Source organism: Panicum virgatum, chromosome 5N, assembly GCF_016808335.1.
Source record: "Panicum virgatum strain AP13 chromosome 5N, P.virgatum_v5, whole genome shotgun sequence".
Taxonomy (NCBI): Eukaryota; Viridiplantae; Streptophyta; class Magnoliopsida; order Poales; family Poaceae; genus Panicum; species Panicum virgatum.
In genome coordinates, this window is record NC_053149.1 from 47,186,864 (window position 1) to 47,307,571 (window position 120,708).

The following is a 120,708-nucleotide window of genomic DNA, read 5'->3' on the forward strand; positions in this document are numbered from 1 at the left end:
TCCCCTTGGATGTTGATCCGATGGCCCAGATTAGAGTTTTCATAGTTTGCATACGAAGTTGGTTTGCATAGCATACGTTGCCGTATTAAATAGTGTTGATGTGTCAACAAATTTATAATTTGGTGAGAAGTCAAGGAAGAGAGAGATGAAAGCGAATTCATTATATGAAACGATGTGTGCACGCACAGTTTATTTGCAACATAATTTGTCTTTTGCATGTACTTCCTAGAAAACACTAAAATGAAACAGTACTCCCTCCGTATTGGTAAATGAAGTCATTTTGGACAAGGTTTGGGTCAAATAATGGGAATATAAATCATCAATAACTTTTAAGTTGTTGAGTTTACAAATGTGAAAATTATATGAATAGATTTGTCTTGAAAAATATTTTCATAATAGTTTATGTATATCACTTTTCTATAAATATTTTTTAAAAAAATAAGAGGTCAAAGTTGTGTTTTGGAGACCGTGTCACTGTCTTAAACGACTTTCTTTACCAATATGGAGGGAGTACATATATATTGTGTGGACCAAAAATAAGGTCTGCAAGTAGACCAAATAGCATCAAATACACACAAAATGGAACATTTAAGAAAAACGAATTGTGATGGTATATCTCTAAATAGATGAATTGTAATGGCAGATCTGTGAACTTAGAAATTATAATGGCATAGATCCAATTAACCCAACTAATATTGCTGACGTGGTCATCATTAAATGAGGAAAGAGTGTGTGGCTGTCTACTATTTTGTCTATTGCTCTAGCCCGTGTTCCAGGCAAAACAACACCGACCACAAAAAGGTTAAATATAGTAAAATAGCCAAAATCGTCCTTGAACTATCGAGCTTGGCTCAATTTCATCCCTCAACTATCAAAAGGGTCAATTTAGTCCCTGAACTATACAGATGAGTCTGCTTTCATCCTTATGCTGAGTTGGCACGCCACAGTGGACTGCCTCGTCAGCAACGAGTCAGCTTAGGGTTGCATCTCTTAGTAAAATATCCATCTCTTAGTGAAATGTCCATTTTACCCTTGGACATCTCGTAGTGAATTATAACCATGTGTCCATAAATTAGTTGTTCATTCAAAGTGACAGACCATGCCAATGCTTAATGCAAATGATACATATGCCATGAACTGGGCACTTCAAACTACATGATACTCATTTGTCTAGGGTAAAATGGATATTTCACTACGAGATGCAACCCTAAGTTGACTCATCGCAGATGAGGAAGTCCACCATGGCGTGCCAACTCAACATAAGGATAAATATGAACCCATTTGTATAGTTTAGGCACTAAATTGAACTTTTTGATAGTTGAGGGGTGAAATTGAGCCGAGCTCAGTAGTTCAAGGATATTTTTGGCTATTTTGCCAAAAAAACCGGTGCTAGCGTCTGTTTGTCCGATAATTTTTTTTATCGGACTTTCCGTTGCAACATCAGAAATACACATTTGCAACATAAAAACTTAATGTTTGCAACATCAAAAACACGTACTGAAATGCATCACAACATCTGGATGGAAAGAGTAAAATTTCCGTTGCAACATCATAGCTCTGCTTCATGCAACATCCATTGAAATTCATGCAACATCGAAACAAGGCTACTGAAACACACAAGTACAATAATCTTTATAGAGGCGGTTAAAAACAATTTACAGAGGCGGGCACCCCTAACCGCCTCTAACCTATTGTCAGTGTAAATGAGCATTAACAGAGGTGGTTTGTTGCCCGCCTCTGTTAATGGTTTAGAAAAAACAAAAAAGCAAAAGCCTAGCGAGCCCATCGCGCCGCCGCCGGCCATCATGCCGCCGGCCGCCCGTGGCCGCGGCAGCGCTCCGCGTCGCCGCCCGTCGTGCTCCGCGCCACTCCTGACCCTCCGCGTCGCGCCCGCCCACGGCCACCGCCGCACGCGGCCGTCTCCACTGCGCCGCACCTGTCCGCGGTCACCGCCGCCACCTGTGGTCACCTCGCCCGCGGTGTTCGCCCCGCAGTCCGACGCGGAGGAGGGGGCGGACCTGGCCGGAGGTGCTCGGCCGCCGCGCCATGGGGAGAGGGAGGGGGAGGAGAGAGAGGGAGGACATATCTGGCCGGCTCTGAGCCCATCGCGCCACCGTCGGCCCTTGCGCTGCCGCCCGCCGCGCTCTGCGCCGCTCCTGGCCCTCCGCGCGCGGCCACCTTCGCCGCGCCGTGCCCGCCCGCGGTCACCGCCGCCGCCTGTCCTCACCTCACCTGCCGCGCTCGCTCCGCAGCCCATTGTGGAGGAGGGGGTGGATCTGGCCGGAGGTGCTCGGCCACCATGCCATGAGGAGATGGAGAGGGAGGAGAGGGAGGGAGGGGGAGAGAGGTCTGGAGGCCGCCGCGGAAGAGAGAGGGAGGGGGAGTTGGGTGAGAAGAAAACCCTAAGTGTGCGTATATATACATGGAGCTTTCTATTGGGCCGAGTTGGGCTTCTTACAAAGAACCACCTCTGAAAATAGAAGTATTAATAGAGGCGGTCATCATAACAGTGACCGCCTCTGTTAATCTATTTTCTGAGGCGGTTTTCGTAACCGCCTCTGTTAATAAGATATGACCACCTCTATTAATGCTGGGTATTAATAGAGGCGGTTATTTTTTGTGCCCGCCTCTAAGCTGGTTTTTAAGTGCCTCGCTTAATCCAGGATTGTAGAAGTGAAAAAAGCTACCACCACGAAATCAACAAGCAAGAAGGATACCCCAGGCAACATGAATCTTGACCTCAAAATTTGTAATCAACCATTGCAACATTCAAAAATTTCTTCTGCAACAAGATGGGGACATCGCCTCCCCTGATCTCCTGCTGCCGGCCTGCCACTCGCGGCTGTCCGCACGGGGCTCGTCACCAGTCTCGTGTGCTACAGACCACGCGGGGCTCGCTGCTAGCCCGGAGCTCGCGGCCATCTGTGCGGGCCCCGCCACTGGCTTCATGGGCCACCGCTGCCTGCGTGGGGCTCGCTGGAGGCCTTGTGCGCTGCTATCCCTGGAACTCCCGCGGCCACCCTAGCGTGTCACCGACCGCGGAGGCTCACGGCCGCCCTCATCGGTGAACGCGCAGCCGCCGCTGTTGTTGAGCCATCTAATTTCGCTGTCCTCCACAGTCTATAAAAGCTATCACCGTGCTCCAAGGGCCATGGGCAAGGAGCCTGTGACATCCCGAAAATCTATCAAAATTAAATCACGCGCTAAATTTTTTTTTCCAAAAACTTTTCATCGTTGAGCTCAAAATCCTCCCAAAACCCTAAACTCTAATTCCCAGAATCCTTCTCTGTTCCAAACGTCCGATCTCCAACCCCCGACCCCTTTCCCTGTGGCGTCATCCGCGTGCGCACGCGACCGCTGAGCATGGCTGTCCGGCCCCGCGGTCGTCGCCGGGATCAGCGCCGGCGCGAATCTCTCCCTCTCTCTCTTCTCTCTCTCTCTTCTCTCTCTCTTCCCCTATTTCTTTTTCATTTTCAAGTTTTCCATTTTATTTTCCATTTTCTTTTTCCTCTCCCTCTCACCTTCCTCCCACCCGCGCGCTGCTCAGCTTGCCGCCACGCTCGCACGCCGCTCCTGCATGCGCGCCCCACCCCGGCTGACCCCACGCCTGGCCCGCACAAACGCGCGTGAGCACCGCCGCTGCCGCCCTCTGCCCTCGCCGCGCAAGCCGCCGCTGCACGCACGCGCCACTCGACGGCCGCCCCGTTCCTGCTCGCCTCTGCTCCCGGCCCGACCCATGCACGCCAAGCACGCGCGCGTATGCCGAACGCCGCTGCTGCCACCTCCCTGTGCTCGCCACTGTTGCCGCTCACACCTGCCCGAGACGTTACGTCACCCCTGCGTCGGACACGCCGCCCGTGCGCCGCTCCATGATGGTTGCAAGCGGCCGGAGCACCATTAATGGCGCCCCGCGATGCTCGCTAGCCGGCCACCTGCCCCGCACAGCTCCACTGCCTTACTCGCCCTATAAAGAGACCCCCTGCGCCGCTCCTCCACCCCACAGCCACCTCCGCCACCTCCAGCCCCTCTCTCCTAGCTCTGTAGCGCCGCCGCCGCGCATTCCTCGGCCGCTGTCACCCGCCGCCGTGGAGGACCGTCCACAAGCCACCCCGGCCCAAGGTAGGGGGCGAACCGGGATCCCCTCCTCCTCCTCCTCTCCCTTCTCCCCCACTCCCTGGCCGCCGCCGCGCTCCACAACACCGCCACCACAGCGCCGCCGCCCACCACCCGCCGGCCTCCGTGGCGCCACCGCCTCGCTGCACCCCGGCCGAAATCGAGGTGGGGAGCAGGTTTCCCATGGCCTCCTCCCCCTTTTCCCCTCCTACCCGGTCGCCGTCGAGGCCCCAGGGCCGCCGGCTGGGCCGCCGCAGCCCCTCACGCCCCTCCCCTGTTTCCCGATTGGGAGGAAGAAGAAAAGGGCAAATATGCCCAAAACCCCCTCCTATCTCTTCTATTTGTTTAAGAGCCCTTCCACCTCGTAACCTTTTAGCAAATTAAACCCTTCCTTTATTATATTTCAAAATAAACCCTTACCTCATACAAACATATCTCTAAATAAACCCCTGACCTTTTACAAAATGACCCAGATAAATTCTAAAATACCAAACAAGCCCCGGTCTTCTCAAGAATAATTACAAACAGGTCCCTGAGCCCTTATTTAACCCATAAACCTTTATGTAACCTATCATTTCATGCGCTAAACAATCTCCGATCGACCCGAAACTTTACCATGACATTCCTAACATAGTTTTGGCCATGCCATTAGGAAATCGCCCAAAAATATTACTTCTATCACCATATATTAATTGTTTCCAAATCGAGCTCAGCGATAAAACTTTTATTTCTTTTTCTTGATTGTGTGTTTGTTTGTATGCGTCGTAGATCACGGTGTGAACGAGAGAGAGCCTGTCGACGAGCAGTACTACGAACAAGCGAACGAGGACCAGTTCTGCGACCCCGAGCCCGAAGGACAGCACTTCGATCAGGAACCCCCGGAAGGATTTGAAGACGACAAGTTCAATCCCGCCCTTTGATGCATGTTTTGTCCTAGTTTTTATAAACACAACCTATTGGCCTGTTTTAGAAAATTGCATATGTTTTGCCTGCTAAAAATATGGTTGGATAGCCACCCTTTGATTTGTTATAACCATTCCTTAACCACCTAAATTAATGTCTGAATGTGTTTTGTTTGGACGTTAATCATTGCTAGAACGCTTAGGACCTTATACACAATACAACTTGTTTTATAAAGAAAATGTGTGCGTGTGTGGGAAGGGAGAAAAGTGGAATTTCGAAAGATGAACTTAGACAGGATGGATGGCATTTCTGTGTGATTTGCTGATGGGTGTGCTCGTGCCTGTGTGGTAGAGCAAGGAAGGGAGATATCCATCTTGTCACAATTAACGACCGAGTTGGTGTGTCATCTCACCTAACTCTACTATCGTGCAAACCACTCGACCGTTGAATGGGCAACGGCTTAGCATAAACCCCACTAGTTAGTCTGATAGCCATCAGGAGTGCTGAGAGCAACGGGTGATCAAGGAGAAGGGATTAGCTCTGTGTGACCTATGCCCCGGTTAAAACCTCTGTGATAGGTCAACGATCCCTTGGTGGATCCCGCGATGGCCAGTCAGGTCTAGCTAAGGTGGGTAATGACTTTGTTGGGATCTACACCGACACTACGGTGTTCGAGCTGTGGTACCCCGCTTGTGGGTAAAGTTGCACACCTCTGCAGAGTTGAAATCTATTCGAATAGCCGTGCCCACGGTACTGGGCGAGTTACGGTGTGGTCACGCAACTAGTGTTTCTTTTGGGATGGGTAAGCGTGAGTTGTTTTGGGAAAAGTGTCCGGTAGTTGTGCCGTGTGCTACGGCGGATGAGGAGTTCGGTAGCAGCTTAAGACTTGGATCCTGTGTGGGTCAACACTACGTGTTACTCGGTGCAAGAAAAACTTGCTTTGAAAATCCTTTCTTTCAAATGAACCCCTGCATAAAATATTGCTTTCAGCAAATTAAACTCTAGCTTTACCCTTGATTTACCCTGTGCATTATATTCTGTTTATACCCCCTCCGTGGGTGTGGTTGGACTTGCTGAGTACATTTGTGCTCACCCCATTCTTAATTTTTTTCAGAGGAAGATCCAGACTACGTTCCCGAAGACGTCGAGTAGGGTACCGTCCTGCACCCAGCCTTGCCTGTGGTTAGGGTCACCCGCAGGAAGTTCTGTATGGCGCAAGACTCTGATGACCCCCTCTTCGTAGTTAATGTAGTTGTGTGGGTTTTAGTTGTAATCCTCGCGATAGTGGCGCTTCACTGTCCATTACCGCGTAGAGTTGTACGGTGATGTACCATCTGATGTAATAAATGTGTCACCAGCCTCCTGGGACTGATGTTTGTATCACATTTAAGTCTTCTCTTATGATGGGACAATTCAGGTGGTATCAGAGCCGTAGGTTGGCCGTAGGACGTGACCCTAGGAGCGAAACCCTTTTCAGGCCCTTTCACACTAGGATGTTTCCTTCCTTAATCCTTCTTTCACACAAACACTCACCACTGGTTCTTGCCCTGTTCCAGATGACTGACAATGGATGGATTGGCGGAATCTGTCACGCAGAGCCCCGCCTTCCTAAGTTATTGATACTCAGCCTGGAACGCATTGGAGTGGTGGACCCACCAGAGTACATCTACCGGGAGTACGACTCCAGGGGCACTCTTCGGTGCGACGTAATGATTTTCGTGGGAAAGAGCACCTGCTACCCTGATATGGATCCCTGGTTCATCTCGACCACTGGATTTCATTTCCCTGACACCTACCGAAAAGCCGCTCGAAAAGCCCTGCGATGTCTACGTGTGATCTACAAGCACCACCTTCAGCAGACCTTTATGGGATTCTTCCCGCCCACTGAAGGAAGAGGATGCTCATGGATTGCCCGGATGAGAGGACTCGGAAGAGAAGAAGAAAACCTGGAAGATACGGTCTCCCACCTATCCATCTACCTCACCGGCCTGGATGAACTTTACCGCGAGCAAGCGGCGCAATTGAAGCAACAAATCCACAGGGCAGAAAAAGCAACACAAGAACTGGAGGAACAACGGACAAGGGCCGCACGCGCCGAATATTCCCTAGCCGCTCTCCAAGCCTAAATGCAAGAATACGAGGCTCGCAGAGGAATAGGCGGGTGGATAGAGGAAGAACCCAAAGAAACCCATTGGGATAGAGGCACTCAGACTGAAGAGGAAGAACCCGAAGAAACCCATTGGGATAGGGGCACTCAGACTGAAGAAGAAGAACCCGAAGAAACCCATTGGGATAAGGGTACTCAGACTGAAGAGGATGTGATGGATCAGTGTCTTCCACTGAAGAAGCGCCCTATCAGGATCGAGGAAGAATCCCCATGATAGGAGTAGCACGCCAAGCTAGAACCCTATCCTAATAGCCATGTATCCATGGAAACTGTACCCCTCCATGTTAAAATAATAAGTACCATCTGTTCCCTTTTGTATCCAAATACATGTGCGAAGTTGTTCACCCTACCTTTGTTTACAGATGGCTGAGGAAGGATGGACCCAGGGCAATTGTCAAGCTGCTCCTGGCTTCCCAGCCTTTTGATCAATGCCCTGGAAAGCCTTAGTGTTATGGAACGCCCAAGGTACTACAGCAGAGAGTACGAGCACCATGGTACCCTCTGCTGTAGGGTGATCCTGGTCATCACTAGAAGTGACCGCTACCCCGACATTCAGCCATGGCGAGTGACCGCTACAGGGTTTAGGCACCAAGACACCTATCCCTTGGTCGCTAGGAAGGCACTCCATTACCTGTGCCAGATTTTTGAAAGACACCTCGCCCCCACACCAATGAGGTTCTTTCCGCCGGCCATCAGAACCCCAGTTTGGGAAGCACGCATGAGAAGTCTGGAACGGCGTCGCCATGAAGAAGACCCACTGTACTAAGTGGCTACTTACCTAGCCTCCTTGGATCAGCTCTTTGACGAGCAAGCCAACATTCTGAGGGAGCAGACCCATCGAGTGGAGCAAGCAGAGCTCACGGTGAGACTGCAACAGATACGAGCAGCTCAAGTCGAGGCAAGAGCCGCAGCCGCGGTCAGCAGCGAAGCGGTTGCTCAGGAGAGCCTCAGACAAGCCCGAGACCTGCGTATGAAAGAATGGACCAGAAGTGGAACCCCAATCCCGGCAATTGGGGAAGTCCATGTTCTACTCGGGACACCCGTCATAGGATGGGGACCACTCGTGATAACCCCACAAGCCCCACCCGAGAACCCTGAAAGATCTACTACCGCCGATGAAGGAGAGGCTGCTACGCAACCCTTGGCAAATGGAAACCTAGAGGACGGTGAGCAAGGTCTACTCGCACACTCCGCCCCGGAAGAAGGCTCGCCCCGGGAGTAGAATGCCCGACGCCATCCTAGTGTTGTACCCTCCCAGCTCCTTTGGCTTAAGTTGTACCCTTAAGTGTGAACCTATACCCAGACGTGTAGTATGCGTATTAGTCTTGTCCCCGTGTTGTACCCCTCCTTGCAGTAATAAAGTTGTTTGTGCTTGTTGTTCGCTATGTTTGTGTGCTTGTTAGTTGGTGTGCTTTTCGGCAGAAGGTAGATTCTGCCTTTTCAAAAATACGAATTAAACAACTTAAACATTACTTAATCCCAATCTCACAAAAACTCTACCCAATCTACAGATGGCTTCCCGAAGCATTACGAGGGCCTCCCGCATTTGGAACCCTGCAGTCGCTGGTACGGGAGTACAACCTAATGGACAGAATCCCCCTCAGGAAGAACAGGAAGTGAGCCAGCACGAAGGAGAAAATCGAGAAGTGTCACTGCCACCACCACCACCCCTCGGAGACCTGGCACAGATAATCCACAACCAGGCCCTCATCCTAGAAACACTAGCAAGTGCCCTCGTAAACAAGCGGCCTCGAGAGCAAACCATAAATGACAAGCTGACAGCTTTTCTGAGGACCAAACCGCCCACCTTTGCCGGATCTAGCAACCCCTTGGATGCAGATGACTGGCTACATGTAATTCAGAGGAAGCTCGAGCCGTTCGAGTGCCAGGACCGAGACAAAGTCCTTCTGGCAGCTCACCAACTCACCGGGACTGCCTTAGCCTGGTGGGAGAATTACTGCGCTGCTGCCGAAGATGCCTCCACCATCACATGGAAAGAGTTTGTGAAGGAGTTCCGCCGATATCATATTCCCTCGGCCACCATGAAGTACAAGGCGGATGAGTTCTGTGCACTATAGTAAGGAAGCATGTCGGTGGAAGAGTACACCCATCAGTTCATGGAGTTGGCCCGATATGCACTAGAAGAAGTGAACGATGATGAAAAGAAGCAGGACATGTTCAAGAAGGGACTGAACCCAGAACTCCGGACCTTGCTTACCCCTCAGATCTACCCTGACTTCAATACTCTGATGAACAAGGCGATTCTTACTGAAAGGGCCAAAATTGAAGAAAGGAAGGATAACAAGCGCAAGTTTCTGGAAAGCAAGTCCCGCCAGCAGGATCGCTTCTAGAAACCAAGAAGTTTTAGCTACACTGCACCAAGATCCCAGGCCCCAATACAGTATAGGACTCAATCTCAGGTGACGGGCCCACAGGCCCCTAACACACAGCTCAGGAGCCAGAACATCATGAGGGCCCCGCAGAGCAATGCAAGCCAGGTCACCACCAACAACAGCAATGCTAGGGTCTGTTTCAACTGCCGTGAGACAGGACATTTCATTGCCAACTGCCCATATGCCAAGAACAAGCCTGCTACATCGGCCTTCTCCAACATGGTGAATGGACCAAGGCCAGTTCTGTCAGGTGCCAACCGAGTGCCCATCCGCAACAACAACAACACCAACAACAACAGTCAGCAGATGAGGCAGCCCCAGCAGTCATTTGGACAAGCCCGCGTCAACCACATCAATGCGCAGGAGGCTCAAGGAGCTCAGGGTGTAGTGCTCGGTGAGTACCTAGTCAGCTCAACTCTTGCAACAGTACTATTTGATTCTGGAGCATCACACTCGTTCATATCCTCGAGTTTTGTGGAAAAACACAATATACCTATAGTACAACTAAAAACACCCGTATTAACCCGGACGCCTGGAGGTGACATCAAGTGTCAACTAGGTTGTCTACGGGTAAGGATCAATTTAAGTGGGGTAGAATTTTTAGCGGACTTAGTAGTACTTAAGTCTAAGGGAATAGACGTGATCCTGGGAATGGACTGGTTAAGCTGACACAATGGTCTCATAGGTTGTACTGACAAGGTGGTACATTTAACAAACCCGGAAGGAGTATGAGTGACCTGCTATACCCGGGTAAGTGGATCAGACCCAATGGTGTTTAGCATGGAAGCCAAGTCCTTGGAAGAGGTCCCAGTAGTAAATGAGTACCCAGATGTTTTTCCGGAAGAACTTCCTGGGATGCCACCAGATAGGGATATAGAGTTTGTTATCGACCTTGTCGCTGGAACTGCCCCTATTGCCAAGAGACCCTATAGGATGGCAGCCTTCGAATTGGCAGAATTAAAGAAGCAACTGGAAGAATTACAACGAATCGGTTTCATCAGACCAAGCTCGTCGCCTTGGGGAGCCCCAGTCCTATTTGTCAAGAAGAAGGATGGGAGTATAAGGTTGTGTGTAGATTACCGGGCGCTGAACGAAGTTACCATCAAGAATAAGTACCCCCTCCCCAGGATTGATGACCTTTTTTGATCAACTAAAAGGAGCCAAATACTTCTCCAAGATTGATCTGAGGTCAGGATATTTCCAGCTCAAGATAAGAGACAGCGACATCCCAAAGACAGCCTTTGTCACCCGATGCGGGCAGTTTGAGTTCACCGTGATGTCTTTTGGACTAATGCACCTGCATATTTCATGAACCTCATGAACAAGGTGTTTATGGATGAGTTAGATAAGTTTGTCGTAGTCTTCATCGACGACATACTTATTTACTCGAAGAGTGTCCAGGAGCACGAGCAACACCTGAGGGTAGTTCTGGAAAAGTTGAGAGCAAATAAACTCTATGCAAAATTCAGCAAGTGTGAATTTTGGCTAGAGAAAGTGGCTTTCCTTGGACATATTCTAACCGCCGAAGGAGTAGCAGTCGACCCCGAGAAGGTCGAAGCAGTTTCCAAATGGCAGCAACCGACCAATGTTAGTGAAATCAGGAGTTTTCTTGGATTAGCTAGATATTATCGGAGATTCATTGAAGGATTTTCCAAGATAGCCCGGCCCATGACAGAGCTGCTCAAGAAGGAGAAGAAATTCACCTGGACAGAGTCATGCGAGAGGAGTTTTCAAGAATTAAAGAATAGGTTGACGACCGCCCCAGTACTGACCCTACCGGACATTCATCGGGATTTTGTCATCTATTGTGATGCATCCCGACAAGGATTGGGTTGTGTACTGATGCAAGACGGGAAAGTTGTTGCATACGCTTCCCGCCAACTCAGGCCTCATGAGCAGAATTATCCAACCCATGATTTAGAATTTGCAGCCGTAGTGCATGCCCTTAAGATTTGGAGACATTATTTGATTGGAAATAAGTGTGAGATTTACACCGACCATAAGAATTTGAAGTATATCTTCACCCAGCCAGATTTGAATTTGAGGCAAAGAAGGTGGTTAGAACTGGTTAAGGATTATAATGTGGAAATTCATTACCACCCTAGAAAGGCTAACGTGGTAGCCGATGCCTTAAGCCGGAAATCCTATGGACCCAAGGATGATCATCTGCGAGAGGAAATGGCATGATTGAATGTGCACATTGTCCCTCGAGGCTCCAGCCACGTGCTGAACATCCAATCCACACTAGAGGACAGAATCAGAAAGGCCCAAGGTTCGGATAAGGATTTAATGAAGATCCACAAACATACTGGAGAAAACAAGGCACCAGATTTTAGAGTGGATGATAAAGGAACGTTATGGTATAAAAATAGGATTTGTGTGCCCCAGAAAGGAGGCTTCCGGCAAGTGATCATGGACGAGGCTCATAACTCAGGATATTCCATTCACCCAGGATCCACCAAAATCTATCTGGATTTAAGACAAAAGTATTGGTGGAATGGAATGAAGGCGGATATTGCACGATTCGTCACCCACTGTGATACGTGTCAGAGAGTCAAGGCTGAACATCAGAAGCCAGCAGGTTTGTTGCAACCCCTACCCATCCCGGTTTGGAAATGGGACGAGATAGGAATGGACTTTGTAGTGGGTTTGCCCAGAACACAGAAAAGGACATGACTCCATATGGGTAATAGTGGACCGACTCACTAAATCGGCCCTAGTTGGACCCGCACTCATAAAAGAAGCAGAGGAAAGAGTGGCCGAGATTAGAGAAAAGCTGAAGGCCGCCCAGTCTCGATAGAAGAGTTACGCGGACAAGAAAAGGCGGGAAATAAGTTTCAACCCAGGAGATTTTGTTTATCTCAAGGTTTCACCCATTCGGGGAACTCGAAGATTTCAAGTACAAGGAAAGTTGGCCCCTCGGTACATTGGACCGTACCAAGTTCTGAAGAAAGTCGGAGCAGTAGCGTATCGTCTGGATCTACTAGGAGAAATGTCGGATATACACCCGGTGTTTCATGTCTCGCAATTAAGAAGGTGTTTGAGAGTACCCGAGGCAGAACACGTGCCAATAGAAGCGATAGATCTGCAGCCAGACCTGCGATACCAGGAAATACCGGTCAAGATCCTGGACGCAATCACTAGGAGGACAAGAAACTCTGAGGTACGGATTTGCAGAGTCCAGTGGAGCAGACACAGAGTAGAAGAAGTTACGTGGGAATGCGAAGACGCTCTGAACAAGGAGTTTCCCCATCTGTTTAGAAGCCAGACGAATCTCGAGGACGAGATTCATTTTTAAGTGGGGTAGGTTTGTGACATCCCGAAAATCTATCAAAATTAAATCACGCGCTAAATTTTTTTTTCCAAAAACTTTTCATCGTTGAGCTCAAAATCCTACCAAAAGCCTGAACCCTAATTCCCGGAATCCTTCTCTGTTCCAAACGTCCGATCTCCAACCCCCGACCCCTTTCCCTGTGGCCTCGTCCGCGCGCGCACGCGACCGCTGAGCGTGGCCGACCGGCCCCGCGGTCGTCGCCGCGATCAGCGCCGGCGCGAATCTCTCCCTCTCCCTCTTCTCTCTATTCCCCTTTTTCTTTTTCATTTTCCATTTTCCATTTTATTTTCCATTTTCTTTTTCCTCTCCCTCTCTCCTTGCTCCCCCCCGCACGCTCCTCGGCTCGCCGCTATGCCCGCACGATGCTCCTGCACACGTGCCCCACGCCGGCCGACCCCACGCCCGGCCCACACACACGCGCGCGAGCACCGCCGCTGCCGCCCTTTGCCCTAGCGGCGCAAGCCGCCGCCGCGCGCACGCGCTCGCCGATCTGCTCGGCGCCGCCCGCGCACACACGCACCGCCTGGCCGCTCCTATCACCGGCCGCCCCAGTCCCGCTCGCCTCTGCTCCCGGCCCTGCACACGCACGCCAAGCACCGCACCCACATGTGTTCGCCGCGCCGCCCGTCGCCTAGCGACAGCGCCGCCATGCGCTCTGCCCGCATGCCAGTGCACGCACGCACACGCCGCACGCTGCCGCTGCCACTTCCCTATGCTCGCCACTGCTGCCCCTCACACCTGCCCGAGACGTTCCGTCACCCCTGCACCGGCCTCGCCGCCCGTGCGTCACTCCACGACGGCCGCAAGCGGCCGGAGCACCATTAATGGTGCCCCGCGATGCTCGCTAGCCGGCCACCTGCCCCGCACCGCTCCACCGCCTTACTCGCCCTATAAAGAGACCCCCACGCCGCTCCTCCGCCCCACAGCCACCTACGCCACCTCCAGCCCCCTCTCTCCTAGCTCCGTAGCACCGCCGCCATGCGTTCCTCGGCCGCTGTCACCCGCCGCCGTGGAGGACCGTCCACAAGCCACCCCGGCCCAAGGTAGGGGGCGCACCGGGATCCCCTCCTCCTCCTCTCCCTTCTCCCCCACTCCCTGGCCGCCACCGCGCTCCACAACGCCGCCGCCACAGCGCCGCTGCCCGCCACCTGCCAGCCTCCGTGGCGCCACCGCCTCGCTGCACCCCGGCCCAAATCGAGGCGGGGAGCAGGTTCCCCATGGCCTCCTCCCCCTTTTCCCCTCCTACCTGGTCGCCGTCGAGGCCCCAGGGCCGCCGGCCGGGGCCGCCGCCGCCCCTCACGCCCTCCCCTGTTTCCCGATCGGGAGGAAGAAGAAAAGAGAAAATATGCCCAAAACCCCCTCCCCTCTCTTCTATTTGTTTAAGAGCCCTTCCACCTCTTAACCTTTTAGCAAATTAAACCCTTCCTTTATTATATTTCAAAATAAACCCTTCCCTCATATAAACATATCTCTAAATAAACCCCTGACCTTTTTCAAAATGACCCAGATAAATTCTAAAATACCAAACAAGCCCCTGCCTTCTCAAGAATAATTACAAACATGTCCTTGACCCCTTATTTAACCCCTAAACATTTATGTAACCTATCATTTCATGCGCCAAACAATCTCCGATTGACCCGAAACTTTACCACGACATTCCTAACATAGTTGTGGCCATGCCATTAGGAAATCGTCCAAAAATATTACTTCTATCTCCATATCTTAATTGTTTCCGAAGCGAGCTCAGCGATAAAACTTTTATTTCTTTTTCTTGATTGTGTGTTTGTTTGTATGCATCGTAGATCACGGTGTGAACAAGATAGAGCCCGTCGACGAGCAGTACTGCGAGCAAGCGAACGAGGACCAGTTCTGCGACCCCGAGCCCGAAGGACAGCACTTCGATCAGGAACCCCCGGAAGGATTTGAAGACGGCAAGTTCAATCCCACCCTTTGATGCATGTTTTGTCATAGTTTTTATAAACACAACCTATTGGCCTGTTTTAGAAAATTGCATATGTTTTTCCTGCTAAAAACATGGTTGGATAGCCACCCCTTGATTTGTTATAACCATTCCTTGACCACCTAGATTAATGTCTGAATGTGTTTTGTTTGGACGTTAATCATTGCTAGAACGCTTAGGACCTTATACACAATACAACTTGTTTTATAAAGAAAATGTGTGCGTGTGTGGGAAGGGAGAAAAGTGGAATTTCGAAAGATGAACTTAGACAGGATGGATGGCATTTCTGTGTGATTTGTCGATGGGTGTTGTCGTGCCTGTGTGGTAGAGCAAGGAAGGGAGATATCCATCTTGTCACAATGAAGTACCGAGTTGGTGTGTCATCTCACCTAACTCAACTATCGTGCAAACCACTCGACCGTTGAATGGGCAACGACTTAGCATAAACCCCACTAGTTAGTCTGATAGCCATCAGGAGTGCTGAGAGCAACGAGTGATCAAGGAGAAGGGATTAGCTCTGTGTGACCTATGCCCCGGTTAAAACCTCTGTGATAGATCAACGATCCCTTGGTGGATCCCGTGATGGCCAGTCAGGTCTAGCTAAGGTGGGTAATGACTTTGTTGGGATCTACACCGACACTACGGTGTTCGAGCTGTGGTACCCCGCTTGTGGGTAAAGTTGCACACCTCTGCAGAGTTGAAATCTATTCGAATAGTCGTGCCCACGGTACTGGGCGAGTTACGGTGTGGTCACGCAACTAGTGTTTCTTTTGGGATGGGTAAGCGTGAGTTGTTTTGAGGAAAGTGTCCGGCAGTTGTGCCGTGTGCTACGGCGGATGAGGAGTTCGGTAGCAGCTTAAGACTTGGATCCTGTGTGGGTCAACACTACGTGTTACTCGGTGCAAGAAAAACTTGCTTTGAAAATCCTTTCTTTCAAATGAACCCCTGCATAAAATATTGCTTTCCGCAAATTAAACCCTAGCTTTACCCTTGATTTACCCTATGCATTATATTCTGTTTATACCCCCTCCGTGGGTGTGGTTGAACTTGCTGAGTACGTTTGTGCTCACCCCATTCTTAATTTTTTTCAGAGGAAGATCCAGACTACGTTCCCGAAGACGTCGAGTAGGGTACCGTCAGGCACCCAGCCTTGCCTATGGTTAGGGTCACCCGCAGGAAGTTCCGTATGGCGCAAGACTCTGATGACCCCCTCTTCGTAGTTAATGTAGTTGTGTGGGTTTTAGTTGTAATCCTCGCGATAGTGGCGCTTCACTGCCCATTACCGCATATAGTTGTACGGTGATGTACCATCTGATGTAATAAATGTGTCATCAGCCTCCTGGGACTGATGTTTGTATCACCTTTAAGTCTTCTCTTATGAGGGGACGCTTCAGAGCCGCATGAGGTGACTACCATGACTACGAAGAATGCTCACGCAGTGATTAACTCAATAACCAAAGGTTTATATATATAGGCTTGACCCATCCATATCTCTCCACCGGTTATAGAAATAGATCCTGGAGATTAGGAAGGTAGCCTAACAGAAGGAGCAATCCACCGCACGCAGGCCGGGCTGTATACAATACACTATCACAGAGCAGTTTGTGGTGTGGCGACGTCGAGGCAAGGGAGCGCGGGTCGGCGGAATGGCAGGTCCGGGTGGAGGAGGAGGCAGGGATGCGGGGCGGAGCAGGAGTGGTGTGGCAGGGGGGTAGGATTGGGCGGATCAGTTCATGGAGGGAGGGGCATGGGGTGGAGGAGTGGCGCGGCTAGGGATGGCACCCGCGGATGCGGATGCAGGTGCGGGTTTTGCAAAAACCCACCTGCAGGAAAACCCGCGGGTGCATTTCTGCACCCGCACCCGCGGGTTTCGGGCGGGTTTCGGGTGCCCGCAGGTGTGACAACATATACAATAAAAATGCATAAATCCATCAATTTAAATAGTCAAATAGAATATTTTTATAAGTAATAAGAGCAAACTAACAATAAATCGATAAGTTCAAAGTAATAAGGACAAACTAACAACAAATTCATAAGTTTCTATGCTCATTTTATAGTTAAGATAGTTGAATTGGGGCTATCTAAGCAGGTTGGGCTGAGGTTTCTTTGTTTTTGAATGGGTGCGGGTCCACCCGTGGGTGGAATTTCAAACCCGCACCTGCAATATGCGGGTGCGGGTGCGGATCCACCCACGGGTGGAACATTGAACCCGCATCCGCATCCATCGGGTCTAAAATCCGTGGATACCCATATCCGCGGGTGGAATTGCCATCCCTAGGCGCGGCAGTGGGGGAGGCAGGGGTTGCGGATCGATGGGGCAACTGTTAGGATCGGGCAGGAAGCAGGAGGTCACAGGGGCGGGCTGGGGGTGTGCAAGGCGAGTATAGTTGGCCAAACGGGCCTCATGACATGGCACAGGCATGGGCAGGTACAACACTTAGTGGCCATGCCGATGTCTTGACACTAGCATGACACTATGTGCCAGTGGTCATGCCACAGGGCACGGTAGTGCCCGTGCCGGCACTGGCACGAAGTGCCTCACACAAGTTAGTACTCAAACTAACCAGAATTCCATGCACAGCATAACTATTCATAGAACAGCTACACAAAAGATCACAAACGCAAAAGAGATTACAAATACCAATTCATTAGGAGCTTAGTGCAATGTTTGCTTTATTAAAAACCTGTCCAGGTAAAACTCACCCTTGTGGGAGACCCTAGATAGGAAAAGAGTACAACCAAACTTTATTAAAGAGTTCATTGTCTTACTCTTACATCAGCAGCACAAGTCCAGGTCCAGCACTAGCTGACCAGTGATCACAAAATATTACAGTCCCATTACATAAATGTTCATGAATCAAGATAAAGTCCTTAAAATGCTTCTTCAAGTTTCTTGTCCTCCACATTCTGTTGCAGCCTTACTTCTTTAGCCTCCCAGTCCTTGATGCAGGTCAGCATCTCCACCATTTTAGACTTTAGCTTCCTTCGTTTCTCCTCGATGATCCTACTAGTCATACTAAAAGTGGATGCTGAAGATATGGTAGACACAGGAACAATTAAAATATCTTTAGCCATGATTGAGAGTACTGAATATGTAAGTTTGTGGTGATGCCAATAGTTCGAGATGTTAAAGTTATCGGTTAGATGGTTGACAATATCACAGTCCAAGTAGGATACAAGTTTAGAAGCATTAGAAGCTGATGACCTTAACGCATGCAGTAGAGAAGTTGCAGATGTATTTCTAAATATGTTAAGACTACCAGGCAAGATACCACCACCCAACTAGCACTACCTTCATAATCATAAATTTCATCCCAAGCATATCTTGACTTACCAAACAGGACAAGAGGGTCAGTCCTCCTCAACCTAACAGCACCATATTTCTCATCACACTTATTGTGCACATCAATCAGTAAGTCTAGCTCTAGTGCCAACCAAATAAGCAACATAATATGTACTGGTGAGGCTACCTAATCTTCTAATCACCCTAGTAAAACCTTTTATTTTAACTCTAGGGTCCAAGATGAATGCAAAAGAATAAAGCAAAGGTATGTCCCTCCAATACTTATTATATTGGGAACATATCAGGTGCAAATCAACCTCTCCGTGCAAACTCCAATCTGGGCCACCAGATCAACATCCGAGAGGCATGGGGGGATTGGGTAATTTACAATTAACCGCCCACCCTTTGATTGGGTAATCACACTTTTGTAAATCCCCCCTCCCACTCCCTCTGCGCCCCCCTTGGATGTTAATCTGGTGGCCCAGATTAGAGTTTGCACGGTTTGCACGAAGATGTTGGTATTCACCTTATATGTTCCCTATTATATTTGTCTATCATAGGTTGAACCACAGATCTAATGTGTACATGATTAGCATAATTTTAGGTGTAGAGCAATATTAATAAGATAATGGATCATAAGTGGAGATGTTGGATAATACACACCAGATAATACAACGGTAGAATCATAAAATGGCTCAAGAAACGATAGCACTTTTTATGCCACAACCCAATGCTCATCAGTTAACAACAAGGGCTCACCTTCATCCCTAGGATATTGAGCATAGATGAAAGTAGTGAAAGGGGCCTTATGAGGAAACAGATGCTTAAGCATTAGAAAGGTAGAATTCCACCTAACATCCATGTCCAACTGAAACATTCTATGCCTAACACAAGTTGCAATGCAATAACTTTTATATACAATAATTCTCTGATTAGATGAATTTAAGAATTATATTGTAGTTCTAAAGGTTTCTATGAAAGGCTTAAAAGCAGTTAGGGCCTCGTTAACAATCAGATTGATAATATGACATGCACAACGCTGATGCAAGAACATAGAATTAACTGCATTAGATGATGCATACTCTGGTTCATTAATAACCTCAAGACCAAGGTATTTAGACAGGATAGGTCTCAGTTTTTGCATGGCTGCAGCATTAGACGATGCATTGTCTAAAGTATCAGCAAACACCTTTTCAGTCAAACCATAATCAATAAGAACAGATGCAACACAGTCAGCAATATTTTGCCCCTTGTGTGACACGTCAATAAGAACTAGACCAGGCACCCTCTTCTCTAGTTACCGGTCAGATTTATGTAGTGAGCAACAACACTAATGTAATCCTCTTTGGCATTACTAGACCAAATGTCAGAGGTTAGACACACACAATTAACAGAAGTACTAAAAGTCCCAACAATCTTAGCCTTGCAATTAGTGAAGTACTTCAGTATGTGTCTAATGGTGCTTTGCTTAGACACTCTAACATACTTAGGGTTATGAGAGGTTTTAATATACTCTTCAAAAGCTTCAGATTCACCCATAGAGATAGGAACATCAAGTCTAGCAATCAATCGAACTAGTTGAGTACGAGCAACTAGAGGACAATAGTCCTAACTATGCATACTACCATCAAGATTAAAAGAGATTTGAGACCAAGACATGCAAGTCTTTCACGCTTCTTAACGCAAACTGCAATATTCCGAGAAAGGTGACAAAAACCACCACTAAAGAGAGCATAGTACTCCTTAGAGCAATACATGCACTTAGCTCCATATCTGACTCTCTTACCATTGATGTTCTTGAATAGCTTCTCAAAGTCATGCCAGACAATAGAGGTAGAGGGGACGTGAGCACTCAACGTTGTTACGTCCAAGGGAGGTGCAGGTGGATCATCAGTGCCATCAACGTTGATGGGATCATCAGCTCTACGGCTGAACAGGGCCTCACGGTCCCCGCGCATGTCGTCCTCGTCGTCATCTCCGGCCAACACGCACAAACCCCGCTCTTCGATCATACCCACCTCAACCGTTTGGTCGTCACAGCCAGCCATCATCACTCGCCAGTGACCTGGTTCCTTAATAGCTGCAAAACAAACAAGATCTGGGTTAGGGAAACATCAGAGGGAAGAGACGATCCTAGATCTAGGGTTAGGGTTGTACTTGTACCTTTGCAGCTGGAGCTTCAGGATCGCCGACGATGTCGATGAAGCATGGATCCAGCCCTCTAGTTCGTCAACGGATCTAGTCTACATATGAAGAAAGAGTGACACACACAAACACACACAGAGAGAGAGAGAGGGAAGAGGTCTTATGCTAGATCCGGAGCACTAGAGTTGCCGAAGTCCGGCGGCGACGGAGATGACGAGGTGGATGACAATGAGAGGAGGAGGCTACATTGTTTGTGTGATCGAGATGAGGGGTCTGGATGGCTATGCCGTGTGGCAGTGCCGGCCCTGGCTGCTCAAGGCCACCACCCACCGGAGCCCGAGAAGATGAGTGGACAAAGGTGAGAGAGAGGCGAGTCACAGAGAGAGGAGATCGAGAGAGGAGAAGACGAGCGGAACCGGCTCGGAGAGGAGAGAAACGAATTTGGGTTACAGTTAGGGGAGGCTGTGGCCAGTGCGACGCCTTATATATACCCCCTTCCCAACACTCCGATCCAACGGTTGACAGGGGCGTGGGGGAGGCCATCAACGGGTACAGTGCAACCCCCGAGCCGGCCCATTAAGCAGGCCATGCCTGTCGTGTGCTGTGAATGCGGCCCAGGCACGACACTGGGCTTGCCACTAGCATGGCACTTGCCTAATTGGCCACGTGTCGGGCTGTACTAGGGCCATGCTTTCTAGTGTCGTGCTAGTGCCGGCCCGGCAGGTTTGGCCCGTTTGGACAACTATAGAGGCGAGGTAAGGCAGGTCGTGCAGAGGGGTGGAGGGTCCAGATCGCAGGGGGAGACGATCATATGGCTGAGATGCGTAGTTGGCAGAACCACGCGGACTAGGTCGAAAGTCGCACCAAATTCTGTCTAACATCATTCTTTTTAGTTGTAGAGAAGAGATATGAGTAGGCATAGAGAAACTATGCATTGGAAGTGTAGTCTCTATATGTAGTGTCTATGTGGCATGGAAATATAGAAACCACTTGTTGGTGTCTATATGTGGTGTCTATGTGATATGGAAACATAGAAACCACTCTCTTAGGCCATGATGGATGGCTAATTTGAGGTATCCAGAGGAAGATGGAGAATGAAAAGCGTCACCTGGGGACGTTTTAGCTGCCAACATCCAGCAAGGGGGCGCAACGAAGCTAAAATCTTTTTTTTTCCTTTTTTCTTGGCGTGTAACGAAGCTGAAATCTGTAGATTGAGACGTGGAATTTATATCCATACACCGATCCCGTTTTCTATCATGTAACAATCTATACGCCTCTCCTTGGGGAAAAAAATTATCTAGTGCCATAGCCACTAGACAAAGCAAACTCAAAATAACAGTTCAAGAAAAGCGCATGCAGTTACCCCCTTCAAGAAACAAGGAAGAAAGATCTCTCCCAACTCGATGGCCACCCAGCAACGCCTCATAGGCAAAAGCACCAGAAAACCCTCCGTTTGCCCAGCATCATTGACCTTTGCAAAAAGACTACAGGCCCATGCCAATGCTTCATTCCCTTTCATAGCTTTCAAGCTTTCGTGAAAAGCACAAGGAACAAATAAATCAAAGCATGAGCGCCGTGATAGCTCGTGGAAACCATCACCACAGTTATCTCCATAATTAACCGAAGGCGAGCACCATCATAATGAGCATCTCCAAAGCAAATGAAGTGAGACAGATTCTTTCTTCACACAATTCGCAAAGCCAAAGAGCATTCACTTCGTACAGTAGTTTACAAATTTCAATGCTTCGATCTTGTTCCGTACATATACATTTATAAATCAAACCAAAGTGTGTACATAATTTAACAAGTGCATCAACTCGAGTGCCTGGAAAGGCAGACTGCCGTAACCCTCTGAAGTACAGTGATTTTGGGGGTGTGCCCACAAAAGGAAGCTTGATCACTTCATAGGTGGAGTTCCAAGTCACAATTGGAAAAAGGGTAAGCCAGACAGCATGATGCACCATCCAAAGCTTTGCCGCATGACCGAACCACAGTACCAAACCTTGAGGGGGGCAAGGCAAGCAAAAACATACTGGAAATAAGCATCAGAATCCCACAAACACAGGGTCTTTTGAGGCCTGCTGAAAGTAGCAAAAGCAGGATGCCTTCCTTCTCTTCCACACTCAGAAAAAGCGGAATCCAGTAACAATGATGGCAATGACCTAGATTAATTCCATATAGATATAAGCGGCATGGATGTTGAAGATTTTATTTATATGGAGCTTTACTGCGACCACTATATCACTGGCAACTTCTAAGCATTGAAACCCACCACCCCAAGTTTCTCCGCCTCCACCTTGAGAAACTTCAGGTATCTAACAGCTTCCTCCAGGACATCAGGAGCATCCAGTTGGTCTCCACCAGGGATTATTCCCCTAAGAACTGTGACCATCTTCCTGATCTCCTCGTGAGTAATATTTTCCATGGATCCATCGAAATCTGATCCATTTCCAGAAAAATGCCTCATTTTCTTAAACCTGGGTGGTGAAGATGATTCACAGGGGCCAAGTTCCAAGGGGTCAGGAGAACGCCCGGTACTCATGATATCATCTTCATCACTGTCTTCATCTGATTCAGAGTTCAGCAGTGCATTGATCTCTTCTGTATCCTCCTTGAAAGATGAGGCATGCTGTTCAAGATTGCCATCGTCTTGGTCTGAACTTCTGCAAATCACCTCACCACGGCACGGGAATGCATTGATGTTTGTGGGATTCAGCTTGTTCACCAAGGCAGGATGATACACGATGCGCCCTTTGTCATCATTATGATCAAAGATGATGAAGTTTCTGGGGCATACCTTGGAAGGCTGGAACTCAAAGGCATCAAGTTGGCTTCGCATCTTAGGGCTTGTCATGCCTGAAGGGACTCCTAAGGCTGGTGAAACAGGAACCCTGTAGTTGCATTGACCACCCAAAGGTCCATTTACCGCACAACCATCAGCTTCATAGCCATAAGCAAAGGAGGGGTTTCCAACGAAGGCTGTTGGATCCCTCTGCATGGGTTGACGGTGTATGTAGGACACGAGTTCACTTGCGTACGTAAATCTACCTGATTTGGTGCAGTGACTACACTGCCCAAAACAATCTGAAGCCTAAAATATTATTGCGGTTTGCAACAACAGAAGATTAATATGCCCTACAACAAGATAGTCATCATCATGACTGCACTGCTCTGTTGTTGAAACTTTCTATCAAAATAGAAGCTAAAGTAGCAGTTTGAGAAACTAAACCCGAGTCCTGTGTTTAGACTACGTGATGGGCTTAAGCAGTTGACGGAAGTATTCAGCCTGCAATTTAAATAAGCTGTTAGAGTAGGAACGAAGCGCACAATGACAAAGTGCAGAAAGATGTGTTAAATAACCAACAATACGAATAATTTTGGTATAAAAGAATAGATTAATTTAATTTAATTCAGATACATATCACTGAAAATATTTGTAAGGGGAATATATATGTATATAATATTGATTTATCAAACTGTTACATAAAACACTGATTTTTCCTTGAATTACAGAAATCCAACTAAGAAAGTTCTGTGTCCCAGGATAAAATTCTGTTTGATCCTGATTCCTGAGTGTTCAATAAAATACATTTCAGAACTTGATACCTTTACTGTTATAGCAGCGCAAAACAAATTAGCATGGGCTTACTACTGAAAAACTATATTTATTTACTTTTGTCTTTGAGAACAGTTGTACTTTATTTGCACATAGGATCATTTGTAACAATAAACAGATAGCTCACCTGGCACACTTCGATCAACTGGTAACAAGCAAAGATCCTAACATTCATTACTATCCTTCCCACTTCCTTCACAACACGGAATCTCTTAAGCTCAACCTTCACATACATTCTCAATCTTTCCACACTGATGTTGTCAAGAACAGGGAACGACTAAAGGAAAATGAGTCTTCTGTAAGTGCAGCCTCCTTACCTGTAATTAGGCCAACACGATTCAGAGCAGAACAATTCAGACAACATTATAAATAGCGGGATATTCAGATTGATAAAATATGCAGTGCTCTTAGAAGGAAAAGTGGCATACACAATCACACGGAAGAAGACAATAAGGCAGACAGACTTTCGGCTACTGTGGTATGACGAGTGCAAGGGCGTCCAAGGCATACTGTTGACCAATGCTCAACTTGTGTTATCTTGCTTCTTATTGTGAACCTGTTATTAACAATGAGAGATAGCAACATTGAGAAAGATATGGAGTTGCATATGTTTATGATCATATAACAACAATCCTCAATTGAATACTCCACAAGTATTAAGTTGGGCTCCCAATTCATTCATGCAGGTAGTAGTAGTAATCTATAATTGAGAATATAATAGATCCACAGATTTTTCAAAAGCAGTTTTAATGAGAACAAAGGTAATACTCCCTCTCAGATTTCCAAAGATCACAACTCTAGAGAAGGCTATACATGTGGTCATGTGGATCATTATTTAACTGTAAGCAAAATCAAATGGATAGTCACATCGAATTCAGCATAGAGCAGTAGACAATCATATCCTCAATCGAGGTCCTGCAAGGTTAGCCACTAAGCGAACACCAATCGTGGATTGCCCAAACTTCACAGGTCTAACACGATGAAACAAAATCGATCTGAGCTGACAGAGCTGGAAGCCTGGAAGGAAAAATAAGAACAAAAGGCAAGTCCTAGGAGCCAAGTGTTAGAACCAGAGTATTACGAAGGAATCGAGGGCGGGCGAGGGCGGCGATCTGCTCGGCCGTTCTAGACGGGGGCGGGGCGATCAAAATCGGATCTTGGAGGCGATCCCGAGGTGGCGGCCTGAAGTTCGTGCGGCAGCACCAAGAAAGGGAAGAGACGATTTGGGGGGTGGACGACGACGAGGGGGGAGGAGAATATAGGCTCAAAAAGGAGGCTATAAAACACAGAGGCGCCCGGCACTACGAGCGACCAGCGAGGGGCGTGCGTGTTGACTGTGGAGTCACAGTGGAGGAGAGACTGACTCCAGCTGGAGTCTACTCAGGCTAGTGCTCTGCCTGCTTGGCTTCCAGCTGCTTCCATACAACATGGGCTAGGCATATGAGCGGTGGGTGATTACCTTTTCTTTTAACTCTTCTCCTTTTTGTCCAAGTGTAATTGCTTTTGTAACTTTGCCCTGGATTGCGTGTTTGCGGTTGTGATTTGGTATCTTCGCATGTGAACACTCCCGACGTGAGGTGTAAAGATCTATGCATCAGTACATGTCTTTGTTGTGTCTCACAAAATTATTATATAGTAAATACGTAATGTTCTTTTCTGTAAAAAAAGTCTACTTTATAACTTTTATTAGTTATGTGCCAAATCTATTTTTCAACTCTCAGCTACGAAACTGTTTATTCTTGAATCCTACTATTAAAATTGCCTACTTTTCAACCCTGGCACCATGTTAGAGGGATTTTTAGTGGCACAATATTGGCTTAGTAACATCACCTACCTCTTCGTCCCAAAAATAAGTCATCTTAGGAATTTTAGAACAACAAAAAAATAAAATAACCATGTTTGCCCATATTTATTACCCATACTTGGTGCTGATTGATTCTTACATATACGCATGCATTTTCTAAATATAGTAAGATGATATATTTTTTGGGACAAATTTTGAATTCTAAAATGACTTATTTTTTAAGATGGAAGGAGTAGGTTGAAATTGTTTCGATATCGGATTTTTTTTATGCTGTATACATACAATCCTTTCACAAGCGGAAGATTTTCCCAGGTTTCGTTCTTGATTTTCTCTCCAAATCATCTGACATCTATTTACCACAAAATGGACTGAACAAATGACTTAGCTTACGCACACACTGATAAAATAAAAATGAATTCTTTTCCCATTAACATAAGCACCTAATTAGCACATACTGATGAAATATTTAAATGGGTACTCCGGCCTATCCGTCTGACGCTCGTAGGCGTTTGACACGACTCGGCGCAAATCTTTTAAAAGTAGCCTATCTGCGCATGCAGCATCGCTCTCTCCGTCCTAGTGCGAGCACGACCTTTTGGTTGGGGGGGGGGGGGGGGGGGGGGGGTGTATATGGATGATCGGCGTGCGTGCTGCTTCCGGGGGGCAGCGTTTCCTTCCGGAGAGTGACATGGTACCTAACTTTATATTTCCTCTCGCGATCCGGTGTTGACTTGCTCGCGCGCGCGAGCGGCGAGCCTTCGTTCCCCTTGGCCGGCGTCGCCGGTTGCGCAGTGCGCCGGCACCATGCGCGTCCTTTTCGTCGATCGGCCGGGCACGGGGTAGAAGAACGGGCCGGCCGGGGGAGCTGCGGTGTGACACCATCCGGGTTGCTGTCAGCATCGCCGCAGAGGCTGCCGGCAGTCGGAGTAGAAAGCGCACGCCGGCAGGTCAGTCGGTGACACGCGTGAGAGCGTCCAGAGGCATCCGATCCGTAGGCCGCTCTGGATGAGGCATAATTACCTTGACCTGATCGCTTTTGATGTTCTGACGATGGCTTCGTATCCTTAACCTTGCTTGATGGTTCCTTCTGTTTCTGGGCAGCTCCCTTCTTCTCATATTTGGCCATGAGCTCTTTGAAGCTCGGCCTCTTTTTGTCTTTAGTTCTGGAGGAATTCCCAGATTTACTGGACGCACCGGTCAGACCGGTCGGACCGGTAGGACCGCTATTTGAACCGGTCAGACCGGTCCACTTGCTGTCGGCTCCTTTTTCCTTGTCCTGCCCCCTGAACGTTGAAGCCTTTGCTGCAACTCGAGAGATCTTGTTCTGCAGTACCCCTTTCTCATGCATTTCCTCACCAACGATTACATTTTTCCCTCTAGCCGATTCGGCTTGATGCGGCCGAATCAACACTTTTGGATTTGATAACTTAAGTGTGTGAACGGGAAAAGGATTTTGATCGATTTGTATTGCAGGAACAACCAATCATCCTTCATTTATGGCCGATTGTATTTGTCTACCAAGAACATTGCAATCATTAGTTGCATGAGAAAAAATATTGTGTAACATACAATATGCACATCGCTTCAATTCCTCCATTGATGGAATAGTGTGAGAGAACTTAATCTTTCCAAGCTTTGCCAACTCATCAAAAATCCTATCACACTTTTGTCACATCAAAGGTGTATTTAACCTCATTATGCCGATTTTTAGGAATTGGCTTTAAAGAAGCATAAATGTTGGGCTTATCATTAGACGACCATACAAATTCAGCAGCATATACTTCACTACTCTTATCGTCTGAAGATTCTCCTTGTAGCATATGCATACCAAGACGATCAGATTTAAACTTTGCATCCTTACTTCGACTTTCTTGAGCCAAAGCCTTTACAATACTTGATTAACGGTTAGAAACTCATATCCTTCTAATATTTCTTTAATATGAGTCATCAAACCATTAAGAGCTAATTCGGCAAGATCCTTTTCAGAAATAACCAAGCTATAACATCGGTTTTTTGTATCTCTAAATCTTCTAATATATTCAACAACAGACTCATCATGCTTTTGCTTAACCGATGTTAAATGAAATAGCCTCAATTCATTATAACCATTGTAAAAATGCTTATGAAATTTACGCTCTAATTGAGACAATATTTGGATAGAATTAGGAGATAATGTCGAAAACCATGAAAAAACAGTACCATATAATGACAAAGGGAACATTCTAGTTTTTAAATGATCAAGACTACCATAAATTCCCATTTGTGCATTAAACTGACTAACATACTCCCATGTAGTCCTACTATCCTCCCCAGTGAATTTAATAAATTCTGGCACCTTGAAATTCTGAGGATATAGTATGGAATCAAAACTCTCAGGATAAGGTTTTTGACACACAAGAGTTTTATCCTTAAACTCTATGCCGAAAGACTCTTTAAACATAACAGCCAAATCTTTCTTATGTTTCTTAAGTATTTGATTAAAATAAGAATCATTTGGCCTTTGAACATTGCTACTAGAACTATTCGGCATTTGCGGTACATGATTCGGCTGTGTATATGGTGTTTGCTGCGAATAACCATTGTTTGGCATTGCACCATATGAATAGCCCGAACTTTGAGGAGGCATAGTATATGGATTATAAGTCATAGTAGCGTATGGAGGAACACAATAACCAGTAAATCCATTTGTTCGGCTAAAATCAGCCTGAACAGGAGGTATACTAGCAATCAGTTCAGGAGACGATTGATACGCCACCAGAGCACCAGGACTGGTCTGACCGGTCGGGAAACTGGTCTGACCGGTTGGAACCGGTCCACCGAGACCGGTCTGACCGGTTTGTGAAACCGGTCTGACCGCTCCGTTCGCATTGTATTGCTTTGGAGATTTCTGACCATCATAAAAATTCATCGGCATGCCATACTGTGGTGCAGGTATTGCCGATGATTCAGGAGACATAGCATGATTTTGAAAAGTACCGGCAACACTAGACATAGGAGCACTACTATCATTGGTCAAGGGTTGCTTTCCTAACGACTTATCAATCATGTTTTGGACAATAGCAAGCACCTTCTCCTGACCATCAACTAGGAATTGACTAATTTTCTCCATAGTAATAGGTGATGCTGAAGTACTTACATTATTGTTTGCTTTGAATTGGTCTTCTTCGTCCGAAAGAATGACCACCTCCTTGTCCTTGAAGACTTCACTCTTTCGGTTCCTGGAGAAGTGAGATAAGAACCACTGACGCTTCTCTTTGATTTCTTTCTCTTTGCGCCGTGTGTTCTCCTCTTCGCACTCCTTGATGAAGGCTTCATAAGCTTGACGATCTTCAGCCGATAGTTGATCAACAGTCGCCCTAACAATGTTGCTGGCATCAACGTCACCACTTGACAGCTTCACCATGATAGTATATGGAGAAGATTAGATCGGTTTTTAACTAACCATCTTCCCCAGCGGAGTCGCCAAAATATGTTGGCGCCGAATCAGGGCCAACACACGATTGTGCTCGAACGCACGGCATGAGGAGCAGCTCGATGCAGCTCTCCTACGTAGGGCGGTCAGACCGGTCAAGGGGACCGGTCAGACCGGTCGCTGGTGAAGATCGGCGACAACGACCGACGAACGCTCGCCCGGGAGGGACCCCGTCAGGGCAAGTGCACGTAGGGTTGTTCTATAGTCAGCAGACCACCTAGAACTCCTTCAAACATCACGGAGACGAAGGAAGAATAGCAAATATGGGGTTGGAATAGCTAGGGTTTGAGGAGGACGAAAAACAATGCAAAGTAATAAAAAGTAATAGATTGACATGTTTTGATGGATTGGATATGCTCAATCGGCCGAGGCCCTTTATATTTATAGGGAGGGGAGGTCTTACCCCATCAGGAGTCTAATTCCATACAAACCCCGTATTAAAATACAACTTCAAACTCGGACTGTGCAGTTTGGACCGGTCTGACCGTGGACCGGTCTGACCGGTCCGACCCGGTGTCAAGTCTTCCAGAATAACTCTCTCATCCAAACTCCAAATTAGGCGTTCTACATATGCATTTCGATCATCTCGGCGAGAGCTACTCAAGGATGAAGTCCAATTTGCATTTTGACAAAGTCACCTTGACCAGTCAGACCGGTCTGACCAGTCTGCACAATCTGCCAATTTCGGTCGTCAACAGTGGCCAACGCCCAACACAATCTGTCGTGCTTTGTGAATGGTTGGATTTTTCCCGGAGCAAAGCGGTGTCTGCAAGGGATTGTTTTCACATGTTTTGCCTCTGCTGGAGCTCAATGTGTTTTGGGTTCAAGGGTCGTTGAGACGATGGAAAAGAGTGCGGACGGATATCTCACATCTGGGCCGATGGAGGAACGGTAGGCCGATGGAGGAACGGTACAATTGTTCTGGTTCTTTCCTCTTTTCATACAACCTAGTGAGGTGATCCGCGCATTTGCACAGCTAGTATTTATATTTTAAATATATCATTGAATTTTTTATATAATTAGTATTCATAAATTTAAATCTTTCTTATCACATGCTACTTGCTTCAGTAATCAAGAGTGTTTCTCCGCTGCTAGTGCAGTGGTGCCTTATTTTGCCTATATCTTTCTTTTTCAGTGATGTGGCCGCATGGCAAGCGCACGGTCCTAATCCTGTCACGACTGCCTATCTCCTCGATCTTAGCTACTCATTCACTATAGTAGTAGTAACATGTTTCTTATCTGCCAGCCCTTACAGTAATGATGTGTACTGCTTAGTTCAACGGACTCCGTTGTTCTTTTGTTAGCTTCCCTACTTTATGATCCTTTTGGTCGTCTGTAGCTGCTATGTTTAATTCTGTCATATGTTGCATGGCACCATGCCTCCATGACCTAGTTTCTATTGGGTAACAATCGATCCAAGTTTCTTTCTTTTTAAAAGTCAACAAATCTCCATATTGCAGAGCACAAGATGTTTTTTATAATTTCAACAACCTATGTTCATGTTCAAGCCTCATGAATTTATTATACCAATCACGGCCTGATCGATATTGTCCTAGTTCCTTATTTGCTTGTGGTGTTAATTGTTTTTGAACTTGTGGTGTTAATTGTGAGAGGCGGTAGTGTCTTGTAGCAACGGCAACAAAGAGGGTGATAGTCTAATATAGTGCAAAGTCTAGAATTATTTTATTTATTTTAACTAATAATAATATAATCGTGAAGGTGCATTTGGAATTTTGGTAATATAATAAGATATATGTGTGGTAAAACATGTTAATTGTTTGTGTAGCTAGTATCCTATAGGAATGCACGATTTGTAGCTTGATATCCAAACGATAGATAGATTTATATTTATAAATAGAAATATATTTTAATGGCATTGGTGGGTAATTTATAAACATGTATATGGGTATTTTATGTTAATTTTTTGGTAATGGCAGTGGTGAGTAATGTTAATTTTTCTTTTTTTTTTCTGATTTACGTGAGAATTTCTAGGCCTTGAGAGTGAACGTGGAGGCTCCGTTTGTTGGCCAAATAATAAGATAACTAGTGAGGTGCCCCGCTCATTTGCGCGGCTAGTATTGATATTCTAAATATATCTTGCATTTTTTATCTAATTATTATTCCAAAATTTAAATCTTTCTCATCACATGCTACTTGCTTCAGTAATCAAGAGTGTTTCTTTGCTACATCTTTCTTTGTTAGTGATGTGGCCGCATAGCAAGCGCACAGTACTAATCCTGTCACGACTGCCTATCTCCTCGATTTTAGCTACTACCATTCGCTGTAGTAGTAGTAACATGTTTCTTATCTGCCAGCCCTTTCAGTAATGCTGCGTACTGCTTAGTTCAACGGACTCAATTTCTCTTTTGTTAGCTTCCCTATTTTATGATCCTTTTGGTCGTCTGTTGCTACTATGTTTAATTCTGTCGTTTGTTGCATGGCACCATGCCTCCATGGCCTTGTTTCTATTGGGTAACAATCGATCCAAGTTTCTTGCTTTTTGGAAGCCAACAAATCTCCATATTACAGAGCACAATATCTTTTTCATAATTTCAACAACTTATGTTCATGTTCAAGCCTGATGAGTTTATTATACCAATCACGGCCTGATCGATATTGTCTTTGGTTCCCAATCTGCTTGTGGTGTTAATTGTTTTTGAGCTTGTGGTGTTAATTATGATCCAAGTTTCTTGCTTTTTGGAAGCCAACAAATCTCCATATTATAGAGCACAATATCTTTTTCATAATTTCAACAACTTATGTTCATGTTCAAGCCTGATGAGTTTATTATACCAATCACGGCCTGATCGATATTGTCTTGGTTCTCGATCTGCTTGTGGTGTTAATTGTTTTTGAGGTTGTGGTGTTAATTATGAGACGCGGTAGTGTCTTGTAGCAATGTCGGCAACAAAGAGGGTGGTAGTCTAATATAGTACAAAGTCTAGAATTATCTTATTTATTTTGACTTATAGTAATATAATCGTGAAGGTGCATTTGGGATTTTGATAATTTAATAAGATATACGTATGTTAAAACATATTAATTGTTTGTGTAGCTAGTATCCTATAGGTATGCTTGATATGTAGCTTGATATGCAAAACAATAGATAGATTTATATTTATAAATAGAAATATATTTTAATGGCACTGGTGGGTAATTTATAAACATGTATATGAGTATTTTAGGCTATTTTTTCTCGTAATGGCAGTGGTGGGTAATTTTAACTTTTTTTCTTCGATTAACGTGGAAATTTCTAGACCTTGAGAGCGAACACAGAGGCTCCGTTTGTTGGCCTAACAATAAGATAATAGATAGATTGTCATGTAAAATACCCAAGAAAAAATTGTGGCGCAAAAAGGCTGGTGCTGCTAGCGGCGGTTATATAGGGGGAGCCAATATATCTCGTGGAATATGTTTAATCAACTCATCCATAAAACCCACCAAAATACAGCTGAAAACATTAAACTAATATTTTAAAAATGTTGAACAAACATTTTGAAAATTGTTGAACCAGCATTTTGAAAAATGTTGAACCAAATTTTGAAAATGTTGAACCTCAACATTTTTTTCCCATTTTCTTCGGTGCTGGCGAGCAGTGGGTGGCGGTGCCGGAGCTCCGACGGGCCCACGTAGGAGCGCGTATGCCGGCAGCGCGTGGAGCCTGGCGGGCCAGCTGGCGGCGGAGCATGGAGCTCCGACGGGCCAGCTGGCGGCGGCGCTCCCGCGTGGAGTAGGATGCGCTCGGCAGGCTGAGGGGGGTGGCGAAGGAGCTGGCTAGCGCGGCAGGGGCGGCTCGGGGCAACGCGGCCGACGGGTGGCAGCAAGGGGCAATGCTAGACGGCGCACCGGTGGGTCGGGGGGAGGAGGGGTCGGCAGTGCGAGGGGGGCGCGCCTGATGTTGGGTGGCGGCGGTTGGCGGGCTCAAGTGAAGAGGAGTAGGGTGAGCGACATCCAATAGATGTAATTATTTGCATAATCTCAAACAGTGAAAGACTGAGTTGAAAAAAATCTTCCAAAAAATATATAGAATCGGCGGGTTTATATATCACTTAAAAACTTAAAAGTGATCAATAGCGCACGAAGCGACCACGTGAGCCCACATAAACGACCCATGAGGAGGAAGAGGGCTCCTCCTCTGGGCCGACAGTTTGCTCCTCCGTGCTGCAATCTCCTTCATCCCTGGCGGTTGGAGCCATCTCATCCACTGCCTCCACCTCCCGCTCCCTCTTAACCTCCTCTGCTCTAATCTCTCTCGCATCACCCTCCACCACCTTCTTCTGGCATCGGCCGCTCCCACCTCCAGATTTACCACCACCGACCGCTTCCACCTAATCCAACTTCATCAATGAGTTCATCGGTCATTTTTGTTTCTGCTTATGTGAATCTCACTTTTTTGAGAAGCAAGATTTTATGACAAGCCAGCTATCTGGATAATCGGTTGTCTGAATAAACTATGTGTTTGACAATCCTGATTATTTTGAGTCGATTCTCCAGGAGGAGTGGTAAATTTTTTGAAATACTCCTAAAGTTGATGATATCTCATTTTTACTGAATATGAGCAGAAGCCAATAATTTTTATATTTTTCTATCTTGCTAGATAATTATATCGCAATATATGTAAAGTCAAATCTTGATAAAAAAATCTTAATTTATGCTTTTTTCTACTTTTCCTACTCATTTTTCTTTCCTCCTTAATTTATGCCTCTTCTTTCGGTCTTCATGCGCCTGCCCCTCTCTTCTCTCTTCTTCTGTCCCCTACTCGTACGGGCGGCGGGCCTGGAGCTCCCGTCTCGCGCTCCAGCGTCTACCCCGCCCTCGAGCTTCGGTGACGGCCCCAGCCTTGAGCTTTGGCACCCAGCTTCTTCCGCCCCACCTCAAGGTCCCGTGTTGCGGTACCAGGGTGGCGGCACGGTAGCAGGGCAGCGGCAGGGCGCGACGGGAGGGGTTGGCCGGCAGGTGGTAGCGCGCGGCAGCAGGGATGCGGCTGGGGCACCACAGCAGGGAGCGGCGGCGCGGATCCGAGGTCGCGATGGTCAGTCGAAGGACAGGGACGGCGGCACGCGAGCACACGACGTGTCGACGGCAAGGACAGCATGATTCATGGGGTAGGTGGCGCGAGGAGGATGCGGTGCAGGGAGAAGGTCATGCTGGGAGGGGGCGTCGCGGAGAGAGGCGGAGGGCAGGCGTGGAAAACGACCCTTGCTTACCGAGCTAGCATGCTCGGGACCGCGATGGACAAAGTCGAGATTCACGTTGTATCTGTGATTTCCGCTGAGCAACGTCCGTGAGAAGCGAAAATTAATCGAAGCATTTGGGTGGACTTTTTGCTTATTTTCACCGAGAATCCGCTTGTAAGCGAAAACAAACAGAACTATGGTTATGCCTCTGCCTCCTCAACAGACGACTACCCACTAGATATCTCTGGCACAAGGCCGTCGGTGCTCCGCTGCTTCGCTGCCTTGCCCACACACCACCACCATAGCCGCCCTCTGCAACTCTGGCATCCCAAGACCCTCCCCTCCATCTACGTTCGTGCCCTCACCAGTGCAACCTATCAACCTCAAAAATCTGAACCCTGAAATCCTAAATTCCAACCTAGCACGGCGATGAATGACAGCGAGCAGCGGCATGGACACGAAGGAGAAGAAGTTCGTACAATTAGACCGCAAAACTGGACCAAAGGCACAGCGCGCGCAGGCGACAAGTCGTTGAGCGTGAGATGGATAGCCGTAGACGTGGTCGCGAGGCCACAACCATCCTATTCATAGGCGATAGTTCCATACTTCCATCCATAGACCTTAGATTATATTCGAGATGGTATATGGCATCAAATCCTCGCTTAAGGACAAATCCATTCCATTCCTTTGCAGAGTGCAGATTTGCGTTTAAAAATTAAAATATATTCCGCTGAATCCTAGATTAAATAATGTTATCGCTACTGACATGATTATTCTGTCGCAATTAGTACACAAGTTGGCAAATACTACTAGTTGGCTACTGCTTCTACTAGCTAGACACAATTCAAATAAAAGACTTTTTATCAATGACAAAGAGGCACCGCCAAGATAGCGAAGGCTCGGAAAGGACACCATATACTGTAGTGCACGTCGTGACAAATTCGTCGAAAGAAAACAATCACCAGTGGAGTGACACAATACTGGCGTTTGGTACAACAGCTTTTGACTGGTTGCACGGCTGCACGCTATAGCTGCTGCTGCTGCTTCTGCTCTGCTCTACCATTCGTTCCGCCATTGCTGCCGCAGCTCCACCGCCGATCGAGCAAGCCAAGGCATGGGCTTGGGCGTGGCGGCTCTGCTCCGCGAGGCCTCGCCGGGGAGCCTGCTGGCCGGTGCGGCGGCCGTGCTGCTCCTGTGGTGGGCGGCAGCCGTGCTGGAGTGGGCCTGGCTGTCCCCCCGGCGCATGGAGCGGGCCCTCAGGTCGCAGGGCCTGAGGGGCACCCGGTACCGCTTCCTCTGGGGCGACCTCAAGGAGGAGCGCCGGCTGACGGGGGCAGCCCTGGCCAGACCCGTGCCCATGAACCGGCCCCACGACATCCTCCCGCGTGTCTCCCCTCTCCTCCACCGTGCCGTTCAGGAGCATGGTAAACAACAATTCGATAATCCTGAAGCAACCAAAACTGTCACCGCATATCCGAAATCCTTAAGCTTTCTACTTGTGTATTCCGGCCTAATCCATCATCCATCCTGAAACGGAATTGCAGGTAAGCTCTCGTTCACATGGTTCGGGACGATCCCAAGAATTACAATCATCGACCCTGAGCTGGCCCGGGAGGTTATGTCAAACAAAGACGGCCGCTTCGTGAAAACAAAGCTAGCCACTCGCATGATGAAGTTTCTGATTGGTGGGGTCGCGATACTTGACGGCGAGAAATGGGTCCAGCATAGGAGGATTATGAACCCAGCCTTCCATGCAGAGAAGCTGAAGGTGCTTTTGTTTATATTGCTCGAGTTAATTGATGAACACTTAATATTGCTTGAGTTAATTGATGAAAACTTAATCTAGTTGCTTGTGCTTTAGTTACATTTTGTTTACTTAGCTTTTATAAACGTTTTATGATATTCCATCTGCAAACATCTTGCTGTGCTGCTTAATTGGTTGCTGATTGACTAATTCAGACATTCAGTAGATCATAAAACATGACTTGTGTTTATGAGAAAATAAGTGGCATACTCGCTACACCGATAACAGTTTCATTTTTAATTCTAATGTCATGGAAATAAACACTAAAGAAAAGAGGATGGATCCATTTGTTCGAATTAGGTTCTTTGGAATTTTTTTTGGACCGTTGACAATTATCTTGGAAATGGATGCAGGGGATGTTTCCGGCGTTCTCTGCAGCGTGCAGTGATCTAATCTGCAGATGGGAGAACTTGCTCGCTGATTCTGCTGGAACCATTGAGCTAGATGTTTGGTCTGAGTTTCAAAATTTCTCAGGAGATGTTATTTCAAGAGCTGTTTTCGGTGTTAGCTACCAAGATGGCAGAAGGATATTCCAACTCCAAGGTGAACAACTTGTTCGTGTTACTCAAGCTTTCAGGACAAGTCACATCCCAGGATTCTCGTACGGTTTCAATCATATAACTCTAGTACTCAATAATGCTCATTGGTTTCTCCATTTTCTTGGCTGTGCAAAACCGTACCTTCAGGCATTTTTCATCCTAAGATTTCACCTTTACCTTTATCTGTCAGTCTCTTACCGACGGAAAGCAACCGAAGGATGAAGGCTATTAACAGGGAAACCAAGACGATCCTAAGGGGAATAATAGAGAAGAGACATGAGGCTATGAAGAACGGCGAACCCGCCAAGGATGACTTGCTCGGCATGCTGATGGAATCAAACATGAATTACAGCGACTCGGATGGAAAGTCCAGTAGGGGGATCACCGTTGAGGAAGTCATCGAGGAATGCAAGTTGTTCTACTTCGCAGGATCAGAGACTACCGCCATCGTGCTGACTTACACAATGGTAGCCTTAAGCATGCATCCGGAGTGGCTAGATCGAGCCAGGGATGAAGTTCTGCAAGTCTTCGGGCAGAACAAGCCAGATTTCAGCGGTGCAGGTCGTCTAAAAGTTGTGAGTATTAGTGTGATTGATTGAAAAAAAGGATAAATTCCAGTGAAAAACATGGTTCCGTTTTCTTTCATAACATAATTTTGTTGTTTGATTTTGTACTCGATATATAATAGGTGACCATGGTGCTGTACGAGGTGCTACGACTGTACCCTCCGGCGTTGTTCATTAACCGGCGGACACACAAGCAGACGGAGCTCGGAGGCGTCACGTACCCGCCGGATGTCATGTTCGTTGTTCCCATCATGTTCATCCACCGCGACCCTCCGCTCTGGGGGCACGACGCCGACGAGTTCAACCCGGGGAGGTTCGCCGAGGGCGTGTCCAAGGCGTGCAGCGACCCGGGCGCCTTCATCCCCTTCAGCTGGGGGCCGCGCATCTGCATCGGCCAGAACTTCGCGCTGCTGGAGGCCAAGCTGGCCATCAGCATGGTCCTGCAGCGCTTCGCGTTCGAGCTCTCGCCAGAATACGTGCACGCGCCCTTCAGCATCCTGACACTCCATCCGCAGCACAGCGTTCTGGTTAGGGTACGCCGGCTCTGATGAGCACATGTATTCTGATTAAATCATTTTGGTATTGGTAAATGAAGTGCATTTTGCACAGAAGTTTCATGCAAGTACCCACGTGATCGACATGCTTTCTCAAAAGCCATAGCAATAGTACACCTTCAGGCCTGCTAGTATTTGTAAAGAAGTTTAACTAGCTAGCCACTACTTAGGGCAAGTACATTGCTACATATCAGCAGTCTCATAGGTTGTCTCATGCAGTTCCACATAGGGTTCTTGATGACCTGGAGGAGAGAGTGGGGAGGAGAGAGAACAAAGTAATTGTTTAACAAAACAACCGCCTTATAAGCTAAATTTAAGGACTATGAGACTGTTTACTCACCATTGTACGAGCAGTTGTTGTTATGGTATTCATAATATTCCTTCTTCATTCCACTAATTAAGGGATATGTACTACTATGAGACAACTAAAAAGACCATCCATTGTAGATGTTATTTGTTAAGTCATCTAAGATGACATGTTATTTCATGAGACTGCCTATTAGGCGACTTCAATGTACTTGCCCTTACATTTGTATGCAGTTCATATAGGTTAGAATCGGTCAAGTCGAGTGTTGAGAGCACGCAGGGAGCCTGGTGGGCGACAGACGACAAAGCAAAGGCGGCCACGGAATCTGCCAATCACACTCCGCCGCCGCTGCCAGCTTCATATCTGCATCGCAGCCTCACACAGCTGTTGAGGGAGTTGCGACAAGGAGACCCCGACCCACGTGTCGTCTCCGCGAGGCTATCGGCGGAGCCCCCACCGCCACGCCCTAGCCTTTCTCCACCGCGCCCTAGAGCGGCGGCCGCCAGCACCCAGGTCGGCAGCGGCGCCGGCGCCGTGTGGCGGTCCTGCTTTTTTCACTCGCCTCTCTCCTCTACTCCGCCTCCTTCACCATTTTCCCCACGGACTTCCTCCATGTTCCCTTGGATGTTGAATCGAAGCTCGTGGAGGCCGGATCCGCACCTCTTTGTGGTCGGATCTGCACATCTCGTGGCTGGATCCGCTCGGATTTGGTTGTGGGAAGTGTCTTCTTCAGCATGGTGGTGCAGCAAGCTCCGATCGCCGGCCATGCTTCCTACTGCTGCTCTGGGTTGCTGGACAGGGGTGGAGGCTCGCCCTCCACGAGCCTCGTCAGATCTAGTGGCTCGGAAGTAGGGTGAAGCAGCAATCTACGCGAGGTTGTGAGGAGATGGGCGTGCAGCTGCTAGTGGTGGTGAGGGCAGCTGGTTCTTTGTACTATCACTCACCTGCTTCGATCTGCATGGCTGGTCATGCGACATGCCTAGCTGCTCGATCCGAGACACCCTCACTACGACATGGTCTCCACCACGCTCGGCTAGTTGATGGCCAGGAGGTGATTTGCCAGGTGCTAATGTTGCTACAAGCGGCGTGATATTTTTGCCATTTGGTTAGTGTGGGGAGCTCTGTGCGAAAGCTATGCATGACTTTGTGTCGGTGCTGACGATGGCGATGCCCTTGACAGAGGGCGCATCACACCTTCTTGGAGGCGTCGTCATCGAGCTCTCCTAGTTTACAACCATAGGCAACCTCCAGAGTGAAAACTCTGCTCTGGATTACCAGACAGGAGACGACAACATCGTCGTCCTCCTTCCTGAAGGAGTCTCTTTGGAGGCTCATCACTAGCCGATAGCCGTCCAACCAGGAATTTACTAGGGGTTTTGTGGTTGTTGCGTGCCCCCTCCTTGCTCCTCTTAGATGGGATTGGCGCTGGTTGTTGGCTGCTGTTGTGACTTGGCGAGTGCCCTCCTTTGGCGCCTCTGCTTCGTCAATGCTCTTTTTGTTGATGGTGCAAGTAAATCAAATGTCGGGTGCTGTTTTTACCACTTTCGACAATCCCCTTCAAGGTTTCCTCCCCTTGGATGGCATTGGATGACGATACGTGGAGCCTGGATGTGCTGTAGGTGTCATCATCAGCTTCAAGGAATGTCGTCGTATCCGGTGAGTTTTAGCTTGCGCGTCCTTCACCACCTTTAGTCCCTTTTTTGCTAGGTGGTCCCTCAGATGGAGGGTGACAGTAGAGCGGTGCAGCTGGGAGGGGTGCAATGGTCATGGAGTTAGCGGCAAGTATGTTGTTCGACGGTGGCACTAATTGACGATCAGTGGTAGTTTTTCAGTTGTCGTTTTTTACTGTCTTCGATTTGTTGTACCCTTTGTATCTGTAGGGCTATGCCTTGATCATGTATTGGCGCCTGCCACGCTCCATTCCCGGTTCTGCCGGTATCAGTGGTAAATTATTTAGGTGGGGACTCCTCATCCCCTCCCCCCCACCCCCACCCCCCAAGTGACCCTTCAAAAAAAAAAAAGAATCAGTCTAGTCAAAACTAGGCCGGGCATATGGCACTACATGCATAAGATGCTGTTCTACAGTCAGTGAACAACAGCAGCTACATAAAAACGTGTTTAGGGTCCAATTCTATTCGACTCACAAAAAGCTCAAAGAGCATTAGATTTGAAAATTCAATAATGACAAGTACAGCAAAACCAGGTTACCACCTCACAAATAGGCATACTGAGTGGTGAGCTACTACTTTACCGTTGAACATTTTATCTGTTCACACAATCATACAAATTGATCTGTTTATTAAGGTCTAAACTACATATATACTTTCTAAAAAAAAGTTGTTTCGCAGCTCAGCGAGTTTTTTTTCTTTTTTTTCTTCTCATTTTCTGCCCGCCTACTCACATTCAGGCGTGGGCGGTACGCGCGGGAGGTAAGCGCGGGAGTCCAATTGCAAGGGAGCGCAGAGCCAAATATATTTTCCATGTGAGTTATGTCAGAACCGACAGGCCAATTAGCATTTTTCATGTGCTATATATCTCAACCGACAGGGCAATATATAATTCCCCTGTGTGTACTACAAGTACCGACAGAGTAATACATAATTTCCCTGTGTGTATACCAATTACCGACAGGGTAATTCATTTCCCTATGAGTTATTCAACAACCGACAGGATAATATATGATTTCCCTGTGTGTACATAAAAAACTGACAGGCAAATACCACACACTCAGGGAAAATCCGTTTTCCAGTAGTGATCAGAGCTTCTTCAGCTTGACCTGAGCACCGTGCTCAGGGTGCAGGGTTATCACAGTGTATGGTACGTGGGTGTACGATGGCGAGAGCTCAAAGGAGAAACACTGGAGGACGGTGCACAACGCCATTTTCGCTTCAAGTAATGCAAAGTTTTGGCCGATGCAGATCCTGGGTCCCCATCCGAATGGAAAGAAGGCGGTCTGGGACTTGGTGGCATTAGAGATGCCCTCAAAAAACCTCTCCGGGTTGAACTCGCTTGCATCTTTTCCCCAGATGGTGGGATCATGGTGAATGAACAGAAGGGGCAGCAGAAGGTCGACTCCAGCAGGGTATTTGATGCCACCAAGCTCCATTTCCTTGTAAGTTCTTCTGTTTAGGAATATTACTGGTGGGTACAACCTAAGGACCTCGTATAGGATCATTGTTACCTGCAGAAGCAAATCTGAAGGTCAAGATCATTAATCCAAATATACAGTACGAAAAACAACAGGTATCCTGTTTTTCCTCTGAAAGGTTCCTTTAAGATTATGTTTAAGTCTGCTCCTGAATTCTCGGTCTATTCACTTAGTCAGCCATGGATTCAAGGTACTAATAATGTTATAGTTTTCTGAAATAAGTTAGATACTAATGTTTTCATTGCTAAGATGTAAGCCCTCGTAATATTAAACTAGTATTTCTCCACATAATCACACAATGATGATGTTTAATGAATGGAAAAGAAAGCATTTTCAATGCCCTAAACTTTGTGCATTTCACGATAAATGTGCACTGATCTCATACTTACAATCTTCAGGCGGCTCAACCTATCAAAATCTGGTCTAGCTCTTCCAAAGTGATTCAACACTTCTTCTCTTGCCAGCTCTTGCCATTCTGGGTGCATGCTTAGCACGATTATAGTCCAAGTTAGCAGGAGTGATGTCGTCTCCATATCTGCGAAGTAAAATAGCTTGCATTCCTCAATTATATCTTCTGTAGACATTCCTAGATTCACTTTTCCATTTGATTCTCTCATGTTTGACTCTACCAATATGCCCAGTAAATCATCGCTATTAGTCTCGCCATTTTTAATAGCTTTCTCTCTTTTCTCAATTATTCCGCGCAGAAGTTTGCAGATCTCCCGATCAATTTGTCTCATCCTTCTGTTATTTTTTGTAGGCAAGAACCTGCATATGTTCAATAGTGGTATAAGCACTATAAAAAAAATTTCTTTCCTTAATGTAGCTGGCTAGTGTTAACCAGGGTTAAAAATCCCGACCGGAACCCGTCCGGTTTTACCGGTAACCGGTCAAACCGGTTCCGGTTCCGGCCGGTTTCAAACCGGCCTAAATTTAAAATTCAAATTTGAATTCCAAAAAATGAAAAATTCCTAAAAATACTTCAAGTTGCGACGAATCTAATGGTGTCAAATTTTTTCAAATATTCATTCATTTAGTATACTTCGTGAGGTGAGCATTTGAAGTTAAACAATAAAGCGTGCATACAAAAGTATACAAATACAATGTAAAAGTAGTACAAAAGAGGGTTGGAGGGTTCATTTAGGCTAAAACATGTTATACAAACATTCATTTAGTATACTTTGCGGCCATTTGAATTTAAACCAAAAAAGAAAAAAAAATTGAATTTGGCCGGTTACCACTCAAACCGACCGGTAACCGGTCAAACCGGATCGGTAAACCGGTCAATCCGGTCGGCTAGCCGAGGAACCGGTTGAACATGAGTTTTTGGTTTGGATTTTGAATATGGTCGGTTTTTTCTGGTAACCGGTCAAACCGGTCCGGTTTACTGCTACCAGTGGGCGGCGGTTTTGTCCCACCGGTCGGTAAAAAAAACCCTAGTGTTAACGGGGAAGAGCTAGCGGACCAGGGTTCAAATCCTGGTTCCTCATATTTGTTCAGGTGGAGTACTTAATACCTCTCCGTAACCCACATCATAAAAAAATCTTGCTTTTTAACACATTACTATGCCAAGTCATTTATCTCCCAACTCCCTTGTATCAATGAATCATAGGAATGAAAAAGTCGAGATTGTTCAAAATATTTGTGAACGGAGAAAGCTAACTTCCTATCTCTTCCTATATTTATAGGAACCGATATGGTGTCTTAAAGTATAGATAGGAGTAACAAATAGAATTTTTTGCAGAAACATGTAAATAGAACTTTTTTGCAGAAACATGTTGATGTCTGACTAATGACCAGCTACGCAATTTATTTCTCATGAAAAAAAAGTTTTGCTAATGTTGGAGGGGAAAGAACGAACCAATAGCCTGGGATAAACATTGTTTGGAAAGACTGTATAAGGCGTTCAGCTTGCTCTCCTTGCAGCTGGAAAATTCTCCTACCCGCCTGATAGCTGCTACCAAACGCGGTTCTTGAGATGGCATCTCCGGTAAGATTTTGGAACTCAGGCCAGACATCAATCTCAGAAGACCCCTCATGCGACATTAAATTTTCCCATCTTGTAACCATTTTGACACAGCAGGTAGAAAATACTGGTAACATCCGCTGTGAATGACACATCATTGTTAGTAAAGATATTATCAAATATGTGACTTGCAAAACTGAGAAAAATAAAGTCATGAGAATAAAATTCAAATAACCTTTATTTTCTCATGGTGAAAAGCGGGATTGAGGATCCTCCTGTGTTTTGCCCATTTCTCTCCTTCATGATTAAAAAGCCCGTTGAATATCAACTTCCAGACACGAGTTGTCTTCGGTTAGCCAAAGTGGACAAACTTGTTAGACAAAATCTCTCCCACTAACTCGGGGTCAGGAATCATCATCCTTGGCGTTGGGCCAAACCAAAAGAATGACAATTTCCCTGCATTTTAAGGTTTGAATTAATCTCACGAGCTCTTTTACAATGATTGTAAAATACTAATGAGTACTTTCAAGTACTTTTATCTTAAATTTTTTTCTAGCCGTTGACTATGGAGAATATTATAAAAATTAAATTAAATTAAATTCGTATTCGATCCCACTTATTGGTACTTGGTCCCACATTTTGGAAGTACCAGTTACTTTATCCTAGGTACTTTCTACCTTCACCACCGTAGAATTTTATCAGATAGACGGCTCCTATTTTTTCAATCATTTTAAAGTTTCTATAATCTCATAAGTAAAAGGATCAACAAACTGCATCGCAATAATTTTCTGAGACTACGGTTGCCACACCCCTCTTGTTTTCTAGAGAAAATGGGAAAGAAACCGACTGTCACACGGGAAATCTTATTCAAAGGCGTGCTCTAGTTTGATAGTTGTTCTTGTCAAATACACCCAGACAACACAAACTATCCCATTATTACATATGCACGTGTCGTCTTTCAGAAGGGAAGTGATTGATTGTAAATATTGTTATTGGGGGGGGGGGATACAAAGCTATTTTGCGTATGCTACCTAAATGATTGTTGGCGAATTCGCCGACCAAACTTTCACAACTTCCAATGTAACTATTGTATCATAAAAATATCCTAAGGCAAATCATGTTATCTAGATTAAATAAACTACACTAGCCTATCAACCTGTGATCCCACACGAGCTAATTAGAATTAGAGAAATTTTACAATGATTGAAAAAATAGGGGCTGTCATTTATTAAATATTCTAACACATACTTTAAAATATATATTTATCATATCTAGTTGCAATTGATTCCATTTTGCATCACACCTCCATGTGTGTTTAATATATATTTAATTTAACCAATTATTTGTGAATTGGCATTCTTATCTCTTTCATCATATATGAATACATGGTAATACATATCGTGGGTAGTATTTTTATATAAACAATAACATAAATAATATATTAATGATGATAGAAATACTAATTTTGAATTTTATATTTGTGCGCTTTAATATTTTGTTATAATTATATAATTTAGCTTCACATCTAGAGGTTACTTTGACTTTTAATAATAAAATAGATGAATAATTTATATGCAAATTTATTAGGTTATTTGTATTATTTTTTATAATAGTATAGGTGGTTAATTTACACAAAGATTATGGAATTATTTTATATTTTTTTACGATAGCCGTACGCAATTTACGTATATATTTAAGGGTTACTTTAGTCTATTTTCATAATGATAAAGATGAGTAATTTATTAGAAAAGATAACAAATTCAATGAATATTATAATTAGAGTTATCAGATTGATGACTGGGTGTTTCTAATTTTTACAAAACTTTTAAAATTTCTCTATTTTTTAAATATCTACCAAAAAAATTAGGTGCTTACGTGGAGGCTTCTTCAATCAGCCTATATTACCGTTCTCTTTCACGAGGTCGTGGAACATGGGCTGCACGCGGGCGATGATGTCGTGGCAGCCGAGCGGCAGCGGCTTCGTCCGCGCCTCTCGGTTGCGCCGGGCGTCCTCCCTCACGTCGCCGGTGAAGAGGCGGTACCTGGTGCCCCTGAGGCCTTGCGCCCGGAGGGCCCGGTCGAGCCGCAGCGGTGTCCACCAGGCCCACTCCAGCGTCCTGGCCACCAGCCATAGCAGCACTGCGGCCGCCGCCGTGCCGGCCAGGCCCTGCCACGAGGAGACCTCCCGCAGCGCCAGCAGAGCTCGAGTGGCCATCATGCTGGAGTGGTATAAGCAAGCAGAAAGCAGAGATAGGGTGCGATGAGGGGATGTGCGACATGGAGCAGTGTTGTGCTATTTAAAGGTACTATAACATTAGGTGCGCGATGCACGCCCTACCGTTTAAACAATCAAATATGAGTAAATTAAAGTTAATAAAATATGGAATTAAATACAAGTAAACCGAAGTAATGAAATGTGACAAATGTCACGCATAGTATATAATAATAATTCGACACAAAATCACACCATATTGTAATAAATACATCGTTAATATGCTAACATATGCACTGTTTTACTCAAATACAAGTTTTACATATGACAACATGTCGAATTGTAGGAACAATCCATGGGTTCATGACTTAGTGCTGCGGAAGACCAATAAAAGTAATGACATCACAATATGTACTCTTAGATCACTGCCTTACTATTTGCTTCCCTAAATGCAAGGCGATAGCACATTAAAAGGTAAGTGTTGTTTCGTGGTCATTAGTGACAAAGTTTTCTAGTGCTAGTTGCCCTTATCACCCATATATGGAATCAGAATGATAACTGGATATAGCAGGTCTATGAGCATATCCGCCGTGCTGGCCGGCGCTCGTTGCTATGCTTGAGCTCAAGCTCGACCAGGAGCATGTTGCCACGCCGCCCTCTCGCCACCACCCGGGACTGACCCACCGCAACATGCCCATATGGCCTTGTCTGCCCGTGGCTCCAGGCTGTAGCAGCCCATGCTGCGTCCGAGCTTGGCTGGCACTGGCACCTTGCCACCTCGCTTCGAGCATTTGAGGCCTGCAGATTTGATTCAGGGTCTTAGCACATTGCATCAATCATACACAGATTTCAGCAAGATATCATCCGGAAACATTATGCCCCCAAGATCCACAAAACATGATTGAAACATCACAAGTTGTTCCAAACAAAAAAAAAAGATCGAAACATCACAAAATAAAATCCCAGAAACCACAGGGTTTTCCTTCAGGAGAAGAGGTTCAGACGGTGGGAATTGGAAGGTTACAGAACCACATATTCTTTTCTTTACTGGCTCTACCAAGATTAGTTCAATGTAGCATATGGAGATTGGGGAGGACATGTAATATGCAATAGGTAGTTAGGCAGGGTTAAGCTTTGAGAAACAGTCACAGCATAGCAAAAGGCAATAAACAGAATAAACTTCAACTTAAAATAGCTGCTAAGTATGATCAGGAAAAAAAAGGCAACAAACAGAACTTTAACGTAAAACAGAAGCCTCTAAACTATGTAACACAATATAGCATATTATGATCAACTTTGTACTCTCATTGCTGGTCTGAGTAATGAAACTTCATGGTCCCTTGTGGAAAAATAGCACAATATGATCAGGAAAAAGTTCCTTGGAAATAAAGTCTTCATTTATTAGTTGTTCTTTCTGGAGACATTAAACTGAAGTCTTTGAATGTATATATATTTTCTGAAAATGAACATGTCGAATGTCGTGGTTGTGAAAAGCAATTTACCTCGGTTCAGTAATCTTGCTGCCGCTTTGTGGTGTGGTTGGTGGTTCAGAGAGCAACAGAGGTGCCACCCTGCTCCTTAATTACTCCCTCCTTCCCCGTTTGTAGGGCGCATCCGCGCATGACCAAATAACACAGGTACCAAGATTTGCATTAATAACATGGAGAGCAAACGGCATCGCTTCGATCTTAGAGATGTTGCATGGCCGCATGCAGCCTTGCATGGCCACATGCAAATGGAATTCTGCATGGCAGCATGCAAATGTTCTCCCGCCGCGAAATCCTGCAGGCGCTTAAATGCTTCCGTGAGTTAATTGCTTCCATGAGTTAATTCCTGCGTAACAAAACCCAAGGCTGCACGCCTTATATTGGAAGAAAAGCTGAAAATGGTCATGCACCCTACAAACGGGGAAGGAGGGAGTATGAGATAGCTAACAATTTGAGTAGCCAAGAGCAGCTTTCCTTTTCAGGTCGGTCCATCCATTGTTGACCAAGCATGCACATACAATGCAGGGGTACATAGGAATTCAAGATACAGAATGCAAGATAAAGAAGATGCAATTATGCTTATTGGATAGAGATGCATAGTAGTTCAGGAGGGAGAATGGGAAAAAATGTGAGCATGCAAAATTAATTAAATGATCTCAATATTATGACTGATATTCTCATTTAACTAATGAATACACTAAATTAGGGGAATGGTAGATCACGGCCAACTGTTTTACCGATATTCTTCACTAAAGCAGTAGTCATTAGATACAAACTAATCACCTATTCTGAGTTCTGAGGCTTCCAATCATAACTCGACAGATTGGACTCTTCTATAATTATTACTCCCTCTTAAGAACACTGGTCAGCCATACAAATACAATTATTAACTAAAGTAGTAGTATGGAAGATGAATTGAAAATGTAGCCACATTAAGGAACAATATGGCTAGTACTTGCCATCAGAATTGAGCTTAAGCAAAATATGGAGCATATAAGAAACCTGTAGGGAAAAGAAATGACAAAAGATCACACCTTGTGGATGTGGATCTTCAGACTTGCACCTCATCTACCAGTCAGCATGTCTCCTTTGATGCTATTCTGCGTCGAATGCCTGAGATGCAAGCAGAACAGCTTGCAGCAACCGGCCACCTAAGCCAAAAGCAGGCACCAGGTGCATGGAAGGCACAAGGAGTAGGGATGTCCTGCAAGGAAGGGGCGCTGCAGCAGATGAATGCTGCATCCCCGCGTAGCCGAGGTGCCGCGCAGCAGGTTTAGCAATGAGGAAGGGGCTGGTATTTCAGCCAAGATGAAAGTGGGCCTGAACCACCATCCACAGTGGACAAGGGCTGAGGATGCGCCCGCCGCCGTGGATCTTGGCCGTACGCCGTGGATATCTCAGCGCTGGAACGCGACGCCCTCCCGCTGCGCTGTGGCCGCAAGCGTGACGATACTCTCGAACTCCCACGCCGCCTTCACCTCCCCCGCGTGCTGTTGTGCCTGACTGCAGCGCGCCGCAGTGAACCCAGCGCAAACGCACAGGGCCCCTTCCACCTCACCTCCGCCGCGACAGCCCTCGGCGGCGCCGCGCCCGCCGCCTCCTGCTCCGACGAGGCTGACTCTGTAGCAGGCGCAGGCGCCAGCAGGGGCAGCCCTTCGATTGCCAGACCACCAGGCGCACACGGAACTTGCGCGCCGGCGGCGGCCGCGGCCGCGGCCACCACCGCCGGAGCTTGCGCCTGCCATAGCGCATGGAGGAGGGACGAGGCTGGAGGAGAGCGCCGCTGCAAGATCCGGGAGGAGCGTGGCCACCGCCGTAGAGTGAGGCGCCGGGTCGAAGACGGCTTAGCGGAGCTGGGCCACTGCGCCGGGTCGACATGATTCGGGCGACCAGGCTGGAGAGGAGCGCCGTCGCAAGACACGGGATGAGCGTGGCCACCGCTGGGGCAAATCCGACTGTAGCGGAGCGGGGATGGGGCAGAGCTGGACCGCCGCGCCGAGTCGACATGGTTGGGGCGGCTGGCCACCGTCACCGTGGCCAGCCGGCACGCGCCCTCCGAGCCCTGTCCCGCACTGGATCCGGATCCCAGGGAGCGGGTGGCGACAGGGAGCAGGAGGGGAGGAGACGGTGGCAGGAAGGCAGGGAGAAGAGAGGGAGAGAGGCGGCGGCGGGGAACAGGAGAGAGGGAGAGGGCGGCGGGAACAGGGAGCAGTAGAGGAGAGAGGCGGGGTTAGGGTTTGGGGTGCGGGAGGGGCTTTTCGCAAAAGTGACTCAGGGGGAACAGCATTGGCGATTTTTTTCTTCTTCACGTTGAATTAAACTTTAATATGAGGACCTATATAAAAAATATAAGAACGTGGTTTCTGTTCATTTTGGACGTGTTGTACTGATTTGCGATTACTAATAAAGTTTAGGGTGTTTTTGTAAAACAACCGAGCCTCGCGCAGGTTGACACGCGTCCGCTTTTTCCCGTCGGATGTGGGGAGAGGAGCGCATGGCAGTGGATTTTAACCATTCCGATGTTTAGGGGTGCTTAGGTCATCTCCAACCCATAGTACCTATAGGCGGTGTCTAAATAAAAAAAAAGTAAAAAACTACCAGTATAAACTACTTCCCTAATACATAGTTTCTATAATAAATGAAGAAAATAAATCTCATTCAATCCTCTCTCTTCTCTTTTTTCTTGTCTCATCCTATTACTCTTCCCGTTTTTTTAGTTTTTGTGTAGACATGATGTTTTGCATCAAAAACGATGTTTATTTTTTCCTCATTAACTCTCATTCCTATCCCCAAATTGCTTACATGACACCTTTACTAATTCTATGGACACCATCTTACTAGGAGTGTTGGGGCTGATCTTAGTTGCTTTGGTGAAATTTTTTGAAAGAGAATCTTGCTATTTTGGAGTACTAAATAAATCTATTTACAAAACTTTTTGCACGGATGGGTTGTAAATCGCGAGATGAATCTAATGAACTTAATTAATCTATAATTAATCCATAATTAGAGGATGGTTACTGTAGCATCACTGTTGCTGCAAATTATGGATTAAGTAAGTTCATTGGATTCATCTCGCGATTTACAACCCATCCGTGCAAAAAGTTTTATAAATAAATTTTATTTAATACTTCTTGTATGTGTCCAAACATTCTATATGATATTTTTTGGTGTAAACTTTTTGGATCTAAACACACCACAGTTTAAAAAAATAGCTCTACGCCACCAATTTTATCATTCTGTAACTTCACTCTACCAATTCCAAAAAAAATAAAGTTGTGGTACATAGTAGCTGATTGCAATGCTTCAACTTTAAAAAATAATGACTTGTTGTGAATAGCCTATTTTAGTTTTTATAAATAAGCTTGCGCCTCGCTGCCTCTCAAGAGGACAAAGAGGTCCAACGGATTGAAAGAGTTGCCTAGAGCCGCGCTGAACCACATTTTCTAGCTCCGCCTTCGTCAATGGGCTCCAAAAAATGGGTTTCGAAGGGCTCCTCCAAAGAAGCCGCCTCCCCGTACCCCGTTGGTAAGGCTCCGCGTGGGGAGCCGGATCTGGAGCTTATTTAGAGCCCCGCCAAACGTTGATTTTTTTGAGGGTGCACGGAGGAAAGAGACGAAATGCTTAATGTTGGATCCAAGCCCTTCTAAGTCCGTATGTATCAACTACCCATTATCAGATACGAGGTCCAATTTACTAGATTGACAAGGATGCTGGGAAGTATCTCTCTACCAGCGGTATTTGATTTTGCACCAGATGCTACAAGTAAAATATATTTTATGAACCTGTTGTCTAGGCCCATTGGAAGTGGTGGGAGAGCAAGAAGAGAGTTTGGATGATGATTTTTTTTAATTACTTGGCTAGGTACCAGACAAGAGGAATCTTCACGCTGAATCAAAAATGACAGGAACTCTCGTGTTTGGTTTAAAACCATGAAAATATTGTAGCAACTTTGACCAAAAATTAAGATGAGTAAACGAAGTCTAATTACAAAACCACCTCCACAACCCCCCGTGTAAATCGCGAGACGAATCTAATGAGGCCTTTGACCACGCGATTAGAGGATGGTTACTGTAGCATTACTGTATCAAATCATCACTTAATTACCGCCATTAGATTCGTCTCGAAAAGTTACACTCATCCCTGAAAAGGTTTTGCAAATAGACTTCATTTAATACTCCATGCGTACGAGATTCTTTTCTCGAAAAACGTGCGCGAAAAAAATCACATGTAACCAAACACGGCCACCTCCGTGACGTGTCTGGGTGCTACTTCCTCGGATGATTTTATACGCTGCCGCTGCTCTAATTGCCACCGACCTGAGATTATTCTAAAAAGCAACTTCACTCCATCAATTCTATTTTTCTATAAATTCACTCCACCAATTCCAAAAAATACAGAGTTGTTGTACGTAGCTGATTGCAATGCTCCCACTAAAAAAATGATGACTTGGTGTGAATAGTCTATTTTAGCTTTTGTGAATAAGAGCATCTCCTAGAGTTTTTCTAAATTTTACTCTCTAAATTATCATTTGGAGAGTCACACACATGAAAATTTTATTCTATACATCTTCACTCTTCAACAGTTTTTCTATATCTTGTTTACACTCTAAATAACTATTTTCACTATCTATCTTTGGATAGCGAGAAATTCGAAATAGATAATGATTATATTTGGATAACTACTTAGAGAAGCTCTTCGAGGTTATTTTTCTATTAAAATCTTTATTCCTTAAATTAGGATAAATATAGAAAATCTTTTGGAGCCGCGCGGAGCTTTTTTTGACTCTGCCTTCATCGATGGGCTCCAAAGAGTAGGTTTCGAGGGCCTCCTCCGAAGGAGCAGCCTCCCCGCACACCGTTGGTAGGGCTCCGCGTGGGGAGCCGGATCTGGAGTTTATTTAGAGCACTGCTAAGCGTTGAGTTTTTTTAGGGTGCACCAAGGAAAGTGAGTAAGATTCTCAGGATGCTTAATGCTGGATCCAAGGATGCTGGGAAGTACTCGTATCTCTCTAACAACGGTGCTTGATGATGATGATTTTTTTGAACCTGTTGTCTATACGGTGGCCCGTTAGGAGAGGTGGGAGAGCCAGAAGAGAGTTGGATGATGATTTTTTTTATTTGGCTAGATACCACACAAGAGGAATCTTCACGCTGGATCAAAAATGACAGGCCCCATTTGGATCACTGCTGCTAGCACACCTAGCCCAAAAGAGAATCTTTAATGTATGAATCTTTTCACGGATAGGTGTAACTTTGTGCGACGAATTTAATGACAGTAATTAATCAATAATTGATTACAGTGATGCTACAGTAACCAACCTCTAATCGTGCGGTCAAAAGCCTCATTAGATTCGTCTCGCGAAGTAACACAGGGGTTGTGAAGTTAGTTTTACAAACTGACTTTATTTAGTACCTCTAATTATTAGTCAAAGTTTGTGCTACTTGTGCTACAAACCAAACGTCAGGAACCCTACCTCCGTGACGTGTCTGGCTGCTACTTCCTGGGATGATTTTATACGCTGCCGCTGCTCTAAGATGTCATCGCCACTTACCTGAGATTATTCTGTGGCACGTTAGTCCAGGCGAATACTAGTTGGCTAGCAAACACAATTCAAATAAAAGACTTGTGTTATCATTGACTAACAGGCACCGCGAAGATAGTGAACACGTCCTGACAAATTCGACGAAAGTAAACAATCGCGAGTGGAGTGACACAACACTGGCGTTTGGTACAATAGCTTTTGACTGGGTGCACACGGCTGCTTGCTGCTGCTCGGCTCTGCCGTTCGCTCCGCCATTGCTGCCGGCCTGCCGCAGCTCCACCGCCTATTGAACAAGCCAAGGCATGGGCGGCGGCTCTGCTCCGCGATGCCACGCCGGGGAACCTGCTCGCCGGCGCGGCGGCCATGCTGCTCCTGTGGTGGGCGGCAGCCGTGTTAGAGCGTGGCTGGGCCCCCGGCGCATGGAGCAGGCCCTTTGGGCGCAGGGCCTGAGGGGGCACCCGGTACCACTTCCTTTGAGCGCCGGCTGACAGCGGCGGCCATGGCCCATAGCTAGCCCCGTGCTCATGGACCGGCTCAACGCAGGGCCGGCCGTGTAGTGTTGGGCCCTGCAGCGTTGGCAGGCGGGGCAGGCGCTATGAGGCCCCAAATTGCAGGGGCCCTCCGATCTGCATGCATGCAGTATATATATACTAAGTTTAAACTGTGATATGTTATCAGCTTAACGAAAACTGCAAACAATCAGCACATCGATAGTCCGCTCATCTTACATTCTACCTGACGTAAAAAAAATGCTTGTTTGCCTCGGCTCCTCATTGCCTCTCCGACTGACTGCCTCTCCGTAGTACGCAACGGCACCCAAATCGTAGATTTCCCCTAACGCTTGAAGGAAGGTAGAAAAAATCGATCCTAATTTCCAAACTGATTAGAGCTTGATTTAGTATCATATTTTTTGCATAATCCTTTTTTTCTGTAAAATCTCAATCAGTATTGTAATCTTTGTTTATTTTTATTCTAAAGAGTTTAGTAGGATTTTCATCTATTCAAGAGATAGGAATTGTTCAAAATGACCGGGTAAGTGTTGCCACCGGCTGTTTGCAAGTTATACTTTTGATGTAATTGTATGCAACTATTTTCACCATATGAATTTTTTATAATGTATCGAAATCAACTTTGCCACTGATATAAACTAGTTGGATGTTTATGTTTATTACGGGCCTCCAATTTTGGTTTTGCCCCGGGCCCCAAGAAACACAGGGCCGGCCCTGGCCCCATGACATCCTCTCGCGCGTCTCCCCTCTCCTCCGCCGTGCCGTCCAAGACCATAATATGTGCGTTGTGCGCACATGTAAACTGCAATTCGATCATCCTGGAGCGACCAAAATTGTCATTGCACATCCGGAATCCTTACGTTTTCTAATTGTGTTTTCTGGCCTGACACAGGGTGGGACCCATGATTTGGGATTTGGGTATGCAACAATTTTATAGGATGAAAAAAAATTGGTTGCCGCTGTGTGCTGTGCGGTTCCTAGAGCCGTGGGCCGCTCGTGTCTTGCCACAGGAAAGTTGTCGTCCGTCATGCCGCTAGAGTTCGTCGTCGCCGATCGAAAGCGGAAAGGATGCGGCCACGCGGGAAGAGGGAAGTGGAACCAGGATGGATAAGGTTTGGAACTTAGGGTCGGTACTGGTTGGGAGTCATGGCTGGACCATCGCGGCTGGATCTAGAGGAGGAGAAGTAGGCCATTTGAGCCCAAGAGGCGATATGAGATTGGAAAGCCTGTTTTGTAATGTTAGATCATCTTCAAGATACACCTAAAGACTATTCTAATTATGAATTTAGTATTTTGGAATACCTCTCTCCAAAAGTTCTCTAAAACCAATCCCTCAAGATAGCAATGTCCTAAATTATATCTCTCTCTCCTCAGATCGTCGAATATCCACAACCTATTCCAAATACTTGCCATTTTAAAATCTGATCTGAGACTTCATACTTCAAATTCATGGGTCTTGTTTCCTAATATGTCAAGGTTATAGAGAAGTAATAATTAGGATGACCCTCTATGTGAGATAATATAGAGAGTTATAGACTAAGATTTAAGAATTATTTTAGAGATGCTCTTATTCTTTTTTATACATATACATATTGTATACTGTGTGTATATATATTTTAAAAATTTGGGTATTCAACTGAATACCCTTGAATCAATACCAGACCCGCCCCTGGCCTGATGCATCATCCATCCTAAGACGGAATTACAGGTAAGCTCTCCTTCACATGGTTCGAGATGAAAGAATTACAATCATCGACCATGAGCTGGCCCGGGAGGTTACGTCAAACAAAGATGGCCGCTTCGTGAAAACAAAGCTAGTCACTCACATGATCAAGTTACTAATTGGCGGGGTCGCGATCCTTGACGGTGAGAAATGGGTCAATCACAGGAGGATTATGAACCCAGCCTTCCATGCATGGAAGCTGAAGTTTTTTTTAATTCTACTCAAGTTAATTGATGAACACTTAATCTAGTTCCTTGTGCTAGTTACCTGTTGTTTACTTAGCCGTGATAATCATTTTCTGATCTTCCATTTGCAAACATCTTGCTATACTGCTTAATTGGTTGCTGATTGACAAATTCAGACATTCAGTAGATTATAAAACATGACTTCGGTTTATAAGATAATAAGTGGCATACTCGCTAATGTTAAGCAATATATGTGCCATCAGAACTACAAGTGGTAGATTTCTTTGCTAAAGCAGAAACTCAAGAACAACATTAGTTACATATGCTCAAAATCGATGCTTCAGATCCTCCACCTCTGCCCTGAGTTTGAAGGGGGATGTTAAGCAATGTATCTATATTAGGCCCATGGCCCATAGGCCCATAATGACATTGCTTCTTTGTGTTTCCTCTTTGCTCTAAGAATAACAAGAGCAAATCCATATTGAAGTGAGACCTGTAGTTGCAAACATTCGGCTGCAATCCTTTAAAATTGGAATCATTATGTTGCATCCAAATACACCAACTAAGTGTGATAATAACATCCATGAAGAAGGGCACACACAACTGGTTCTTTAGGGAGTCAAAGATCAACCAAGGATTATCATATAGAGATGAAGAGATGAAGAGATGTGTTTGATCCTCCTCCACATCTTGTGGATAGAAAACACAGTTATAGGAGGGGACCTGGATATTTCGACGTTTCAGAAGCCCTCTAGTGCTCAGTCTATCCTTAAGAAAAAGCTAGAAAAAGACTTTGTGTTTATTCTGTCAAGCTGACTTTCAGAGCCACGAATAGACGTGATGCAGGACCCTGTGCCCAATGAGATGTTTGTAAGTTCTTACAGAGGAAAAGAATGGAGAGCCCCAGATATATGACCAACAATCAAATTCTTCAGTATCAGGCAAATTATTCAAGGAGACATCTAGATCTATGAAACGAACCAGGTTTCCGTAAGGAGAACCCGAGTCCTTATATCTTCGTGATAGTCCCTAAATCAGAAGTTATCACATACATAACTCATTTCAATTACATATCAAGGTCATACTTCTCGACAAAGTCATTACAAGGATTTATTTATTACATAATCCAAAGGATTGTGATACGAGTTTCTGAGACAAGCCCCTTGGGCTAAAGGAAAATCAATCAGAAAGCGGAAGCAGTAGCTATTCTTCTGGGCCATCCTTCACAAAATGAGCGTAGCACAAACCATACTTAGTCTCTTCCTTCTTCGTCAGGTTTGACCTTCAAGTCGGATACCAACTGAAATGTCGGATCCTTAGCTCATTACTCACCTTCAGACTTGATCTGCACATCGGATCCTGCATATATCATTCTATCCCCAAGGCCGGGATAGGTTCACGTCACCATCCGTATGCAGTTTTAAGTGGATGCAACGATATCAAGAATAGTAGCCAAGGATAAGGATGGGGTTTTCCTATGCACAAGCAGCAACACGAATATATCATTCGAACTTCCAAGCTCAGGCCGTTTCGGCATCCCGGACTCCAGGTTAACTCACACCTTCAAACTAAGCATACCCCACCAAGGTGGTGCGAGAACTCCCACTCCTCGCACCTCAATTGCTATCCCAGCAGGCAGATGGACTAGACGGAGGTAGAAATCAAGTAACACTACTCTAGTTAGTGAAGCCGGATTAAGAGTTGTACATGACCGAGTACGTGGATGTACATATAGTTTTCACCATGCAGGGTTTGTACACCTAGACCCACTCGCCCTGAGGCCAACCAGGAGCGACCCGACTGACTACGAGGCACCAATCTATTCTCACAAAACTAATGGCTACGACCACCATCTGCTTTCCTGTGACACCCTAGGTGTTTAAAAGCCGATAATAGACAAACTAGAGCAATTAGTTCAATTAGTGGAAGTAATGAGTGGACAAACAACTATTAAATGGTAACTAAAGACAAATGAAATTCAAATTGAAATATTGGTTTCAAATTGTGAGGGCAAATAAAGAAAGTCGAACTCTATTTCATGTATAAATCACCTCACCAAAATATTGTACACTAAATCTGGTACCATTAGTAACATGTGCATAATAACTAATGGTCCCAATTTCAGCCCAATTAACCAAATTAAAATGACCCTTATATAGAGTTTTGAATCTTTAAATTTAACTCACAAACCATTGCTCAAATAAAAAAGTGCATAACACGAAAGTTGTAGATCTCGAACAACTGAACAAAAATGGTATTCAAAAGTTTTTCATTTGAAGCCAAGAAGAAGGAGAAAAATTGAATTTACAGAACTGGGTTTTGGAACTTTGATTCATTTACGAGACTGCCACTGCTAGCATCTCTCCTCTGACGTCGTCCGTACTCCGGCGACGGAAAACCGCCTCGGGAACGGCCAATGGGCTAATCCTCTATTTGCCACATGCCACATGCCACTTGGCCCTGCGCCACGCGCCCCTGCCATGCGCCAGCACGACCAGCTTTGCATATGTTGTAATAATTTTATTTGCGCATTTACGTTTTCTAGGCATTGATCAAAAACCTTAGATGCATGATCCCTAAGAACCTATGTTTGACATCCGGATCTTTTTATCGACTAGTTGCCTGTCTAACTAGAAACGGTAGAAGACGAGTGGTTTCCTGCCTCTCGCGAGAAAATAGGAATTTACTGACTTTACCTTCCGCTGAAATATAAGGACAATGGGCGGGGGTTGTGTAGTTGTGATACCCCGCTGGTGTAGTCGAAAATGGTTAAGGTCACGGTGTGTGGCTCATTTCGTTAAGCTTTTGAATGTACGAGCCACATGCCGAGAAATATGATAATCAGTAAGCTTAAGTACCTGATCGGACCAGCACGTGGAACGTTGGTAAATCCTCTTTGTAGAAGTAGGATTTATTTTTGTCGCGACATACGGGTGCAGAGTCTGCGTACTCTGTAGTCGGGTACCCCGTGTCCATGGACCGGAGAAGAAAGGGGAAAAATTGTGTGGGTGACTTGGTTCTCATACGTCTGCATTAGGTTCCCTTGGCCAGGTTGAAATTCGATTCGGAATCGTCCGCCTCTCACGGTATGAGACTGCTTAACGTTTACGGTCACATAGATTAACAAGTGGAACATGATGATGATAATACTGCTGGATGATTAAATGGTTGCTCTACTATATTTGAGTAGAGTTAGATACAAACTTAGAACGGTTAATCCAACTAGAATATGGCAAAATTAAAATATGAAAATAAGGATCAACTCTTAGTGGCGTTTTGGGCAAAACAAACCCCACAAACTAAAAAGCCTTGCATGTCTAGTTATCAGACTATGGTATATCCAGTGACGGGTAAGTCTTGCTGAGTATTAGTATACTTGCTGAGTATTAGTATACTCAGCCTTACTTGTGGCACTGTTTTCATGTACTAACTTCGAGGATTTGATTGCGAGTCTGACTTGGCCGTGTACTTTGCCTACGGGCTGATCTATTGAGTGGGATGGTCCTTCAGCTGGTGCAGACCACCCTCCCAGTGAGTGACGTGTTTCGTACGGGCTTTATCGATGCGTCACATGTTTCGCTAGACGTCTTTTATTGCTTCCGCTAAGACAATAACACTTGAATAATTTGAGTAGTTTGGAACTCTGTAGTACTTTACTATTCTGAACATGGTTTTGGAATAAATTTACTTTCCGCTGCAAACTCTGAGATGTATGAGATGATCTGTGTTGTAATCTCTGGGCTCACCTTCGTGTGGGTGTTGTCTGTGCGATCCTGGAAGAGCGTGGCTTTTATCGAGGCTTCACTTGAGGAACTACCGGTGCATGCCGAATTGGGTCAGAGTTGCCTAGCAATGAAGATCAGTGCACCCAGGCCCAGTCTTTTGGGTGGTTCCGCCACAGCTGGCATCAGAGCTCGAAGACAGCGTACCAGAGATGGCAGCCTCTGTTTCTAAACAACAAACTAAAACTTGACTTCAAAACTACTTAAGTTTTTGAAAAGTCTAGGATCTCCAAGGACAAGTCTAGAACGTAAAGCCCTAGGGGATTTTACGGGTATAATCAGATGGCTTATATTGTATGGCTAACTTCCAGCATATTACTTTTCAGTATTTAAATTCCGCAATTTAAATTCTGCAACTACATCATCGCCGCGGAGGTATGCTTACTTAGTCAGCTGAGAGAGTCTGACCTTCCCGTCGGTGATGCGAGTCGAACGTTGGAGCTCAATCAGTGGCCTACTTGAGCTGGTGCCCATATACCAACCATCGGTTGATTATATGGGGAGTAATGGTTCGAAATTGGAATTCAATTCCCCATCAAAGACGGTACACAGTCAATACGTTATCTCGATGACGTATGCTTAACGTTGTCCATACGGCGGTAATTGTATGGATGCCGGTTCTTTAGTGATCGGTAACATATGGTAACGCTTTCGTAAGTGCTGGCATGGAAGGTTCATTTTATATACAGTCAATTTTCTGCAGGTACGCTAACTCGAACCCGAATCCTAGGCTAGATAGCTACATCGATAGTTATATAGCGAGAGACGTATTATGTATGCCACCGCAAACTAACTACGTAAGACCAAGGTTACTTGGCAATTCTTTTCTTTGGTGAGGACGATTAGGATCTGCATTCATCCCTAAACCTTCATCAAAGAAATGTTTAAATAAAATCGCAATCAAAAAGTTTAAAAATCCAGTCCTAAGGATCATCTAGGTAATCTGTAAAATCTGGAGATTCTGGTTTTCTCGAATTTTTAAAATATGAAGATCACCTCAAATCGAGTTTGTACTATAAGATGAAATGTAGCTACATACAATTACAAGCTGCGGTAAAACTATGAGAATTTTTGAAGCATCCTACCTTAGTGTTTTCAAATTTATAGTAATCTTCTGCAAACCTTTCAACTTGGAGCAGTCTGTTTAAACTGAATTTTTCGACCATATTAAGTTGCTCATTTGAAAAATCATACAACATGAAAGTTGTAGGTAACTTAATGAAGAACCTACTGTAAAATTTTGAATTATCTTGATCAAGTGGTTTGGTAGATATGGTCAAATTTCACCCTCTCTGGACAATCTATTTTCTGGTTTGACATCGCTTCAAAACCATGAACATATCACCTTGTCAGGATCTGAACTGGCCTTAGCAATGACTAGATCAAATGTTCCTCACTATCCTAGGCATCTTCTGTAAATTTTTAAGAATTTTGGAGCATGTTATCTATCATTTTGGTCAATTTCTTTAACTGTCCAGAATCAGCCCATTCCTTGTTTGACTATCAGCTGATCCATCGGTCTTTTGTTGGGGCAACTTCACCTGCTGCAGCACGCGCAGGACGCCCTTCATGTACCACCCGGAGAGATGTAGGTGGACGGTGAGGACGAGCCCCAACAGATCCAGGGTGTTTCTGAGATTGACTTTGAGGAGCAGGCACCGCAGCCCGCGCAGGTCGAGACCCACTCTCCCGCAGAGAGCGAGGCATCGGTCAACATGTAGACCGAGGCGCTGTTCCTGACTTTTGTAGACTCCTCTTAGTGTAGCCTAAATTTTAGATCATGGGCTACTAGGCTAACTCAGAGTTGAGTAACCCCTTAGTACTGATGTAGGAGTAATCTCAAATAGAAGCGAGAAGATGATGGATGTAATGAACCTCTAATGCTACTTATGTAAAGTGTTGGCAGACTGTGAAAAGCTGAACGCAGCAGCTAGTTAGAATTTTTATCCTTACTTCCTTTCCAAATTAGCTCGTGAGTTGAATACCAAAGTTTTTCCAAATTCCATCATCTAAATGCTCACAAACTTTCAGCGGACATGTACAACAGGAGATATACGCAAATTACAGAGGCTCTGTTTTCTGTAAAGCCAGAAAACCAGAAGAGTAGTAATTGAATTTTTCGACTTACTCTGGGATTCTGACTTTGCGTTGACTACCAAAGTTGTAGCTCGTGAAATTATCTAGCTCCTATAAAAATTTCAAGTCCATAGCAAACACAGAACTCCAGTTATGAGCTTTTTCGTATCGACAGGTTTCTGTGTAACGCGGCTGATGCGATAATTATTCTTCCATTCATGTCTTGAGTTGCTCATTTCCATTTGAGATGTGAAAATGTTGAGCCTAATGCAAATTACTCACGTTTCATATGGTTGGTTCAACTCGAGGTAGTCCTAATGGCTTTGGAGCCAGAGGAAATAGCAATCCACCTCCACCACCGGGCATTGCGGAGATCTTGGCTGCTCAGACCGAGATCTTGCGGCAGCTGGTGCAAGCCCAGCAGCAATAGAGAGGTGGGCATCATGCTCATCAACCGAGAGGTGAGCTATCATGATTTTCTGAGTACGCAGCCCCCACTATTCACCAAGGCGGATGAACCACTGGATGCGGACGCTTGGATTCGCACAATCGAATCCAAGTTTTCTTTGTTGTCTGTTCCCTGTTTCGAAGCGAACAAGACTCGTTATGCTGCGCAGCAACTTAGCAGATCAGCTCGTATGTGGTGGGATCATTACCACGGAATACTACTGGCTGATCATGTGGTTAATTGGAATGAGTTCAAAGATACTTTCTGGGCTCATCATATTCCGACTGGTCTTCTCGATCGGAAACTCAATGAATTCTTGGCATTGACTTAGGGCACTCATAGTGTATTGCAATATGCGCAGACTTTTAACCACTTGTGTCAATATGCTGGTCATCATGCGGATACCGATGCTAGGAAGCGTGAACGCTTCCGTCGAGGCCTCAGTACCAAATTACAGGAGAGGCTTAATCGTGTGGACTCTTTTAATGATCTGATGAATCTGGCCATCACTCAGGAGGATCCCATTATGGCCCATCGCGCTGAAAAGAAGCAGAAGGCACCTGCTGGACCCTCGAGTGCCTTTGCACCGAGGTATCGCATTGTGTAGAATACTCCAGCCGCACCCTCTCAGAAGGCCCCTCAGCCAGGGCGTTGGATTATTCGTCCTCCTCAGTAGCAGCAACATGCTCGATTCGTGCCACCTCAGCCAGCTCGTTTTGCACCACCACAGCAGCTGAAGACCGGCTCTAGGCCGAATATTCAGTAGGCCGCTCGCCCTGACAACAACAACCGCTGTTTCAAATGCGGAAGTCCAAATCACTTTGCAAAGATGTGCCCCCAGGCGGGACAATCTCAGGGGCAGGCTTCTCGCAGAAATGATCAGAACAAGGGCAAGAAACAAACCATTCAAGTCAGGCAAGGCCGACTTAATTTCACCAACATGGCTGATCTTCCAGAGGGAGCACCAATTATGTCGGATACATTCTCTATAAACCATCATCCCGCAGTTATCTTATTCGATTCCGGTGCATCTCATAGCTTCATTAGTTCTAAATTTGGAGCAAAAGTTGGGTTAGATTTCTGTCACACTAAAAGTTCATACATGACCTCTACTCCGGGTGGTAAGGTCGCATCAAATCAAATCATTAGAAATGCATCACTTAAGTTGGGTAGTAAAACAATTCCAACCGATTTAATCCTATTATCATTAAAAGGAATGGATATTATTCTAGGAATGGAATAAATGAATATACATGGGGTACTGTTAGATATCTCGTCCCGAGCCGTTGAAATCAATTCTCCTACCCATGGCCACTCGGTTCTATATTTACCTCATTCAGAATATGTCAATTCATGTGCTTATGCCATGAAAGATATTCGTATCGAAGATATTCCCGTAGTCCGTGAGTATGCAGATATTTTTCCGGATGATTTGCCTGGTATGCCACCAGATCGGGATATCAAATTTGTTATCAAACTGCAGCCTGGTACAACACCCATTTCAAAAATGCCGTACCGAATGCCGCCTAAAGAATTGGCTGAACTGAAAATCTAGCTACAAGAACTTCTAGACAAGGGTTTTATTCGTCCAAGTGCTTCACCTTGGGGCTGTCCAGCATTGTTTGTGAAGAAGAAGGATGACAGTCTGAGGTTGTGTGTCGACTACCGGCCTCTCAATGCGGTAACTATCAAAAATAAATACCCACTTCCCCGCATTGACGTACTGTTCGATCAGTTGTCGGGAGCAAAAATTTTCTCTAAGATTGATCTTCGTTCGGGGTATCATCAAATTAAAATCCGGTCTTGTGATATTCCCAATACCGCCTTCTCAACCAGATATGGTCTTTATGAATATTTGGGGATGTCTTTCGGTCTCACAAATGCTCTCGCTTATTTCATGTATCTCATGAATTCAGTATTCAAGCCGGAACTTGACAAGTTCATCGTGGTTTTCATTGATGACATTCTAATCTATTTCAAGAATGAGGAGGAACATGAGAAACATCTGTGCATTGTTCTCCAACGTCTTCGAGATCATCAGCTGTTTTCTCTAAGATTGATCTTCATTCGGGGTATCATCAAATTAAAATCCGGTCTTGTGATATTCCCAATACCGCCTTCTCAACAGATATGGTCTTTATGAATATTTGGGGAGTCTTTCGGTCTCACAAATGCTCTCACTTATTTCATGTATCTCATTAATTCAGTATTCAAGCCGGAACTTGACAAGTTCATCGTGGTTTTCATTGTTGACATTCTAATCTATTTCAAGAATGAGGAGGAACATGAGAAACATCTGTGCATTGTTCTCCAATATCTTCGAGATCATCAGCTGTACGCGAAATTTTCTAAGTGTGAATTCTAGCTGGACACAGTCAAATTTCTGGATCACACTATTTCCAGCGAAGGTATATCAGTAGACCCCAGCAAAGTTCAAGAAGTGATTGACTGGAAACCTCCTACTTCTGTTCATCAGATTCGCAGCTATCGGTGTTTACCGCCAAGCCTGCTGAGGGATACCCTTAGCAGTAGGGTTTGTAGGTAGGGATCGACGGCTCTGGAACTCGATAGTGCAAGGAGCACAAAAATTTAGACAGGTTCGGGTCGCTAGTTGCGTAATACCCTACGTCCTGAGTGGTGGTTTGTATTGCCTTAGGTGATGATGATTATTTGGAGGGGGTCCCTGCCTGCCCTTATATATCCGCGGGGACAGGGTTACATGGAAAGTCCTAGCCGAGTACAGTTGGAGCCCTACTACAACACGATCGGGTAGTTTCCTTTGTACTTCAGCTAGTTCTATGCCTATTCGAGTAGTTACAAAAGAGGTAAGGTATATCTATGATCTATCTCATACTCTAGAATATTCTATGCCTATAAGCAGTCCCGCTGCACCGGGTCTGACAAGCCCCCGAGCTCTTCGTAGCCGAGTCCTACAGGCGTCGAGTACTTGGCTGGGCGTCTTCGAGTACTTCAATTAGTCAGAACATCCTTCTAGTTGCTTCTGGTCCTTCCTTCAGATACATCGAGTAGTCCTTCAAGTACTTCTGTTTGCTTTGAGGCTGTGAGGTGCTCAAGCCCCAAAATCTTGATCATATATGGTGCGCGAAGTACTCGCGCTCCATATGGAATAGCCCCCAAGCCTTAGGTTGAATTGCAGAATTAGGCTGAGGGTCACTTCAGTCTTTTTCTTCTTTATTTTTCAAAAAATTTGAAAAATAAATCTTTGATGCACATATCCCGCAGCCCCTGAGCCTTAGATCAAAATCCCTTTTGCTGCGAGTAGCCCCCGAGCGTAGATTTGGAATTAAGGATTTATGACGTGGCATCAGATTTTATTCTTCAGATTATTTACAGGATTCATCAGATCCGGTATCCGAAAAGACCTCTTTTTCGGGTAAAATCCCAGAAAAATGATACAATTGGATACGCCACACTGATTGCACCCGAAATAACTTCAGGAATAAAACCCGGGATGTACGGCTCTTTATTCAGTGCTCACGTGGGACGTTACTGTTTGGAGAATCTGCTTTATTGCATCTTTGACTGCATTCGTGAATGCCGCCATGAATACTGCTATGAATGCGTCCGTGAAACGTGCACTGTTTAGTCACGGGTTCCCCTTCAGTAAGCCCCCTTATGGCTATAAAAGGTAGGGGAGAGACCTTTGCCAGAAGCACCAAAGTGTAGTGACCATGGCCTATCCTTGGTGTTCTTGCTCTCGCCCTCCTGAAATTTATATAGTCCTTTCCAACAAAAGATGCTAGAAGAGAACTTGCGAGTGACAAGAAAAGTCCCTGCTACCTCATCCTGCATCCCCAATGCTCTCATCGGATCCATTTTGGACATCATGTCCTTGCATCTTCCAATGAGGTAGATTTGGGGTCGCTGGGTTGAGTTTTGTTGTGTGACATCCTTGGGGTTGCCTGTTTCTGGGTGCCCAAGAACTGACATCTCTGGTCAGGAGACTTAAGACTTAATCTTGTCACAACATATTCTGGGAGAAGGAGATGTTTCTCCAGAAGATGCTACAAGAGGACTTGCGAGGTGATTACTGTAATCTGCTTCCATACTCTTGAAACTTTTCTCCCAGAATACGAGTATCATTATTCCTTTAGTGGGAATAACAAGTTTGTACTTTGTCACGGCCTCGGGCCAATCTAGCTGCAATAGGCTTCCCAAGAAGCCAAGAAGTGTGCAGTGCAGACCCGAGTCGTTTGTAAAGTTAAGTAGGAGAAAGTACTCGAGTTGTAATATCAAGTAGTTGTACTATGTCGAGTACTTTTTCCTTGTTCTGGAATGTAATCCCAGTCGGGGAAAGGAGAGTCGAGTAGTTGACTAGGCATGTGAGTGTTTTCTTTTTCCAGAATATAATCTTAGAAAAAGGAATGTCTCAGAAAATCCCATTTTTTCCGCAATTTATAACGGATTGTTGGCCCTGTTGGGTGCTTTTACCATGCTGCCACCGCCATTATAAAATGAAACGATAACTAAATTTTTATCCTACCGGCCGCCACTTGTTTTTACTGCTTTAGATCTATCTTCACTCTCAAGCTCCCAGATCCAAAGTTCTTGCTTCCCTTTGCTTCCCCACTTTCGTCCTAGGGTTTCCACCATTATATGCGCGTGAAACGATCCGTCGATTTCTTGATGGCTCCCAAGAAGAACACAAATAAGTGTTCCCAATCTAACCTTGAAACTCTAGTTTCGCATGGTCTTTTAATTTCAAGATCTGTTATCCAATGACGTCCTGCCTTGGGGAGAAATCATCTGTATGAAAATACGGGGGAAATCGTTGCTTTCACCTCCTTCTTGGAGCGAGGATTGGGGTTTCCTTGCTCGTCTTTCTTTTCTGGACTCATGCGCTACTACAAGATCCAGCTACATCATTTGACTCCCAATTCCTTTGTTCATATTTCTATCTTCGTGCACTTGTGCGAAGCTTTTCTGGGCATCGAGCCCCATTTCAAACTCTCTCGATTTCTTTTCCATTTGAAGCCACAGCCGACTCCTTCATTTTAGATGTAGCAGGAGGTGCGGGTCTCCAGCTTACGCAAAAAAAGGATAGAGAGTACATTTCTTATAAACTTAGCAATAAAGTAATCGAATGGAAGCCCAAGTGGTTCTATGTCGAGAACCAGTTAGGAAGCTTTCCACCAATTACTCCAGGCTCTCCGATTCAATGGCCTGAGTGGAATAAAAAACCAGTCGACGAGAGTCAAATCCCCGAACTTCTCGAGCGAATTGCCGTTCTGAGGCAAAATATGTTGACTGGGGAAGCGGTCGTATTTGACTGGATGAAGAGGAGGATTCAGCCATCACAAGCTCGGGAATCGCATGGATTCCAGTACCAAAGAACAGCTGATCCGTCAAGATACTCGAAGGAAGAGATCTCGAATGATGTAGCATTTAGTCGAGTACAACGACTGCTGAAGAATGTAAAGAAAATCCCAGTTGTTGCTGGTATATTTTCTGCTGTGAATCCTCCGAAGCAGGTACTTGATAAGAGTAGTCGATGCGTAGAAATCGAGTACTATACCATAGTATAAATCTGATAGGATTTTACTTTCTGTAGGAGGATGTGGAGCACTTTAAAAGTAGTCCTTCACTGCCAGGCATTTATTCGCCATTTTGTTCTTCCAAACTTTTTGATCTGTTAATCAAATCTGAGTATGTTCATATGAGATTTCATACAAATAATACTTATGTATAGTTTTGATTGTACAGATGAGGAGGAAGCTGCGGAAAGGAGTGATAGGGAACTCAGCCCTACTCCGAGTACCGATACCCAAACTGGGCATCCCAAGTGTACTCGATCCGTGGCGAGGAAGCGTCGCAGTTCCTCCCAAACTACTAGCGATAGGTAAATAGCTAGTTGTTTTGGAATCGAGTACTTTTTGTTGTCAAATTGCTGATTTGTGTTTTGTTTTTTCAAGTCCGGCGGCTAAATTGCCACGGATATCAGCATCCGGGGATGATACTGTGGTGGAGCAGACTGTCCCTTCCACCATAGTGGACCCATCAAGTGGGACCGGGGCTACTCATTTGGCGAGTAGTTCCGATGTAAATAAAGTCATTGATGCGGGAAAACAGGCCATAGTTGTGAGGCCTGCACGCAAGTTTGCATCAAGGGTCTTGCTCTGAGAAGAGCTCCTTCGTAAGTTCCTCAGAACTTGTAGCTATAAGATCTGCTTTTGTGTCTAGTAGTTTTTAACTACTTTGTCTTTTCAGCGATGCAGTCCTGGAAGGGAATGTGGAGGTTGAGGACACCTCGGCCTCCAAATTAGCACTGGAAAAGCCCCCGAACACTCCTGAAATGAGTGCTCAAGATGCGGAAGCCATGGCCAACTCCATGCTGCGGGATTCTCCGTTGCCAGACTCCGAGAGGGGAACTAAGAGGGTTCCGGAGGATGGCGGAAGCGACAAGCTTCCGAAGGAGGGAGAAGGCAACAAGCTTTCTAGGGGAGACGGCGAGAAGCAGCCTGAGGAGACCCCTGTAGGTAAGATTGTATCACCTTGTAGGAAAGGATTATTTTCTCTGCTCTTAATTTGATTAAGTTGCATATTTGTCCTCTAGATTCCCAAAATACAGGGAATACTATGGGGAGGATCGAAGATGTGCCCAAAAGGGCTGTATCTGAGGTGCGGGTGAGTACTTCCCCGGTCACATCGGGAAGTGACTTGCTGCGAGAGAAAGTGGAGCTTGCTTTCAAACTGCTGGAGGTAAGTAGTCGAATACTTCGAGTACTTGTGTATAGATCGAGTAGTATACTAATCTTTGTACTGTTGCAGGAAGCGCTGGGACAGGAGGGAGGCCGGTCCCAGGACGAGGCAGAGCTGAATGCTCTGAAAGAGAGGGTGAAGACGCTCTCGTCCGAGAAGGTTGCTCTCGAGGGGAAGCTTAAGAAGCTCTCCCAGTCCAAGAAAGGTTAGTCTTTAGCATATATGATGCAGTCGACTAGTAGATCTGCTTGGCGTTTATAAGTTTTCCTTCCAATCGAGTATACAGCTTGTGCAGAATCTTTAAAGATTCAGGAAAGCTTAGTACTGGATCTAAAGGTTCTTATGTACCGCAACGCAGATGAGATTGAAAATCTCAAAAAGATCAAGGAGAATTGTGACCAAGAGATGGTAGGGGCCACGAAACAGCTGAAGGAGCTGTCAGAGTCCCGAGACTCAATGCAGCGAGAGCTTGTGGAGCTAAGAGATGTCAGGGATGCTGCCCGAGAAGTAGCCGAGGCCATGGATATCCCAGAAAGGGACGGAGATGAGCCGCTCACGCTGGCAGGGAGACTTCGTAAAGTGCCCGGGGCCTTCGAGAGGTTTGTCTCCACCATCACCCGCTAGTACGTTGGCCACGTACTCGGGCTTGTGAAGTCTTATTGGCCATCGACTCGTCTTGATGCTCTTGGAAAGGGAGCCAAAGCTGATTGTACGGATGATCAGTTCCGTAAATATCTGGCAGAAACTTCCACTATGGCCGACCAGATTGTAGAGTCCTTGAGCAAGTCTGAGACTCCTTGAACCTTTTGTTGTAATTGAGTTGGCGTGTGTGCCGGAGGTACTTTTGAACAAATATCAAATATTTGTGTATTGTCAAGTACTTTTTGTGTCAGGATTGTGGAATCCTCTGCTGTGTCGAGTAATGGTACTCGAGAATCCTGAGTATAGGTAGCACCGCGCCCACTTAGTTATAATAATAGATACAAGTAATTGTATCCGTAGATGCCTTGGAGGGCAAAGTATTCTCGAATAGGATCGAGTTTGTATGGTTTTGATTCGAAGCCGTAGTGCTGACCGGTTAGGATTGAATCCCGCAGGATTAACCAAGTGGGAATAGCACTATGAGGGTGAAAAAATCCGTAGCTTAGTGAAGATTTCCTTTTCTAAAGGAAATGCTTTGTTAGCGCGAAGCTAATATAGACTTTGTTGTCCAATCAGGGGGGAGAACTCTTATCGAGTATTTAGGAGCTAAAAGATGTTCCTTGATAGATAGGAGGACACGCAGCTCTCGATAACTACTCAAAATGCTAAGGGAAAACAAGACTTCTTTTTGTATCTCAAGCAAGTGAGTAGTACCCATCAAGTACTAGAGGCAAAAAGATTATGTACCGAAGATTCCCATAGTAGACTGAGCAAGCGGGAAACTTGTGTCATCCTATTTTAGAGTATCAAGAACTTATCTGTACTCCTTGAGGGATTATCTTAGTTGACTAGTTAGGATAGACCTTGCTTGGTCACCCAGATAGCATGCAACTGTTGCGAAAATATCTCAAACTACTCGATCATATCGAGTAGCATGCCTATATATGGACTGGATTGATTTCTAGAATAGGACTGTTAGGATTGAGTTTCGTCAAGTTAACCAAGACGTGAATATTCTAGAAATATCCCAAGCTTATTCGAGCAGGGCGAATAAGGTGTCCTATCTGAGGACTGGAGTAACTCTTAGGGCAAGTCTGTTAGGTACGAACCCCATCGGGTTGCCCAAGACGAAAATGTCGAAGGAGTATCCAAAACCTACTCGAGCCAACAAGTAGGGTGTCCTTTTACCAAGGACTGGAGTAATCCTTAAAACAGAACTGTTAGATACGAACCCCGTAAGGTTGCCCAAGACATAAATGTCAGAAAGATATCCACAACTTACTCGAGCGAGACGAGTAAGGTGTCCTTTTACGACGAACTGGAGTAATCCTTAAGACAGAACTGTTAGATACGAACCCCGTCGGGTTGCCCAAGACGTAAATGTCAGAAAGATATCCACAACTTACCTCGCTCGAAAAGTGTCCTTTTACCAAAAACTGAAGTAATCCTTAAAACAGAACTGTTAGATACGAACCCCTTCGAGTTGCCCTCCTTTTACCAAAAACTGGAGTAATCCTTAAAATAGAACTATTAGATACGAACCCCTTCGGGTTGCCCAATACGTAAATGTCAAAAAAGCACTAGGGTGTAAACCATAAAGACAACTCGATAGCTGCTCCAATGCTGAGCGTGACTCTTCGAGATGCTTTTTTTGTCTTGTGAGCGAGAGCCAAGTAGTCGATTTAGGAAATCAACCACTACAACACATATGGGCTTCTATGACGTTTCATTTATCACTGAAAGTGGTATTTTCATCATCTTTCATAATCTGTGACATTTACGTGACGAAAATTAGTTCGTCGCCTATACCATGTAATAAAAAGTCTTCTGCGACGAAAACATATTTTTTTCATCACAAATCTTATGACGATTATTCTATCGTCACTAATTTGTGTCGCTTATTTTCCGTCATAATCAATACCAAAAAACGTCACAAAATTGTGTACTTGGATTACTGTACATGTGCCACATAGGATAGAAAAACATCGTAAAATTTTACCTCATGCGATGTGGCGATGACTAGGATATGACGTGGCACCTTCATTATGAAGGTTTGATTTGTCATAAAATATTCAAATTATCAAAATTCAGCATATTTTTCAATTTTATTATTTGATTTGGGCTGATATCACTTCAAAACAATATATTTCAAAACAAACATAAGATCACTTCACAAAATATTTATTACAGCCCGACATCACTTGTCCAAAAACCAGGGTTAACGAAACCGGTGGGAACCGATCCGATTTGACCGGTTACCGGTCAAACCGATCTAAGCCAGTTACGATTTCGGCCGGTACCCAACCAGCCCAAATTCAAAATTCAAATGAATTCAAAAAACTGAAAAATTTGCAAATAATTCCTAAAAATACTTTAAGGTGCGATGAATCTATTGATGTCAAATTTTTTCAAATATTCATTCATTTAGTATACTTTGCGAGCATTTGAAGTTAAACAAAAAAATGTGCATACAAAAATATACAAATACAATGTAAAAGTAGTACAAAAGAGGGTTGGAGGGTTCATTTAGGCTAAAACATGTTATACAAACATTCATTTAGTATACTTTGCGGGCAATTGAATTTAAACCAAAAAAAAAAAATTGAATTTGACCGGTTACCACTCAAACCGACCGGTAACCGGTCAAACCGACCGGTAAACCGATCGGGACCGGTTGATCAGGCGCTTTTGAATTTGATTTTGAATTCCACCGGTTTCCGGTCAAACCGGTCCGGTAAACCACTACCGGAGGGCGGCAGTTTGACCGGACCGGTCAGGAAAAAAAAAACTGCCAAAAACCACCAGATTCATGCATAACTCAGCCAACATCACTTCACTCCATAAACCACCCAAAAAAAAAGACAAGTCGCTCCACTCCATAACAGGTTCACCGAACAGCCAAGATAACTCTATAGACTCATAGCCAAAAAGTATATACCAGCCACCGTAAAGCCGAAACAACTATCCAACCACATTGCTTTCCTCTCCTTGTTTCTTCAAACTTTCTATCTCTCCCCATTGATTCTCCCTTGCTGCTTCAGATTTCTGGAACTTCAGCTTCAGGACTTCTAGCTCACATTGCTGGTCATCCATTCTCTCAGTGTTGTTGAACCCTGCCTCTCTGATCTACTACGAAATTGACAGCTTCGGCAATTGCAAAGTCTGCCAAGCCAATCCTGCACAAGTTATCACAAGAAAAGGAGCAGCATTGTTAAAACAAGAAGCATGCATTTTTCTGCTCTGGAATTATTTGAATCAAAAGTAACACAACACAATGCTCTGTACTTAGAAATAGGACCACACACATCTCACCACAGGTTTATCTTAAAATGGACACAATATTTATCCAGGTATATAGATTATAACATGGACTGAAACATTAATGCATGATATATAACTTCACCCAAAAGGTTTCAGGCATACAGCAAACATAAATTAGACAGCCCTGTTTTCCTGATCGGAGACTGCTAAAGTTGTTTGTTAGATTGCATTTGAGGTTCACTCACATGGCTTTTGCATGTAGCTATGTAGTTATCCTGATCCAAGAGTGTAACTGAAAAAAACACATGGATAAACAGGTTGTTTGATTCAGACGAAGAGTCTGTAGCAGAGGGTCACATTTTGTACCTGCAGACACCAGTAGGAGCAATGCCAATCAGTGTTATGGGCAAAGTGATGTAGTGAATGGGGAATAGACAGCCAGCAAATTAGTATGAACAAATCTATGCCCAAATTCATTTTTTTTCCCTACCTGAAGACCTTGGTGTTGCTATCCAAATATGATCGAAAGAAAAGAACAGATCGAAAGAAAGAACAGACATGTCATCATTGTAAAATTGGATGAATGCAATCAGCTGCAAATGTCATCGAAGTTAACAGAAAGTTACAGTTTTCAAATTTCAGATGCAGTTATCTTAGATGGAAGCTGAGTTATCTTTCATTCATTTCAGCTTTCAGGATAGACTCACATTTTAAATTAAGCATCCATGCTTCTAGTAACACATCAGAAAGGAAGCTAAGTGATTATTATACTTCCAGAATCCCAACTCAAATTAAGCTAAGTTTCAGGATGTTTTTCAGAACAAGAAGACTAACCTCATGTAAAAAAGAGGCATACTGGGACCATTCAGTCCTGATACTAAACTAAGCTGATACTAAAATGTAGATAGCTTTGTATGTATAGTCACATGTTATTAAAAGGGCCATTATTAGCTCCAAGTTACTCAGCTATTTCAAAGCTGCATACTCACAGTCTGAACTTCCGATCATGCAGTACAATCATGGGATTAAAGTAGCAATACCATCTTCCCCCTGCACATCATCCGTTCCATCGACAAGGATGCCTTCATCATCAGGGGAACTGCAACCAGGGGGCTGGATGTCTCAACTGCATGTTGAAAAAAATTGAACATGTTAACTAGAAGTAACAGCTGTCACTGTCCATCACAAATAAATTAGCGATAAACAATAACAACTACTGAGATTTTGGATAATAACATCACAAGCATCTATTGAGACCAGGAGTTCCAGCCGGCCAACACTATACAGCACAAAAATCTCTGATGCGGAAGTAAGGAGAAGGAAGGAGGAGCAAGATCTCGACGTGGAGCAGTGGCGACATAGGGAGGGGGGTGCTGGGATTGGATCTTCGGTACCGTCGGAGCTGCAGCGCCATGGAATCTCGGCCCGGCACGGCGAACTTGAGTAGATCTCGCGGGGTGGATCTCGAGCAGTTCTGATAAGGAGCGGCCCCAGCGCTCCGGCGGAAGGAGGAGAGGTTGAGGTCGGATCTAGGCACCTTTCTTCGATGGGATGCGACAGAGCCGCGCGCGAGCGCTGAGCTATCATCGGCCGCTGCCTGATCTTCCGCCTGTGTCTCGCGGAGGCGGAGGCGGAGCTGCCCGCCGCCGAGCCGCTGCTTCCCTTCCGCCGGCACCTCGCGGAGGGGTAGCCGCGCGCCGCCGCCAAGCCGCTGCCTGCCTGTCCGCCCGCTCCTTGCGAAGACGAGGCTGCGCGCTGGAGCGTCGAGCCGCCGCCCTGCGTGTGGTCCCTGTGTGGTGCGCGGGCCTGCCGCGGACCGCATGGGGGTCGCCGCTCGGTGGCCTCCTGCGGAGGATCTGAGGAGGCGTGGGTGGGGAGGGAGCGCTCCATTGGATCGGGGGGAGGATCTGTGATGTAGGCCTATCTCCAACCATTCCCCCCTCTCCAATTCCCCACAAACATATTATTTACTATATTTTACTATCTCCTTTAAAAAATTCCTCCCCTATAACTCATTCTCTCCAATAATTTCTCCTATATCTATTCCCTCTATATACTATCACTCATTAACTAACTATTTATTTATCGTTTTTGAATTTAAAAAATCATACAATATTTGTACTGTCATAATACACATTATCATCATGTTACGGGGCTCAAAACAAGATTAATATCGTGAAGAAACAGTGTGATTAGAATATAGCAGGAGTTGAAACTCCCCTATATATAACGGGAGCTTTGGGAGGAAATTCCCTCCAACGATTCCCCCCAAAGCTCCCCTACGTAGGGTGGGGGAATTCCTAGGGAACCGTTCGAGCAAGCCTAAGCAGGGGCTAGCGGCGGTGAAAATTTTGGGGATTCGGTGGAGTGGAGTTGAAGGAAGCTAGAGTTTGGAAATAAATGACCAAAGGATCGGCCTCTTGAAAAATTTTGGATGCCGCTTATAATTGGACTGCGTGTAATAGTTTGGATTTTTTTACCAATTGTTTGGTAAATAAAAATAGATATACCAATTGATGATTATTCAGAAAAATATAAATACTGACTGCTCAACGTTGATTATCTACATATACCGAGAGATGTCTGGTTGTGGTATAGTGAAAATTTGGTGCACAGGCCAAGAGCGTTGTGGACGTTTGCGAATGTCGTAAGCATTATTTTATCTATTTCTTGTATGCTCTATGATTTATTTTTGATCCAATCTCCAAATAAAAAATATCTATGTTATCATATTTTACTTTGGATTTCGTTTTACACTAGTCTATGCCCATTGTACTGAAATACTCATAAGGGATAAGTGACACATGTGGGACCCACTTAATCAAGTAATACTATGCTTGCCATCAAGGTGAGGGTAGCTAATTTAAAAAATAGAAACAAATTATGACAAACTAATATTGTTAGGAACTTTGTCACAAATATGGCACTGGAACAAATTATGACGATTTTTAGTTGATCTTAGCGATGCATACTACATTTTTGTCACTAAGCTGTACCAAGAGCTATAAAATGTCGTAAACAGAATTATTCAACGACGAATTGCTCCATTGTCATGAGAAATTCGTCACAAAAGGTCATATTTGTTGTAATGAACTTTTATTTTGGATTTGTCGAGATTACAATAGTTGTAAAATGACAGACTCTGACTCTTAAGACCTGCCCCTTGCTCGTTGGATGTGAGCAATGATTTATATGACTTGAATAAAACTATTCCACACTAAAGCTAGTCGATGTAGGAGTCGACTAGATTTGTGGCAGGGTATCCTTCACGAGTGGTGCCCCAAGGGCCTTGCGGAGTGAGTCACACTGAAAAATCGTGTGAGAACTTTTTGGGTGGATAAAGCATTTGCGTAGCAGTACTTTATTGATCATGTTTCCACCCTGAGACGATTCTCTTTGATGCAGGGTGCGCGGTTTACCCTGAGGACGGGTACTGATGGTTATCGGCTTGTGCTTCTTGAAAGATGCGGAAGCCTTTGGTGGAATACGATAGTTAGATGAAGGGCTGTAAGCCTCGACTTCCTCGCGCTCCTTTCTTATTGAGATGATGACGTTGCGAGCATCACGGCCAACATTGATCACATTGCGGAGATCGCAATTAGAGTAGTCGTAGTTGTCGCTTTGCTGTTCCTGCTGGTTGTTGGCGAGGCGGTGACGCCTGAACGCCCTTTTCTGGTTAAGCAGGCGACGACGCTCATAGAGATCTTCTACTGGATGCTGCTCTTCCAGTTGGACAGTTACCGTCACTGCTGGAGGAGGTGTAGGTGGATCTTACTTGATGGAAGCTTGGGGCTCTCTGATTGTGGGGGGAGTAGTTTCCATGTTATCGAAAAGGTACTCGTCGAAATCATCAGAGTTGTAGTCATCGAGGTTGAGACGCTCCGTGGAGTCACCCTCAGGTTCCGGGACTTCGGAGATGTGAACCATGAGGATTTCACGGCAAAGATCTTGAACTTCTTGGTCTTGTTTGCTTGAGGACGCGTCTAGAGGAGTGCTCTGTTGGTAGGGCAGATCTGTTGGCTGTGAGCCGGAAGTGTTGGGGTCTTGCGTCTTTCTAAGATGCACTGTCCATCCTTGCGGCGTTGCATATATGACCAAGTTAGGGAGAGAGTCCTGATCGGACTTGGTGTTTTTAGCCGAGTTGGACTCGACTTGCTTGCTGTACTGGATTAGGTCATCCAGCTCATCCTTTGAGTTGGAGAAATCCTCGGATTCAGAATCGGTTAGTCCACCGATTTTAGAATGTGTGCTTTGGGTGAGCGAGAAGCGGGATGCCCATCTCTGCACGAAGGGCATTCTCATTCATCCAATGTAGCCATGATTGGGTAGGAGTTAGCCCTTCGGGCTCCTTAATCCAGGGTTTGTCGAAAATTGAATCATAGGATTGGTCTGGAGCTTTGGCTCTTTCTTTTTTAAGCTTGGCCAACTCCCAAAGAGCATCGGTGTGCTCGGGTGGATTGGCCATAGCCTCCATGAACAGGTCGATGTTGTCAGACCAATCTTCGAGATCATCGAACGGTTCAAAGTTCTCGAGGCTGTTCATGAAACGATCGAAATCCTGATCGAACGAGGACCCGACTGGTTCTGGAGTCCGAATGTGAGCAGGTTTCGGTGAAGGCCTCTGGGGTATCCTGGAGATAGACGGTCCCAACCGAGCAAGCCGGGGGTTTATCTCACCAGATCCCCCGCAGATTCCTCCTCCTGTTTTCTGCTCCTTATTTTGCAGGGTGCTTTTAGCTATCTTGATGCAGTCAGCGAGCTTGGAATTCACCCGATAGATCCCTGAGAATATATCATCCGGCCTTTTTGTAGCTGGTTTGATATTTCAGGGTTCTGCTGTGATGTAGATGAGCCAAGAGCAGTTTCTGCAAGTTTGATACAGCCCTCTATTGATCGTGAAACTCGATTTACTCCATCGAGTAATTCTGAGTTTTTGATCTTAGGGCGTTTGGTCATCTTGAGATGAGTCAAGTATTTTCCAAGGGTTTTGGAAAAGTGGTTTTTTTCTGAGTCAGAGTTTGTGTCGAACTCGACCGAACCAAGAGTTCGGTTTGGAGTTGACACGTTTTCTGGGTTGTCCGAGTCGAGTTCGGTTGGAACTCTTTTTTCGTCGAGATCCGCAGACTCACGGATGTCGGTGACTTGTTAGCTGATTTTCGGTTTAGGCGAATTAGGCATGACAAAGTGGCTGGAGAAGCCTCCCGTTCCGTCAGCCGTGTGTGCCTAGGAACCAAAAACGAGGGTTGTGCCTTCTGGCACGTTGTTGGCGTCGCTTGATCCGGGCTATCGAATTTGCTGATGAACTCGCAGAATCCCCTACCTGGCGTGCCAGCTGTCGGTGTGTACCGCCAAGCCTGCTTAGGGATACCCTTAGCAGTAGGGTTTGTAGGTAGGGATCGACGGCTCTGGAACTCGATGGTGCAAGGAACACAAAGATTTAGACAGGTTCGGGCCGCGAGTTGCGTAATACCCTACGTCCTGTGTGGTGATTTGTATTGCCTTAGGTGTTGATGATTGTTTGGAGGGGGTCCCTGCCCGCCCTTATATATCCGGGGGGACAGGGTTACATGGAAAATCCTATCCGAGTACAGTTGGAGCCCTACTACAACACGATCGGGTAGTTTCCTTTGTACTTCAGCTAGTTTTACGCCTATTCGAGTAGTTACAAAAGAGGTAAGGTACATTCATGATCTATCCCATACTCTAGAACATTCTATGCCTATAAGAAGTCACGCTGCCCCGGGTCTGACAGCAGTTTCCTCGGTTTGGCGGGATATTACCGCAGATTTATTCCAGACTTCTCCAGAATTGCAAAGCCGATGATGGAACTGCTAAAGAAGGATGTAAAGTTTATATGGGATGCGAAGTGCGATGAAGCATTCCATACGTTGAGAGCACATCTAACCATCGCACCAGTCTTAGCTCAACCTGACAATAGCAAGTCCTACGATGGTTAATGTGATGTATCGGGTACTGGTCTTGGCTGTGTTCTAATGCAAGACAATCGGGTTATTGCTTATGCTTCCCGAGCTCTTCGGCTACACGAGCTAAATTATCCCACTCATGATCTTGAGCTAGCAGCGGTTATTCATGCTCTCAAGATTTGGAGATACTATCTTATGGGCACTCATTGCAACATCTATACCGACCATAAGAGTCTCAAGTATATTTTCACTCAAAGTGAGCTAAATATGAGACAATGCAGATGGCTGGAATTAATCAAGGTCTATGACCGGTAAGTTCACTATCATCCGAGCAAAGCCAATGTCGTAGCCGATGCACTCAGTCGCAAGGTTCACTGAAATTGTCTTTCAGTGGAGTCGTATAATGACATATTGTGTGCTGAAATACAAAAGCTGAAATTGGAAATCATTCCTCAGGATTCTCTGACTCACATTTCTGTGGAACCGACACTTTATGACCAAGTCATCATGGCACAATTACATGACAAGAGTGTCGGAATCATCAAACAAAAAGTACTAGAACGCAAAAATAAATGTAAGTGTTTCCGTGTGGATCATAAAGGAATCTTATGGTTTGAGGATCGCCTAGTCATTCCCAAAAATTATGAGCTGCGGAAACAAATCTTGGATGAAGCACATCTCTCTAAATTTTCCATTCATCCGGGTAGCACCAAGATGTATCAGGATCTCAGGCAAAATTTCTGGTGGACTCGCATGAAGAGAGAAATTGCTAAATATGTCGCAGAGTGTGACACATGTCAGAGAGTAAAGGCTAGTCATTTGAAAGTTGCTGGAACTCTCCAACCTTTGCCAATTCCGTCCTGGAAATGGAAAGATATCAGTATGGATTTTATTATGGGCTTACCCAATACCTCCCAACATCATGATTCCATCTGGGTTTTTGTCGACAGGCTCACAAAGACCGTTCATTTTATTCCGGTGCATACTAAATATCGGGCCAAGAAATATGCTGAGATCTATATTGAGCAAATAGTCTGTCTACACGGTGTACCCAAAACAATTATCTCAGACTGTGGTACTCAGTTTGTGGCAAGGTTTTGGGAGCAACTCCAAGAGGCCCTCGGAACTAAATTAATTTGAAGCTCAGCTTATAATCCACAGACTGACGGGCAGACCGAACGGGTGAATCAAATTCTCGAGGACATGCTTCGAGCATGTGTTATCCATTATGACAAGAACTGGGACAAATGCTTGGCTTTGGCTGAATTCTCCTATAACAACAGCTATCAGGCCAGTCTGAAGATGGCACCATTCGAGGCCTTGTATGGTCGACGGTGTCGAACTCCTTTGAGTTGGTCCCAGGCTGGAGAACGCAAAATATTTGAACCCGAATTAGTGGTCGAGGCTGAGGAGAAGGTAAAAGTGGTACAAGCAAATCTCCGAGCAGCCCAGTCCCGGCAAAAGAGTTATTTTGACAAGCGGAGGAAACCTTTAAAGTTCAATGTTGGTGATCATATTTACTTACGAGTTTCACCAACTCGAGGCATTCAACGCTTCGGAGTCAAAGGCAAGTTAGCACCTCGCTACATCAGACCATATGAGATCATTGAAGAATGTGGACCAGTGGCTTATCGACTGCGACTTCCTTCACGACTCACAGCCATCCATGATGTTTTCCACATATCCAAACTCAAAAAATGTGTTCAAGTTCCGACCGAAATCATCGATCAACAGGAAATCTTGGTGGAACCCGATCTCTCTTATGTTGAATATCCACTCAAGGTCTTGGATCAAAAGGAAAGAGGTAGTCGTCGAATGGTGGTAAAATGTATAAAATTCAGTGGACTCATCACACTGAAGAAGAAGCCACCTGGGAGACGGAGGACTATCTCAATCGACATTTTCTGGGTTTTCTTAGCTCTACCTCAGGTACCTTTATCTCTGTCCCTGCTTCATTCATCCAATCTTGGGACGAGATTCTTTTTAAGTGGGGTAGGCTGTGACACCCTAGGTGTTTAAAAGTCAATAATAGACACACTAGAGCAATTAGTTCAATTAGTGGAACTAATGAGTGGACAAACAATTATTAAATGGTAACTAAAGACAAATGAAATTCAAATTGAAATATTGGTTTCAAATTGTGAGGGCAAATAAAGAAAGTCAAACTCTATTTCATGTACAAATCACCTCACCAAAATATTGTACACTAAATCTGATACCATTAGTAACATGTGCATAATAACTAATGGGCCCAATTTCAACCCAATTAAATAAATTAAAATGACCCTTTTTATAGAGTTTTTGAATCTTTAAATTTAACTCACAAACCATTGCTCAAATGAAAAAGTGCATAACACGAAAGTTGTAGATCTCGAACAACTGAACAAAAATGGTATTCAAAAGTTTTCATTTGAAGCCAAGAAGAATGAGAAAAATTAAATTTACAGAACTGGATTTTGGAACTTTAATCTATTTACGAGACTGCCACTGCCAGCATCTCTCTCGTCTCGCGCCGATCGTACTCCGGCGACGGAAAACCGCCCCGGGAACGGCCAATGGGCCCGCGTACCCCTGGTTTTGCTCGAAACCGCGTCGCCCTGGCTCGTCCTCTACTTGCCACGTGCCACAGGCCACTTGGCCCAGCGCCACGCGCCCCCGCCATGCGCTAGCACGACCGTCGGTGTCGCCGCTTGCCGTCGCCTGCCTCCGCCCTTGCTCGGCCAAATCAACCTCCCCCAGATGTCGTTAGCTATGCCACGAAGCCTAGCACGCCTATAAAAGGAGCAGAACCCCCCGCTCGCGTACGAAATCCCGCCCTCTGCCCGCCATTGCCATCGGTGAGCAGAGCTAGCCGTGGCGCCGCCTCCCCACCATCCCATTGCCCAAACCCGCAGCACCACCACCTTCCCAGGCCTCCGCTGAAGCTCCTGAACCCGGCCACCCCTTCCTTCCACCACCGGAGCGCCGCCGGCCACCGTCTCCCCCAACTCCGGCCGCCGGCCACCGTGGAGAGGCCATCTCCGACCGCCTCGGCTCCAAGCAAGACTGCCCAGAGGGAGAACTCGAGCACCTCTCCATTATCCCCTACCTTGCCCCCACCTCTGGTGACTCCCCTCACCGGAAACGTTGCGCCTTTCCTCTCCCTTGTTCTGTACCTCCGCCAAGGGACCTTCCTTTAAAAGAAACCAAAGTTTCAGGGTTTAAAGTGCAAAATGTACATGAACTTCAAAACATCAAACTTTCAAATGTGTAGAAAATCGTAAAAAAAATCGTAAAAATGCAAATACAATTGTTCTGGAATCCTTGCAATGAAATCTACAAGTTTTGTTACATGCAAATCTTTATAATCTGCCCATATTTTAATCTAGGAAAAAGATTAGAATAAAAGGGACATAAATGTTCTAGGAGTTTGGTTCAGTGGCTAGGCTTGGTTTTTCGATATGTTGTTCCTAGTACTGTTAGAAGCATCTAGTAAAATTTTGAATTCAGTTTGAAATCATTTGCTAGCTCAAATAGCTCAGATTCATAGATCTACTAGTTAGCTTCATATATTAATGCTGGTGAAAATAAACATGGTTTAGCTTTGAAACTTTTTTGGATGAACAAGTCACTGAACTCTTGCTGATCTACAAGTTTGAGAAATTTAGATCTAGTTTACTATATATTTTGTTTAATGCTTTTTTTATAAACTTAATTCATGATATATAGTTTCTATGCTTAGAAAAATTTAAGTTTATTTCTAGAACTCGGTTTTAGTCTTGGAATCATGCCTGCAAAGTTTGAACTACATTTACTGAGTATTTCTATAGTTATAAATCATGCTTGGTATATCATGTCTAGAATTGTTATTTTTGTTCTGGATGTAATATTTCATATCTGGTCATGATCTTTGAACATGTTCTTAGTTACTATGATTGCTTTCCGTAGTAAAATTTTGGCATGCATTACTGGTAATCTTGAATCTTGAATAAATATGCAAATTCATATATAATTTAATGCATAAGTAATTAATGTGGTATAAGTAATATTTGATAATTTTTCTGAAGCATGTTTATACCATTTCTAGTTTCTGGTAAAATTTGGAGAGCCATAACCTTTGTAGAACTTCTTGTGGAATTTATCTTTGTTGCTAGCATGTTAGTTTTGTTAATTTTATAACTCCTGTTGAATGAGTAGATAAAATCTGAAAAATTTACAGTACTGAGAATATCCTATCTTGATGTTTCTGTAAAATTTGTAGCTCCAGAAAGCATGCCTATCAACCTGTACAAATTTGTGAAGTCTCTAGGTTAATCTGTTTGCATGATTTTTCATGGTTAGATGTCTTGTTATTAGATGCTGAAAATTTTACAGTAGATGCTAAGTCTATCTAATCTGTGCTACATAAATTTTTCATCACCAGATCATAATACATTTTCTGCTATGAAATTGTGAACTTATGCTTATGTTTTAAGTCTAGGAAATTAAACACCCACACACTCATTCATGAAGTAAGTTAACTATAAGTACTACTCCATAAATGACTGCCTAGGAAATGAAATCACTAAGATCATCACTAAGTTAACTTTTCGTTGGACTGCCACTATATTGTGAAGGAAAGAAAGATCATATCATGTTGTAATAATGAATCTTTGCATTGCATATAGAATCGGTTAATCTCATTGACGGTGATTACAAGTTGATTCCTTCGGACTCTACTACTGCGTCAGACGTTAATCTTAATTGTACTAACTTAGCTCAAGAACTAGGCCAAGCCCCAGAGGACTCTCAGCCTGACAGTGCCCAAGAAGGCAAGCCTCGGTGCATAACCCATTATTTTCCGCATTATTATTCATCTAACTATTTGTATATGTTGTAATAATTCTATTTGTGCATTTACGTTTTCTAGGCGTTGATCGAAATCCTTAGTGCATGATCCCTAGGAACCTATGTTTGACATCCAAATCTTTTTATCGACTAGTTGCCACACTAACTAGAAACGGTAGAAGACGAGTGGTTGCCTGCCTCTCGCGAGAAAATAGGAATTTACTGACTTTTCCTTCTGCTGAAATATAAGGACAATGGGCGGGGTTGTATAGTTGTGATACCCCGCTGGTGTAGTCGAAAATGGTTAAGGTCGCAGTATGTGGCTCATTTCGTTATGCTTTTGAAAGTACTAGCCATATGCCAAGAAATATGGTAATCGGTAAGCTTAAATACCTGATTGGACCAGCACGTGGAATGTTGGTAAACCCTCTTTGTAGAAGTAGGATTTATTTTTGTTGCGATGTACGGGTGTAGAGTCTGCGTACTCTGTAGTCGGGGAGGGTACCCCGTGTCCATGGACTAGAGAAGAAAGGGGAAAAGTTGTGTGGGTGACTTGGTTCCCATACGTGTGCGTTAGGTTCCCCTGGCCAGGGTTGAAATTCGATTCAGAATCGTCCGCCTCTCACGGCATGAGACTGCTTAACGTTTTCGGTCACATAGAGTAACAAGTGGAACATGATGATGATAATACTGCTGGATGATTAAATGGTTGCTCTACCATGTTTGAGTAGAGTTAGATGCAAATTTAGAACGGTTAATCCAACTAGAATATGACAAAATTAGAATATGAAAATAAGGATCAACTCTTAGTGGCGTTTTTGGCAAAACAAACCCCACAAACCAAAAAGTCTTGCATGTCTAGTTATCGGACTATAGTATATCCGGTGACGGGTAAGTCTTGCTGAGTATTAGTATACTCAGCCTTACTTGTGGCACTGTTTTCAAGTACTAACTTCAAGGATTTGATTGCGAGTCTGACTTGGCCATGTACTTTGCCTCTGGGCTGGTCTGTTGAGTGGGATGGTCCTTCAGCTGGTGCTGACCACCCTCCCACTGAGTGACGTGTTTCGTACGGGCTTTATCGATGCATCACATGTTTCGCTAGACGTCTTTTATTGCTTCCGCTAAAACAATGACACTTGAATAATTTGAGTAGTTTGGAACTCTGTAGTACTTTACTATTCTGAACATGATTTTGTAATAAATTTACTTTCCGCTGCAAACTCTGAGATGGATGAGATGATCTGTGTTGTAATCTCTGGGCTCACCTTTGTGTGGGTGTTGTCTGTGCAATCCTGGAGGAGCGTGGCTTTTATCGAGGCTTCACTCGAGGAACTACCAGTGCATGCCGAATTGGGTCAAAGTTTCCTAGCAATGAAGATCAGTGCACTCGGGCCCAGTCTTTTGGGTGGTTCCGCCACATTTCCCGGGTTTGGGTGCGTGCTCCCGCAAGAGGTCGCTCCGGGACTATGAAGCCTCACCCTGCTGTATTGGGGCTTGTGAGGACCAGTATCCCTTCACACCAATACTGGACCTTCCCCTACACTGATCTCTATCCTCCTACAGGCTTGGTGCTGCACGTAACTAGCTTGGACCGATTCTTCCCTCATAAAGAATAAGTGGTGTGCACGTCTATCATAGTTCCATCACCAGGTCTAGCTAACTCAGTCCTTACTTGCAAAAACGAGCATCTTTGTCACAAGTGTGTATCCGCCGCAACGGTCCGCGATTGGCACCCATCACAGGTATTGCCCCTCCAACGCCTCCTCAACTATCAAGGACCCCGAAGGATCGATTCCCCACAGGGAACACTGGTACCCACAACAGGTACTCGCAGGACGTCCCAACACACGCCCCAGCCCTTGATCAAACGACCAAGTTAATTCGCTCACTCCCGCTGGATAATCCTAATCACCAACTCCTCATATGTGGATCTCCACTTACGCCAAGACTATCATCACAATATCCCGCATTTACACATACACAGCAAGGCAAGATCTCTCGACCATTCATAAATGGTAAAGTAGGTGATCAAGAGATAAACAATCAAGTAGTCTATGCAGGTTCAATATAACAGTAAGTAAAGAGGTAGCGTACCTAGCATGTCATGCCTAATAGGTTTCCGAAATCAGAGATGGGTGTGAACCTGGCAACTCATAGTCTTCCTGAGTCTTCGGGGCTTCTAGTCATTCGGGGCGTCCTCCTGAATCTCCTGGGCGTCGGGGTAGTCCTCCTGGGCCTTCGGATCATTCGGGACATCGGTCAACTCCTTCTCGTAAGGACCTATTCGTAATTATGTATAAACATAGGAACCAAAGTGCAAAAATGTACAAAACTATCCAAATAAGATTCAACTCGCAACAAAACCTACTCTAAAGGGTAGATCACGATTTTAGAAAAAATATGAAATTGATTTCATAATTTTCGGATGTTCGGTTAATTTATTATGAATTTTCTTAGGTTAAATCATTTTATGAAATTGATGATTAACAGAAAATGAAGAACATATTAGTTAGCCACGTGGCAGCACTGGAGTGTGACACACATCATGCTGATGTCATCAAAATATCAGCACGCGTTTAGTACTTTGATGACATCGACAGTGGGCCCTGCTAACGTAATCATTGACCGGTCAACACTGACCAAGTCAACGATCAAAGGGATCAACATGGGGCCCGTGGGGTTAGCGAGGTTCGTATGTTAATGGGTCCCATTGGTCAGTGACTCAAGAGAAACTGATTGGTCAAGCCCGTGTCAAGTTGGGTTAAAGAAAAAAGGATAAAGGTAAAGACTATTGCTATGTGCATAAACAGGCCGAAAAGGGAAACTAGATTGGTTTGGCTTGGCCCAATAGCTTCTATTGCGGGCTGGATATTCACGGCTTCAATTGGTGGGCTGACTCGACAAACAGACCAAGTTCGGCCCAAGTCGTCCCTTCCTCTTTATTTTTTTCTCCCACTCTCTCACTTCCAAGAATGGACCACGCATCGGTCTCTCTTCTCTCTCGCTCTCTCTCCTTACAACTCACTGTCGGGCTGGTTCCTTGGCTCAGGCCGCTAGCTCTCTCCTTCTTCTCTATTTCTCTTACAAGACGGGCCCACGGGTCAGTGGCCGCGGGATCTGGTGTGGTGGCTAGATCCAGCATGGCCGGGTGCGCGCATGGCCACGTGTGTGCCGTGGGACTGGGATGGTCACCGGAGTGGGTGGGTGGGGTCGCTGTGTCAAACACTGCAACTTTTAACATAATTTTGTTGTTTGATTTTGTACTCGATACAACAGGTGACCATGGTGCTGTACGAGGTGCTACGCCTGTACCCTCCAGCCCTGTTCGTTATCCGGCGGACACACAAGCAGACGAAGCTCGGAGGCGTCACTTACCCGCCGGGCCGCCGGATGTCATGTTCGTGGTTCCCATCATGTTCATCCACCGCGACCCTGCTCCGGGGGCACGAGAGGCACGACCCCGGCGAGTTCAACCCGGGGAGGTCCGCCGAGGGCGTGTCCAAGGCGTGCAGCGACCCGGGCGCCTTCATCCCCTTCAGCTGGTGGCCGCGCATCAGCATCGGCCAGAACTTCGCGCTGCTGGAGGCCAAGCTGGCCATCAGCATGGTCCTGCAGCGCTTCGCGTTCGAGCTCTCGCCAGAATACGTGCATGCGCCTTTAGCATCCTGACACTCCGTCCGCGGCACAGCGTTCTGGCTAGGTACGCCAGCTCTGATGAGCACATGTGTATTCTGATTAAAACATTTTGGTATTTGTAAATGAAGTGCATTTTTGCATAGAAGTTTCATGCAAGTACCCACGTGATCGACATGTTTTCTCAAAAGCCATAGCAATCGTACACCTTTAGGCCTGCTAGCCTTTTGTAGAAAAGTGTAACTAGCTACTACTTACATTCATATGCAGTTCATATAGATCAGAATCAGTCAAGTCAAACTAGGCCGGTCATGGCACTACCTGCAGAAGATGAAGTCCTGCAGTCAGTGAACAACAGCAGCTACACAGAAACGTGTTTAAGGTCCAATTCTATTGGACTCCCAAAAAGCTCAAAAAGCATTAGACTTGAAAATTCAATGATCACAAGTAGAGCATAGCCAGGTTACCACCTCACAAATAGGCACAGTGAGTGGTGAGCTACTACTTTACCGTTGAACATTTTATCTGTTCACACAATCATACAAACTCTGTTTATTAAGCTCTAAACTACATACTTAATCATAGGTATAGTTGTTTCACAGCTCAGCATAATCATCATGATCAGAGCTTCTTCAGCTTGACCTGAGCACCGTGCTCAGGGCGCAGGGTTATCACGGTGTATGGTGCGTGGGTGTAGGATGGCGATAGCTCAAAGGAGAAGCGCTGGAGAATGGTGCACAACGCCATTTTCGCTTCAAGTAATGCAAAATTTTGGCCGATGCAGATCCTGGGTCCCCATCCGAATGGAAAGAAGGCGGTCTGGTACTTGCTGGCATTAGAGATGCCCTCAGAAAACCTCTCCGGGTTGAACTCGCTTGCATCTTTTCCCCAGATGGTGGGATCATGGTGAATGAACAGAAGGGGCATCAGAAGGTTTACTCCAGCAGGGTATTTGATCCCACCGAGCTCAATTTCCTTGTAAGCTCTTCTGTTTAGAAAGATTACTGGTGGGTACAACCTAAGGACCTCGTATAGAATAATCATTGTTACCTGCAGAAGCAAATCTGAAGGTCAAGATCACTAATCCAAATATACAGTACGAAAAAACAACAGGTACCCTGGTTGTCCTCTGAAAGGTTACTTCAAGATCATGGATTGGTTAGGTCTGCTGACTCTGCTCCAGCATTCTCAGTCTATTCATATGGTCAGCCATGATTCAAGGTGCTAATGTTATATTCTTTTTGAAAGAAGCTAGGTGCTAATGTTATCATTGCTAAGATTTAAGCCCTTGTAATATTAACCAGTAATTTTCCACAGAATGATGTGATGATGATCATTAGTTCAATGAACGGAAAGAAAGTATATTTCAGAATTATTATCAAATCCTTCTATTATCATCACTCTAACCAAGTAATGAAATTTACCAACGTTCTCAATGGCCTAAACTTTGAGCATTTCACAATAAAAGTGCACTGATCTCATACTTACAATCTTCAGGCGGCTCAACCTATCAAAATCTGGTCTAGCTCTTCCAAAGTGATTCAACACTTCTTCTCTTGCCAGCTCTCGCCATTCTGGGTGCATGCTTAGCACGATTGTAGTCCAAGTTAGCAGGACTGATGTTGTCTCCATACCTGCGAAGTAAAATAGCTTGCATTCCTCAATTATATCTTCTGTAGACATTCCTATATTCAATTCTCCATTTGATTCTTTCATGTTTGACTCTATCAATAAGCCCAGTAAGTCATCGCTATTTTTTTTTGAACGAACAACACTCGACGAGTGCGTTTCTATTGATATAGCAGAAAAAATACAAGATTATGTCCCTGAGAAAAAAATATCACGGTAACAACTTGGCGGGTTGGATTGGGGCCTCAACACACGGCAAACTCAACTCGACTCAAACTCAGGCTGGTCGGATTGGGGCGTCGACACAAGCCACACCACGTCTCAAATGAGACAACTCAGTCCGGTCGGATTGTGACATCGACGCGGAAAACACACTGGGCAACGGAGGCAAAAAAGAAGCATAGCCGCTGCGGCTAACAGCCTTTCTCATCTTCTGAAGTCGCCGTCGAGTCATGGCCCTTAGTCGATAGGGAAACGAGAGGAACGGACAGCACCGCACCGAGAAGACCACCGCCATGCGGGACCTGCTGCCATAGTGCCATTGCAGCATCGTACATCATCTGGCAGGGTGGAAACCATCGAACCCGGACCGCATGCAGGCCGCCTCGTAGTCGTCGCCACGAAAACACAACACGCGGGGGCCTTGCCACATCTGCCGTTGGACTCCTCCTCACTCTCGTCACCTCGCCGAAGACACCGCATGCGGGGGCCTCGCCACTTCCGCCACAGTACTCCGAGTCACGGATTCGTCTATAATGTCGCCACCAGGATGAAGAACAATGATGCCCCACTACCACGATCCCCGTCAACAGCTGAACCACGCCCTCCGGACGACAGCATCTCGTTGCGAATCCCGCGTACCAGCCACCGCCGCCATGGTAGCAAACCAAGTTGTCGCTAGCGCTGTCTTCCGACGATGTACCACACCGGAGTCGCCGAGCAAGGCTGAACAACCCGCCGTAGTCCGCTGCAAGCCAAGTTGTCCCATGATGTTGGTGCCGCAAGCGCCGTCCTTCGACGCAGTTCCACGCCGAACTGACGATTGCCAGGCAATGCCAGCCGCCGCGGACCGCTGCAAGCAGCCCAAAACCAATGCGCATACGACAACCCCTGATCTCTAACATGATTTCAGTCGCCACCGCTGAATTCAACAACCCCCATTGAGCTTGCCACTTGCAACGAGCTGCCCAACCAAGCCATTGTATCCACCGGCTAGCCAAGATGGGTCTCCAACGACGCCTCCAAGAAGGTAGCGACGCCAATGGCGCCGTCGTCGCTCGTCCCACAAATGGACAGGGTTTTCGCCCAGAGAAACAACACCACAGGGACGGGCTCCAAGATGACGCCTCCAACACGGGAACGATGCCCTCAGGCGCCGTCGTCATCGCCGTCGGCAGGCTTTCGCCCGGAGAATCCCGTCCCAGTTGCGTGCCCACATCTTGGCAAAGCACAGTAGCAATCCCGGGGCCGGTGTTGCCGCCGTGCCACCCTGCGCCGCGGCTATCTCGCTTCAACACGTTGCCTCCACGCAGCCACCCTCCACTGCCGGCTAGCATGCCGCCCCCAGCCGCACCTCAATAGAACCATCGGGGAGGCCACGGGCATGCCATCCCCGGCCGCAGCACCACGCCACCGCCAGAACCCGCGGACGTACCTCGTCACGCGCACCACTGCGCGCCATTGCACTCGGCGCCGCCCTCCTCGCCGCGGCAGCCGGTGCCGCGACCTCGGACGCGGCCGAAGCGCGGCCAGCGCAGGACGCCCCCATGCCGCTGCACGCCCCCGCACCTGCAGGCCATCAGCAAGGAGGCAATGTGGTTGCACCCATCGACGCCGCTTAGCCTGCCGCACTTCTCCTCGACACCTGCGACGACGTCGAGGGCTACCGCGTCCCGGCCAACACCCGCCTGCTCATCTTTGGGCCATCGGTTGGGACCCGGCCATGTGGGAGGTGCCGCTCGAGCTCCGCCCCGAGCGCTTCCACCCCGGCGGGACCTGCGCGGGAACTACTTCGAAATCATCCCCTTCGGCGCTGGCTGGTGGATCTGCGCCGGGAAGCCAGCGGCCTGCACCACCCACGCCATGGCCGGCCCAAGCCACGAAGAGAAGCCCCGCCCGCGCACAGCCACTGATCCGGCCGCCGGCAAGCTGGATCTGTGGCCCCCCGGCCACCCTCGCCGCAGAGAGCTGCTCCCGCTGGCGAACCACCACGGAGGCCCCGACGGCCGCGCCCATCCGGATCCACTGAAGAAAGAGGAAAGGGCCCCGCCGCCGTCCTCCTCACAGGCCGCACGGGCTTCCGGCGGCCCGCTCGGGCGGCAACGCGGCAGGACGACGCGATGGTGGGGGGCGGGGGCGAGGGAGCCTGAGCCGCTTGAAAGCGATCGGGTGCTCTAGCCTATGAGGGGAAGGGGGTGAATTAGGCACTATTAAAACCTTAACATATGGCTCCAACTAGTTTGCACAAAACTTTAAACTAAAACAAGCTATCTAGATGTGCAACTACGGTTCACCTTAGTGTGAAACCCTTATCCCAAAAGAGTTTTGCAACATATAGCAAATCCTAGCAAGATACTACACTAAGAAAGTAAAGGCATACAAGTTGCAATAAGAAATGCGGAATCTTAAAGAGAGGGATGAGAGGAAGCGAACTCTCGACACGAGGATTTATCCCATGGTTCGGATTGCCACAAAGGCGCCCCTACGTCCACGTTGTTGATGCACTCACGAAGAGTATCGCTTCCTGGCAATCAAGTTTCTTCCGTGAACACAATCACGGTCACCTTGATCCCGATCTTCACTAAGAGAGATTGCCCACAAAGGAGGGGTCTCCGTCCCCAGCACAATGTCGTCGGCGCCGCTCCACACCAAGCCGGAGGGTCGTAGACTTGTCGGCGAGCCACCAAAGCTCCAAGGATGGCCGGCGCACCAAGATACAATGTTGGTTCACTCTAGAACCACAGCACAAGGATCTAAACCTTGCTTGTTCACTCACTCAAGAGCTAACCTAGCACTAACACTCACAAAGCTTATGCTAAGGACTAAGGATTTGATCTTTGTGCTCATGGATGGCTTGGAGGTGTTCTTGGGTGTGAGTGAGATGTTCAGCAACTCCAGCAATCTTCAAATGGCCGGGGTGAGGCGTATATATAGGACACCAACTCTTGTAGCCGTTGCTCCAAGGGTCAGCAGAAAACAGCATACCATCGGATGAACCGATGCCTCTGTCTGGGGTGGCGTTGGTTCATCCGGTCACTCTCAGACCCGAAGTACCCGTTGAGCTTCTGACGCACTGTCTGCGACACCACCGGTTTAACCGATGACTGTGTGTCGGTTAAACTGGTCACTCACAGCACTCAACTAGTCGTTGGCCTCTTTCTCTCCTGCTGACGTCATTACACTGGTACTATGCTCGGATGCACCACCGGTTCAACCGATGCTGAAGGCTTGGCTCCTGCGTGCTTGACATCGTCTCTGGAACATAGTACATCCAATGCACCGATGCCTAGCTTGACGCCGTCGGTTCAACCGGTGACTTGGCTATCTTGACTTGGTCTTTGCTTGATCTCCATTTGGTTCTCAGATTTGCACCGATGCCAGGGCGTCGGAACTTCCGACAACCATCGAATGCACCGATGCTACATGCATCGGTTCTTCCGGTGCTCCTGTTTTCTGCAGAACTCATCCAATTCAGCGTTTCTTTGAGTTCTTTCTTCGTGTATTGTTTTGTATGGCCTTTTTACTTCATCCCTTGGATCTAGAAATGTTCACTTTAACAAAACCATTAGTCCCATTGATTGCGTTGTCATACGATCACCAAAATCACTCGAAATGGCATAAATGGTGCCATGTTCGTTACAATCTCCGTCTTTTTGGTGATTGATGACAACACAATCAAAGCAAGCATAAAATTTGCAAGAATTGACAAATTGAACCACTTACACTCCCCCTTTGTTCCTCCCCCTATTTGCTACTCTTCTCTCATGTTGACTTGATCCAGTCGGCATTTTTCCCTTTTGGAATATACTTTTCCTTCTTGGGAACATCTCTCCCCCTTTGTTGGGAACATGCCCTTTGTTGAGAATATGCCTTGCTTTGATCCACATTTCTCCCCCTTTGGAATCAAATCACCTAAAAGGTCTTGCAAAACAATATAGCTCAAGAGAAGATTAGTAGCATAGGGAGTTAGTTTCATGACTTATGATCCAATTGTACGATATCAATGAAGATACCGATTGAAAATTTACTATGGTGGATCACAAAATCATGAAACCAGCATGACATGAGCTAAACTTTCCACAAGTGTGTACACAACATGATAATGTGAAAATCAAGTGTACAACTAAAAGATTCAACAAGAAAGCTTAGATCATATCATGCACGGAGATAGCTCTAAAAAAGATAAGAAATTGACAATTATACCAATTGAATGAGTTTAGAACCTTACATACCTCCGGGGGGTAACTTTGTTTACCTTGCATGTACCGATTTGAAAGTGACTTGCAACAAATGAAGTCTTTAAACAAAGAGCACTTGTTACACCAAGGTTAAGCAAATGTATGAGCATATAGCCTTTGAACTTAGATATGAGCATTTAAGTTCAATAGAGCATGGCTCAATATGCATGAAGCACAATCTATCTAATCACTCTTATAGAGTTGTTTGTTCACATTGATCGTGAATAACATTCTCTTAGAGTGTTAATTCCATCGTGAGACTACAAAAGATAAACTTGCAAACACAATAGTCTCAAAATCACAAACCATAGAGTGAACTCCCCCTAAATGTGTGCATTTAGTATTTGAATCACCAAGCAAATGTATGCACATTGATTTTGACACAATTGAGAAGTTTACCCTATAGCTTGTGTTCATGGTACACATATGAAATACATACCTCATGAGATCCATGTACCATGAAGGGTAACCTTGTGTAGCTTTCTACACACATCAAACCATGTAGGTTGCTCATGGGTTAGAATTATGACACAAGCAACCCACCATATATCACACTAGAAGATGCAAGACATGCAAATATCTTACCAAGAGTAATGGAGCTACATGATGCTTGAATTGAAATCTAGCTACCATTACCTTATGGGGGACTTGGGCAACGAATGTCCAAATTGTGAGCTTAGCTTGTTTTGGCTTGAACCTTCACTTCAACTTGTAAGCTAAGCCTCCAAATCCCCCGAAGCCGTCCTTGGCTTTAAGTTTCCTTTGGAACCCACACCATTCGAGGCCCCTTCATATTGGTGATGATGTCCTTGGGCACCCAAATAGAGTGGTTCCAACTCCTTTCCTTCTTCCCAACATTGTGAGCAACCATGTTGACATTGGTCTTCTTTTTGATCACATAGGTGGTGCTATTACTTTTGTTCCTCCTGTTGGGCTTGGTGTTGATGAGAGAACTCTTGATTGTAAGCTTCTTCCTTGGTTGAGGACACTTGTTGGACTTGTGGCCTTCTTTGTGGCACTTTGAGCAAGTCATGGCGGACTCCTTCTCAAGTTTCTTCACCATGTCTTCACGGTTATCTTGAGAAGGTTGGACATTGCTCTTTATGCCTTTGCCCTTCAATCTATACAAGTCCTTCATGATCCTTTCCACTTCTTACTTGAGCTCATCATTCTCCTTGGCAATGAGATCATCACATGATTATATAACAATATTTTCATTGCATTTCTCATTGCAAGGGTTAGAGCAAGATTCATCAATTAAATCAATGCAAGAAGTTGAAGCATCTACCCTAGAGATAGGAATTGCATAAGAGATAGTTTGCTTCATTTCCAAAGAGTCATTTGTATCATTAATGCTCTCAAATTTTAATTTAAGCTCTTCATGCTCCTTGCTAAGTAATTTGAATTTGCACATCAAATCTTCAAAATTTGTAGCTAGAGAAGCATTTAGATCTTTGAGAGCACTTAGGTTTTTGATTTCCTTCGATTGCTTCTTAATGACTTTTTGGTGCTCATGAACAAGGTCAAGAAGTTCATCAATTGAAGGAGAGTCGGAGTCATCATCACTTACATCGCTATCCATACCTTTGGCTATAAAGGAAGTGTTGGATGATGAAATCATGCGGGTGGTGAATTTCTTGTTTGATTTATCACTTGAACTTGCACTTGATTCTTCACCACTGCTTACCCATTCACCAAATACGGCATATGATTCATGCTTGTGCTTCTTCTCCTTCTTTTGCTTATTCTTCTTGAACCTCTTCTCAACCTTCATGAGTTGATGGTGATGCCCATCTTTGAGGAAGACCATATACCCCATTGAATTGATTTCCTTCAAGCATTTATTCATCTTCTTTACTTGCTTGTAGAGGTTGGGGTTCATTGGCTCTTTTTCATCATTTGAGGAGCTTCTTGCATCCTCCTCTTCCTCATCACTTGAGCTATCTTTGATGGCCATCTTCTTCAACTTCTTGAGGTGTTTGCATGCAAGTGTGCTATGTTTTGGTGAAGAAGATAGCGTCTTTATCTTGATGTCATTGCGTAGCTCATGGGCGTTCACCTTGTTGAGGACTTAATTTGGTGTCATTGTATCAAGTTCTTTCTCATATAGAATTATGGTCACCAAATCATAGTCCGGCCTTCGGAGTGAGTGAAGGATCTTGCGAATGAGTTCCAAGTCTTCAATTTGCTTCACACCTAAGGATTAATCTCATTCACAAGAGTATTCAACCGTGAGTACATTGATTCGGAATTCTCATCATCAAGTTGCTTAAAGCTATTAAGCTTATCAAGGAGAACATGATATCTTTCGTTGGCAACATCCTCTATGCCCTCATGGTTCTCAATGATAGTCTTCCATAGCGCTTTAGCATTTTTACAAGAATAAACACGATTGAACACATTGTCACTAAGAGAAGACAAGATTATGCATTTAGCGGTGACATCATATTGCTTCTCTTGTTGACCATTATTTTTACACCTTCACTCACAACTCTTCAAACGTTTAATCCCGTTGCTTGGAGATGGGCTTGCATCAAGACCTTCCAACGTTGGAAGCCCGTGCCGTCGAACCGTGGAGCGGCTCTAAAAGGATCCATCCTTTCTCCCTAAGAGCTAACTCACTAGGCGGTGAAGCCTACCGATCTAATGATCCGGTAAACACAAATTTACCAATGGAATTGGCTTTCTTTGTGAGAGAAGTGAGTCCCGGCTCTGATACCAATTGAAAGCGATCGGGTGCTCTAGCCTAAGAGGGGGAGGTGGTGAATTAGGCACTATTAAAACCTTAACCTATGGCTCCAACTAGTTTGCACAAAACTTTAAACTAAAACAAGCTATCTAGATGTGCAACTACGGTTCACCTTAGTGTGAAACCCTCATCCCAAAAGAGTTTTGCAACTTATAGCCAATCCTAGCAAGATATTACACTAAGAAAGTAAAGACATACAAATTGCAATAAGAAATGCGGAAGCTTAAAGAGATGGATGAGAGGAACCGAACTCTCGACACGAGGATTTATCCCGTGGTTCGGATTGCCACAAAGACGCCCCTACGTCCACGTTGTTGATGCACTCACGAAGAGTATCGCTTCCCGGCAATCAAGTCTCTTCCGTGAATACAATCACGGTCACCTTGATCCCGATCTACACTAAGAGAGATTGTCTACAAAGGAGAGGTCTCCGTCCCCCACACAATGTCGTTGACGCCGCTCCACACCAAGCCGGAGGGTCGTATACTTGCCGGCGAGCCACCAAAGCTCCAAGGATGGCCGGCGCACCAAGATATAATGTTGGTTCACTCTAGAACCACAGCATAAGGATCTAAACCTTACTTGATCACTCACTCAAGAGCTAACCTAGAACTAACACTCACAAAACTTGTGCTAAGGACTAAGGATTTGATCTTTGTGCTCATGGATGGCTTGGAGGTGTGAGTGGGTGTGAGTGGGATGTCCAGCAACTCCAGCAATCTTCAAATGGCTGAGGTGAGGCGTATATATAGGCCACCAAGTCTTGTAGCCGTTGCTCCAACGGTCAGCAGAAAACAACATACCATCGGATGAATCGATGCCTCTGCCTGGGGTGGCGTCAGTTCATCCGGTCACTCTCAGACCCGAAGTAGTCATTGAGCTTCTGACGCACTGTCTGCGACACCACCGGTTTAACCGATGACTGTGTGTCAATTAAACCGGTCACTCACAGCACTCAACTAGTCGTTGGCCTCTTTCTCTCCTGCTGACGTTATTACACCGGTGCTATGCTCCGATGCACCACCGGTTCAACCGGTGCTGAAGACTTGGCTCCTGCGTGCTTGACATCGTCTCTGGAACATAGTACATCCAATGCACTGATGCCTAGCTTGACGCCGTCCGTTCAACCGGCGACTTGGCTATCTTGACTTGGTCTTCGCTTGATCTCCATTTGGTGCTCAGATTTGCACCGATGCCAGGGCGTCGGAACTTCCGACAACCATCGGATGCACCGATGCTACATGCATCGGTTCTTCCGGTGCTCCTGTTTTCTGCAGAACTCATCCAATTCAGCGTTTCTTTGAGTTCTTTCTTCGTGTATTGTTTTGTATGGCCTTTTTACTTCATCCTTGAGATCTAGAAATATTCACTTTAACAAAACTATTAGTCCCATTGATTGTGTTGTCATACGATCACCAAAATCACTCGAAATGACATAAATGGTGCCATGTTCGTTACACCGCTCGAGTCGCCCGCGCGGGGGCGATGTGAGCGTCCGTTTCCTAAGTCATCGCTATTAGTTTCACCATTTTTGATAGCCTTCTCTCTTTTCTGAATTATTCCACGCAGAAGTTTGCAGATATCCCGATCAATTTGTCTCATCCTTCTGTTATTTTTGGTGGGCAAGAACCTGCAGATGTTCAATAGCATTATAAGTATAATAGAAAATATTCTTGTTTGTTGATGCATTACTTTGCCTAATCATTTATCTCCCAATTCCCTTAGACCAATGAATCATAGGAGTGAAAAAGATGATATTGTTCACAATATTCTTGAATAGATCGGAGAAATCTAATTTCTGTATCTCTTCCTATACTGGAAACAATTTGGGGTCCTTGAGAATGCCCAGCTATGCAATTTATTTGTCATGAGTTTTGCTAATGTTGGAGGGGAAGAACGAACCAATAGCCTGGGATAAACATTGTTTGGAAAGACTGTAGTATAAGGCGTTCAGCTTGCTCTCCTTGCAGCTGGAAAATTCTCCTACCCTCCTGATAGCTGCTACCAAACGCAGTTCTTGAGATGGCATCTCCAGTAAGATTTTGGAACTCAGGCCAGACATCAATCTCAGAAGACGCCTCATGCGACATTAAATTTTCCCATCTTGTAACCATTTCGACACAGCAGGTAGAAAATACTGGCAACATCCTCTGTGAATGACACATCTTTGTTAGTACAGATATTATCAAATATGTGACTTGCGAAACTGAGAAAAATAAAGTCATGAGAATAAAATTCAAATAACCTTTATTTTCTCATGGTGAAAAGCAGGATTGAGGATCCTCCTGTGCTTTGCCCATTTCTCTCCTTCATGATTAAAAAGCCCGTTGGATATCAACTTCCAGACACGAGCTGTCTTCGGTTTGCCAAAGTGGCCAAACTTGTTAGACAAAATCTCTCTCACTAACTCCGGGTCAGGAATCATCATCCTTGGCGTAGGGCCAAACCAAGAGAAAGACAATTTCCCTGCATTTGAGGTTTGAAGTAACCTCATAAGAAGACCAACAAACTGCATCGAAATCATTTTCCTACACTAAAGCTGTCACAGCCCTTTTTGTTGACTACAGAAAAGGGGAAAGAAACTGACTGTCACACGGGAAGTGTTATTCAAAGGCGTGCTCTAGTTTGATAGTTGTCAAATACACACAACAGTACAACACAAGTATACCATTGTTACATATACACATGTCGTCAGAAGAGAAGTGATTGCAGCATAAATCTTGTCATCGGGCGTATAAATCTATTTTGCGCATGCTACCTAAGTGATTGTTGGCAAATTTGCCGACGGCCAACCAAACGTTCTCAACTTCTGATTTAACTGCTGTATCATAGAAATATCCTAAGACAAATCATGCTATCTCGATTAAAAAGAACTAGCCTATCAACCCGTGCGGGAGCACGGACTAATTAGAATTAATATAAAAATGAGGTCATATAATTATAATTATCTATCTCTCACTCCCTTTTTCATCTATTAAATATTGTAACACACACTCTAAAATATATATTTATCATATCTAGTTACAATAGATATCATTTTGTATCACATCTCCATATGTATTCGATATATATTTAGTTGAACTATTAGTTTGTGAATAGGTATTCATTATCTCTTCCAGCATCCCTGAATACATGGTGACATATGTCTTGGGTAGTATTTTTGCATAAACAATTATATAAATAATATATCAATAATGATAGAAATAATAATTTAGAATTTTATATGCAATTTAGCGGCGTGTTTTAATTATTTTTACAATGACATAGGTGGGTAATTTGCACAAAGATTAGGATGTTACTTTAAATTTATTTTTATAATGGCAGATGTGGGTAATTTAGATACATATTTAGAGGGTTACTTTAGTCTATTTTCATAATGGCAAAGACAGGTAATTTATTAGAAAAGATAACAGATCTGATGATTATTATAATTAGAGTTGTTGGATTGATGACCGAATGTTTCTGAATTTTGTGAGAATTTATAGGATTTTTCTATTTTCTTTAGAGTATCTATCTAGGATTCTAGAATTTTAGGTGGCTTCATGTGGAGGGTTCAAAGGAGACTACAATTAGTAATAAGTAATAGTAAGATTTCACGTAACTAAAGTGAAACTGAAATGAAGGTTTTTGTTTCTCTACCGAGGAGAATAATGAGAGCACATAGAAATTACCGTTCTCCTTTACGAGGTCGTGGAACATGGGCTGCACGCGGGGGATGATGTCGTGGCAGCCGAGCGGCAGCGGCTTCGTCCGCGCCTCTCGGTTGCGCCGGGCGTTCTCCCTCACGTCGCCGGTGAAGAGCCGGTACCTGGTGCCCCTGAGGCCCTGCGCCCGGAGGGCCCGGTCGAGCTGCCGCGGTGTCCACCAGGCCCACTCCAGCGTCCAGGCCACCAGCCATAGCAGCACTGCGGCCGCTGCCGCGCCGGCCAGGGCCTGCCACGGGGAGGCCTCCCGCAGCGCCAGCAGAGCTCGAGTCGCCATTAGCTTCTTGCGCAGTGGTAAGCAAGAAGAAAGTAGAGGTCGGGTGGGATGAGGGGATGTGCGACTGGGAGCAGTGTGTTGTGCTATAAATTAAATATATTAAAATGATGGAGCTCAGGCGCTCAGCTGGAACGTGCGTCTTGGCCACTCTGCGTTCTTGACTTGAAGCCTTTTTCTTGGCTTATAGACGAAAATTCAACATGGTTGCTTTCATAGTGATCTTGACCAATTCATGATATATACCATCTGTCTTGGATTGCAGAGTTCATTTCTACCACCAGCAGCAGTTCCTAAAATCAAACAGCCTGTTCGGCTTGGTGATAAGCCGTGGGTGGCTGGTACCGAGGTAGCTGCAGTACCGGCATATTATGTTTGCTTATTGATAATCACGTTTCCATAGGAGGTATCTGCTACAGTAACCAGCCACTACAGTGCATAGCCTCTCACAAATCAGCCGTGGCTTATCAGCCAACCGAACAGAGCCAAATCAGTTTTTTATATCTCAGTTCTCAAAAAGTTACCGAAATAAGGCCAGCATACATGTGCACCGTCTATGCTTTTATATTGGAACGAACCTCACATGTTCAGCCCCATTTTAGCAAAGATATGGGCTGAGAGGTATAACTACTTGTTGGAATTGGGAAATTTTATGGCTGGATTGTTTCTCCCCATAGCCCTTCTCTTCTCTTTATCTCCTCCATTTTACACAATGGTTCTTATACATTTACTGATTACAACAATACACCAACACTCCCCCTCAAGATGGGCTAAAGATATTCAACATGCCTATCTTGTTACATACCAACTCATTATCCTTAGGACCTAAACCTTTTGTGAGACAATCACCTAATTGACCACGAGACTTGACATACTCCAGCCTTAGAGCACCACTATCTATCTTCTCCTTGATGAAGAACCTATCAATCTCCACATGTTTCATTCGGTCAAACTGAATTGGATTATTTGTTATGTTGATTGCCGCTACATTGTCACAATGAAGCAACATAGTCTCATTCTTCAATACCCGAAGCTCCTTGAGAAGACTTTTCAACTAGATCATCTCACACAAAGCCAAGGCCATCGCTCTATGTTCGGCCTCCGCAGTAGACCTTGATACCACAGCTTGCTTCTTGCTTCTCCATGAAACAAGATTACCACCTACAAACACACAATATCTGGATGTGGATCTTCGATCATCCCTACTGCTTTCCCAATCAGCATCATAATACCCTTCTAGATTCAGATGACGGTTTGCTCTAAACCACAACCCCTTACCAGGGTTCCCTTTAGATATCTCAGAATTTGGTAAACCACCTCCAGGTGCCTAGTTCTGGGATCATGCATATACCTGCTCACCACACTCACTGCATAAGCAATATCAGATCTAGTATGGCAAAGATATATCAACCGACCAACTAGCCTCTGATATCTTTCTCGATCCACAGGGTCACCTGACTCAGCACAAGTTTGGTGATTCCTATCAATAGGTGATCCACATGGGCGACAGCCAAGCATCCCTGTCTCTGCCAATAGATCAAGTACATACTTCCTTTGGGAGAGAATAATTCCCTTTGATGATCTAGCAATCTCAATACCAAGAAAGTATCGAAGTGGTCCAAGATCCTTTACCTCAAAGGCTCTACCTAGCCTTTCTTTTAGTTTCTTGATCTCCTCTACATCATCCCCAGTGATAACTATATCATCAACATAAACTGCTAGGATAGCAATATGAGAGCCCTGATGTCTGTAGAAGACCATGTGATCTCCATTGCATTGAGAGTACCCCATGTCACACACTGCTCGCCTGAATCTGTCAAACCATGCACGTGGTGACTGCTTTAGGCCATAGAGTGACTTTTTAAGTTTGCACATCTTTCCAAGAGTCTGTTCATTTGAAAACCCAAGTGGAATTTCCATATATACCTCTTCTTGTAAATCACCATGAAGAAATGCATTCTTCACATCTAGCTGATGAAGTTGCTAACCAAAATTGGCTGCACATGATATCAATGTCCTCACTGTGCCCATTTTTGCCATAGGTGCAAAAATTTCATCATAGTCGATTCCATATGTTTGACTGTATCCCTTTGCAACCAATCTTGCTTTGTACCTATCCACCTTTACTACAGGAGTCTGCTTTACCGTGAAAATCCACTTGCAACCAACCGCCTTTTTTCCTTTTGGAAGATTAACAAGTTCCCATGTCTTGTTCTTTTAAAGGACAAGTAGCTCTTCTTTCATTGCATCCTTCCACTTTGGATACTGTTTAGCACACCTCCAATCCTTCGGAATAGGCACTGCTTGTAATGATGCAATAAATGTTCTATATGCAGGAGAGACACTAGAGTATGAAACATACTTAGCAATGTCATGTTCATAACCATAACGAGAAGGAGGTTTTCCAGCATTGACTCTACGATCTCTACCTTGTGCAAGGAGTAACTGTACAGGTTTAGAGGTGGGAGAAACATTACCAGCTGAGGGTGGCAGGTTCAATGGAGAGGAGTCCGAGGAGAGATGTGGGACTGGAGCTTTAGCTTGTTCGGGTTGTGGTTGCACCCCCTGCTTCCTAGTCCTCCTTCGAAAATACACTATGGGTTGCTCCCCTTGCTTCTCATTCACATTTTCCCCCTGCTTCTCATTCACCTTCTCGCTAGTGGGGCACGGGATTGTCCCAACAATTACCTCCTAACCATCAATACTTGGATCATCATGATCCTCACTCACACCTCCTAAAGCCTCATCATACTCTACACCACCAGCAATACTTGGATCATCATGATCCCCACTTACACCTCCTGAAGCCTCATCATCCTCTTCACCACCACCAATCACACCTCCTGCAGTTTCACTGGCTAAATCTCCCAAACCACCATGCTCATTTATAGGACATGGGATTGTCCCAACAACCACCTTTTCATGAGTCACACCATCGTTTTGCACATCATCACCATTCTCATTCTCCCCCTCTCTACTGTCACTCTCAATGACTGAAGAGAACTCCTCCAAGAATGGATCAAGATCACCCTTTTTGTGTAGTATGGTTCTTCCTCACGGAATGTTACATTCATACTCACAAACAGTCTTTTTCCAATGGGATCCCAGCACTTGTATCCCTTTTGTGTAGATGAATAGCCAACAAAGATACACTTCACCACTTGTGGGTCCAATTTTCTCACTGAAGGTCTGTGATCTCTGACAAAACAAACACAACCAAACACCTTAGGAGGCACCTTGAACTCTCGCCGTCCCAACATGAGCTCAGCAGGTGACTTCATGCCAAGTATCCTAGATGGCATACGATTGATGAGATATACCGCTGTCATCACAGCCTCACTCCGGAGGTATTTAGGCACATGCATCTAGAACATTAGAGACCTTGCAACCTCCAACAAATGCCGATTATTTCTCTCAGCTACACCATTCTGCGGTGGAGTACCAGGACAAGTGGTTTGATGTATAATCCCATGATCAGAAATGTATGCCCCAAAATCATTGTTCACATACTCCTTTCCATTATCTGTGCGAATAATCCGAACCTTCACATTAAATTGATTTTTGACCAGCTTATGAAAATCTTGGAAGCACTGGAGAACTTCATTCTTACCCTTGATTATATAGATCCATGTCATTCGGGTATAACAGTCAATGAAGCTAACAAATTCCTTAAATCCACTTACAGATGTGACTGAGCAAGGACCCCAAACATCAAAATATATCAACATAAAGGGTTCACGACTACGAAGGCCAATGTTAGGATAAATTGATCTTGTATGCTTGCCAAGTTCACATGCATCACATAGAAGCTTACTTTTGTCTACCTTTTTAAAAGCATCGGGGTGTAATTTGCTCAAGCTCTCAAAAGGCACATGTCCTAACCGACGATGGAGTAGCAGGATTTCCTTCTCATCTCCTTCAACAGCTGTTGTCAGTGCTGACTCCTCATGATTGATAAACCACAACCCATCACGCCTGACTCCAGTCCCAATCACTTTCCCGGTACCCCTCTCCTGGAAGACACAAGAGTTTTCATCAAAAATTACTGTGCACTTGAACTGATCAATGATTGAACTTATAGAGATGAGATTGACGGGAAATGAAGGAACATGTAGGATAGATGATAAGTTAAGGGATGGTGTACACTCTATAGACCCTACACCATGGATTTGTTGGGATGTGCCATCAGCAGTTCGAACACACTCAGAATGAATATATGGGCTATAAGATTTGAAATGACTAGACATGCTCGTGACATGCTTGGATGCTCCTGAATCTATTATCCAATCTATGTGATGCCTATATGAGGATGCAAGTGCTTGTGCCTAAGTACCTTCGCCCATGTGGGCGTAGTTGGCGCGGTTACCAAAGTCACCAATGACAGTTGCATGACCAGATGAGGTGGTGATAGAAATCTCCTCCTTCACCTTCACCAAATCACACTCCCTATAATTCACCAACACCTTAACCTCCAATTCCTCTTTTTCAGCCAATGCAGCCACCAACCTCGCCTCCAATGGCTTTACTTTGGTTTCAATCTCCACCTTAAAAAACCAAACCCTCAGTTCCATCTCTACCATTTTAGCACTCAAAGCCTTCAGTTCCTCCACTTTTGCCTTCAATTTGCTCTCCATATGCATCTTACTCATCATCTCATTCTTTGTAATTTCTCCTGATCCACCAGCACTTGCTGCTTTCATCGCAGCCTCTTCTATCATCTTCACTTCGATCTCCTCTGAACTCATCTTCAACACAGCTCAATCAATAGAACTGCAGAAGCTGCTCACGTTCGGCCACAACCACGCACCAGGGGAGGGAGCAAATTCATGCACGCCTGCTGATGAGGACATGACCAATATGCATATGACCAAGGCCCAAGTGAAGATAGAGTTCAAAGCCCAATCCACATTGAAGTCCGATTTATTCGCGAGTCCGGTTCGGACTGCAGGAGCAGGCCTCACGAAAACGGACGCCCAGGCCACATACGGGCTCCGTTTTGGGCGTTCTATATATCGTTGGAAAGCTAAGGAGATAAGCTTTCCAACCCAACTGATCCCATATCAAAATACGCTCGGAGTCGACGGGAATCGTCAAAACAACATGACGACCAGAATCTGCCTGGATGCAGCGACGCCAGTTTTTGGGCCCGAAGGCCTTGTACTCCCTAGGGTTGCCCGGCCACCCCCTTGGCCGCCCCCCTAGCCTCTCTCTTCTATATACACAGCAGCCGCCATCGTGAGACTTGGGTTTTGCTTAGATTATTCTGTCGAGAACAGTTTCGCCGCCGTGTCGGTTTGTGAGACCCCAACTTTGAGATTAATCTTTCATCTGCAGAGTCACTTTATTTGAGCTGCGTTTCTTTCGAGTTCTTGCTTGTGTTCTTCGTTGCGCTTGCAGGGATTAGCCTTCTTGGCGAGGTCAACCGGGTTGTGACACGGTTGATAACCAGAGGAGTTGTGGTGCTAAGATTGCTGGATTCGGGTCTTAGGATCTGAAGCCGGATCGGTGTGTCTCGCTCCGCCTACAACGAGAGTTATCCAGAACCTGACGGAAGATCGGGAACCCACGTCCCCATTACCTGCTCCCCACACACCTCACACACATGCAGTTGAGCACACTGCACGCAGCACACTCCTTGACCCAGCTGTTGCGCCTCACCCTTACTGCACGCACCGACCGTTGTGGGCCCTACAGCTGCCGCACACGCACCCCTGCTGCTGCGCGCCAGCCGCACGCGCTAGCTGCGCACGCTCTGGCTGCACCCACTGGCCGCAGCGAGGTCTGCGACTGCCGCCTGCCGACCGCCACTACTAGAAAACGGGCCATCGGTCCAGCCCAAAGGTACCAGATGTTGTTGCAGCCGGCACCTACCGTAGGTGCCGGCTGCAACAGCATCTGGTACCTTTGGCCTTCGACCGACCTAGTGGAGGACAATTGGCACCGGGTGGTGGTTCCAACAGGTTCCAATGCGTCAGCATAGGAACCGGTTTGAACCACCACCCGGTACCAAATGAAGGCGGCGCTATAGGCACCGGTTGATGGTAATAACCAGTTCCTATGGTGATGAAACGTGGCAGCTGCCAGGAGCTCGGGCCTAAGGCACCGGTTGGTGCCTTGACCCGGTGCTATTGAACAAAATTTAGCACCGGGTCATTGAAACCAACCGGTGCCTTTGGCCCGAGCCTATAAATACCCCAGCCCCTCCCCCCTCAAGCTGTCGTGAACTCACTGTTCATGGCAGCTGAGTGAGGTGAGGGGAGGCGATTTTTTGCTTTTTTTGAAAAAAAGGTTAGTTATTTTTCTTTATAACTTAGCAATTAATTTTTAGCAACAGTTATTACTTGATTTAGTTTATACATGTGATAATTATTTTTATTTGTAGCATCTTATTGTAGTTATATGCATTATCAATTTATTTGATATTTGAATACTATCAAATTATTGTATTTATATGTTTTATCAATTTATTTGATAGTTATATGCATTATCAATTATATAAATATATTGTTATAAATTGGTAGTATGAATGAACTATTTGTACAGTACAATGGTGTATATAAATGTATTGTGGACCCAGATGAGTCGGCAATGGATGTACATGGCTGACCGGCGTTCAAAGGAGTTCATGGATGGCGTGCATGAATTCATAGAACCAGCCGAGAAACACAAGTATGGCGGTTTCGTTCGTTGTTCATGCAAATTCTATAAGAATGAGAAGGATTACTCATCATCAAGAACCATCCATAGTCTCTTGTTCAATAGTGGTTTCATGCCGAACTACTATGTTTGGACCAAGCATGGCGAAAGAGGAATTGTGCTGGATAATAATGTAGAAGAAGAGGACAGGATTCTTGACTTTGCAGCCAATTACAATTCCTTTTTCAATGACACTGCAATGGGTGAGCCTGAAGAAGATACTGAAGGATACGTTGTAGAAGATGATCTTGGTCAAATGCTGCACGAAGCTGAGGATGGTTGCGAAACAGAAAAGGAATCGAGAGATCTGAAGCGTATGTTGGAGGACTACAGAACATTGTTGTACCCTGATTGCAAACAAGACCAAAAGAAGTTGGGTACCACATTGGAATTATTGCAATGGATGGCATCAAATGGTTTGTCTGACAAGGGATTCGAGGAGTTGCTGAAACTTATAAAAAACTTACTCCCTGAGGGTAACACCTTGCCGTAGACAACATACGAGACAAAAAAAGTTGTTTGTCCTTTAGGATTTGAAGCACAGAAGATACATGCTTGTCCTAATGACTGCATCCTATATCGAGGTGAGTATGAAAATTTGGATTCATGCCCTGTATGCAACGCATACCAGTATAAGATCCCTCGAGATGATCCAGGCGACGTTGAGGGGATGCGTGTCAAGAAGAGGGTGCCTGCCAAGGTGATGTGGTATTTTCCTCTAATACCACGTCTGAAATGTTTGTTCATGAACAAAACGAATGCTAAATTGATGCGATGGCACAAAGAAGAAGGTAAGCAAGACAATATGTTGAGACACCCCACTGATGGGTCGCAGTGGAGAAAAGTGGACAGAACATTCCCAACATTTGCAAATGATGCGAGGAATAAAAGATTCGGCTTAAGTACATATGGCATGAATCCTTTCGGTGAACAGAGCAGTGGCCATCGTACTTGGCCTGTGACACTCTGTATATACAACCTTCCTCGCAGGTTGTGTATGAAGCGGAAATTCATTATGATGCTGGTGCTTATCCCCGGCCCGAAGCAACTGGTAACGATATAGATGTGTATCTGAAACCACTGATTGAGGATCTTCTATTGTTGTGGAAAGAGGAGGGTGTTCGTATGTGGGATGCGCACGCAGAGGATCATTTTAACCTTCGTGCATTGCTTTTCGTAACCACCAATGATTGTCTAGCACTAAGTAACCTCTCTGGACAATCCAATAAGGGTTATAGGGCATGCACCCATTGTTTAGAAGAAACCGACAGCATGTACCTCAAGCACTGTAGGAAGATCGTGTATATGGGTCATCATCGATTTCTTCCGATCAAGCACCCATTAAGGAGGAGGCATGCTCACTACGATGGAAAGTCATATCATCGTACCAAGCCTAGGCACCGTTGTGGGAAAATGGTGTTTGAAATGGTCAAAGATATAAAAGTAGTTGTCGCGGGGATTTTCAGGGGTACCCACAGCCGGGTGGCGGAGCGCACCCGCCTATTCCCAGTGAGGGAGTACTCGGGGAAGTACTAGGCGATGGGGCTAGATCTACGCTGAGATTGGGACTCAGGAACACACGATTTAGAGTGGTTCGGGCCGCCGGAGCGTAATACCCTACGTCCACTGGGAGATGTATTGTCTTGGTTGTGTGAATGAATCTATCCTCTGCTGGTCTTGGCTCTTACCCAGCCTGAGGTTTTCTAACGGCGCTCTCCCCTTTTATAGATCAAAGGGGGGGCGGATACATAGAACGTTGATGCCCCGACAGGTGGGCCCAACGTGTCTGTGGCTACAGTGGTAGCGAATCTTTCCTTCGATATGCGTACTGCTGCTCTTCTGACACAGGGGGTCTTCTCTTGTCCCGTCAGCGAGGCGCCCGTTGGAGTAGCGTAGCTTGCGGCGTGGCCTGCTGAGGCTATTATGTAGCGTCATAATGGGTGAAGCCGAGCCGTCGTATCCGACTGTTACGGCAGACTGGCAGACTCGGCATGGGCGGCGCCATCGGCTCCACTGCCTTGGTAATACGCGATCAATAGTGCCCCCTGGTCAGTCAAACGCCTCGGCTTCCACTATATCAAAGTGGACGTCCACCTACCGCAATAAATGCGAAGGTAGGTGGACCTCAATATGGAGACCAAGGGCCTCATACACGTGTCGGCCCCGGACCACCCTGAGGCGGGGCGTCCAAACTTTCCCTTGGAGAGGGGTCCGGTTGCTATCCAGGACCCTATGAGGGGTCCGGGACCCCGCGGGGGTCCGGATTCCTTGGGAGGTCCGGAGCCCTGGCTGCTTGCGCTTGAGCGCCTGTTTTTCCTGGGACACGTGGCGTTCCCAGACCTTCCCCGGCCGTGGAACAGGTCCGGACCTTTGTCGGGAGGACAGGACTTCGGACTGCAGGGGTCCGGCTGTTTGGTTGTAGTCAAGGATGACTACAAAGGCTCTTGCCTAGTCACAGCAAGAGGGGGTACCCCAGTCCTGGGGTACCGACAGTGGCCCCCGGGCCCACCTCGGGAGAGGTCCGAACCCGCGGGTGGGGCCACCACCGTGATGTGTTCCTACGCAACTTGATTGCGTTGGTGTGCTCTTGGAGAGAGTGGGCATCCCGGACCCCTGAGGCCGGTATGCTTGTTGCCTGGTTTAGGTACTAGAGTGCTCTCCACGGGGCGACGAAGGTGTAGGCTTAGGGTACGGAACCAAGCTAAGCGGCTACACGGACTTCGGATCGCTCAGGGGGTAGCACTACTTCCCGGACCCGGCTTTTGTTGCGACCGGAGTGGGGCGAGCGGTCTCCGCCGGAGCGGGCCACCGGAGTGGACTTGGAGCGACCGGGGCGAGCGGTCTCCGCCGGAGCGGGCCACCGGAGTGGACTTGGAGCGACCGGGCGAGCGGTCTCCGCCGGAGCGGGCCACCGGAGTGGACTTGGAGCGACCGGGCGAGCGGTCTCCGCCGGAGCGGGCCACCGGAGTGGACTTGGAGCGACCGGGGCGAGCGGTCTCCGCCGGAGCGGGCCACCGGAGTGGACTTGGAGCGACCGGGGCGAGCGGTCTCCGCCGGAGCGGGCCACCGGAGTGGACTTGGAGCGACCGGGGCGAGCGGTCTCCGCCGGAGCGGGCCACCGGAGTGGACTTGGAGCGACCGGGGCGAGCGGTCTCCGCCGGAGCGGGCCACCGGAGTGGACTTGGAGCGACCGGGGCGAGCGGTCTCCGCCGGAGCGGGCCACCGGAGTGGACTTGGAGCGACCGTGGCGAGCGGTCTCCGCCGGAGCGGGCCACCGGAGTGGACTTGGAGCGGACCGGGGCGAGCGGTCTCCGCCGGAGCGGGCCACCGGAGTGGACTTGGAGCGACCGGGGCGAGCGGTCTCCGCCGGAGCGGGCCACCGGAGTGGACTTGGAGCGACCGGGGCGAGCGGTCTCCGCCGGAGCGGGCCACCGGAGTGGACTTGGAGCGACCGTGGCGAGCGGTCTCCGCCGGAGCGGCCGTTGCTGACAATCCGATGAAGCATGTTACCGGACCTCATAGTAAGGTGCAAAGAAACCAAGCCTTATACTAGAAGAGAGCCCGGGACCTCTAAAGTCAGCAGTCCTGGATACTAGAGTACTTGTAACAGGGTAGTGAAGTACGTAAACTTAGGGTACATTACCAGGCTAAGCCACGCGGAGCTTCTCTACCCCAGGATACAAATACCACTTCTCCAGAGCAGGTCCCTAGGGGTCCGGACTGCCTTCCAGCTAGAAGGGGTGTCTTCACCTGACCACAAGCCAGCAACTCAACTTGGATTGTTAGCAACAATGGTAAAGATTCTGTTTGGGAGGAAGAAATGGTCAACCGAAAAAACAGCCATCCAGAATGAATTGAATGTAACCGGGGTGGAGCCTAGATAAGGTCAAGAAAGAAAATCTCCTTTATCATTGTGGTTATCACGGTATACTTCAGAGGTCGGGATTACGAGGTCGGACCTCCACCGCTCCGGACCGCTTTTGCCTGTTTGTGTGATAGGGCCAGAGGCCGGGTTTACAAGGTCGGACCTTAACCGCTCTGGACACACACATAGACACCACGCTATTACAAAGGAGAAATTCTCTTATTCCTTTCTTAGGAGTAACCTACGGCTGCATGCTATACAGCGTGTTCTTCGGAGGTGAAGGCACCTTGGACGTGCCTGAACCGCATCATCCAGGATCACCTCGGGAGCTCGGGGGGCCCCTCCTTGCCTAAGAGCTGTCACATGCTTACATGGCATGAGACAAATTCTTTGGCCTTGAATGGAAGAGGCCCCCTCCCCCTGCCGTCGCCGTTGCCGATGGAAACCAGAACCCTTGCGCAGCAGATGGACCGGTGCGACGCGTGGAGAAGTGCGGTCGTTCGCCGGCTTGTCCTTGGTGCTAGCGCCAAGGGCCCCCGCGCGAGGTGGCGGGGTCCTGCCTGCAGCAGCACCGAGCAACGCTGAGGTGGATCTCCGGTGCTGCTGCGGCAGGAGGTCTCAGTCAACTTCCTCCGGGATGGCTGTCGGCTCTAGGCTCCAAGTTGAGAGAAAGCCTTGAGCCGACGTCATGCCATCGCAGAGGGGGCGTGGCCGTTGCTTGAGAGAAAACCTTGAGTCGACGTAGGAGCGGCGGCGCGCAGCGGCGCCTCCGCTGCATGCTGCTACGCCGGCTCTGAGGTGTCGCGGTGGCGACACACAGCAGACGCCGCTGCCGTGCGCCGCCGCACCGAGGTCGTCGGAGCGCCGGTGCCATAGCATGCGGAGTGAGTGTGCCTTCCTTCATCTTCAAGTTTGCCGTTGCAGAGGGAGAACGCAGCCCAGAGGCCTGAAGATCCAGCCAACGCCTGTCTTCCCCACGGACGGCGCCAAAATGTCGCGGGGATTTTCAGGGGTACCCACAGCCGGGTGGCGGAGCGCACCCGCCTATTCCCAGTGAGGGAGTACTCGGGGAAGTACTAGGCGATGGGGCTAGATCTACGCTGAGATTGGGACTCAGGAACACACGATTTAGAGTGGTTCGGGCCGCCGGAGCGTAATACCCTACGTCCACTGGGAGATGTATTGTCTTGGTTGTGTGAATGAATCTATCCTCTGCTGGTCTTGGCTCTTACCCAGCCTGAGGTTTTCTAACGGCGCTCTCCCCTTTTATAGATCAAAGGGGGGGCGGATACATAGAACGTTGATGCCCCGACAGGTGGGCCCAACGTGTCTGTGGCTACAGTGGTAGCGAATCTTTCCTTCGATATGCGTACTGCTGCTCTTCTGACACAGGGGGTCTTCTCTTGTCCCGTCAGCGAGGCGCCCGTTGGAGTAGCGTAGCTTGCGGCGTGGCCTGCTGAGGCTATTATGTAGCGTCATAATGGGTGAAGCCGAGCCGTCGTATCCGACTGTTACGGCAGACTGGCAGACTCGGCATGGGCGGCGCCATCGGCTCCACTGCCTTGGTAATACGCGATCAATAGTGCCCCCTGGTCAGTCAAACGCCTCGGCTTCCACTATATCAAAGTGGACGTCCACCTACCGCAATAAATGCGAAGGTAGGTGGACCTCAATATGGAGACCAAGGGCCTCATACACGTGTCGGCCCCGGACCACCCTGAGGCGGGGCGTCCAAACTTTCCCTTGGAGAGGGGTCCGGTTGCTATCCAGGACCCTATGAGGGGTCCGGGACCCCGCGGGGGTCCGGATTCCTTGGGAGGTCCGGAGCCCTGGCTGCTTGCGCTTGAGCGCCTGTTTTTCCTGGGACACGTGGCGTTCCCAGACCTTCCCCGGCCGTGGAACAGGTCCGGACCTTTGTCGGGAGGACAGGACTTCGGACTGCAGGGGTCCGGCTGTTTGGTTGTAGTCAAGGATGACTACAAAGGCTCTTGCCTAGTCACAGCAAGAGGGGGTACCCCAGTCCTGGGGTACCGACAGTAGTATTCGGAAAAGGACCCAGCAGCAGATCAGTACAGAGTGATGACGGACGTGCACCTATGTGGAAGAAGAAGAGTATTTTTTCGGAGTTACCTTATTGGGAAGTCTTAGACGTCCGCCACGCAATTGATGTGACGCACCTAACAAAAAAATCTTTGTGTGAACCTTCTAGGCTTCCTTGGTGTCTACGGTAAGGCAAAGGATACATTGGAAGCGCGGCAAGATCTTCAACGTATGAAACAACGGGCCGCCCTACATCCAGAAAAAAGGGATAAAGGACATCATTATCTAGGTCCTGCGTGCTACACTCTTAGTAAGGAAGAGAAGCAAAGTATGTTCAACTATTTGAACAGTATCAAGGTCCCATCAGACTACTCTTCGAATATAAAGAGGCTACTGAACTTGAAAGAGAAGAAATTCACACACGTAAAGTCCCATGACTGTCACGTGTTGATGACGCAATTGATTCCAGTTGCACTTAGAGGTATTCTACCAGCTAATGTTCGAGCAACAATCGTAAAGCCATGCGCCTTTCTCAACACAATTTCTCAGAAGGCAATCGATCCATCGAGTTTAAGCAGGCTACAAGAGGATGTTGTCCAAAGTTTAGTCAGTCTTGAAATGATATTTCCTCCATCATTCTTCAATATTATGACACATCTTCTAGTTCACCTGGTCAAAGAGATTGGTATTCTCGGTCCTGTTTTCCTTCATAATATGTTCCCTTTTGAACGATACTTTGCAGTCCTAAAGAAATACGTTCGTAATCGGGCTCATCCAGAAGGAAGCATTGCGAAGGGTTACGTCACAGAGGAGGTCATTGAGTTTTGTGTTGACTATATGGAAGAACTCTACCCAATTGGGATTCCAGTATCACGTCATGAGGGGCGGCTGATTGGAAAGGGCACACTTGGAAGAAAATCAGTAAATGCCACATATCATGCCACGTTGAGCAAAGCACATCTCACAGTTCTGCAACAATCAGCCTTGGTGGCTCCATACATGGAGGAGCACATGCAAATTGTGCGAAGCATATACCCTTTGAAGTCTGAGACATGGATTACAAAATATCATAACGATACATTCGCCACCTAGTTGCAGAAGGAAGTCATGGCTAACGATCAAATTCATGAGCAGCTAGCTTGGCTGGCCAGGGGTCTGGCAAACTCAATCTTGATGTACCAAGGATATGAAATTAATGGTTACACATTTTATACAAGAGCCCAAGATAACAAGAGCAACAATCAAAATAGTGGTGTCCGTATAGATGCCACCGACTCTAGTGGCCAAACGAACTCATATTTTGGTTACATTGAAGAGATCTGGGAACTCGACTATGGGTCGTTGAAAATACCTCTATTTCGTTGTCAATTGGTTAAACTCACAGGAAAAGGTGTCGATATCGACAAGTACAGAATGACAATGGTAGACCTCAAAGAGCTTGGCTATCGAGACGAACCATTCGTCCTAGCTAAAGATGTCACTCAAGTTTTCTATGTGCAGGACATGTCTAGCAAACCGAGAAAGGACAAGTCCAGGAATAAATCAAGATTTGTAGGTGCCGGAGATGAGCAAAAGCGTCGTATTGTTCTGGCAGGAAAAAGGAAAATTGTGGGAGTCGACGATGTCACAGATGAAGAAGAATACAATAAGGTTGAAGATATGACTCCGTTCACAGTGGAGGTTGACACAAGTATTCTTTTAGCCTAAGAGGAGGCTCCGTACGCACGTCATGATCATAATTAAGGGACCATTGTAAAGCGAACCATCATTAATATTCTCTTAGTTGAATGATTATGTCTTGTAATATTTCTCGTGAACATGATATTAATGATTATCTATGATTGTTATGGCAATTATCAGATTTATTATGCAATTATCTGCTTTATTGTGCATTTAAATCATTTATTATGCAATTATCAGATTTATTATGCATTTAAATTATTTATTATGTAACTAAAAGAATTACTATGCATTTATACTATTTATTATGCATTTAAATGATTTATTATGCACTGAAATGATTTATTATGCAATTAACTGATTTATTATGCATTGAAATGTTTTATTATGCACTGAAATGATTTATTATGCAATTAACTGATTTATTATGCATTGAAATGTTTTATTATGTAATTAAATGAATTATTATGCAATTATTTGATTTATTATGCATTTAAATGATTTATTATGCAATTATCTGATTTATTATGCATTTAAATGATTTATTATGCAATTATCTAATTTATTATGCATTTAAATGATTTATTATGCACTGAAATGAATTATTATGTAATTAAAAGAATTATTATGCAATTATTATGTATTTAAATGATTTATTTTGCAATTATCTGATTTATTATGAATTTAAATGATTTATTATGTAATCAAAAGAATTATTATGCAATTATCTGATTTATTATGTATTTAAATAATTTATTGTGCATTTAAAAGATGTATTATGCAATTTTCAGTAAAACCTATTGGCACCGGTGCCAATGTCTTTGGACAAAAGAAAATGGGTGACCTGGAGTCGAACCTGGGCCACGGCGAATAAGTATCTTTGGCTTTCCATTGAGCTATGTTGTGATTTAAAGTTTCAAGGCGGCAAAACATCTAAAGTACTTCTGAAAAGAGCATAAGGCACCGGTTTTCTGATTCCAACCGGTGCCTTAGGCCCTTTTCATTTCCCGCCCGTTGAGGCTTTTGGCACCGGGTGATATCTCCACCCGGTGCCTATGGCTCTCCATTGGCACCGGGTGGTCTTCCAACCGGTGCCTTAGGACATTTTTAGCACCGGGTGGCGTTTTCACCTGGTGCCAAAGGCTCGATAGTATAAAACGTGTGCCCTGTTCTCTCTTCTTCCTCACTTCTCCCTTCCACTGCCGGCCCTCTCGACGCCCCGATCCTCGACGCCGCCGTCGCCCCCTCCGACGATCGTCCACCACCGCCGCCCGGTCGTCCATCGCCGCGCATCCTTGACGCCGCCGCCACCCACTCCTCCACCGAAGCGCCTCCTCCTCGACGCCCCCTCCTCGACGCCCCCGTGCGGCCGTGCCCGTATAGGTGCGCCGCCGCCCCTCCACCTCAACGCCGCCACCCTCTCCGCCTGGAACGACGCGCCCCGGCCGCATTCGACGACCCCGTGCCTCCTCCTCAACGGCGCTGAACCCGCCCTGCGCCGCCGCCCCTTCTCCGCTGTCTGCCTCGACGCCGTCGCCCCCTACCCTGCGCGCCGCCTCGTCGTCGCCGTGAGATCGTCCCTTGCGCGTCACCACCGCCAGGACCCTCGACGCCGACGCCGCCAAGTCATCCCGAGCCACCGGAGCAGCTTCGCCGTCAACTCCGCCGCCGGTGCGCCGCCGCCCGACATCGAGCCGCCGTTCCTATCCTCCCTGACCTCAACCCCGAGCACCAGAAGGTGCGCTTGGAGTCCCTCTTGCGTATCCCCTACCCAGAACACGCCGCCGAGGCCTATCCTCGCCGGAACATCGCTGGCAAGGGAAGCTCTGCTCGAGTTCCGGCGACCAAGGGCATATCTGCAAATAAAAAGGACCCAAGTGTTACATCTAGGGGCAGAAATGTAAATATTTCAAGAAACTTTCTAAATTCAAACCTGTGAACTTGTAAAATCGATATCAAATGGAGGAAAAATCAGAAAAATACAAACTCAAATGTTTTGGACTCTCTGAAAAGATTCTACAACTTTGTATATATGCACTTTGGCTGAAATCGAATAGTTTTAATTGTATGTTAAATGAAAGAATAAATAAGGGATAAATGTTCTAGGAGTTCTACTTGTGAACTATAACTGATTTTTGGATATGTTATGGTCCATGCCAAGAATAGCTCTGTGCAAAATTTGGAACACCAATGGACAGCTCTGGCTAGATGAAAACCCACACCTTGTTAGATCTAGTCATAAACTTAAGGATTTATTTCTGGTTGATCTGCTGCAGTGTTGTGAATGAAACTTTTTCCATGCTCTTATAGCACTAAAATAACACCAATGCAAAAAGTTTGAAATTTTTTTGAACATTGTGACTATATATTCCATAAAATCTTGATTAGATACCATTTAATTAGTATAAATAGTTCCTCTAGTAGGGAAAAGCTAAGTTTTATTCCAGTTCTTGCTTTTAGTGATATTAGCCTGCCTGAAAATTTGGAGCATCAGATAATGGTTAGAACTAGAGGTACTAAATTACCATGCTGTCATATGGATGATTTTGTTATTTTATTTCTAGTAGTTCTACTACATTTCTAACCATGAAACTTTCACCATGATCTAATATTTGTACCAAGAGGCTATGGTAAAAGTTTGAGATATGATGCATGATAAGTTACAACTCAAATAAATATGCATGTTACAAGATGAATATATAGCTTACGAATTTTAATGATGGAGATTAGGGTTGATAATTTTTCTAAGGCTTAGAATTGAATTATGGATATTTGTTATAGATATATTTCTTAGAATTATATAGTGAATTATAGAGAATTATAGAACTAGAATTATAGAGAATATTTCTTATAGAGATATTTCTTAGAATTCAATTATGGATATTCTTAGAATTGAATTATGGATATAGTTTTTCCTTTAATTACTTTTTCTTTACATGTGTATTTCTATGTCAATTATGAGATGTAAATATCTATGTCCTTATTCAATGTAAATGTCAATTATGTACTTCTGAATTCTTAATTCAAATGTGTCAATTATGAGATGTGCATGTCCTTATATAGTGAATTTTTGTACTTTCATTTCAACTAACTCACGCAAACACGCGCAAACTCTCGCAGTCTCTTTCGATCACACACCCGACCTCTCACTTCTTCTCTCACACCCGACTTCTCGCTATCTCCTCTCACACACTCGGTCTCTCGCTCTCTCCCTGCTATAAAACACTTGCACCTCTCGTTGTCTCCTTGTCACCGACGCTCACTCTCTCGCACACACACACGCACACACACACTTTCTCTCTCTCTCTCTCTCTCTCACACACACACACACTCACTCACTCACTCACTCACACACACACTCACTCTCTCTCCCACTAACACACACACACAGACACACACACTCTCTCCCTCTCACACACACACACACTCTCTCTCTCTCTTTCTCTGTCCCTCTAACATACACACTCTCTCTCTCTCTCTCAAACACGCATATTTGTTCAAAGAATTGAATTCTCCTACTTCATTTAAGAATGGACACATACTCTAACACATTTTTACGGTTTCAGTTAAGGATGGACCCCTTCGGTGATGACGAGGTCGCCGAGCAATACATGTTGGACGCAATAAACGAAGATACGAGGGCCAACACCACCCAGCCAATCGCTGAAGAAGATGCTCAGACAACTGATTCGTTCCTGAATATGTCTAGAGATGCCGATGAAGTAGATGATGACTTTGCGCCGCCGCCCAATCAACAGCAGCATGTTCCAGTACGAATCTTAAAACAATTTGCATGGTGACTTCGGTAGATTAGTTTTGTGATTAACATATCTTTTCTGTAATTTAGTCGACCTCCGCATCGACTTCGTTGAGCCAGTCAAAAGGGAGACGCCGGCCAACCAAGAAAATGGAGGGAAGACAGGTCGTCACATAAGTGGACGCAGAGGGCTGTCCAAGTGCTCCAGAGGCTGCTAGCACAAAATTTGTCAACCAATGTGGGGTTATTATTCGGGCAAGAATTCCGATCACCACAAGACTATGGAAAACGAGCAAACCCGAAGAACAGCAACACGCCGTGCTTGCACATCAGAAGGAAATGCTATGGGCAGAACTCAAGGATATGTTCACTCTTCCTGAAGGAGTTGACCAAGAACTTGTGTAGAAATGTGCCTTAAAAAAGATGGCCCTTGCCTTTGCAACTTTCAAGAAGAAGTTGTACATCAATTACATCAAGAAGGATAAGGAGCCGAACTAGGACGATCTTCCTCAGGTTAAACCATACTGGGAGGAGTTCAAATAATACAAACTATCAGAGGAAGCCGAAGAAATATCCGAACAGGCCAAGGTGAATGCAGCAAATAAGAAGTACAACCACCACCTTGGGGCTGCCGGGTAAAAGAAGTCAATAAAAAATGGCAGAAGATGGAGCAGGACCTTATGGATAGAGGCATCAGGCCGACGACTTGGGATTGGCCAGATAGATCCAAGTGGTGGTTATTTGCTAATGGCGTGACACTAAACCAGTTGGATGGAAATTTGGTCGTGCCCGAGCATATGCAAGAAGTGTCCTGCGATCTAGTCGCTGTAATAGATGAGACCCAACAAGGGACATTCCAGTCTCAAAGGGAGAATGATGAGCTGACAAGGGCATTAAAGAATCCGGAACACCCTGGATGAGCCCGCGGGATCGGCGTGGTCCCATGGAAAGTTGCTTGGGCCGGAGATTCCTCTTACAAGACTCACCGAAAGAGCAAAGCCGAACAGGAAGAGAAACTTTGTGCCATGCAAGAAGTGATGATAAGGAAGGTTGCATCTTTGGAATCTCAGATGGATGCCAGGGTCAATAAGGCAGTGCAGCTAGCTCTGAGCCAAAGGGGCACTGCTAGGTCGCACCTGGATGTTGTGATAAGCCCGGTCTCTCAGCGACGCAGCAGCTGTGCATCCACAGCGGTGCCCGACGTACAAGCGGAACAGCAACCCCAGATTGAGCCAACGGCGATAGATGACCAGAGGTATCTAGTGGACGATGTCACCATGCCGACAACGTGCGAGCTTCATGTGCGAGCAAGAAATATATCCATTCATGTCGCATACGGGTCAGCCCTGCCCCTGAATCCTTTTACTACAATTCATGGAAGGCCGATACCCCCTGGCTACACCTCCATCACAGTCGAGCAGATAGTTGGAAACAATGAGGATCTTGAGCTCGACTTCGTTGGAGGGGATGGAGAGAAGACATTGGGAGACGCACTGCACGGGGTCGTTCTATGGCGCAAGGCCGACATCAAACTTACTACAAGCACAACGGCTCCCGTGCAGACCGATCGCCCGTCTCCGCGGTCTCCCTCACCGCCGTCCCCACAACCACCTCCTTCACCACCGTCTCCACTGGCGCAAAGGGCCACGAGTACTCCAACTCCTCCTGACCTAGAAAAAGGAAAGAAAAAGACAGCATCCCTCCCAGCGGCTGGACCCTCAAAGAAGAAGCAGAAAACGATCGAAAGAAAATTAAACTACGAGAAAACTGCTGAGGAGTTGGAAGAAGAGACTGCTCGATATATAAAGAACAATTGAAGCCTAAAGTCACCCCGCCGAGGGAAAAGGTACCTCTAGAACTAGGGAAAAAGCTTCTCGCAAACCTAGACAACCCACCAAAACCGAAAAGCTTACCCTCGGACTATGATCGTACTCTAACAAAAGCACACAAGGTGAGAAATTTGAAGAAAAAATGTGGCAAGACCATTCCTCATCTTGGAACACAACAAAAAAGGACTCGAGTCCCTCCGGGTGCCAGGGTTGCCACTCCTACACCTGATAGACGTACAACTCCAGGCGGACCTACAGGCCGCGATATTTCTTTCTGAAACTGGATTAACGCTAGAGGAGGCAACAGGGCAAGTGGAGGCGGAAATCCCTGTCACTCATGTTCTTACTCCATTCCATCATGGAAAACCTTTTGTCACTGAGGAAGAGGAGAAAAGTCTAGGCACGCAGATGTTCAATTTGCATAAATGGTACCTGCGAATGTCGAATGACCAAGGGAAAATGTTTGGAGTCAAGTATCGTGACCATGATTTCTTCCGCGGGGAGGACTTCTGGGTGTACTTCAAAAATTTATATCACATTTGCCATCGACAAGCCCTCGACGCCTCTATCATCACCATTTGGGTTTTGTAAGTATCACTTACCTCTACATTAATACTTTTTTGTTAACAAGAACATAATTATATGTGTGCATTATAAAATTTCTATTGTATCGTTTAGACAGGAGACCCAAAGAAGCCGAAAACATGGATGGCACCATCAGATCGGCTTCATGTCTCCTTTGCTAGTCAACCAGAAAGTGCTCAACGAAAATTATAATGAAACGTGCCAAAACATATACGATTCGTTGACTAGGCAAAATTACAAATCCTATATATTCGTGCCATACAACTTTGGGTAAGCCTTGGTCGACTCAATCCTATGTTATATTACTAAATAAATACTAAGTCGTCTAATGTATGTATGTATATATCCTATCTATATCCGCAGTTATCATTGGATTTTACTCATACTTTTCGTAGAGACCGGCAATCTTATAGTCTTTGACTCAATGAGAAATCCAAAGTCCGCAATCCAACATATCCTAGACCCCTTGAACAGGTAAGTTCAGTTTGCACAATCAAATCTTTTTTCTGTTAATAACAATTCCTGAATATCAAACTTAACTTTGAGCGCAGGGTTTGGAAAAAATTTGTGAAAAAATAACAAAGGACGTGGTCAATGGAGGCCCGAACTGAACGTTAACATGGATTATCCGGTATGTTGATTCATAAAGATTTGTCTAGTTAAGTATATAATCCCAAATTATTCTAAATTGAGTAATTTATTTGTTTCTCCTTAAGTGTGCGAGACAACAACAAGGAACTGATTGGTGCGGGTACTACGTATGCGACTACTTGCACATCATGACTCCATGCGGGAATGCTATTGATGAAGACACGAGAGTACGTCCAAACCGTTCACTAGTATATTTTCATAATTGTGCTAACGCACATGATGTTAATTCTTTTTTTCTAAATGATAGATGTCTCAAATGGGGGATGAATGTTACTCTACTGATCGGATCAACGCCGTGTGCGAGCAGCTCGCCGGATTCATTTTGAACGAGATCTTGGATCCTAGAGGCGAGTTCTACCACGACGGTCACATCCATAGAGGATTTCCATCGACCTCATGAGGGGACCAGTAGTTGGACTACAAACATGACTTGTACATTTGTAAATATTTTTAAACATTATGTCTTGATGATTGTAAATTTGTAAATATATTAGTTCATCTAATTAGCTTAATTATATGCTCATATTTCACTTTTAGTTAGTTTCAAATATTCTCTGAAAACGAACACGAACGACCAATGAACGTATA

General features: G+C 45.8%; 5 protein-coding genes and 1 long non-coding RNA gene across 10 annotated transcripts; 1 reads left to right on the forward strand and 5 right to left on the reverse strand.

Annotated features, from left to right (window-relative positions):
• Positions 1–21,961: 21,961 nt before the first annotated feature.
• Positions 21,962–25,294, reverse strand: LOC120673473 (transcription factor bHLH144-like). Its single transcript, XM_039954313.1, has 4 exons — positions 24,996–25,294; positions 24,343–24,470; positions 24,042–24,231; positions 21,962–23,584 (listed from the first exon to the last, which is right to left on the reverse strand). The coding sequence occupies exon 4, from the start codon at positions 23,294–23,296 to the stop codon at positions 22,553–22,555; it is 744 nt and encodes a 247-aa protein (XP_039810247.1). The 5' UTR covers positions 23,297–23,584; positions 24,042–24,231; positions 24,343–24,470; positions 24,996–25,294; the 3' UTR covers positions 21,962–22,552.
• A 10,055-nt stretch (positions 25,295–35,349) lies between these two features.
• LOC120675740 (cytochrome P450 72A11-like) lies at positions 35,350–37,914 on the forward strand. Its single transcript, XM_039956949.1, has 5 exons — positions 35,350–35,791; positions 35,912–36,135; positions 36,525–36,772; positions 36,901–37,285; positions 37,399–37,914. The coding sequence occupies exons 1-5, from the start codon at positions 35,482–35,484 to the stop codon at positions 37,822–37,824; spliced, it is 1,593 nt and encodes a 530-aa protein (XP_039812883.1). The 5' UTR covers positions 35,350–35,481; the 3' UTR covers positions 37,825–37,914.
• Positions 37,915–40,774: 2,860 nt separating this feature from the next.
• LOC120676197 (cytochrome P450 72A15-like) lies at positions 40,775–99,162 on the reverse strand. 2 transcript variants are annotated; one of them, XM_039957428.1, is made up of 5 exons: positions 98,711–99,162; positions 97,285–97,505; positions 96,942–97,189; positions 41,675–42,053; positions 40,798–41,318 (listed from the first exon to the last, which is right to left on the reverse strand). In XM_039957428.1, the coding sequence occupies exons 1-5, from the start codon at positions 99,018–99,020 to the stop codon at positions 40,893–40,895; spliced, it is 1,584 nt and encodes a 527-aa protein (XP_039813362.1). In that variant the 5' UTR covers positions 99,021–99,162; the 3' UTR covers positions 40,798–40,892. The 2 variants fall into 2 exon arrangements, with proteins under 2 accessions (XP_039813363.1, XP_039813362.1); XM_039957429.1 differs by lacking the exons at positions 96,942–97,189; positions 97,285–97,505; positions 98,711–99,162 and adding exons at positions 43,147–43,391; positions 43,487–43,702 and having other exon boundaries at positions 40,775–41,318.
• LOC120676200 lies at positions 45,694–49,177 on the reverse strand. Its single transcript, XR_005675716.1, has 2 exons — positions 46,966–49,177; positions 45,694–46,261 (listed from the first exon to the last, which is right to left on the reverse strand). It is a non-coding gene; the product is annotated as an uncharacterized LOC120676200 (long non-coding RNA).
• On the reverse strand, positions 71,367–73,777 carry LOC120676199. 4 transcript variants are annotated; one of them, XR_005675713.1, is made up of 4 exons: positions 73,233–73,732; positions 72,329–72,964; positions 72,084–72,204; positions 71,367–71,753 (listed from the first exon to the last, which is right to left on the reverse strand). XR_005675713.1 is itself a non-coding variant. In XM_039957432.1 (4 exons), the coding sequence occupies exons 1-3, from the start codon at positions 73,726–73,728 to the stop codon at positions 72,166–72,168; spliced, it is 621 nt and encodes a 206-aa protein (XP_039813366.1). In that variant the 5' UTR covers positions 73,729–73,777; the 3' UTR covers positions 71,367–71,753; positions 72,084–72,165. The 4 variants fall into 4 exon arrangements, 1 of the variants encoding a protein (XP_039813366.1); XR_005675712.1 differs by having other exon boundaries at positions 72,828–72,964; positions 73,233–73,724; XM_039957432.1 differs by having other exon boundaries at positions 72,879–72,964; positions 73,233–73,777.
• On the reverse strand, positions 86,625–87,935 carry LOC120676198 (cytochrome P450 CYP72A219-like). The gene is made up of 2 exons (XM_039957431.1): positions 87,693–87,935; positions 86,625–87,254 (listed from the first exon to the last, which is right to left on the reverse strand). The coding sequence occupies exons 1-2, from the start codon at positions 87,918–87,920 to the stop codon at positions 86,826–86,828; spliced, it is 657 nt and encodes a 218-aa protein (XP_039813365.1). The 5' UTR covers positions 87,921–87,935; the 3' UTR covers positions 86,625–86,825.
• Positions 99,163–120,708: the final 21,546 nt, after the last annotated feature.

Excerpts from the sequence above, each read along its gene's own strand:
- LOC120676198 (XM_039957431.1), bottom strand. The coding sequence starts at position 87,920 with ATGAAAGAATCAAATGGAGAATTGAATATAGGAATGTCTACAGAAGAT. Across the intron at positions 87,255-87,692 it reads GGTTGAGCCGCCTGAAGATT|GTAACAATGATTATTCTATA; the intron begins GTAAGTATGAGA and ends TTGCTTCTGCAG.
- LOC120675740 (XM_039956949.1), top strand. The coding sequence starts at position 35,482 with ATGGGCTTGGGCGTGGCGGCTCTGCTCCGCGAGGCCTCGCCGGGGAGC. Across the intron at positions 36,136-36,524 it reads TCCATGCAGAGAAGCTGAAG|GGGATGTTTCCGGCGTTCTC; the intron begins GTGCTTTTGTTT and ends AAATGGATGCAG. Across the intron at positions 37,286-37,398 it reads GTGCAGGTCGTCTAAAAGTT|GTGACCATGGTGCTGTACGA; the intron begins GTGAGTATTAGT and ends GATATATAATAG.
- LOC120676199 (XM_039957432.1), bottom strand. The coding sequence starts at position 73,728 with ATGGAGCGCTCCCTCCCCACCCACGCCTCCTCAGATCCTCCGCAGGAG. Across the intron at positions 72,965-73,232 it reads ATGGCGCTGCAGCTCCGACG|TTGAGACATCCAGCCCCCTG; the intron begins GTACCGAAGATC and ends TTCAACATGCAG. Across the intron at positions 72,205-72,878 it reads TGATGTGCAGGGGGAAGATG|GTACAAAATGTGACCCTCTG; the intron begins GTATTGCTACTT and ends TGGTGTCTGCAG.
- LOC120673473 (XM_039954313.1), bottom strand. The coding sequence starts at position 23,296 with ATGCAGAGGGATCCAACAGCCTTCGTTGGAAACCCCTCCTTTGCTTAT.
- LOC120676197 (XM_039957428.1), bottom strand. The coding sequence starts at position 99,020 with ATGGCGACTCGAGCTCTGCTGGCGCTGCGGGAGGCCTCCCCGTGGCAG. Across the intron at positions 97,506-98,710 it reads CGACCTCGTAAAGGAGAACG|GGAAATTGTCTTTCTCTTGG; the intron begins GTAATTTCTATG and ends CCTCAAATGCAG. Across the intron at positions 97,190-97,284 it reads TTCACCATGAGAAAATAAAG|AGGATGTTGCCAGTATTTTC; the intron begins GTTATTTGAATT and ends TGTCATTCACAG.